We start from the raw sequence: 130,100 nt of genomic DNA, 5'->3' as shown, positions 1-130,100 counted from the left end.
TCACAATGTTTGGATCACCTGCTAAAAGGATATACACAGCTTTAATTGGAAGAACAACTTTTTCATTGTGCTGACAGGAATTGTCAGACAGCTGGACATAATGCAATTTGATTTTTCATTGCTGTTTATATTTTAAAAAGCTGGTAACAGTCTTATGCCAGCTACCTATAAAAGCAAAAAGACGCCATTACCACCTGGTGCATACTCATGCTAAATGCTTGCTTGGTTCTGGCTTAGCATGCTGGGTAAGCCCAGCCATTGTGGTTTGCAAATCATGGTTTATGCCTTAGTGCAGAGGCTTGTAAACTGAGCTGCAAATGTCTAGGGAGTTGCAAGCAACTTTGAGAAAGGTTTGTGAGGAAGTCATCTTGAGCTCTGATTGCCACTTCCCCAGAGCCCAGTTAAGAATCAGAGAGATATCTGCTAGTGAACCCTTGGGGGAGAGCAGCACCGCACACCTGAAGCAAGAACGGAAGGTACAAAGCTGAGTTTCCTACTTGAATGGTAGTAGCCATGAAATTACCGCTGGGATTGGAAGATGGACTTGGGGCCAAACTGCTGCTGGGGCCTTCAGCACTGGCTTCTTCTGTGCTCCTGAAACCTGTAGGCCAGTCTCAGGGTCACCTGCCTCACTAGTGAAAGCAGATTGTTTTAGGCATTGTAGGGAAGTCCTAGCTCAACAGTCAATGCTGAAGCAGAATGGATGATATCCTTGGCTTGCCAATTCACAATAAGGTGTGTCTCAGGCTGGTTTTGAATTACTTTGGGTGTAGGAGACCAGAAGCCCAAACCTTCGGTCCTTCTGTATGGGAGCAATGAGTGGGGAGGCCCTGGTGGAAAAAACCATGCTAAAGCAGCATTGGCATGTTTGTCGAGGCTATTAGGAGATTAAATCAATGTTTTGCTCTGCTGACAAGAGACTACTCAGTCTGGAAACTTTTAAGGATGGAAAAACTATTTGCCCCTTTAATTAAAAAAGAAAAAATGTAGCTTGCTTTTATCTCATGAGATCACCTCTTGTACCTTCCAGGACCATCTGACTTTGAAATCCAATGAGCTTATTTGCTGGGTTCAGGGCCAAACTGCTGATCACATAATACTAATCAAAACTGATCACACAATCATTGGTGATTGTTTGCCTTTTTGCACAACTACTGTCTAACACAACTCTGTTATTGAGTTTTCCTCAAGCAATGCTCTTTTCAGACAAAACTTATCATAAAAATAATTAACATTCAGCTGAACCAAACTGATCTAAATGTAGTGAAAAAATACTATGTATTTTTTGTAATTTAATTTGTCTGTTCTTAAAGAATAGCCAAGAAGAGGAATTACCCTGTTGATGAGTTTTCTCTGAAAAGAATTGTTTAATGGAAGTTGTACACAATACTAAAGATGACAAGTGTGAATTAGAATGTGTTATGCTCCTGACTTTATTACTGGCATATAACTTCCTGAAGATATGCATTTAACTACTAATTTTACAATGGGCTAATAGTTGATTTGTATATACAGGTCTATATCCTTCCTGTGCTTCCCTTTCTTCTAAAACATTTGGTTTATAATTACAATTAATATTCAAATGCTATAAAAAGTTGTATATGTTAATAATTTATCATTAACATATTGTTGGTCCCAAGCCACCTCTTTGTTTCTTGAATGATTAGTATTCCCACCCAGATCTAAAATTTTTATTTACTCATTTATTTATTTGTTCAATTTACATAGCATTCTTGTATGGGAAGGGGGTGATATTTCAAAGCAGATTTTTGCCGTTGCTGGGTTAGAAATTGCCATTAAATAAATGCTTTATGTTGGTCTATAGTTATATATTTATTTAGAAATCAGAAATGTTTTAAGGTGTCATTATTACTCTACTCCACTGTAAGGGAATAGACTCACATAGGTTTAGGTTTAATGCAGTGTGTGAATCCAGCCATTATGGATTGTAAATACAGTATTGTGTGAATGGTGGGATATTGTGTGATATTAATTGTGGTTCAGCATGTGCTAACACGGTGGTTGTGACTTATTCAACAATCCATAGCTAAAACCAACTGTGGCTTAGAATACGTGCGCCTTGTTTCCTGCTAGATTCATACTTCACCCTAAGACAAACTTTGCTTAAACATGACTTAGTGAAATAATCAGCAGGTCTGCATTACTCAGTCATAAACTGAGGCTTATGAGTGACCTGTTTTTTGCAGTATGCTGAGCCTCATGTGCTTCAAAGCTTCAGCTACTTTCTCTAGCTTTCTCCAAGAGCTGTGCTAGTACTTTGCCGCAGGCTGTTCTTCTGGTGTGTGGTTTTTTTGGCCGTAATCAAACTAAACAAACCAAATATAACCATCTGTGTTTATTCAGTACATGTTTGAGATCTATCTCCTTTGTTCCCCAGAAAGAGCCTTGTGAGAATCATTTATTACCTCCATAAAGTAATATCAAAGGAGTAGATTACAAAATTCAAATTAGGCATTTGAATTAAGCATCCTTTTCTCCCCCCCGCCCCATCTGCTTTACAGCTGGTTTAGCAAGAAAGAATTATTTGTGTCAAAATTGCCAAATGTAGTCCGTGATTTGAGCAGAATTGATTCTGTGAATTGGTAAAACCTTTTTAAAAAAAACATTAATTGAGGGAAATCCTCTCTGGAGTGGTTACTATTTGAATGCTACCTTCTGCTTTGTCTGGTTGCCTAGGCTACTGGACAAAGGGAAAAGTTGGTCTCTGTGTGATCCACCCACATCTAGATCAGTGTTTCTCAGCCTTGGCAACTTGAAGATGCCTGGACCTCAACTCCCAGAATTCCCCAGCCAACATGGCTGGGGAATTCTGGGAGTTGAAGTCCAGGCATCTTCAAGTTGCCAAGGCTGAGAAACACTGATCTAGATTAACCTTCTCCAATCTGTTGCCTCTGAATGTGTTAGATTTCCTGGCCAGCTTGGCTATAGATGGTGGTCCCTGGGTATTACAGAGTAGAAATCAGTCATTTTCTGTAGAAGCATCTTAAACCTAACAGGGTGTTTCTGACTTGGGTCACCAATGTGATTATGGACATTTACCCTGGCTTCCACCCTTCCCCAACTTCTTACATTTCTTTTTCATTAAAACGAATGGGAAGCTGACCTGCTCCAAAATACTGCTTGTCACGAACTGCTGTCCTTCCAAGAAGGCCCCCGGGCTCCACAGGAGCTTCATGAGCTTTCTTAGAAAATTAAAATAATGGGGAGCTGCAATTCAGTGATTTGTGTGGAAATGTGCCCACTTCCCAGAAGCAGGATGAGGGTAGGGAATATCCTGCAGCAGAGGGGATAGAGAGAGTAGTCGGTTAACATTTTAGTGAATGGTGACTGTGTTTTGGCTCCATGGCAGCCATTTTGTGAAAGGCAAAGCCTCCAGACGCCATTTTGTAAGTGCTCACAATATGTTCAAAAAATGCCAGATGTGTCCACCAAGCCAAAAAGATTGAGGACTCCATGTTATCACACAAGCTTTCATTGATTTGAGTATACTTCCTGAGGTTTTGTCATATTATTTTGACCCCAAAGGTTAACATTATGGTATAGTAAACTTATTAGTTCTTAAAGTGCCAAAGATTTTTCTTTCTTGCTACAACAAATGCAGCGTTCTAGAAATAGTTTCTGTGATTGTGTTACTTTTGCATTTATTTAAAAGAATACACCTATTTGCATTTCACTGCCATTTTATCATTTCTTTTATAGCTTTTTACTCGCTTAGTTCTCCTTGAATGCATGTGTACTATTTATTTTATTTATAGACTGCCCAACTCCCAAATGACACTGGGTGGCTTACAGCTAAACACCAACTTATTAAAAGGAAAATATAGCAGACCAGAAGAGCAAAGTACAAAACCAAAACACATTAACACAAGAACAAAAATGTTTTTAATTTATTTGCTCTCTGGCTTATGCCCCATGCATCAGATGAGTCCATCTGACTTTACGTTGATATTGTTCTGTTAAAGTGCTGTAGAACATTGGGGTTCACACAACACATTAATCCAAATTGTGATTTGCTACCCTAACCAAATTATGACTAATTCAAAGCAAATTAAGAGTTTCTAATCTTAGTAGGTCACAAAGTAACCTAGAAACATTTGTTACTGCATTTTTGCATGTTATTTTGGTACAGCTACCATGGTCTGGGGAATGATACTAAGTCAGCAGGGCTGCATCAATTGGTGGAAATTTTCTGAACTTTTTTAAAGTTTGGAGCAATATTACTTATGTCCCTCCCCTGTATTAAGAGTTAGGCCAATTCTAAAGCTTAAAGGTTTATTCTGTTCTACCTCCCTCCCTCCCTCCTACTTTAACAAGTGTTGGTCTCTTTCTACAGTTCCTCATTTGTTGAACTACATCACTGCCTCTTCCTGTTCCAGCTCTTACACAATAACAGGCCCATTTTTACTTTTCTTTAAAAACAGACTTGATAAAATCTCATAACTGACACCTTTTTTTACATAACTTAAGGACTTAATTTTATAGCAATATCAATGAGTATTTTATGCATCTTTTCTCTCTTTTGTCATGCTTAGTTTACTATAAACACCATAATATACCTAGGGTTTTTTCTTCATGGTATAACCTCTATTTTATCTTCTTTTTTCCTGCCGATGTTGTAGTTTTCTGTATTTGTTATTAAAAATAATAATTTTTAAAAAGATTTGATCTCTACATGATGGCTAGCAAACAGGAAGATTTTAGAAATGTGTGTTGAGCAATTCTCCTCTGGTCTGTGTGGCATGAGGAACATGCAGGCAATTTCCTTTTGCTCTGGAAAAGGTCAAATTAGCATGTAGCCTGTTTGCTGCCCACTTGGCATGGGCAATTTGGCCTCAATGCACGTTGGCATTGAAAACCAGCTGAAAGGCTGAGCTGGCTACCTTTTGAAAACAGCTTTGGGCATCTCAGGGGAAGAAGCAGCAACTGCGAGATAAGTCAATTTCACTGCTGGACTCAGGAATAGCATCATATTTCCCTAGTACCCCTAGCAAAAACATTCTGCTGTTATGCTCAACATAGGTGTTGGGAGGAGGAAGAAGTCTGAAAACATCTGCTAGAAAACCTACTGACCACCTCCTAAAGCAATGTTCTGTCACCCATCCAAAATGAACTAAAACTGACTGGTTGTGCAAATAATTCTTCTCCTGAGGTCCATAATGCCATGAAAATAAGATTGCCAAGAAATAAATTCTTCATTTATAATTCCAAGTCCTTTTAAGAGGACTGCAAAGCTCAGAATTTTTTTTTTTCTAAAATATCCATTAAATGGGAAAGAATAAAGAAGGTACAGAACAAGTGTTGGAGGTGCTGAACAACTTCCATAATCTGCGGACAGCATGCCCAGGGATGATGGGAGCTGAGGTTCCACACATTTGGAGTACTGTACATCCAGTGAGACCTGATTTCCTGTAGAAAGCTCTCTTTTAAAACAAATTGATCCAGAAAAGAAAGTAGCCATTTCCTGTAGCTCAACCTTCGAGAGATTCTTGGAGATGTTTAAGCAGCTATCAATTCATCTCTAAATGAATTATTTTTGCATCTGCATTCAAAGATATAGCCAGATCCCTGCAATTCACTTGTGAATGTAGAAAAACAAAAAGTGAAAACATTGTTTTTGCATGAGTGGGCCGTGGATTGTAACCACTTGGCAGATGTTCAAGTGCATGCTAGATATTACAGTGCAGAAACAACATCCTTTCATATCTTAAGAGCAATTTTTGAAAGATGCCAGTTCTTGGTTAAGTGTCCCTCAACAGCTGTTTTCTCTCCCCAGGGGTAGTCTACATTTCACCTGCAGAAAGGCAGCTTGGACCCTTTAGCTTTGAGCCAGAAACAGTCATGAGGAAAGAGATGAAGATCCTCCCCCTTTTCTGCTCATGACCTCAAGTATCCTGGGCCCATTGTTCATGTTACAACACTTCATTTAAATCCAACTGGCACCCTATATTGTGTAAAGGTTTCATGCATCTAGCTTGGCCTTGAACAATTCTCAGATACTTTTTCCCACTAAAGACAATAGGAAAGTGCCATCAGGTGTATTCATCATAAGGGAGCCATTCAGCTGCAAGCCTGAAATAATTTACTGTGAGCCTCTATTGATTGTAATAGGATGACGCAAGTCATCTGGGGGTTGTCACCATAGAAACCCAAGTACCACAGACCTGGCCTTTAACACAGCTTGTTCTTATTGAGAGGCACAGCAGTGGCAATGCACAATACTGCTGAGTTTACACATCTCAATTGTTTATTTCAACCACAGCTTGTTGAATAAACTATAGTTAGCAGGCTAAGCCATAAAGCATGGTTTATAAATAGTAAAAGCTGGGTTCACATAATTTTATTAAATTTGTATGCCGCCCATCTCCCCCAAATTTAATAATGAATTAAGCCCAAAATAAACTAGCCACCTTACAGATTAGCCTGAAGTGTAAATCTGGCCATTGTCTCCTCTTGACTCATCCTCTCTTCATCAAGTTCAAGGTGGTCCTTGAGTGGGCACTGTCCCTTTATGTCTAGCCTTTGAAAGCAGGAGTGGGCAACCTGCCATCCTCCAGGTATGTCTGAATCCAGCTACCAAGAGGTGGAAGTTCAACAACCTCTGAAGGGCTACCTTTGTTGTACAGCAACTTTTATATAATTAATCTATTAAAAATCAGTAATATTTGTTTGAGGTAGATATGCTGCTGTTCTGGTAAAACATCCTAGGTTAGCTCATCATTTCATGATGCTGATCCAGTCTCTCTGAGCAAGTGTCCTCATTCACACAAGTCCCTGATGAACTTGATGTGCAGGGGTATGGCATGTACGCAGCAGATGTTGCACTGCACTAGTTGGGAAATTAGTTCACTGACAAATAGGTTATATGCATCTATTTTTTCATAAAATGAATCAGAAGCTTCAAGGTCACACATGCCCCCAATTATGTTTTGGGAAATTCTGGATCCCCCCCCTCCCCTTGTTGTTGTGAAAAATTGGTGACACATATAGCAAAAAACACATGAAAACTGTAGTACAAACCCTAAAGTAGATTTTATGCAATAATAACAACCCAGATACCTTCTCAGATCTAGGAGAAAACCCAGATCTTTCTGGGTTTCTGCCTCTGTATAGCATGGCTTTACATCATGACCTTGGTCACTATGACTCTAATTCTCCTCCCTCCCCAAGCATTAGATGTGGGACCCAACATCCCAAAGATTCTCATCTGTGTTAGAGCTTGAATTATGATCTGAAGGAAAAAAAAAATTTAGAATGGAACCTTCTGAAGCCATTTGCTTTTTAAAGCCTAATTAAACTGAGGATAACAATGGCTGTGTTCACATATAACACCACACCGTGATTTGGTTAGCCAGTTTATTGAATAAATCACAATTTGCTGGATTCACACATTATACTGCCAACTTACATTTGCCTTTTTTCTAAATTGGTGAGCTAATTTACATAATTATCAATAGATTGAAGCCATCTACCATTTTTTACTTTCTAATGATGTTTTGGAGTCTCTGTGGAGCCTAGAGACATTCTTAGAAATAAAAATAACGTGGGAGGCTGGTTCAATGCTTTGTAATATGCCACTTTCTTATTTTAAAATTAAAACAGCTTCTGATCTTTTTTGCACATTTTGCTGAACTATGATTTAATGGTTTATTGAATACAGTACAATTGGCTATGTTCACACAACTACAAGACATAACATAGGGTTCATAAGCCATAATATTTGGATATATACAGGCCAGACCCAAACAAACATTGTTTGCATGTTTTGTGAAACTGGCTCTTTAAGGCACATCAGGTAGGGAATCTGGTTAATGCCTGGGGAAATTTCTCTGGGCATAATTGATGCTCATACTTGTCATGTACAGATCTCACTTGTAAATAGAAAGATTAAGCTCCCAGTATAAACAGAGTAAAGACTTCCTGAAACTGATCTTTGAGATTTTATGATGGTATTCCATCTAAATACTAACCAGGTACAACCCTTTTCAGGAATAGCCAAAATCAGCTAAGTGCCATCACTTGCTGTAGAACTGTACCATTCAGGGTGAGCAAGCAGAAAAACATCAATAGAAGTAAGATTCCTTCTGGGTTTTGTAGATCAAGGGTGTCTGCAAGTTGTGGTAAAAAAAAAAAAAAAAGTCAAAATGGTGGCCACAATGGTGCAATAAATAATATTCAGGTGCTTTGATTGTACTGCTACAGCTGCCATTTTTACTCTTGACCACACCCTGCAGACACCTGTTGCAAATGTTAGGATGACAAGTGAGTCTTCTATAAAGTAGCTGTGAAAATTGGTTTAGGCAACTGCTTGGCTGGATAAATAATAAAAGAATATATCCCAGTTTGGATCACACTATTTATGTATATTTTTGATGCTTATAAAAAGTAATATCACAAGAACTGGGGAATTCTAAAAAACCCTTAAAATGGGGAAACATTTACTCATAAGATTAGCACAGAATGATTTGAATGGTATGAATCACATCTTCCCTTCAAATACTTACATTATGCTAGAGACTTGCATTAATCTAAAAAAAAAAAAAAAAAAGTTCAGCTCTAACTCACCTCTATAGTCATTTCCGTTGACTCCGCTTCATTTCTTATTTGTCTGCAAGTATTTGGTACACTTACATGGTAACAGCCAAAAAACAGTATGCAGATTCAGTATTATTGTCTGTGTATGTTCCTTGGTTACTAGCATTAACCACCAAGTTAATGAAATTAGAATATAGTTTTCAGCTAAGCAAGATGATTTCTTGAAATTTTAGGAATGGAACAAATTAAATCCATCAAAGGCTTTCTAAGGTCAGAAGTACAGAGAGCTAATGTTACCACATTGACTTAGACCTTTAATCTCAGGAATGTTCTTCACTAGTGAGAATGGGAATTATGCTGGTCACCAGGCAGCTATTTGAGCTATGGTGGGATCCTGAAACAAAAATGTATTTGCATGGTCCATTGTGTGTGTGTGTTCTCTCTATCCATGTGGTAGACAGAATTCTATTACAGCCTTCCACAACCTGCTTCGACCTGGGAAAATGGTTCAGGACTTTTAGATAAATACCCCTTTATCTGCAGCAAGCCCAGCACCTGATCTACAGCTGGGGAGGGCAGACAGTAAGCCTGTATCCCACCCTGTGGATCAGCTGTCTTGTTACCAATTTTTGACAGATAACTAAAGCCATGGATTTAGCTGTCTGTCAAAAGCCATCCGTTCAACATAGTGACATTGCTGTGATTACACCAGTTAGTGACGAAGCCAAAAGTTTGCAAAGATAGCTTCCCTTCAAAATCAGGACCACCATCCAACAGCAAGCCAGAACAGAGGCCATAGAGACAGGATAGGTTAGGACAATGCTGCTTTAGGTTTTTGCTGGCTCCAGAACCGGCGAGGAGCATTTTAACTGAACACGGGAAAAGGCTGTGGGTCAGTGTAGGCAGCTGGTGCCCTTTTGCCCTCTTCCCATTGTATAAAATCAGAAACCTTTTTGACTCTGTGCTAAGCACTGCACATATAGGCAGACATAGGAGGAGTATGGGTGGGGAGGAAGAAAGACCCCTGGCTGGTTGGAAGCATTTCTCCCCAGCAGCCCATGCACAAAGAAGAGAGGAGCAAGGTGATGGTAGCGGTGGCAACAGCTGGGAGATGAAATGCAGAATTAGAAAGCAGAAGTAAATTAATAACTATAGCGTACAGATATCAAGCACCCCACATGTTAGTGGAGCTTTTAAATTACAGATAGGCATGAAATTATCTCTTCCCTTTCCACCCTCCTCACCCCAGTAGGAATCTTACATCAGTGTAGCCGCTCTATGCATCTGATGAAATGTGCTGCAGCTCACAAAAGCTTTTGCCTTCTAATAAAATGTGTTAGTTGGAAAAGGTGCTACCAAACTCCTGATTTTTGCCCCACAGACTAACACAGCTTTCCTTCTAGAATTTCTTACTTCCTGTTTTTCTTCCCCCAAAATTGTTTGTTGTTTGTTAATGTTATGATCTTGATCATTGATAATACTGCTTAGAGTTGTTCAACTTGAAGATTCATAGAAAAGTAAGAGGCTGATTAATCAAGGTAAAGACTTGATTTATTAGGTAGCAAACTCAATTTATTTAGCTTGGTTCCTATTGACCTTTTGGCTCCATCTCTGTCCCACCAGTCCTACCAAATAAGGGGTAACATTCCTTGGCACTACAGTTCCAAGAATTGCCAGCCAGGATGGCCAGTGGCCATTTATGACCGGGAATTCTGAAAGCTGACTGTACCCAGGAAATGTAGGGACAGTAAGATGGAAGAGATGCTCTACTGGATAACTTGTAAGTAGTTTGGATGCTGTGTGGGTTTATTTTGTGACAGAGCAATATAAAAATTAAAAAACCCTACTGAATTGAATCATAAGCTGTTACCAAGTAAACTGCCTGCAATCCAAAGACCTGTTAATGAAGTTTTCCAGCAACTTTCCCTTCATTTTTGTTTTCAGGGACCTTAGGAAGGTGTTGGTTTTGCCAGGATTTGATGCAATCTCCCAAAGGATTACAACTCAAACTTAGTGACTTAAATACCTCTTAAAAAAGAAAACATTGGACTACAGTCAGGGCATCAGCAGAGGACAAGTGAAGACATGTGCATTGTGCCATCATAAGAGAAGTTAAATATTTCACATCATTTGCGTGATGATGCCATGATGTCACTGTGACTTGTTTCAAATGCTTATGTCTATAGTACAGAGCTACCAACAGCTCCCTGACTGGTCAATTTTGTTTTGACTACACAGCACAAACAATACCAAATATAGCTTAAAAGTAAATTAGCGATGAGATAACACAATTGCTTTGATGCAGTTATAGTAATAGGGCATTTTTGTACTTCAAATTGACAAAGTAGTGTGTGTATGGGGGTGGGAAAGGATTGTCCACAAAGCAGAAACCATCCTCTCTGCCTGAGTTCATAGGAATGAAATGGCAATTCCCCCTAAGTAGAGCTTTCCTGTTGGAATAGCTAAAACAAACATAGGCCATTTCCTCAGTGGTGATTTATAGCATATTCTAGCATCCCATTCTAGCAACTTTTTATATTTATATAAAATATATTTATATATTTATATTTATAGCATATAAATTACATTTATAGCATATAACCTTTTATATTTATATAAAATATAATATATTATATTTATATATTTATATTTATAGCATATTCTAGCATCCCATTCTAGCAACTTTAAAAACTATTGTCGTAGCAACATAAAAACTATTACACTGGCGTAGTGATGGTTGATCATGCTGTAAGATAATATAAATCACTAGTGAAGACATGGACACAATTTCCTCTGTGCCACACTACACATGGATAATGTCATCATTTGCGAGCAAATGCAAATCCATTGGAACGACTGGGACAATTTAGTGCATCTATTCTAAACCTAGACTAGATCCAACCATATGTTCCTAGATAAAAAAAAATTGGACATAACATCATGGTTTGGATCCCAAATAAGGATGCAATCCTATGCTTATATTCACTGGAAAATATCACCACCTGAATTAAACTGGACTTGCTTTTGAGTTATAAAATTGCATTTTAAACAAAGTGAGTTTTATTCTAATTAAAAACAATGAGGTTTTATGGCATAATTGATATCTTCAGTCCCATTTCAATGGGATCCACATTTACTAGGGATTGGAATTCACCCAACCTGTTACTCACAACTTAAGAACATGAAACATTAAACAATCTTTGACATCATTGTTGCTTACAGATCAAAATCAACTTCAGCAGAACAATTACTTATCAAGTTAGATAACTTTCCTGTCAGTATTTTTACATTTTACTTCATGTAGACATTTTAATATTCTGTTTCTGTTGTACTTCCTTTCACATCTTTTCAAACATCTCTCTTCCTCAGTGGTGTGATAAGAATAAATCCAGATTAAATTTGATACATGACAGTTGATTGCGAGTGACCAGTCAAGTCATATGCACATAATCTTGAGCTAAATATAATCATTTTGTGAGCACCATTATGCATTCAGAATACAGTATTTAGATCAACCTTTCCCAAAGTAGCATCCTCCAAGCTGGGTACTATAATGCCCAGAATTCTCAGCCAATGGACTAAAATTAATAGAAAATACAGTAATCTTAAAATACCTTCAAACCACCACTGTTTTCACTTCCTGATCCCTTAGTTTGAAGGTGATTTATGTTCACTTCTGGGAAGGACCCTCAGAGATCAGGATGGGCAGCTGAGCAACTTCAAAACACTGAGAACATGCATGGAACTTTTTGTACTTCAGATTGACAAAGCAGTGTGTGTCAGCTATCCAGCTATCCAGTAGTATTAGTACCCACCCCCAGCCCCCCAAAATCAGTAGCCTGCACTCTAAGGTACCAGATTCTGGAACAACAAATATCCTTCATCCCACTGCACCCACTTCATAAAAGCAAACAAAATAGATTGGTGTTACAACCCTAAATCCACATTTTAGTGTACGTGATATACTTTCATTTATCTGTAGGGGAAAAGAAATCTGAACAGTTGCTATCAGAAGTAGCTCTCTGGCTGCAATGCTCTTTCCTACTGCATTTAAAGTTCTTTTCAGGCTGGGAAAGGATAACAGCATTTTTGCAAATCAGATCATTTTTTCGCAAGACCTCTAACCATGGCTGCATATGGCTACTGCAACTGAAGAGGAAAAGATACATGTGAAACAAGGCCTGCAGATGCCAGGAACAGGATGAAGTTCAGAACCAGGTGGAATGAGGTAAATATTCCCTCCTAGGGGAAATGAACTGCTCACACGTTCTGCAGAGCTGGAACACTGTAAAAGATAAATCAGACTAGAAACTAGAGACCTATGACTTGGCTTTGTAGAAAGGAACATGGGTTCAAAATCAATTCTAAAATAGCACCAGGAGGCTGCGTGGAAGCGTCTTGACTCACTTTTATGTTTTCTTGGTGCAATTAAATTTTTTTCCTTCCCCTTAAATATTTAGAGAAACATTCATTGCTTCCATGGGATAAAGTCTTGTGTGTAGGTACAATTGTTGTTCCAAGATAAGTATGCAGACTTGGTGTAACGTTAAGGCCAATCTACTATATTTTGTGAGGTACTGCAAACACTAACTGGCTTCACCTGTCTGACATGCCAGTTTGCTTGATTTTGGCAGCCATTGCAGCTTATTTGACTAACCCTGGTTGAAACAAACCATAGCTTAGCACGTGCGGATCCAAGCACCACATCCTTCCCTTTCTGCAGCGCATGCAAAAACAACACTAGACTAGAAAACCACCTCGTGCACGAGATAAGACCGCAAAGTGGCCGTATGGAAGCGACTGATAATACGCGCACGTTAGAAGCGGGTCAACAAGGGGGAATTTGTGAAAAGGAAGGAAAGCGAAGGAGCGCCGATCGATTCCTCTTCCCTTCCCAACTTCAGAGCGAGGGAGCCAGGAGGCGACGTCTCTGCCCAGCTTTCGAGAAGCCTAGCGGCCATTCTGCTCTTCTCCCGCCTCCAAGCTGCCATTCCCGCTCCGAGCTTCCAATCCGCTTCCTCACATTTTCCCATCTCTTTCTCCCTGCGGGTCCCCCGGGAGCTCCTGCTCTGGGCTTGCCCTCGCCCCTAGTTTTCTCTCCCCCCCTTCTTCCGTGAGGGCCTCTTTCCGTCTTCGTAGCAACAGCTTAGAAAGCTCCGAGGGAGCGCTACCTCCCCGCCACCTCTCCCCCGCCGGACGTCGCTTCGGCGCCCGGCTGGCGAGGGTTCCCCGCGGGGAAGCCGCTCAGTCTGTGCAACAAAACAGACGGGTTTGGGGGGGCCCTTTTAGGCCTAACATGTTTATTCTCAGATCAGCTTCTGAGGTCCTCCGCCCACGTCAGCAGATGGATAGAGAGGATCGGCCCGAGACGGGAAACTTATAAACGCGCATGGGGTGGAAGAAAAAACTAAAACAACGGACGTATTTAACGACCCTAAGTCGTGGTAAAATACTTTGGTTACCGTTTCTGGTTTAAAATGTTGAGTCAACCAGTTAATACTGACTTTTGAATAAAGAGGCTGAGCTGAGTAGACCATAGTTAAGAGCAGAGCAACCAGAGTCTTGCTTCCAGAGTGTCTTTTGGATCGCCAAAATACTAGCTCTTTAGGTACCAAAGTGTGGCTTTTCTGGATTCCCACGCACGCCATCCACGAGTGGTGGATTTCCCCGTTACGCTACGCTAGGCTAAAAGAGGATCAGCTGCTTTGTACTTCAGCGTCTCGTGGGAATGCAGCCTCCCTGCCAGAGCAGCAGTTTCCTCTGATAATTACGGGAGGGCGGCCGTCCTGAGGGCTGCGCCTCCGCGGGCAACGCTCTGGAGGGTGGGACTCAGTTTAGTATAAGAGGCGCGCGCGGCGGGAGCAACTCCTCTCCAGCGCCGCCGTTCGCTCCAGAGGAGGCCCTCGACGTCGCCGCTGCTTCGCGACCGGCAAGCCCCTCGGATTTTAACCATGAGCACCCGGACATCCTCCTCTTACCGCCGCATGTTTGGCGGCGCCAGCCGGCCCGGCAGCAGCCGCTCTGTAACCACCAGCCGCTACTCGCTGGGTAGCTCCATCCGACCGAGCTCCGTGCGCCTGGTCTCCTCCTCCCCCGGCGGCATCTATGCCTCCAAAGCCGTGCGGGTGCGGAGCAGCCTTCCGCAGATGCGTATCGGCGGCGATGCCCTGGGGGTCGACTTCTCCCTGGCCGACGCCATTAACACGGAGTTCAAGGCGAACCGCACCAACGAGAAGGCCGAGCTGCAGGAGCTGAACGACCGCTTCGCCAACTACATCGACAAGGTGCGCTTCCTCGAGCAGCAGAACAAGATCCTGCTGGCCGAGCTCGAGCAGCTGAAGGGCAAAGGCACCTCGCGCCTGGCCGACATCTACGAGGAGGAGATGCGCGAGCTGCGCCGACAGGTGGACCAGCTCACGAACGACAAGGCGCGCGTGGAAGTGGAACGCGACAACCTGGCCGAGGACATTCTGCGCCTGCGCGAGAAGTAAGCGGCGGGGAAAGCGGGTCGGGTCCCGGAGGCGCGCTGAGCCGCGACGCGCTCGACGGGCCCCGTTTGGCTGCGTCGCGAAACAGTGAGCCCCAAAGAACCATGGTTTGGGAGCCACAACGGCCGGCTGCGTATAAGCTAGGATATCGAAGCACGTTGTGTGAATTCAGCCTCGAGAGCCGACTGGGTTTCACGAGAGGGGCTGCATCCCGTGGCCGTCGAAACCGACTAGCTGGGGACTTTCTTTCCGTTAGACTAAAACTATCCGTTAATGGCTGCTCGCTTGCCAGAGAAGGGCACGTATTCTTGGGTGGAGTGCCACGCCCTGCCGAGCAGATAATGGGTGTGTCCACTGGCGGTAGCAATCGGACTGCAAGTTAATTGAGAACGGGGGGGGGGAGGGCGAAACAGCCGCCTTTTCTCAGTATCTCCCAACTAACTTGGGCGTTGTGTATTCCTTTTTAATGCATAAACTTGAAGATTGCAGAGGGCAAACACCAGTTTAAGAGACATTTCATTTCTGGATTGGAGATCCTGTATGTAGGTTCTTTTTAATAAAAGCAGAAAGGTACAGCTATATCTAAATCTGTGCAAATAAAACAGTAAGTGGATTTCTTAGTTTTCAAGAAGTTGTAGCTGTAGTTAAGCATGAGGTGTTTTCAGTTCTCCCCTAAAGCCAGTGTGTTAGGTCTGGTTAATTACTTAATTCCAAAGTTTGGTTTCTTTAATCACTCTAAAAGCTTGTGAGTATTTCAGAATTAGTTCTTTATGCTCTCACTAGGGCTGTTGGAAATTCTAAGTATGATAAACTGCATGGAAAAGTTGACAGACTTCCAGAATGAAGCTTGTGGTTTTTTTAAAAAAAAATTGGAAGCACAATAAACCTCTTTGTCCAGAAGAATTCACTAGGCAATCGTCTTCCCACGGTCTGCAGCACAGAAACAAATGATAGCGGGGTTTTCTTTACTTTGATGCTTTGTAGCATGGATAGGCAACATTTGGGCGGCTGAGTTCACACTTAACATTTACTGAAGAGGAGAGATGAAATTCTCAATGGGTGGTGCTACATCATGTATCTGGCCAGATCTGGGATTTATTTTTTTCTCCAATTTTTTTGAGGGGGGTATTTTTTTTTTGGTTAATTCTAGGAATTAGTTTGTTTTCAAATTTCCTTCCTCAAATTTTTCACCAGCCCCAACATATTGGAGGGTAACAAGGAAAGCTGTGATATAATTGGACAGTAGTAGATGAAAAGGCTTCAGCAACTATAAAATGAAATAAAGCTTAGGGGTTTGTAAGTTGCCCATCCCTGATTATATACCGTAGTTAACTGTTTAGTGGTTTAGTAGAGTGTGGTTTACTAAACCTTGCACTGATGTGGTTTAAGTATAAGTCCCATCCAGCTCAGAGGGATTTGCTGTAATACATTTACGTAATTTGCAGTTGATTGCTGCTTTTGTGTCTGCTTAAGAGTAAGCCCTTCAGAATTCAGGTAAACTTGCACTAAATCATGCTATTCTTCTCTGCCTGTTGATATTTCAGTTTGTGCTGGTACTGGAGAACCAAATTCTGGCTTCATTGGTACCAGAATTATAAGACTTAGACCAGAGTACTGGGTTGGTGAAAAGATGCAACTTTGGGAAAAAACTTGAATTTTAGCAAATTGAATTTGTGGGATTAGGCAAACTGTCCAAAATGAGGATCAGCAGTTTTGCTAATTTGGTTGAATGAAACAATATTTTTGGCAGGGCTTCTGACAGGGATATTGGTGGATTACATAGTGCTGTTCAAGCAGTTTCACTTCAAGGTTGGTCACACCACAATGAAAAAGGATCCATAGCAAAGATGGAACCAGATACTTTTCTTGGAAGTTCTGTTCTCGCTTTGTGCTTTTTCTTTCTCTCTTGGGTGTGGCTGCCTATTAGGTCTAATCTTTTTGTGATTGACTTTTTGAACATCTTTGAATTATATCTTTATTTTTTCAGACTTCAGGATGAGATACTTCAGAGAGAAGAAGCTGAGAACACCCTACAGTCTTTCAGGCAGGTTAGTATTAGTCACTTTCCTTGGAGAAGTAACTTTAAAGCCATCTAGTGGCTAAAAAAGCTGTGGGCAAGCAACTTCCTGGTACAAACCATGAATGCCTAAAGAGGAGCCTTGCTATTGTTTGATCAGAACACATTTTGTGTTGCTTCTAATGAGTCTACATTTTGAGTATTGATACACTAATAATTTTATTAGAATGTTGGTTTATCCATTGAGAGGCCTATCTTCTAATCCAGAAATTCTGTGTTACGCATCAGCCGGACAGCTATTTCTGTGAAAACTGCAAGAGAAAGATAATGCCCTTTGATTTCTCCTCTCCAATAATTGGGATTGAGGCCTACTACCTTTAATTCTGGAAGTAACATACAGGGCTGGAAATTATATGTTATACTACATATTGATTTATGTGCCATAAAGATACACTTTTGTGTACGCAGGAAGGGCAGCTTTTCATAAGATACTGTCTGTTACTATCTGACAGAGGTGTAATGTTTTTCTTGTACTGGGCTGGATCCAAGCTTAGTCATAATTAGAGAAAACCCACTAAAATCAGTGGGGCAAGTAATGGCTTTGACAAAATCTGGGCCCAACTTAATGTCTTGCATATCTTAGTAACCCTGAGAGTCAGGGTTTGCTTCTTGCTAATAAATAACCAGCTTGTGACCACGTAGCTGAGATTTTCACTGCAGAGGATTCAAAATTATCCCTTTGACCATTACTTTCTATCTGACTTTCTGATCTGAGCTTAGATTAACTTGAGAACACATTAAAGCTTCAGAATTGTCCACTGAGATGTTTCTAGAGCCAAGATTTTAGAAAAATTCTGTCAAAGTTTTGCCTGCTACACAAGAAGTTCTATGGAATCTATTCCGCCGCCCCCCCTCCAATTTGGTAAGGGTGAAAGGGGACCATCTGTTCTCTCTGCTGAAAGGTATTAATAGTTTCTATGGGATTCAGTCTGGAATGTGGAGGCCTATGTTTCAGCCAGTGTGGTGGCCACAGATTGAAATAACAGAAGCTTTTGTATTCTGGGGTGCTTCTAACCAAAGGCTGCATTCTTACTGAATGTGTCATGATGCAAGCCTATTTTAAGAACCCACAATTAAAGTATTGGTCACTTTATCTATTACAGTTTCTGAGTAGGCTCTGAACAAGGTTTTTTAACTGCTGGCCTGAGTACTAGCCCAAAGCCACTTTTTTTTTTTCTTTAGAAAGATGTTAATTTAGGGTTGAACCTTCAACAGTTCATATAGTTTCCTTTCCCACAAGACACAGGGGAGGGATGAAAAGGCACCAAAGCTGTTGTTCATTCATCTGAAATGAACTTTCTTAAAAGTGTGAAGGAAAAAGTGCTGAATCTGAATGTTAATTTACATATAATCATCTTTGCCCATCATTTAGTTTAGCTTTTTAAACAGGCTGCCATTTAGCTTAAATTAAAAAAAAAAATCACTAAGAAATTTTCAATTGCCAGACCCCAGGGCTCTTTTCTCCTAAAGAATTTAAAAGAACTAGCATGTAAGGTTTTTTTTATTTAGTAGGCTGTGTTTTTGTTTATTTAACTAGCAAAGATAGGCTAGCTTTTGCCTGTTCTAATATTTTTTTTCCATTTTTGAGCCAAGTAATCAGTTGATGGAAAAGACTCTAGTCATGTATGCTAGGAATTGACAGCGCTGAACTCAGGTGTCAGTGGCACTCCTACATGACATTTGGGGAAGCCCAAATTAAATATTTAAGTTTGCCAAACACTCCCAAGATTTGGGTGTTCCTACATAAGATGATTGGTGGTTTAATACACTTACTGCCTTCCCAACCCCTAAAAAATAAAGATAAGTCCAGTTTTACCCCTGCGTTCCTCTTGTAATCCTTTTGAGGACCCAAAATAATGAAAAATCAAAAGTGGGAGTTCAACTGAAAACAATCATGCTTTAATTTTTAAATATTTTTATGAATATTATCCAAGACTGAAATCATATATACACAGACATCTTGTAGAAGCCTTGATGACATCCCACATTATGTCATCACACAAATGGTATGACTGACACACATTCTGTAATGCATGTTGTTTGTGTGGTCACTTCATATTATACCTCTGCAGCGTGCTTATATTGATACACCGGGTTGGCAACCAGAGGTTCAAGGCCTCATGCTATTAAACCCCATTTGATCTTTTTTTTTTTTTTTTTTATCCTAAACTCCTCAAATCTTGGGGCTGGGGAAACATTCCTGATTTTGCCCATGTGTGTGGCGCACACACCTAATACTGGAAGCATCTTGCAGCAACCCCATATTTGTCACCCTTGGCTATTCATGTAGGATTCCAAGACCTTTTTTTGTTTTTTGCTGACTTTTAGGAGTAATTAAATACTATGTGAGGGCAAGGAATGAACTTAAAAGAAATGGGTGGGGTATAAGGAAAATCTAGCTTTTGCTCTAGACATGTTCACACTGTGTAGACTGCATCCTCAATCTGGCTTCCTCAAATAAAAGCAAAAGTATCTTAGAATTCTCTTTAGCAAGATTTACTGAGATGAACAGGACAGGGCTACAAGAATTTCAGGGATTGAACTATTTCCTATTTAGAAACCATTTATCCCCTTCCTGAGACTCAGTTGGAAGGTGGGGCTTTTCACTAATAACAGAATCTTGCAGCTGGTTGTTTACAAATTGGTTCCTGAATCTTTCATCAGTCTGAGAACGTTACATCTTCTTCCCTTGTCCTGTCCATATCTAGCTCTGGTCATATTCCACAAGAACTGTATGAAGTCCACAATACCCAAAAGCTTTTAGTCCCAAACTCTGTGATTACTTGAGTGTAAGCCCCACTAAACTTTATGGAATTTATTTTTGAATACATGGATGTAAGCTTGCATGGTGACTTGCTTCTTGGAATGCTTTAAAGCTGTACAAGTTTCAGGAACTGATTTATTTGTGAACTGACAGATTTGCATATCTCGAGGAGAACAATCTAAAGTAGCCCTTTAGCCACCAAAATTGTATCTGTCACTCTAAGATAGAAAACAGAATCTGTGTGTGCGTCCAGTTAATTCAGCTAACCTAATTACATCTCCATGCACAAATGAAGTGGCCACTAATCTTTGGGATTTATAATTTAGTGTTAGCTCAAAATTTGACTATGATTTCCTAATTAGGTCCTAATTAAAGGGACAGCATGATTGGATTCACCCACTGGCAAGCTATGGTTTATTTAACCATTATTAAACTTGGGCTATCTCAGCTGAAATCATGAGAGACCTGTCCCGTTAATTTTCTGGATTTGGAACCCCAAATTTCATGACTCTTCCTGGTGCCTGAAAAGATTGCTAGCTTCTGACTTAATATAAACTTAGATAACGTCTTTTTTCATTTGTGTTATGATCCACTGTTTTGTGTCTGTTTCCAGTTGCTGCTTTGTTTCATACCTTTTCCCATCATTATGCTACAATGACAAAAGAAAGCCTCACTCTGTTACACATGGCCTGCTTTGCAGTAGAGAGATTCTCTTCTCTGTATCATAGGCCTAATGCAGCTTTTCTCAATCTTGGTGGCTTTAAGATGCATGGACTTCAACGCCCAGGAATTCTGGGCGTTGAAGTCCACACATCTTAAAGCCACCAAGGTTGAGAAACACTGGCCTAATGGTAGTAATCATGTCAGCTTGCAAAATACCTTTTCAGTATGGCAGCATTTGTAGATACTTCCTTAGCTGAATATGGGCAGCAATTCTTTGTGGGACCACAGTTGTCTCAAAGCTCTCCTGCTTTGAGAGCTGAAGGAGCGTGGTGGGGAGGCAATGAAGTCCTTGGCAGATTTCTCCATTTTGTTCAGAATGTTCGGTGGGGAGGGCTAGTGAAACATTGCATTAAACTCATTGTGGGCTTAGTTTCACATTTGTTTCACTGGTGGATGGGTTTTGGTTTGGTTTTTTTTAGTGGAAATCTGTTCCATCATAATTTAGCATTTTGTAGCTGAAGATCAACTGCACAGTCTTGGGGCTGCCTGCTGTTTGCCTTCTTTGCCTTACTAATTACTAAGGAAAGGCGTGGGCACCGAGTAGGATTGAATGCATTTAACCATAACCAGATGACTTTCAATCCAGCTTGAAAGTCATCTGGATATTGTTAAATGTATTCAGTGAATACTGGGCTAGAAAAAAGACTTTGAAAAGGATGTGAAGTCATACTCTTGGCTTACACTTGCCTTGCTCAAGCTTAGATTTCTGAATTTGTATGCTTAGTTTAATTGCTTTGTGAAAAGGTCCAGTAATTCTGCACAGAGCGTAGGAGAACAAAGTGTACTGATACAAATTCTAATTTTTCCATACACTGCCAGATACACCGTGCTTCAGTTTGGGTTGTAGCATTTTTTCCCTCATTTTGGATGTTTCTCTGTTTGCCTGGAAACATATCTTTAATGAAAACAACATTGCTTGCAGATGCAGCATTTTTGCTACCATGAATGGAATGTGGAGCAAAATTCACGGTCATTAATCAGAAATGGAAGAGTGCCTTCTGTTACAGAAATCTGCTAAGTTTGTATAACCCTTAGAGGAGTCCCCCACCCCCATATCCTTCAACAACACTGTGTCTGTTGAGCTGGTATGTGGTCAAGGGGCTTCTTAGTAGCTTCTTTCAGTCTTTGAAACTCTCTGCCAAGGAAGGCCAGGACAGTTTGTTCATCTGTTTCACTGGTGAGCAAAGACATTTTATTGTGCTTGGCTTTTAAGCTGACTTCGCTGAAGTAGGTCCTAACTATTGCATGATCTTTCTTTTTGTGTTTTCTTTTATGCTTGAACTATATACATTTTGTATTCAGTTTATATTTTATTATGTCTTGAGTACTGTTCTTAGAGGAAAGGTAGGGTGTAGATTTTGAGAAATAGTTTGTCATGTTATCTGCTCCTGGCTGTTAGTTGCCTTAATGCAATCTTTGGTCCTCCAGATGTTATTCAGCTGTAACTCCCAGTGACCTTCAAATCGCTATATTGGTTGGTGCTGCTGGGGACTGTAGTTCTGAAAGACTGCAGGTTCCCCAACTTATAGTAGCCTAATAGGCACAGTGTCCCATTTGCTTACAGGTAGTCCTCATTTAGCTATTGCCTCATTTAGCAACCGTTTGTAGTAACAACAGTGATGAAAAAGTAAACAGTCCTCACGTTTACAACCTTTGCAGGTCTGTAAAGCAAAGGAAAGCTGAAATAAGATCATAAGCACAGTTGCAGTTTCACTTAGTGACTACTTCGCTTAACAACCAATTGCTGGTCTGAATTGTGGTCACTAAATGAGGACTTCCTATACACTGTATACATATTGTAGTCAAATGAAATGCAAGCCTTGCTCAGGATTCACTGACAGTGATGTTTTTTTTTAAAGACATGGCAACTTCATACTCTCATCCTGTCCCATGTTTTAATATTTTTTTTAAAAAGTGAAGATGCTGAATGGTATTATCAATTCCAACTCGTGCAAACCTGGAACATGTTAATTACAATAAATTAGATTTATTTTTTCTTCCCTCAGGATGTTGACAATGCCTCCTTGGCCCGTCTGGATCTTGAACGCAAAGTTGAATCCCTGCAAGAAGAAACTGTCTTCTTGAAGAAACTTCATGATGAGGTACATCATTTTGAATACAGATATCTGGACAAAGAATCATCTTGGTAAATGTTCACTTACCAGTATTTGTTCATCTCTGAAGGAAATCCGTGAGCTGCAAGCCCAAATCCAGGATCAACATGTCCAGATTGACATGGATGTTGCCAAGCCTGATCTCACCGCAGCCCTGCGTGATGTGCGTCAGCAGTACGAAAGTGTTGCTACAAAGAACCTTCAGGAAGCTGAGGAGTGGTACAAATCCAAAGTAAGTAAAGTGTTTTCAGTAACATTTTAAGGAGAAAAAAGTAAATTTGTAGTTCAGCAACTCAAAGTTTGAACTTCTATCTTGTTGACTGACTCAAGGTGGAACAATTGTATGTGTGTGTGCATGCACACATGCACCCTTTAATGCACATTCTGGAATACTCTGAACCTACGTTTGGACTTAATAACATTTCAGAAATAATTATGCCCATTAAAGGTGGCCTGTATATATTTAAAATATGCCCTATTCTTTATTTTTGAATGCTAATATTTGCATGCTTGTCATTTAGAAAACAATACCCTGCATTTTCTGCTTTTAGAAAAGAACCTTGGCAACGCATGCATTTTTCAGTTAATTAAGTAATAGGATAGTTCAGTATTTGCCTACTCAAAAGTAGATCCTGTTAAATTCAGTGGGGCTTACTCAAAGATAAGCATGTGCAGCTTAAATTTGCCCTGACATTATTAGCAGCCAGATTTTTCTGTATGAAACTCAAATATATTTATCACTCATCAGAGTCACTGGTCTGAGATGGGCGGCTATATAAATTGAATGAATGAATGAGGGATTAAAAGTGGTCCATAAATATTCTTAAATAATTCAACTCAACTTATTGGTTATCACTAATCTAAATTATTCCTTGTATCTTCTGTCCTGAAGATTCCTTCTGCACTGTTGCTAAAAAGTGTTGGAGAATCAGTGAGGGGTTTGGTTTTGTTGTTAAAAAGCTGGTGAAATCCTGTAGGGATTACTTTTGCCTTGTAAACAGAAGCTCTGCAAATAACATGAACAGGAGTTAAGACTGTAATCTTCCAAAGCAAGCTAATTAAAACATGGAGTTTTTTTAATATGCAAGTTTCAATGAATCTCAATAATGCACAGCTGGCCCACCAGAAGTGACTTAAGTAAGGTATGAATTTGTCACTGGATTCTGCTGATTTAGCACTAATATTAAATATTTGTACTAGCTTTTGCTAAAGGAGAAGGGCTGCATTCAGCCTTTTGTGTCCTCCTAAGGGCCGTGCTGAAAAAAGTAGGAGCAACTAGAAAAAGTAGTGGATCCAAAAGGAGAAGAAGGCAGGGCCAAAGCAAAATTGGACACATTATTATTTGATAAATTGAATAATGGAAAATAATATACATTGCCAATTCAAAAGGAAATCATGCATGCCTTATAGCAGGCAGGACAGTACCTTCCCATGAGTACCATGGCCACTCTGGCCTGGTATACCATATATACTCGTGGACATCTGCAGATAAGCCAACTCTTGAAATTTTTGTATGTTTTAATTTTCGCAATTGGCTTATCCACAGGTGGCACGTTTTTCATTGAATTTTGGTTAAAAATTTGAGGGTCGGCTTATCTCCAGTATTTACCTGAAAGTATATATGGGTATTTAAAAAAAAAAAAAACCATATATACTTGCGGATACAGGTAGTCCTCGTTTATTCATTTAACGACAGTTCAAAGTTTCAGTGGCCTTAGGAAAAGTGCTTTATGACCTGTACTCGCACTTACAACCATCACAAACCATCACACCACCACCCATGCAGTCACATCACCGTGATTTGTGACCTTTTTTACGATGGTCGTTAAACAAATCACGTAGTTAAGTGACTTCTGGCAAAAAAAGTCCATTGGAGAAACGATTCGCTTAATGACCACATGATTTGCTTAATGATTGTCGTAAAAATGGTTGTAAAATCGGAGTCCAGTCACATGGTGACTTGCCTAACAACCACCCTACTTAACAGCCAGTTTTCCAGTCCCTATTGTAGTTAAGCGAGGATTATCTGCATGCCCATCTGACCCAATTTTTGGGGTGTATTTTTGAACCTAAAATCCTTGACTTATCCATGAGTACATATAGTATATTTTTTTTCTTTAAGACTGGAAATAAACTGTTCCAATCCAGCTGATTAGATTGTAAACAAACATTCAGAGGATTTTGTCATTCAAGTAGAGCATTTGAAAAGAAGATAAATGGATCTGTTCCTAAATAATTCCAAAGTTTCGCTTTAGATAATTTTGTATACTGTGTATTATTTGCCAGCTCTAACATGCATAAAAGGCTGGTTGAGATCATCATCATCATGTTAAACCATTACTTGTTTTGTTCAGTTATCTGGATCCACATGGTAAGCCAGACCAGACCAGCTACAAAATAGCACAGTACAGTGTGTGAACCCGGCCAACTAATTGAATAAACTATGATAAGACAAATTAATGTGAACCCAGTTACTGTTCACAGGCAGTTGGTCACTCGAATTCATTGTTGCAATGATGATAGCAAACCGCACCTCCAAATTTTGAAAGTAAACGAAATGTCTCAGGTCCTCATACAACCCAAACCAATTACAATCTTCTCATGGAATGCAGGTTGGATCAAAGGAAGGGTGTTTTTTATTCAAGCACGTTTACAGTTGCTAACCTAGTATGGTGATGTTAGTTTGCAGATCTGTCTGAAGCAGCCAGCAGGAACAATGATGCCCTGCGCCAGGCTAAACAAGAAGCTAACGAGTACCGCAGGCAGATTCAGTCTCTCACCTGTGAAGTGGATGCCCTTAAAGGAACTGTAAGTGAGAGACACAGCAAGAAAGTGATGGCTTTTGTTGACCTTCAGGGTTTGTCTTTTGTTACTGTTTATTATAAGTTAAAACCCAGCTATATTGTTCGACTAATGGGCCAGCCTGCCAAGCAAAATAACAGCTGAATCATTTATGAAATAGTTTTTTTAAAGGTTGACTTGTGTTACAGTAGAGAAAAGGAAATGGGTTGAAGGGACTTTTTTAACCTAAAAAATCAGGAAGAGAGGAGAATTTGCCAGTTTTTTGTCAGGGGCATAGCTCCAGCGTTAACTTCAATTGTGTGCTATGTGACTGATAGTTGTGGTTGAATACATCAGGACATGTTTTCAAAAATCATTTCAGAGTGAGTCTTTGGAACGCCAGATGCGTGAGATGGAGGATAACTTTGGGGTTGAAGCTTCCAACTACCAAGACAGCATTGCCCGGCTTCAGGAGGAAATTCAGAACATGAAAGAAGAAATGGCTCGCCATCTCCGCGAGTACCAAGATCTGTTAAATGTAAAGATGGCTCTTGATATTGAAATTGCCACTTACAGGAAACTGCTGGAGGGAGAGGAGAGCAGGTACAAAATGCATTGGCTGAATTTGGGGCAGGCTGGTGTCAGTACAATCATACATAGCTTCATCTCAATCTGAATTTTGTCCGTTTTTCTTTTTTTATAGAATTTGCGTGCCAATTCCAACTTTTGCTTCCCTGAATCTGAGAGGTAAGTAGCTAATGGCTGTTTCAAGAAATGCAACTTCTTTCGGCTTTCACTTAGCATTGGGAGGTCTCATTTTGGCATCTGATCAAGAGAAATAGCTTAGGCTTCACAGGTTAGTGTGCCCCAAATCATGCCCACCTGATTTTTTTTGAAGAGACAAGTGCGGTTAAAATGCCTACATGGGTGGCATATGGCATAAATGGTCAGAACGCTTACTTGCTTTAGTTTCTTCCTCTCTTGATTCTTATTAGTAGTTAAAACACTAATGGTCTGGTAGTTACACAGAAGTTGCCAGCTAGTGGACTTCAGATATTTTGGACCACAGCTTACTCAGTGCCTTAGCAGTGACCAGGGCTGAAGCTGATGGGAACTGAAGTACAAAATCCTTATAATTTACCAGGTTGCCCTTTCTCAAGGTTTTCTTGCCTTTCTTGAGCCTCGTCCCTAAAAACAGCATTACTACTGTTTGAACTCACATATGTTGGAAATTGCATGCTGGAGGTTGTAATCCATAGTATGTCTTTGCATCTACAGAAACAAATCTTGAGTCTATCCCGGTGGATACCCACTCAAAGAGAACACTCCTAATCAAGACTGTTGAAACTAGAGATGGCCAAGTGAGTGCTCTTAACCTTAATTAGTAGATAAAGAGAAGGAAATGTTTATATGAGCTATTTGTTTAGTCATACATTTATGCAGCTTTGCAGGATTGGCCTGAGTCATTTGATGGCTGAGGCAATGGTTAAGATGACACCTATTCTCATCCAAGGTGCAAAAGCCTGTTGAATTCTAGCCCAATTTAGACAAGCATATTCACACTAAAAAGTGACAGGTCCATTTGGGCAGCATAGAACAGTTTGGTACTTTTCTGTCCCCTCGCTCTGCTTAATGATTGGGTTGACCATGCGGCTTTGGAAGCAGAATTAAAACATGTTTTCATACCTTGGCTACTGCCATTTGCCAGTGCAGATTCCCTGTAATTTTCTCTGCCCATCTGCAATTGGATGAAGGCCAGTCCAGGCAAGATCCAGATGAGAGCATCTTTCTAGACACCATCTGTTTGGGTTGAGGAACAATGCTGAGCTTGCCTCTGGTAACATAGCCAAAGCTGGAGCCTATGCTAAGTTGACTCTGATTTAATCCTACTTGAAAACAGATTCTTTGCTCTCATCAATGGGAAATTAATCCTTACTGATGTTTGTTCCCATCAATTTCTGTGGCCCTTCTCAGACTAGATTTGGATCCAGGTTAATGTTAGGGTAAAACTGTTGATAGTATCAACTAAATGGAAATTTACTACCCACAAAAAAAGCATAGATGCCTAGAATAGTAAATGCAGTTTAGGTGTTTGCTATCTCTAAACTGAGAATTAACATTTTTGTTAAAAAAAAAAAAAAAGGGGGATGTTTCTGAGGCAGTGTGGACATCATACTGTGGTTGTATGCCTAGAACGTAATTCTGTAAACAAAGAATACAAGCTAATAAAAACAAGGAATCCAAACTATAAACCATTAAAGCTCTGTTCAGTGGATTTATTCAATGGCTGGATCAGTTCAAAGCATTGCCTATAATGTGGAGAAATTCCACACTGGTTTCTGTGCATGAGTGAGATAGCAGTGCCAAGGACAGCTTCTGGTAGAGCAACTAACACAGATTAAGTTGAAGGATGTGATGACAGAAGCTCGGTTATCTCTAAAGTGTAAAGTTTCAATGCATGTAACTCTTCTAGTTTTGACTTAGAAGGAAAAGCCTGGGCGAATGGTCCAAAGAGAAAGCTGTGGGAAGTTGGCATACTTTTGAGATCCCTGGTAGGGGTACTGCAAAGGGCAGTAGGGATCACTGAATTAAATGTTCTGCTTGCTTTCAATGCAGAAGGTGTAAATGGCAGATCATTTAATGATTTGCAGTAGATTAACTGAACTTGGTTTAACAGTAACAGCAATGACATGACTTGTCCTGAATCATATGGCTGAAGTGAAGAAAGTTTGGCATAACCAGGACCATATTTGTGTGGGAGCATTATCAGCTTGCTTGATGTTCAAAATTTCTGGGCTCAGCATTCAGTAATGCTAAGTGTGGCCCTTTCATACTAGGCTTCTAGAACTGCAGCACATTGGATTTGCTTCCAGAAGACACAGAGGCATGCAAATAGAGCATGTGTTGCCAACTCTTGTAAAACACTGCATCTTTCCTGGGATCATGACCCACAATCCCAAGAAAAGCCATTGCAAACTCAGTGACTCCCTGCCCCCCATCCATCATGCTTTGAACCACTGACCTCGTGGGCTACGGATGGAGAGGTTCATATTAGTTTTCTCAGCATCAGTTCAAATGTAGAAAATGCTTAAAAACAAAAGAAGAAAGCCCTTAAAGTCACCAGTGAAATGTTTAGCAGCCAAGTCCACTGACAGTGAGTTACCATTCTAATACTTGATGTAATTTGTCTTAATAGGTAATCAATGAAACTTCTCATCATGATGACCTGGAATGAAGAGTGAGAGTAACACATCTGGTGCAGAAACAAAAGGATCTTTTACCAGCAACACTAAAAAAAAAACAGCTTTCAAGTAGTGGTGTGCAAAATGTTTCAAGTTTGAAACACCCCCTTTAGGATAGGGCCACTTTGATTTTGGGACACTTCCATGATGCTCAAAACAGCATCAGAACACTTCCAGTAAGGTAGTTTCAAACTTAAGGCAGGGCTTTTCAAGTTTGAAACAGTTTGCACGCTTACAGTTTCAAGTGCCTTTCTACATGTTTTTTCCAAGAGCGCAAGATGGTTACAGTAGAAAAAATAGATCTTAGATCTTGAGAATTGATTCTTTCTTGATGGATTAGGAGGGCTACAGAAAAGAGGGCTTAGTTGAGACAACTATCTTATGCTGCAGTACTGTTTTTTAAGTTTCTGTATTCAATTAAATTACTTTTTTCAGCACAGTATGCGTAACTCTTATTGCTTCAATAAACATTTTGGAAATGGCTAATTTGTTAATTTGTTTCCATTTTGGCAGGAGCAAGAAATGTATTTATCATGGGGTTCAATATAAGTGTGCAGATCAGCTGGGAAAACTTGGACCTTTGTTTAAATGAGGATTATACAATAAATATATGTGCATTTTGAGGAGATTATGGGGGGAAATAAATTTGTAGGGTGTTTGTCTTAGTGCCTTCAAGTCAGTGTTGACTCCTGGTGACTTCCTGGACAAGTCCCTGGAGTTTTCTTGGCAAGGTTTTTCAGAGGTGGTTTGCCCTTGCCTCCTTTGTAGGGCTGAGAGAGAATGACTGGCCCAAGTTCACCCAGCTGGCTTCATGCCTAAGGTGGGATTGGAACTCAGGGTCTCCAGGATTCTAGCCTGATGCCATAACCACTACCCCAAACTGTCTCTGCCAAGGTTATTTAACAAGGAATTACTATACAACAAGGGGTGGATTGTGTTTTCCTAACAGCAAAAATTTATTGAGAGGAAAGGGTTTTCCTTCCCCAGACTAAAACGGTGACTCTTGAATTTGGAGACGTTTTCCTATTTTTTTTAATAGATGGCATTTTTAGAAGTTTATTTTCCCTCTCCAGTGTAGTTTCAAAATTTGATTCTGTTACACTTCCCATAATTGTTGGGCTGCAAAAAGGACAGAATACTTTTCCCCCCTTGCAACAGCACTGATCGTAGTATCTTAGTTAGCCTGAGGCTCTACCTCTCTCCAAAATGCTGAAGCAGCAGCAGCAGCATCTTGACTGCCAAGGGGCCAGGGAGATAAAATTTGTATGCTTCTGCCATAGAGGTGAGTTCCCATGTTCTTTGCAATGCAGCGGCAACTTTATAATGATACTGGATTGGGTTTGGAAGAAACTACAGAGATTTATCTTGGTAGCATGTAAGATGTAACCAGCTCTGTAAAGCTAAGCAGGATTGGACCTGGTTAGTATTTGGATGGGAGTATTGTAAAATTGCCCAAGTAAATAAAAAAGGGGGCAATGGCAAACCACTTGCGCATTCTTGCTGAGAAAACTGGTCGCCGGAAATGGAGTTTGTCATGAAAATTTTATATTTTCTTCAATATTTAAGGTGGCCCGCTTTAGTTCCCACACACTATTTTCAGCTTTGCATAAAAAGATACTGATTACCTTTGCAAACATGTCAGTTCACCTGTACTGATTTGATAGGAACAAGCAAAGGAGAATCACAGTGGTGTGTGTACGCACGCACATGCACTAGCAGATGAATTTGTTCTTGCAGCTAAGCTTTTGTTTTCCTTACAGCTGCTTTGTCTGCAAAGCATAGATTAGTCCCCCTGATAATTGTGGTGCCTCCCTGACTGGAGACTTGATGTTTACTGGCCTTTTTACCCTCCCTGCAGCTTTTTATACTGTGGGGACCATATAGCCAAAGTTAAGCCTGCCATCGTGATTGTACTATAATCTTTGTTAGATGGCCTTGGCATCCCATGCAGGAAGCATACTTCCATAGCACCCTGAGATTACTCTGCCAACGTTTGGAGACAAAGTGTTACTCTGTTTTTATTTCAACTTTTTAACTAATTGGATCATTATAAAGGTGGAAATTCACAAAGGCCTTGTCTCCCCATTTCCACCCTTAAAACCCAGAGAAATGAAATTCCTTGGCTCTGCCCCTTCCTGTGATATATCACTGCATGGCTTCCTGTGTTGTTCTAGCTCACTAATTCTCAAAACTTGGCAACTTTAAGATGTGTGTGGACTTCAATTCCCACAACTCCCCAGCCAGCTATGCTGGGGAGTTGAAGTCCACACACATCTTAAAGTTGTCAAGTTTGAGAAGCTGCTGCTCCAGAGAGTAAGTTACAGTCTCAGCCTCTCAAATATTGCAGATCTGCAGGGGCGTCTGCAGAGGAGTTTCAAAGAAGGCAAAATGGTGGCCCTGACCACATGAAATCCCCCACTTTTTCACAAGTGTTGCAACTTTAATCACATCACAACGGCCATCTTGACTCCCCTGCAGATGCCCTTCAAATAGGTGTACTCAGACCATCAGAGATTTAACATGTTTATTTTAGCCTGTATTTTGGGGGGGGGGAGAACAATGTATTTCCGTAAATCAGGAATTTGCTATCAAATCACAGTAGCATGATCTCAGGATGGGATGGTGATGGTGGCTCTCATCCTTATAAAAAAGAAGCTTGGGACCTGGATGGAGTCTGTGGTTGCCCATCTCTAGAATAATGGTAGCTTGCAAAAAGATGTTGCAATCTGGCTGGGGAATTCTGGGAGTTGAAGTCCACACATCTTAAAGTTGCCGAGGTTGAGAAACACTGCCTAATACATGGGGGCTAAGTAGCCCTCCTTTCGTATATTTTGGTACTGCAATAGCATGCTGGTGCTTGCCTGTCACCTTGGTTTTCTGAGAAATGAAGGGGAGCGATGACTTTTCGATTAAGGGAAACAGATGCATTTAGAAGTATTTTTCTGGACAAAAGAGTTAATATAATCATTGTCCTAAGGATCGATCCCGATGATGGAACTCTGAATACTATTTCTTCAAATATCGATGCAATGGATTTAGCTTGTAGTTAATGTAGTCCACCACAAGATGTCGCTGTTCTTGCAAACATAAAGCAAGAGAGGCATGTTACAGAAGATCAGGGCAAAGCATTTTATTTATTGCCTTTGTTTAAGAGCCTCACACAATAAATTCTCAAGCGCTGGACAGTTCAATCAAAGTGCTGTAATGACACCCTATTAAAGTTTCAGTAAAATCAGTAACATCCTGTACAGCATAAAAACCAAACAATAACTTGCATGGGTCGATGGTCCTAACAAATGAGGATGCTGGTTAATGGCACTGTTTTCATTGCTTTCAATGGATTTGTTCCAGATCGGTGTCATAGGCTGCTCATATTCATGCCTGGAGAATGGTAAATGGGAGCCCAATTAGAAAATGATGGCTAACTTTCTTAGAAGGAATGCTGGACCCTAAAATTAACCCCAAATGGCCAGGACCATCGTAGGGTAATTTGTAGGATCCTTATGCCAAGTAGATAAGACATTCAGGTTATCCAGTTGGCAGCATGGCGTCAGAGGGAGCAACTTAACCCTCCTTCCCCTTTATGAGGCAAAATTGCCCCAGCAGCCTTGGAGAAGGTTCACGTTGGAAGCCCTGAAACTAGTATAGCGGAAGGAAGGAAAGGAAGGAAGGAAGGAAGGAAGGAAGGAAGGAAGGAAGGAAGGAAGGAAGGAAGGAAGGAAGGAAGGAAGGAAGGAAGGAAGTTCAGACCCAGCTAGGGTGTGGATGGAGGACCACAGGATGGAGGACCACAGGATGGAGGAACTGGATGGAGGACCCCAGGACATCCCAGGTTCTATAAGCTTCTGTAGTGGTCCCCGAAAGCTTTCATTGATGATGTAGTGGTCTTCATAAAGGAGAAGGCTGGGAATAACTGATTAATCCAACACTTGGTCAAGGAAGCTAATGCTGATGCATCCATAATAAAGGACAAAAAGTATTGGACATAGGTAATTCTCAAAAAATATAAAAGCTATTACTAGTATATCCCTATAATGTTAAATTGGGAATGTTTTTTCTCTAATTTCTGTTTTCTGCCGAGAAAGTGTCATTTCCACTGCCATGGCTGAGCCTTAAAAGAAGTTCTTTTAACTTCTTTTTAGAAATGTTCAAACTGTAATTATTCACTAAGTGGAACTAATTTAATGAACTTCTGCCCTTCTGTGCCTGTGATCTATAAATAATATTTAGTCTTGAGATTATGCTGACTGCAGTATTTCATGAAGTTCTTCAACAAATCTTTTAAGTTACTTAGACAAGTGACATCTCTTTATTCATTGGTACTTTAAATTGCAGCAATTACCTTATACATAATCATGCCATTCTATATTCTCTGACGCTTTTGCACCACAGATGGTTTTCTTTTCTGTCCTTCCAATTAACGTTTTATTACCTCCCAGCAAATTACCCATGCATATTCAATTTTCCTTTTTTATGGATTCTCTTAAATTATCAGGTAGAAATACTTTGCATGTCATATTACATTTGGAGCAATAAGTGTACCGATCATGATTATTTTAATTACTTTCAAGCTACCCTTCCAATAACATATTGTTTTCTACCGGCCACAGGTATGCATCCCTCAGCACTTTTCAGCATAACTATAACATCTTGCTAATGTTTCCCCATGCCCAGCCTGGACAGATTTTGAAGTAGCTCTCTAGGGTACTTCAAACTACATCGGGCTGGATGCTTTCTCAAATATAGGTTGTTTTTTGAATACAAGGGTGCCCTCTGAGAGCCCTTAAAGAATTGGCACTGGCAAAATAAAATAAATTGCCACTTCAAGCAATGGCTGGAACAAGATACCAAATGTCGTAACAGAAGAGGGAAACATTGCAAATGAGAAAAGCATGAAGAAATGAAGAAACCGATTGGTTACCCTAGCTGAAGCCTTCGCCAAGCATGTCTACCAGCTATTCTAGTTAGGGAGGATGGAATGATGGGCTACTCCACACAACAGTTCCTACTGGTTGCAAATAGGAAAAATACTTTGCTTGTGATGCTGCTAGCTCACATTCTGCATCAACTCATGGTCTGTTAACAAGCTACAACAGACTGGGTTCATTCACAGTATAAAGCTGTGAGATGAACCAGATGTTGACTCTTGTTCTGATTTACACTGACTGCTCTAAGCCAAGATATAGCTTACATGCTTTTGGTATAGTTAACTCAGCCGATTGAGTGTTATTCCATAAACCACAGTTAATCGAACCATTGCTCAGTGAGATTGTGAATCAAACCATTGTCTGATTCGTTTTCGTTTTGTTTAGCTGTTATATCCTTGGCCTGTAGGTGGAAAGAAATGTCTGGGTTTAATTCCCAGCCCAAGTGACTCAGTTACTCCCCCTTAGCTCTATTTTACCGTACACAACTATTATGAAGATTTACAAAAGAGGCATGTTCACTGCCCCAACTCCAACAACTATAGATTAAGAAACATTGATTCTGGAGTCAAGACTACGTAGCTTCCCTTTTTTGATATCTTACAGCACAACAAAGCTATCAAAAAGATGCTTCTTTTGCCTGCCTCTTCCCCAGTGTATGTTCTCATGTTTTCAATGCTACTGTTTCCAAGCAATTACTGCAAAAGCAAGGAAACTAACATTTGCAACTTCTGAATATTTGGCTTGGTTTTTGACACAGTGAATGGCGAATTCCTTCTGGGATTCCTCCTAGTGCCCAAGAGACCTTCAGTCAAATTGCCCGTCATCAAATAAACATTTCCAGTAATTGAAATTATACTAAAGAGCGTCTGTGAATTTTAGAAAAATGCAATTTACCAAAGCCATAGACTGCAGAGTCCCACTTCTATAGATAAATGCTGCACATTAATGCTGTAGCCTGCAGCTTACCTATTTTTCTACATAGGGGAAATAATCTTATTATTTATCAGCAAGAGAAGCCAATTACTGTATGTCCTGAACCAGAATTGAGAGTAGAGTCTGAGCTCTTCCTTGAACTTCAATCAGAGAACAGCTTCTTGTGAACCAACTTTCCCAAGAAGCAATGCCCCCAGAATGGGATACATTTCTGAAGGGTGGGAATTACTAGACACAGGTTAACATCCTCCAGTGAAGCAAATGGTGTTCGTTGCCCTGGAATCAGCTGAGCTGTCATTGGACCACTTATCCATGGCCCTTGGTCCCAGCTTCCTTTAGTGCAGCTGTCAGGTTTTGTGGAAACTGGACACTTCCATGTACGAACAGTCAATGTTGCTGCAGAAACTGAAGGAGATCACAACTTTTTGATGTATAGGGTAGTCTTTCTGGCCATGGGTGTGGAGATCTGTCTCTTCAGCCTCCAGATGCCTGACAGCCTGCTATAGAGACAGGGTTGCATAATGTCAAGGGATATTATTCATTCCCCCATTGCTCTGGTAAGCTATATCATTAGAGCAGCCAGATCAAGCCTTCCTTCATTGCACTTACACGATCACAAGGCTTAAGCAATAGAAAGGATAGTCAGTATGTACAGTAAAGAATACACATACCCTAAGCAAATTCCTAGACCAAGGGATAATAGCTAGGTTCCCACTTTCCATAAGCCATGGTTTAACTTTGCTGTACTGAATAAAGCATGTCTGGTTGTGTTTATTCCACACTCTACCTTAAGGCATTGTTTACAACACATAATGACTCAATTCATAGAACACACTGAGCCAAAACCAACTAACCAACCAAAGGTCACCTTACAAATCCAGTCAGTCTAGTGCTAACAGTTATTGTTTTAAAGTCTTTTGTATGTGTGTTTTTTCATATTTTATAATTCACGTTTTGAGTGACTCATTTTTGGGGGAAGGCAAGCTAGATACAAATCCTTATCTACAAAGAGAGAGAAGCAGAGCAAAAAAGAAATCACTCTAATTCTGTGATTTATTGAAATAAACTTGTACTACAGATTCTTCCCTGGAAATGCTGTGTAAGAGTTCTTGAGATAATGCACAATTAATTTATGTAAATCGACATAAGATATGATAACAATAGCCAGAGGGTTAGATGGCTTTAAGAGGAGGAGAAGAGTGTGACTTCTCATTTTCCAAGATTTTGTTACCACTGCAAAGCGTTTTAACAAAAGACCTAACAACCACTGCATACAGAAACCTTTTTGTTTCAATAGAATGAGGATTGGGACCATCAATTAATTAAGCCATGCAAATGAGAATCTTCCAGCAGACCTTAATCAGAGTCATTGGTTGCAAAAAGACTGTTTCAGTCTCTCTTCACGGTAAACAATTCATTTGCATGCCTTGATTCAGGTCATGCTTAAGAGAACTTTCTCAAGAACAGTTGATTTTGGTGATTTTTCAACACGAGAAACAACTATAATAAATCAAATATGCCCCCTACATATAGGCAATATAAAAAGTATCTTAGTTCAATTAATTTGTTAAATGTAGGATTTAAGTCATCTGACTTGTTTATAAGCAAATGAGAAAATACACTGAATGTCCCTGTCCTGTTTTAGTGGTGCTCTTCCTTCTGGGGTGCTGTAACCTGGGGCATGATTCTATAAGTACAAAAACAAAACATACCAACTCAACATCATCTTTATTTTCAAAAAAAAAAACACCTCTGAGTCCCACATACATTCAAGAGGCAGTCTTAAAAAAAACATGGCGAATGGTTGCAGGCCAATACTTTGGAAGTATGCCCAGAAATGCACACACATGTAAGCTGGGAGAGCTTTTTGGGAAGCTACAGAAGGATGAAACAACCTCACCAGCTTGCCTCCTGGCACATGGGTGTTTGGTGACTGATTATGCCCACCACGGTAGCCCCTTTCTGATGGATGCCCATAAAAATCTTCAAAATTCCACATTGCTCATCTATCCAAAACGGTTGGGGATCCTTCATCTAATAGGGCTATACAGGATTGCATTCATAATGACCTGGCTGTAAGCATAAAATGATTTGGTAGATGACATAAATATCACAATCCTTTTTATTAGCAGTATTTTCAAATAAAACCACAAAAAATTTTCCAATTCACCACCCAACATATACTTTACATCTATGAAAGCAAAGAGTCTTTGGCACTGAGACACCTCATTAAAGCAAAGCATCAACAATGTCTTTTGGCTGATGACAAAACATGACCTAATAGGACAATAAACTGATACAGAAAGTAGCAGTGTACAATTTCCAATACATTGCACAGAAAATGAAGATATTCATCCATAAATATAGCCACTTAGTAACAATTTCAAATAGACAATAATATCATATTTAGACTGTAAAGCATCAAACGCTGGGACAAAATTACTGAAGAGACTAAAAGAAGAGGGGAATACCTACACAAGCATAAGTAGTTTGAGATTCTATGTTCAACGTTCAATATTTCGGTCATTGTAGAAATTCACAGGCTATCAATACTTACTACAATGTTAAATAATTTATTTAAAAGTCCAGAAAAAAAAACATATAACCTATCTTTCCATAGACATAAAAACCAAAAGGACATTCCCTGGTTTTATAACATGAAGCCATGTTGATGTGTTTAATGATCTTTCAAATACGGCACGCTTCTAATGCCAGTGCAAAATGCCTGGCGTTGTGACAAGGTGGAACAAGTGCAGGGATCTCCCACAAGGATCTCATCAGCTATTGAGTTATGGGTCTCCACCTAGATCCACATGTAAACATTTCTCTGGAATCAAGGACAGTTGGGGATGGAATATAAGAATGAGTGGCATGTGCTAATGGAACCTTTGTACACATGATTGGGAGTGTGTTTGCAAAATGCAGCTGGGCCTGTGTAGTTCCCACTTTTCTGCTGACTATGGCAAATCAGTCAGAGAGAGACTGAATTACCAAAACTAGGTAGTGATTTTCATTACTAAATGGCTATTTGAAGCTGATTTTCCCCAAGTGCAGATCAGTTGCCTGATGCTGTATATAATATAATATAATATAATATAATATAATATAATATAATATAATATAAGTGTGTGTGTGTGATCTCTTTGATGGAATTATTATAATCCCAACTAAACAGACTGTTGTAGTTCCACAGTTGCTGCCATCTGTGGTACAGACTGATAAAAATGGGTAGATAGCAATTTTTCTCTCTCTTTCTCTCCCTGTATACAGTTCCATTAACTTCAATGGATCTGGTGTGTTTTGATTTCCCAGTTGTTTCATTACCCACCTGTTCTTGTCATTTCAGACTGACCCTGACAGAATTCCATCAAAGTTCTGTTCCATTAAGTGGCCAGAATTAAATGGAGAATTTCAGTTTCTGAAAATGACTATGCTGACATCAGTAGAATCTCTGCTCTGCCTTTCATCTCTGGGAAAAGTCAATCCAAAAAGTTATTTATTTCTCCAATTTTTGCAGACAAGTGCCTCATTTGGTTAATAGAACTCCATCAATGGTCTGAAAATGTTGCCCAAGAGGCATATCCCAATTTTTATTGGAATGCATGATATAACTTGTTCTCCCTTGCTCCATGTTGTTAAGAGAAGAAAATTTAATCAAGACTTGTTAATAATTTAATTCTAATAGTATTTTAATGAAACACGCATTAAGAATTTAAACTTCAGAGTCCAGATGATTATCTGTAAAACTTGCATCAATTAGGTACAGATGTATCTTTTTTACAAAATATATTTTGATTATAGGATAGAGTATTATTTTTGTCTGCCCATACAACATCAATATTATGAGACTGGAAAATGGGTGTGCAAAGCAGTGGTTTCTACCACTATTCCTTGGGGCGCAGTTCTTTTTCACTTTACGCTGACCTCATGAATTCCATTCTTTAATGTTACACTTAAAAGTATAACTTTATCCTTGTTACAAAATACAGGAATATTTAATTTCTGACATGATGATTGGAGGATAAGACAGGGATTGGCCAATTCTTGGAGAATTTAATATTCTGGTTTTATAAGGCCTGTTGGAATATTCTTAACATCTCTTGCCTGCTCTCAACTACTATTGTGTTAATGGGTGGAGAGGAAAAGATGCTCAAGACAAGAATGCAGAAGATTCTGCACATGTTACCTGCCCATGGGTATGAACAGATTGCAGTGGGTTGTATTTTCTGGCAATACAACACTTCACAGAAACAAACGGGATGCTACATTGTGGTTCTACAAGTAAGAAAAACAAGAACGCAATGACACAATGCAGAAGAAGGCTCACATTTGGACACAGTCCACGTATAACTCCTTGCACACTAGAAAAGCTTCAGTGATATAGGTCCAAGAACCCGACAGACAACTTTCTTCCCTTTTAGGTTGCATTAAGAAAACAAGAAATGCTTTGACAAGTATAACAGCTAAGACTGCAAGAGCTGTATGAACATTGCTTTCATCCCGAGACTGTGTTTTCTTAGCGATAGCGAACCTTCTGAGCTTTGAAAATGTTATCTAGGTAAAAAGGTAGATTACGACAACTTAAAATGGCACACGTTTTTTGTTTGTTTTTAGACCGCCATCCTTAAGTACAAAATGCTTTGTAGTTATACTTGCTCAATTGCATAATCTGACATTTGAACAACTCCAACATCACCCTGCAGAGGTACCTTTAAACCATCTCTTCAATATGTTATTACCATTTATTCATTTGCAAGCAAACCATGCCATGTAGGTCACACATCTTCTTATTGGCATTTATTTGCCTTTGCTTTAAAATGGGAAGGAGGGTTAAAACCCTCAAAAATAAATGCCTTTGCATCAATTCACAGATGAGGACAGTGTTTCTCAACCGTGGCCACTTTAAGATATGTGGACTTCAACTCCCAGAATTCCCCAGCCAGCCATGCTGGCTGGGAATTCTGGGAGTTCAAGTCCACATATCTTAAAATGGCCACGGTTGAGAAACACTGGATTAGGGTTTTCAGATCTGAGCTGAAAAATCCAGGCCACCAGTAGAGGCAGCAAAGACACGTTTCTTTTGCTGCCATCTAATGATCATCTGCACTTCTGTAGCTCTTCTGTCATAGCCTCCCCCCGCCCCCACTAAACAAAAATGAACCAGATCATTTCAGTCCCATCTCAATTTAAAATCCTTTATTACATCACTGACATTGTCTCATTAGTCAAAAACAGTTTCATTCCATCAGGTTGAAACACTTTCTTTTTAAGGAAAATGAAATTATACTTTCTATGGCTACCCTACGCTTTCTAGGGTTAGGGCAAACTCCCCAGCTGCAAGCAGAGCTTTGATTTTAATAAGTTATTGTTAATAATTTAATAATTAATAATGATTTATTACATTTATATGCCGCCCAACTCCCAGCAACTCCCAGTGATTTTAGGTAATGTTGGGACAAAATCTGCACCCGTTGATTTCTCCAACAGATTCTCTAATGAAAGGGGCTTCTGGTTTTTTTGTTAACTTCATTCCAGGGCTAATTTAAAGTATTTCTTGGTTGCACTTTGGAACTGATGAGTTGCTGATGATGTTGTTCTCCTCTTCCACATCTTGTTCTTCCTCAGGAGCCTCCCTGGCTGCCCACATTTCCCCATCTAAAAAAGCCCCATAGACAGAGGCATCCATAGGGAGATCAAAAAATTCAAGATGGCAGCTGTGACAACATGATCAAAATCCCATCTTTGTGATGCATGTAAAAAAGGGTTAGGGCTTCACTTATGTAGCTGCAGCCACTATCTTGACTTTTATGACCATCCCATCCACATGCCTCTGCCCATGGGGGAGTTGTGTCATGACGTCTTACCTTGGGATTCAGTGAAAAGGAGGAGGCTGAATATTGCTGGAGAAATAATTGTCCAGTGAAAGATAGGGCACTCTCACACACCTTGCAGTGACCTTACAAATAAATGCAAAACGCCCACACCTCATCCATGAGAATTTCACCAAATCGTTATTTTTCTTGGAAAGCTTAATTAAAAGCTATTGCTTCTCCATCAGCCTGAAGGAGAACGGTTGAAAAAAGTGCAGAACATTGTTAGTTCTAAGCCAGCATCTCCTGTGCTATCAAATCTGTGGTTTGAATGTCGTACACAAGTCCATAAAATCCTGTTTTCCAAAGACCTTTGCACAGGTTGTGCACGTGTTTTTGAAAATATTGTGAAATAAATCTCAATTCATGTGCTTGCTGATCTCAGTAAGGAACAAGAGCTGTATTGAATGGACTCTGACTCTGATCTAGCAAGACTACATTTATTTCTCTCCCAGGTTCCTTGCCAAAGAAGGTATCATGTCCATATGATGCATGACAAAATTAAAATTAAAATTTTAGTTAAGGATATGCCTAGGAAAATTCACAGGTAATAACACTGTTGTCTGAAGCACTATAAAGTGTTTTGGTCATTAACATTTCTGGAATGGCTGAGAGCTTCAGGTGGATGGGCATACAATGATGCAAACCAAGTGGGGCTGTGGCTTCTCATCCAGTGGCCCTGTTTAATTGTGGGCAGGATTAAGATTTTCCATTTTCCTTGGATTTGGGAGTGGGTTTTTTAAAAAAAAAATTAAAATGTTAAAAATATTTTAGAGCTTCTTTCGCAATTTTTATGCATCTCTTATCTCCAACTGACAGCAAACAGTGCTGCCAGTTTCAATCATAGAGGTCTGGCAGCCAGGGATTTGAGGGTAGTATGTGGCCATGGGCCACGGATTGCCCATCCCAGCTGTAAAACATGAAGCCATTGCTGCTTAATTAATGACTATATATTCAAGTAAAGTAAAAATATGGAGTTTTTGGTGCTCTACGTGCTTGGTTGTTTGCTTGCAGACGTTTCATAACCCAACTAGGTAACACCATCAGTGTGAGTCACTGACGGTTTTATTTAGTTGGGTAATGAGACATCTGCAAGCAAGCAAGCTCAGAGATCACCAAGGACTCCACAGTTCAACCCTGAACTATAAACATTCTCTTCTATTGAAAATAAAAATGACAAACTCATGATCTCAGTGCACCCTCTGGTTCTCACCCTAATTCTGTGCAGTTGTCCTCATTTCAAAAACCCTTTGTAGGCAATAAGTTCAAATTTTGGGAAGTGTCAATGGGTGGATAAGACAGAGAGAATCAGAGAAGGGAAAGTTAGAAACAAAAGAACTGTCACAAAGAAAGAAAAAGGAGTGTCAGAAAGACAGAGAGAAAGGAGCTTTTATAACCCAATTTGAGCTTCAGCATCAACCCCTTCTGGCATCGCCCTTCAATAAACTGTTGTCCCCTCCACCAAGATGGGAATGCAGGACCTTGACAGAAGAAAGTGTCCCCCCCTCCTGAAAATATACCTTGGGCTACTCTGTTAGACATTTGCCGAACTGCAGCTTGAGGATACCTCTTCCATGGAGCTGAAGAATCTGGTTATACTCCTTGGGCATGGCATGGAAACCAGGCTTTGGAAGTTGGTTGTCATAGTAGTGGTGACTTATGGGGATGCCTGCTATGTTTTTTGAGAAAGGCCAGAAACCATACAGCTTCACATTTTCACAGAGTTCCACCGCTGCACTGGTGATCATGAAGCCAGAAGACAGCCGGTAGGCTTTGACACCCTTAGTCCTCCAGAACTGAGCCAGACTTTTGAGATACCTGGGATAGAAAAATATGGCCTTCTGCTTTGCGCTGAATTCTTTCAGGGTGTGATGTACTTTGAAAGATGCTGCTGTGTTGCTCCTGAAGGAAAAGGCAGGTAGCAAAAGGAAAGCTTCTCCATAGTTCGCAATGTTTTCCAGGAAGGTGGCCTTCTGACCATTCAGTTTGTTATATCTGGTCATAAGAGCAAAGACACTGGATGTGGATAAGTGCTCAAAATGTAGGGCATCCACTTAAACAGTAGCTTAACAATGGACAGACAGGCAGTCAAGATGATTTCACAGTTTATTTAAATTTACTAATATTCAGTTTGCACACAAAGAGAAACACCTTCAAGGAAATGACTATGCAGATTTTGTTTCACAGGGAGTCCATCCCCCCCCCCCCGCTTTTGGTCCTTTGCCATATGTTCAGTCAATGCATGACATAAAAGTAGATGCAGCACTGAAGCAAAACCTTAAGGAGCGCTGAGAGACAAGAAAGCCCATTGCCACTCTTTAGCTGATGGTTTTCATTATCACAGTACTTTCCTGATCTCATAGCGATGGAGTCACTAGTGTGGGAGTCAACAGCAGAAGCTACAGGACTCCACAGCTCCATCACTTTTCCCCTTAATAACCTAAGGGGTCTCTATTTGCATTAGCCTGCCTTTTAAGAGGGGGCTTGGGACCATTAATGAACTCAGAAGCCATGGTGATGATGATAACACACCAGTAAGTTTCTGGGATGTTCAACCTAATAATTAAATACAGGTTGCAAATAATACCAGTCATACTCACTTCTGGGCTATAATGCTTGGGTTAACAGTTACAAGGTTTGTCTTATTGCCAACATCTTGACTGACACTTCCACTGGTTGGGGGAAGGTTGCACCTGGAATTTTACAAAAGGTGTTTAGAATCCACTCCAAACTTTCTCCTATTATAGCACTCAGATTTTTCTCTGGTATTAAAATATATATCATTTTTACCAAGCTTTTCCCAATTAGGCGCTGTCCAAATGTCTTGTGAGTAGAGTTCCCAGAATCCCTAGACAACTGAGTTCTGAGAATTGTAGTCTCACCACTTCTGTAGTCTCATCACTATATCCAAAGGACACCAGTTGGATTTCTAGGGCTGTTGTTCTAAATATGCCTTCTGGGAAAATAATGGAACTTATGTCTCAGCATAGGAGTATGCTGAATATATATCATATCCATAACAATTAAGTCTCAACATTAGGAATCAAAACTAACTTACAGCATTCCTTCAATAAGATGTGGTGATGACCAATTGTTTAGATGGTTTTGAAAGGGGATTAGACAAATTCATGTATCTGCTAAAAATGAATAACAGATACCATGTCATCCCTCTTGTCAGCCTTCCAAACGGAGGACAGATGGATCAGAGGTGCCTCTTCAGTGGTGAGGCTGTGTCTGTTCCTAAGTCCAATTATGCCTGCAAAAAGCTACAATGGGAAGTGCTTCAATGGACCATTTGGGGATAGAAAATTGGTGAGGAGGAAGTGACTATGTATTTATTTGATCCAAGTTGTCTTCATTCACTGCAAAGCCTCAGGATTAAGCTCACCTTCCACACATGCATAGATCTGGTGCAACTGATTTCATTACCTTGTAACAAAGCATACAGGCGATAACAGAATAACCCAACTTAACCCCTCCCTTGCTATCCCCCACTTAAAACTGACTATACCTTGAACATCTAGATTCCAGCACAATTAAGTGGTACTGAAATGCAGGGACAAACAATTTTGTATTTGCAGATGATGACCTCTACATGTTATGCATTCTTCCCCAACATGGTGACTTCACTTTCTAGCTGTGTTAGACTGCAACTCCTGCCATCCATAGCCAACATGACCACATGAGAAAGGCTGGTTCACTCACTTTCTTATTAATGGGCTGTAGTGAGTTGATTGTCATACTTAGAATTTCTCACCTAAACACAAAGTCAGATTTATCAATTTCAGCTCCACAATTGGAGCTCTTAAGGATCCCTCCGTTTCCAACAACTGCACAGTGCTTGAAAGGGAAATCCAGAGGCTGAGACTGAAAACAAGGGACAGTGTTATTTCTTGTGTGGCAGTTTAAGAAAAGTATGGACATGCATTTCTTTTAATAAAGTTTTATATTAAAATGTACTTACTGAGTGATGCAGAAGAGAGCATTACCTATATTGCTGCTAAATATGAGTCTCCTATCTTTAATCTCCAGTATTTTCCAGAGGCCAAATAATGTCTGGGTTCACACATTGCATTAAGCCAGTGTTCATTTAATCATGGTTTGTTGAAATGCCACTTTGTGCAAAGCCATAAACTTGGTCTACAATCTATAACAGCAGCGTTCATATAATATACTAAATCAAGCCCAAACTACACCAGGTTTTAACATGAAATGTGAATCCAGTCAATGAGTGGATATCTTCCTACAGCATATCTCCATAATTTCTTGCCACTTCTGCTTTCTAAGATCCAACACTATACAGCAGGGACCTCAGATACATTTATGGGCCAAAGCATGAAGCAATTTTACATTTAAGTCATTGTATTTTGCCTAATCATGTCTTTCAAGCTGACAATTGGAACCAGAAACATTCTCCAATTCTGGGGAGGTGGGACTGGATGCCACATCTGACTAGAGTGGAACAGTGGAACTTTAAAAAAGAATTTTAACTATTCTTGTTAAAACTGAACTCAAAAGATATTCTTTCTCCACCCCTTATTGGTCCTATAATGCCTTGTTTATTAGATATCTATGACCATTAAAAAATGTCAGAGCTCTTCTTACCTCTGGCAACATCCGGAATATGTCCTCTGTAATGTGGATGGTTTTTTTATTGTCCACTTCGTAAGTCATGTTGCTTCCCAGTGGGGTATTATTTTGAGAAGCAATAAAGTTATGAACAGCATCACAGCATGAAGCAAGCTCTGCCCTGAAGAAGTTTATAATAAAAATGAAAGACCGGTATAATGAATTCAGTAGAGATGGCAACATGATGATTATCACCAAATAAAACTAGCTTCTAATTCACATTGTTTATTGTTATAAACTTCTATTAACTGTCCCCAATGAGACACTCTTGAGGTAAGTTGGATTTCAATTCATGTAATTCACCAACCAGTTTGGCCAACAAAGGCTAGCTGAGGATTTTAAGTGTTGAAATCCAATGTATTTTGAAGACACCATGTTGAAAAAGATCCATCAAGAACTTTCCTGGGTTACTGAGCTTTATCAAAAAGATTTTCAAGCAATGGAATGCCAAATAAAGTTATTTTGTCATTCATTATTATGTAGGTCTATGCACTTATTTTTTTTCAAGGGATGGATCTATGAACCAATCCCTGAATACAAGTTCCAGTCTTCAACAGCCAAATACCAGGACTGACTGGAGAACAATGAGATAATGATATTGCTGTAGACTCTGTTGTGGAATTCTTAAAAGCACCTGCTTGTCCAGCTAAGGAATCTGCATGGCGGAACAAGGCTGACATAAACAAGACATAAATAGGACTTACAGTAACTTATAGCACTAATTTCACATCCCATTTTTATCAATAAGTTTACTAAAAGAAAGACTACAGCTGGATTCAGCTTATTAATAAGGCCAGGTTTTAAAAATGATCACAAAGTGCTCTTAAGCCTCCTGGGCAAAACATAGGATCTGACGGTTTTGCTATGTGGGATGCTTTTATTTATATTTGGAAAGCTTCTTGCTATTCTCAGTATTTAAGTAAATTCAACCACAATAGCAGATAAGTCCCAGAATTGTAAAAAGAACTAATTTAATATTATCTGCAGTTTTTAGACATTAAAAAAATTGTCTGCTTTTTTGCCCATGAGAATAATAGATTCTTGATCATTTTCTTTAGACGTGTCCCTTCTGTAATGGAATGGATGATACCTAACACAGCTATCTCAACTGTGCTTTTTAATTACAACTTTATAGTGCAATCCTACTCAAAATTAAGCTCAGGGGTTCAATGGGATTGTTTCCAGGAAATTATGTATTGCTCTTTTGCTCTAGCGAAAGACCTTATAAGTGTCAAAGCACTGAATTGAATAATATGAAATTTAGATGATCTAATCTGAGTGGATCCTAAATCTTTGATGAAATAATCCACTATGCTATTGTAGGATGCAGTGATGGAAAGTCAATTTGTAGAGTGATGAATCTACTCAGAAGTGCACATTGCTGAAGTACTTCAGAATTATTCCTAAGTAAGTTGAAAGAGACCTGTGCGCTGTTGGGTGCAAGTATCTGCTTTAGCCAAAGATATGAATATCAGTTTAAATGCTTCTGTGATGGATAATATTCAGAAGCAAAGCTATTCCCAGCTTAGAAAGCATTGTTGCAATATAATCAGAAATGGTCCAATATTATTTTTAAATTAGAAACTAATACAAAAAAATGTGCAGTTAATTTTATGCTTGACGTAATGAGGTAAATGCAATCAAGTGGTATTGTGTTAATACCAAGCATCAGTGGGACACAAGAGATAACACAAGGATATTTATTAAATTATTCCTTCTTCATTCCTTAAGATGAATTCATTTTTAAAGATTTTTTTATCCCACCTTTATTATCTTTATAAATAACTCAAGGTTACCTAATCCTCCTTCCTCCTCCTATTTTCCCCACAACAACAACCCTGTGAGGCGAGTTGGGCTGAGAGAGAGGGACTGGTCCAAAGTCACCCAGCCGGCTTTCAAGCCTAAGGCGGGACTAGAACAGTCTCCTACTTTCTAGCCTGGTGCCTTAAACACTAGACCAAACTGGCTCTCCTATTTATGCCATTTATGCCAGAATAAGTTCTGGCAATGTTTTGATTTTAGCACCTATAATTATACACACATTCCTCTTTGAAGATCATATTAAACAAGAAAAATTTGGACTATCCATCACCTTGGTTCAATCCCATACCTTGGAATGTGAGATCTTACTATCTAGTATTTATAAAATGTACAGATTGCATGAAAATACCTCCCTATGATGTAAAATAAATTAACAGCACAAAACAAAGACTCCTGCTTCACATAAATGGAACATATAAAGCCAATGTCAGCAGCAAAATATTTCATTGAAATAGATTCAAACCAGATTCATACTTATAAACTAAACATTATAATCAATATGTTTAAGTTGGTAGGAAAATCACAACAAAACAGCTGAGAAGGAAGCTCATTAACTCTTGAAAGAACATGTATGGGTAAAGCCCTTACTGTATTTTTTATTTATGTTAGTGTATTTGTATTCTGTTTTCTATTGCGAGATGCTTAGCGTAGCTCTGGAGACAGGTGGTGCCAAAGTCAAATCAAATCAAAATCAAATCAATACTTGTATAGGGGAATCATAGAACCCACACAAATGTCCACATCACGATACGATCAGAAATTTGAAGGCTTCCATAAAAGAGGCAACTGAAAGTCATAATGACATCCGTCACTTATTAAAATTGGAATTCTGTATCGCTGCACTTTTTGAGCAACTAAAGTTGCTCATGGCCCACTTTTTAATCCCTTATGCCGACTGGCTTAGAAAGTTGCCTGGGAGACTTCCAATTACATATACACGACTTATAGCTGTATAAAAATATTTCTTTCAAGTCAGAACCAACTCCTGGTCACTTCATGGACATATCTGGGTAGTTCTCTTGGCAGCAAAATGAAACTACTTTGCAGTTGTCTTTTTCTGGGGTGGGTTTTTTTAAAAAACAAAAAACTTCTCAATCCCAGCCTACGGTTCTGGGATTTCAGATTTAAGCATTCAAAGACTTAACAGGTTCAACCCTGCTTAGCTTAAATAAATGGATCTGGTATATGTTGTGTAGATCGGACTCCAGAAGCTACCATTGTAATTATGAAATAACATAGGAAAATATTATTTGGAAATGGTATATAATGCATATCTTTGATATTAAAGGCCAAATAATGAGGGGGCAATTGAGAAGGGGTAGAGGAAAAGGTTACTTAGTTATTTTTCCATCTTTTGTTCCTCCAGGTTTAAGCGGCTTTTTACAAGGCTATTGGAAACGTATGCATGAATCTCAACTAAGGTAAATTAGCTACGGATGATTATAACGAAATATGGTTACTTTTTACTGAAATGCTTATACAGAGCTTTTATATATGTTTATACAAATACTATGTATGCTTTTTAAAGTTTTTTTTGTTTTCTTTTTTTCATTCTTTATAACTTTCGCTAGTATTTATTTTTTTCTGTCTGTTTTTATATTCAATTAATAAAAACTTATTAAAAAATAAGCTACTTCAAAATATGTGCATACAAAAAAAATGCAGGTATTAATTACAAAGATCACTGACCAAAACAGGACATTATACCTCTATTAGCCCCATTCATTTCCAGGCCCACTTTTCTTGATTTGAGCCTACAATATTTGAAGAAATGCCTCTCCCCATATATTCTATTTACACAATATGTTTGTTTCTGGAGGACACTGGGTACAGGAATCTGGGAAAGAGGGTACCAGCAGACAACGAAATGTATGTTGTGATGTTGAAATGCAAACCCCACCCCCTACATACTTGTGATGTAAATATAAAAGGCGGAGCTTCTGCCATGATGTCATGATGCACATTTTGTCATTTTGGAGTCATTATAATTAGGAACAGATGCCTATGAATCTAGGTGCTGAAGTATAATGGGTGCAATGGGTGGTTATTGCAGTGATAATCTCTCATTTCTGGAACACCCTTTCTAGGGAGACTTGTCAAGAGCTTAGATTTTGGCACCAGGCAAAGATGTGTTTATTCTTCTAGTCCTTCCAGTCCTTTCCAATGGGGCAATTTAATGAACCTTTCCACTGTTTCAGGTTTTGCTACCTAACAAATATTTAAACCTACTTAATGGACACAATGGAAAGCCAGTTTAGTCTAGTGCAGTGATGGCGAGCCTTTTGAGCTTGGCGTGTCAACAATTCGGAAAATGCCAAACTTGACTATGCTGGTGTGTCACCTCCACCCACCGAACAAAGAGAAACAATTCTTTACATATTCATTTATTTTAAAAAAAACAGTGCAATCATGTGTGGTGCTATGCATTATAGAAAGAAATGTCAAATAATTACAGAAATGAAATAGGAGTAAAACAAACTCAGTTTCTTTGGTAACTCAAACAGGGAAAATAGATGTCGGGTGTTGGTGGACGCTGGCGTGTCACCCAAAACATCGTGGCGTGTCCCCTTTGACACGCGTGTTATAGGTTCGCCATCACTGGTCTAGTGGTTAAGTCACTGGATTAGAAAGGGAGAAATCTGTGTTTTTCTCCTGCCTTGGGTATGTAAGGCAGCTGGGTGAATCACTCTCTCTCAGCCCTAGGAAGAAGAAGGCAACGGGTACTACTTTGGGAATGTTGCCAAGAGACTTCTCCAGGCAGTCACCAAGAGCCAAGACTGACTCAAAGACATGTATGCACACAAAACCTCAATAGTAAGCTGTTTATAAGATTCGTTTTAGGCGTTTTTTTAAATTAAAAAAACAAACAGATATGGGCTCATAAACTGTCCTAGAAAAAATTTTTTTCTTGAAGGGCACTATGGAAACCTTGAAACCAAATAAATTGAAGATGTTTCTGGAATTGTGCAGCACACTTAAAATCACCTGCTCCTAAAGCAAGTTTTTCTTAGCACCTTTTGTTACCCATACCTCTTAACCTATCTTTCTGCCCTAATGGTTTTCCCCTTTTATTTCCACAGCAGTTTTAGCCTAGAATCACAGCATTTGTATTTAGGCCAACAACACAAACAAAAATGTCGGTTAATTACCAGGCTGTGTGGGTTCAGCTGAGAATTGATTTGTGTCTGCAGATGGTGACAGACATTCTCCCGGCTTCAAACTTTCTGTTTCAAATGACCTGTCTTGGTTGGTGATGGATGTCAAGCCCTCTGTGAGAGCCGACCGTTCCATGCTGCTCATTAATTAAGTGCTGGTTTTCTTGAAAGTGAGATGCGGTGCCAAATCGCAGACCACAATGGGTGACAAGAAAAGGCCCATATAGCGATAAAAGCAGCACAATTTGTTCCCTATTAAACTGTAGAAGGCGGGATAAGTGGTGGGCATTTGTACTTTCAAGGTCCTCTTGAACCCGGTAAGTGGATTGCAGGCATAATTTCCTCAGCGGTTCTCAGTAACACTTTTAGATCTCAGCACAAAATCATCTTGTGCTAATTCATTTCAGTTTCTTGTGTTCACAGTTTTCCAGGCATACATGTAGCGCTAATGGCTAAGGTGCTAGATTAGAAACCGGGAATTGTGAGTTCTCGTCCTCCTTAGGCATGAATGCTAAATGGGTGACTTGGAGCCTCACAATCTCTCTTGCTCCATCCCAACAGGGCTGTTGTTGTGAGAAAAATAGGAGACATTATGTACCCTGCCCTGAGTTGTACAAAAATAAATGTAGGATATAAATCTAATAATAAATACAATAAAAGATGTCTGCCTATGCTGTCAAATGCCATGATGCACAGCCGGAAACCATAAATGGGGCTGACTCCTGGGGTTCCTACTTGCCTTTGGCCCCAGTGATGATCTGCCAAGCAATGATAAGCAGTGATATAAATCAAGATGTTCAGTAAGACATTTGAGGGAGGTCTACTGTCAATGCTATGAATTGTGAATTGTCATCTTAGGGTCACCTGCAGGCTGACAATGTCAACAGACCTTCCTAATTTGAGTGGCAGAGATAGATCTTCCTTTATAATTTCATTATTTCTAATTTTCTTTCCTTCCTACTCATTTTAATGTATATGTTTTGAATTAACTATTTTAGCATTGTGTTATTATTGTTTTTAAATGTGACCATTTTGAGAGATTTTAGGAAGTAGCACAAAATATTTTTAATAAAGAAAGAACAATTACAAACAGGACAATACATTAAATGCTAATGGCCCTACTCTTTGCTTATTTTATTTTAAATGCCTGATAGTTCTTAATTTCATCTGCCTTTTCAACTTTGGCAGAGTTTGAATTTAGCACTGTGGACCCCTGTGATTACTTCCCATGTAAAACCCGGGATTGACTGGTGAAGCCTGATTACCACTTGCAGAAGGTGCACACAGATAATTTCAAATCATGGATGCTGTGACCTTTCGGCAGTCATATCCATTATTTGTACAGAAAGAAGAATTATCTACACACAGATACGCATTTTATATATATGTATATAAAAGCATGCCCGCACACAGACACACACACAGACACACAGACACACAAAGACATACACTTTTATACAGAAAACTGCAGGGACTTGTCCAGGCAGTCTCCAAGAATCAGAAGTGATTGAACGGATTAAAAAAAATAGTAAGTCCAGACCATGCAACTCCCAGCTCCATTGGGAGATCAGTGGAAAGCAGAAACTTCTTAATCAACCCCAGATGAACCTGGCTTGCCTGCCAATAAACCTTTAGCACATCTCTTTTAAAAGCACAGAGAGGAGGTTCTTCTTCAACACGCTAGCATAACTGAGACAGATTTTCTGGACTCTGAACTCAGACTCCCCAGAGAACTGTCTGGCTAGCTTTCATACTACATTTGGCCCTTTGCAAGGAGCCCCACATATCAACATACAACACATATTTGCATTGAAAAATTCAAGTAAATTCTACAGGAAAAAGCTGTTTTCTCACATTTATGAAAAGATTAGAATGCTTGCTAGTCTCTGATGTTTTTTCAAAGCAAGATCCCAATAAAATGTTAATGTCTAGTTTCTGAAAATTATAAACAGGAAAAGGCATTGAGGAGAGAACGCCACATGGAAGCAGGCACTTTCTATAAGAACTATTTCTTATAGAATTATTGGCACTTCAGTGATTACACATGCACAAATGAAAATATGTCTCTATTTTTCATTTCAGCTCCCCAGTCATTGACAGAAAATAAAAGGCTTGGATTTGGAATCTTTATGTCATGTTTCAGTTACAGGATCTATATATTTTTTTAAATCTGCTTTTTAAATTGTTTTCATTTTGGATCTGGAACTGTTTTCAAAACCAGCTGCTTGCTAACCTGCTACACAGAGAAATGCCTTTATGTTGTATGTGAGTTATAATGAAATCAGCTTTTAAGCTGTTTACGGGGGGCGAGGGGTGCCTTCAAGTCAGTATTGACTCCTGGTGACCACCTGAACAAGTCCCTGCAGTTTTCTTGGCAAGGTTTTTTGGAAGTATTTGCCATTGCCTCCTTCCTAGGGCTGAGAGAGAGTGACTGGCCCGAGGTCACCCTGCTGACATTGTGTCTAGGATGGGACTAGAACTCACGGTCTCCCAGTTTCTAGTCTGGTACCTTGGGCAGCGGGTTGGACTGGAAGACCTCCAAGATCCCTTTTAACCCCATGATTCTATGATTCTATGACCTTAACCGCTACACCAAACTACCTCTCATTGTACACATGACCTTTTTTACATTGTATACAAGACCTTTTTTAAAATATTACCTCCTATCGTTCATTGCTAACCCCACAAAATGCAGTGGGATATTCCCTACAGCTTCAGGCATCAGCAGGCTTGGATCCAACCACAAGACTTTGGATGCTATTGGACAGCCTTCCCCAACCTGGAAACTTAGAGATGTGCTGTGTCTCCAACTCCCAGAATTCCCAGCCAATATGGCCAATGGCCACAGTATCTAAGAAGTGTACAAGCCATTGTCCCAACGCATCTGGGGAATGTAACGCTGAAGAAGGCTGCTATAGGATGTCAAAAGACTGAAAAGCCGAATAAATGCCTCATCCATTCTAAGATACATCTGAGACCTCTTTCAATATTTTGAGGGGCAAAGCTAGCCAAAGCACATGGACTTATTTTTGTCCCACTGAAATCAGTTTCACTTTCAAGTTCAGAAGTTTGGCATGTTGTGAACAAAATATATCATGTCCCCTTCATCTATGGCAGGAGCCCTCCTAAAAAGTCCATCCAGTTCAGCATCCTGCTTTCCACAGGACCAACTCAAACACAGAATGTGGTTGCCAATCTCTCCTCTTAATTCCCTAGCAGTTGATAAGACCTTTTATCTTAAACCTAGGAGGGAACATGTCACCAACATGATTACTCACAGTTGGCTGGTCTTTGCACGATGCAGTGAACTACAAATTAGCCAACCACATTTTAGTCTAGCATGCTGTGCAAATTAGCCCATCTAGTTAGTTCATGATTCAGTATGTTGCACAAACCCAGAACACTGGGTTTATTGACTAAGCAGTGTTTCTATCAGCTATTGGTAAATGTGTCATACAAACAGAGCCACTGGTAGCTTAATTCTCCACAATCTGTCTACTCACTTTTAAAATGCATTTCAATGGCGTCTTTTGGTGCAAAAAACAAAGACTTTTAACAAAAAGCAAAATAAGCGTGACAACCCTTTACTAGACATTTTTTTTTAATTTTAAAAACAAAACAAAGACAAAAAAGTTCCAAAACAAGAAACCCTGTGGCTGAACATTTCAACCATATTGCTATGTCACTGCTACTCCCTGCCACTAACAAGAGTGTGGCCTGCAGCTAAAAAAAAATCTACCTGTCCCTAATCCAGAAAGAAAAATATTTAGGCATAATAATTTACTTTTGCACTTGACAAAGTATAATATCGAATATAAGTACATGTTCACATAAATGCAATATATGGAAATGCATTGCACATATATTAATATGTAATGTATGTCATATAGAGAAACATCATCTTTATTGCTAAAAATACTGCACCCACCAAGCCAGTTCTGGTTAATTCTGCTATTTATCCACAAGAATGGAAAGAAAAAGTAATATCACAGATCATTCCTCTAGCTTTCATACCACTGAAAATTGCTCTAATATAGCATTGTATTCCCAAAGTAGTAAAAAAATGCAGACTGTAGCATACTTCAAGTGAGAGAGTTAAAAACCCAGTTTGATTATTTTCATATTTCACATTTTTATTGAAAGTTCTTCTGCAGATGATTCTGTAAAATTAAGAAAGCAATTTAAAGATTAAGCTTATGCGTAGCTACACAGTAGCTAGTTCTACAGATTCAGTGGGGCTCATTCCCAAATTCCATTACCTGAATTTGGTATATTCTTGTGGTCTCCTATTCCAGGTACAGTTGTGTAGTTTCCCAACTATTTGTAAATAATAATCTTCAGAATATCTAAAAGAAAAAGAATTAAACACATAGGACTGAAACAAATGGTCATATTAACATTTCTTTCCCAACGTCTGTATGATATAGCTGTATAGAGATGAAAGCACATGCTTGCTAAGAAATACCTTGGTCTCCACGGTAAGAGACAAGGTTCAGAATACCTTATTACAAAGTTTTACTTCCTTTGTGACTTGTATTTTGCTGACTAGTATGAAGAAATCTATGCTAATGTTTTAAATTGAACGTTAACTTAGCAAGTTGAAATGTACCAGCATAGTAAGGTAGGAGAAAGAAAATCTTAAATACAGGAATAAGGGAATGTGCTGTGTCCTATTTACTAGGACATAATAAGAGACAACTTCCAACATAATTGAGCCAGTAGATTTCAAAGAATTAGGGTACTTTGTGACGTACTTTGTGGTGCTAGTTCTGCAACTTGTAAGTTTGACTCTTTATTTATACATATGTACTGTACATACAAAGTTTTAGATGCCATCTACCTGAGATCCAAGGACCTTTACAAATATACTATCCAAATATAACTGCTGAATTTCTAAAAAGCAGTTGAAGGCAGCTCTTCCATCATTCTCAACAGCTACTTATAGACTTTCTTAGTCCCTCCCATCCACTTGCTATACTTCTCCAAAGTGTAGCAGGGAAAATAATGATTTATTTATTCATGGCATTTCTTAAATTATACTTCCTGTTTCATACCCAGAATAGGAGGCTGTGTACTCTACTTTACACATACACAATCCTTAATTTAAGAATTACCGACCTCTACCTCAGAAGCAAGAAAACTTTTTGCACCCAGGATTTAATATAAATGTAATTACCATTGAATTAATTGCATATCTTAATATGATTATTTCCCTTTGAATGGAATGACTTCTATCTTCTATCATGCATTTGTGGGCTTCACAGTTATGTGAAAGTTTTTCCAGTCAGGCCTGAGTGGGATAGACATTTCACCGTACCAGAGAACATTCAGGGATAGCCTACTTGAAATCCTACTTGAAACAGCCTCTGAGACAGGCATCTTTTCCTATCTTTGTGCCAGAGATGATCTCCTTCTTGTTGAATCAGGTCCTTAAAACATTAATGAGAAAGACAATCTCGGTGAAAGCAACATAGAATGGCACGTTGCCTTGAATTTTCATTGATTTATTTCTTGGCGTCATTCCACAAGCTTTGCTTTTGTGTCCAAAGCTGGTGTTCTGAATACTTTTTTTTTTTTAATGAACATTTATCTGCTGAGACACATTTTCAGCAGAACATCACATTCATATGCAATGAGCCATCAGAAAGGCTACAAAGATGGCCACAGCATAATTTGTTTCCCTACAATAATGCATCTTGCAAAGAGACTTTGTTCAGATGTGAAAAAACAAATTTAGTCGGTTAGGGATCAGATTTAGCTTCATTTAGATTAGCTATATTGAAATCAATGGATGTACTCTAAAGCATAGCTCCAAGTCTGTGCATGTTATAAGTATTATTTCTATTTATGCCTTGAAAGCCATATACAGTATAGTGTATCCCAGTGGATCTACAACCTTTCAAATATTCTTAACCTTAAATTTTTAACACTTTAATACTGGCCATACTCCATGGGACAGCTGATACTTGTTTTTCTGCAAAACCTGGATAGCCACAGATTCTCTATCTCTGGGATAAGCTTATACTTTCCTACTCAGACGTAAGCCTATAGATTTAAAAATGGTGCCTTGTGCAACTTACTGTCAGCAATGGCTTGCGCCAGGCCCAGTTAGCTAATCCCACAGATTTGTAGCTGTACTGTAATTCAGTAGGGTTCTTATATATTTGGGAATTGAGAAAAGTTTATTTTTTTTCCTAGCTTGTATACATTCAATAAATCATTATATGATTTAGCTTTCTTCATATAACTGCTGATACAATAATCTCATCTATGTATTATAACTGAGAACTCTAAGCCAAGAATTCACCAAGGCTCAAATCACTTCTGGAGCAACTCGAATATTGGAAGGACTGAAAATCTGTGACACTACCCAGCAATATTAAGAGAAAGATCAGAACTTTTCAAAGCCCCAATCACAACTCCTATTCCAGAGCAAAGTTCACAGCATGAATTAAAATACTGCCACATCTTTTAAGTCAATGGAAAGCCAAAATGACAGTAGCGCCAATGTTTGTCATCAGCTCTTTCCTCTCTATCTTCCTAGCCAGGCTGGAGTATGGAAATCCACTTATTCTGCATCCAGTAATGGTTCACCTATAGTGGTATGTAAGTCCTCTCAGTGAAGCCATTATAGATGTCATGGCAAAGCATGTAATTGCATTTCTTTAGACTTGATTCAAGGACCCATAGAGCATACATAAATGGGACCATAATGAAAGAGGCATTTAGCATAAAGAAAGAGGTTACTTGGCACAGCTGGCTTCACCCTCCCTTTTAAGTCTGTGGATACATTTCAAATTCTGAAAGCACGCTTTGGATGGCTGGACAAAATGCCCATCATGGCAGAGGGGTGCCGATTCTCAAAATGGCTGTCAGTTCAACTGGTGAAGATCCTCCTGTCACCCCTTTTAGTCCTATAGCCTGCTACCTATTATTCCCTGCTTCCCTTTGTCTTTCCTCGAGGCAGATGGCCATGCTTCAAACAAAGCACTGGGCTTCCTGAAAGGAAAGATAATAACAGAGCCTGGCACTTTGAAGCATGCTGTTCGCCGGAAAACCGGTGTAGGGTGGGTACGAGGATCCGGCATGAGGAACTCCAAATAACACGCAGGACGAGAGAAACCCAGTCCAACTCGTTTATTACTGCAGCAATAAAGGAGGACACATCCAAGTGTCACTGCCCAGGGAGCACGCTGTGCTTGTCACATTAGCCTTTTTATACAATATTCAAACAGGGAGGAAGAATATGATTGGTCAAAATTTGATACAAATTGCACATGCGTATAACACCTTGCCGATCCCATGAAATACGAGCGGGGCTGCAATTATAATATAATTATAGTAACATAGGAGGCGTGGCTTTAGGATCCTTTCGTCATAAGGTCGCAATAGTTCACCAGTCGAACCCCAGAACTGGTCTTGTCTGGTCCTGGGTTTCCCTACCTGCCCCTTAGTTTCATAACCCCCTTTTCTGCCTGGCAACAGCCGGTAGCAATACTAGCTTCACCTACAGCTGTGCTAGGGGAGTTCTTGTAAAGAACTGCAAAATTGCAAAAACAAGCAGACTCCACAACCATGCAAGACAAACACAAAGAAAAACAACAACAACATCAACGTCAACATATATAATGAATAAATGGGTATGACAGGTGGGTTTAAGAAGGGAACTACAGGCTAGGGAAAAGCTCATATAAAACAAATTTGCATAAAGTGAGATAATGAGAAATGCCTGAGTGAGGGCAAAAAGGGGGTTTCGGCAGGAAGAAGTCTTGGCATGTTTCCAGACTTTTGGCACAAACCACATAATAGCAATTGTTGCCATTATGATCTAATATTTTTATGATGATCAATCTGATAATAGTGAATTTCCGTAAAGCAAATTCACAAAAAGGGAAATCTTCTTCCAAACCTCTCCAGTTATATGCATGCCCATAGACGCCAGAAATACAGAAAGTATTAAATAGTTTATTTTAAATGTTCTTAAAATAACATTTCAGTGTAACGAACACTGATTAGAGATGATGGACACATTCAATAATTTTTTCTGTGGAAGTCAATTGCTCCAGCATAGTTGATTTTACTAAGCTTTCTGTTTTATGAAAATCATGGAAATCCTAGTGTCAGACTATCATTCAGCCAAACAGAGAAAAAAGAATAAGTGAGGGTAACTATTCAGACATTTGGTTTTTGTTTTGTTTTTTTTTGGTGCTGGGTATCATCATATGACAGAAAAATAATTTTACTTAGAAGCCTGAAGCTTAAGGGGGAAAAATTCTATAAATTCAGGGGTAGGCTACAAAGCTGATACTACAGAAGGGGAACAAGTGACTTGGGGCAATGATTTCATCTAGAGAAATTCCTGTGAGTTTACAACAGGAAGCTGTTGTCTAAAGACATTCACTGGCTGGGAATCAGAAAATGAGAACAATTCTCAGAGTTCTAATGAAAGAGAAGTCATTAGACTGGCAACATAATAGAAAACGGCAGATGCAACGTTCAGCTTCAGAGAATCCCTCAATCTCAACACCACTTTCACAGTCATAGGTAGGAACCTGATATTTCTACACATTCTCTAGGAATCATGGTACAAGCAAAGGGTTTATGAACAGCCTTAGGGGCAGGGTATGAGGCCCTGAAAAGATCTGAGTGTAGTCCTACATAAATATTTTAGCTTCTGTTGAATCTGATCCAGGTAAAGGAGGCAACCTAACAATAAGTAACATTGTAAGCCCTTGCTCTCCCCTTTCACACTGTACCTCAGTGAAATATATAACCACGAGAATACTTATCCAGTAATTTCTACAAAACAACAGAGAAGAGATGTGGCTATCCCTTAATTTTTTCCAATAGGAAATCCTATAGATTAAGGCAACCATCAACTTGGTGACCTCCAGATGTGTTGGATTTCAACTCCAATAATTCATAGTCTGTACATGCTGGTTAGAAATTATGAGAGTTGAAGACCAACACATCTGCACAGTACCATGTGGGGATTGGGCTGGGAGACAAAAGTCAAGTTATCATCAATTAATTAGTGTAATATAAGTCTTTACTTCCTCCTCAGCCTTCATTCTTCACATTGGTGGCTGACCAGCGAACCATATAGTTTTCCACCCAAAGCTCTTCATTTCACTGGAATCTTTTCACATGCAAGCATCATAAAACTGCTGACTTGGGAGGGCAGTATTCTACCCAAATCAAAGACAAAGTAAGTATCATCCAGAAAGAACACACCTGTAGATACATCCAGAGAAATACTATAGTAACATTCAGAAACCTTTCTGAAGAATTAGAGTAAACTAATTCTTTATTCTTGCCCAGAGATGGGGTAGAATTGCATTAGTGATCTGGTCTAAAGATACAACAAAATCACATGGAATCCAAGTGATTTAATTTTGAAGTGGTAAAATGGATGTCTAAGTGATAAAATAGAACTCTGCCACTTCAGATGAAGTCACAGGTGATCAAGAAAGACTTCTAAAGTCAGAACAGACTATACTATACTGTGAAAAAGATAGTACTGGATTTACTTATAATAAGCCTCTTGTCTATATTCTTAACAGTTGATGGCATTCCCATCTGCAGAATAATCAATTGCAGAATAATCAGTTGCAAGGGACTGAAGAAGCTATAGCCCAAAATTTCTGGAAGGCTCCAGTTTGCTTAAAGACCCCTCAAATACCAATCTGGCTAAGTGTCATGTAAACAATCTGCAGCAAAATACTAAATCAGCTGATAGAAAGATGATAAACCCTATTCTCCATGTAGACTGGTTTCCATAGTATACGTAGTATTAAAGCAACTCTTGGAAATGGCTCTGAAGGGTACTATAGTTCCTGAAGAATGAGCAACAAATATTTCATTGTGAACACACCAATTAGGAATGTAGGACTAATAAATCTTGTTCTATTCTATTTCCTTGACACTTTTTATCCATTTTCTCTGCATCCTCTTTGATGTGAGGTTTCAACGTGATATTAAACAGCAGTGTTCCTACCTACACATCTTGCCTTCAACCTAGAAATCCTTAGTTGCATCATCACTGCTTGAGTATAGATAGCAGCACGTGAGGGAAAAAAGACATCAGATCCTTATGTTCAATGAAGCCAGATACTGTTAATTACTGTGTTGCTTTGAAAGTTATATTGTTAATTCATAAAACATCTATAAATGTAAAAAATCTTGAAATAGGGCAGGGTCTTCTGAAGCTGCATTAGAATTATCAGCATGCTGTGCTGCATAGGACCAGAAAATACAAATTAATGCAAGCCTTAATGCAATTTTGGAATGAGAAATAGCTAAATATTTGTCTGCTTTTCTGTGTAGAGAGACTCCAAAAACATTCCATTTGATAGCCATTTAAAAACGTCTGTAATGGCTGTCAAGGGTTCTGGCAGCCAACAGCTTGACAGGCTGCATTTGACTCCACCTGACTTGTGTGCCTCAAGGCCTGACCCTGCTGAGTCAGCCCTCACTTGCTCTGGCCTGGAAGTCCAGCCTCCATTACTATATGGCTGGGTAGCTGCAATAATCATCTGTGTTGTGCTGTTATTTGTCATGAAAGATTCATCCAAATATTCTGCATGTGTATCTTGACATAGAGGCTCTTCACCAAAGCAATGTTCATGCTGAAACAGTATTTGTTCATCAAAACACCAAAACAGCTTGAATGGAAGTATGTTTCTCTTGATTTTTTGTGGTCATAATGATAAATTCTGGGAAAAGCTGAAGTCTAATAACAGCAATAACACCACCAATAAAAGACAAACATCCTCAACTATAAAGGAAGGACAGAAACACTGAAATGAGCTATGGACATTTGTGCTTGTTTAAACCAGTAATATAACAATCAATATGTAAGGAAGAAAACTCAACCACACCAAAAAATGGCTATTACTGATGGCTTGTTTGATGTCATGCATCACTGCATTAACATGGGTGAGTATTATGTATGAAGTTACAGCAGAAACAGAACTTCTAGAGCTAAATAAACAGATGAAGTTGAATGATCCTTTTTCCTAGGCTATGAAGCAAAAGTCCTATAGTTTTAGAAATATAGGGACCTGAACTGTTAAGGCAGAGACTTAGCTGGTCAACTACCTGGAACTCTGTGTTCAGACCCCAGAGCAGCCATCTCTAATCTGGCAGTAAATTGAACTTCAACTCCCAGAATTCCAAGCAGCATGTCCAAAACTTGGCCTTCTGGATGCGGAAAAACAGCACATTTGGAGGATACCAGGTGGAGTAAGGTTGCCTCAAAACATCCTCAGGCACGTGAAGACATAATATGTGCCAACTAGACTTTTTCAACTAGCTGGTAGTATCAAGCTCTTGGTTAGTCCTAAATTCATCTCCTAGTTCATGGGGGTCATGGATGTAATATCCTGTAGTACAACCAACATCTCCTCTACTGATACAGATGGGCTTTCCTCACAGTGGCATCAGATGGGCTGGGCTGCTAGTGTCCACAATGCCTCAAAATGATCTAGGTTGGTGGCATTGTGGGAAATTTAAGTCATATGATCTGATAGTCCAGCACAAGAAATAACATAGGCCCTCATTGCTTTCCAAAGATGGTCATCAGGGCAGTTTTCATACCAGTCTGGATTCTATCCTTGCTTGGCCAATAGACCAGTATTTTCTATACAAACCATGTTACCTCTACCATAACCCCTGACTTTGGATCTACATCTAACTCACCAACAGACAGGCCTCTGAATAGGAAAATACACATTCCAGATCAGAATGCAGGTGATTTTTCATGGTATCAAATTTATAGAGCCACTCAACTCAACCAACTCTGGGCAGTCTGCAATAAAACAGCCAATGCAAAATCCCCAATAAGATAGCAAGGCTAAATTAAAATGACAAAACTGAAAAGGAACCAGGCTTGATAATAAAAAAAGACATCCAAAAACAACTTCTCATCCCAGGGCTTGGGGAAAGAGACAGATCTTTAAAACTTATTTGCAGGACAGCAGGGTTGGGGCAATGTGAACCTCTGGAGCAGTGTTTCTCAACCGCAGCAACTTGAAGATGTGTGGACTTCAACTCCCAGAATTCCCCAGCCAGCATGCTGGCTGGGGAATTCTGGGAGTTGAAGTCCACACATCTTCAAGCTGCCAAGTTGAGAAACACTGCTCTTGAAAGATGCCATTCTAGACAGCAGGTACCATGACGGTGAAGTATGATCATTTCTTAATCTAACCACATTTAGGTTAAACTAGATATTGGCCAGGTTTTAACTATTAAAAGGTCTTGGCCACGTTCCTATAAGGAGACACCAGTGGGTTCTTCACACATAAAACTGCTATGCTATATACTTAGCTGTTAAAATCACCATACCTGGATGTCAGTCAAGTACATTTATAACCAAATGCAGACACTGTACCTTTTCTTCTTGATTGACGATGACCAGTTGTTACTCCATATATCCTTGCATTTGGAGGCTTGCTCAGACCTCTGCATTCTGACTGGATTAGGAGTTGCTCTGTTCATATAAAAAGGAAAATCCATTTTTGAAAGAAGAACAAACATTCTTGGCGGCAGCACAATGAATTGCTGTAAAGATAAGCAACAGCTCAAATTGTAACAGTAACAAGAAATGCCAATGAAGTCTATTTCAGTCTGAAGAATGACTTTGAATTGCCACCCAATGCCAAATTTATCTTTTAAACCTAATTTCTGATTGAATTGTCTAGTACATTGTGTGGATGCTAACGCAAATCAGAAACACTTTTTTTTTTTAAAAAAAGATGGAATTCACCCAAAGCTTCAACAGAATTACATTTCAAAACTGTACTTACATATTTTAACAATAAATATAAATGACTTTTTAAAAAATGTTCCCAAAATGCTACTTTCAAAAAATAAATGTGCAGTTCAATAATACAATTATAGATGGATTAGTACATTTATATCCTGCCTGTGCTGAAACACAAGGCAGCATAGATAAAATTCCCAAATATTCTCTTACCCACACTATCAAAATGACATACTATTATCTGCACAATTATAATCACAATCAACAAACTTACTTAACTTCTTCATGTGCTTTAAGATCATATTCTAGGCTTCTAACATCAGCATACACCCCTCAAAATAGCAGGAAGATGTATCACACATTCCTTAAAGCAGTGTTTTTCAACCTTGGCAACTTTATGATGTATGGACTTCAATGCCCAAAATTCCCCAACCAGCATGGCAGCCGGGGAATTCTGGAAGTTGAAGTCCACACATCTTAAAGTTGCCAAGGATGAAAAACACTCTTTAAACTGTATTCTCTGTACTGAAGTGCACCACAATCTAACCATATCTTAAGTGGGGTAGGGATTTCAGTATACCCACATCACACCTTGGTTCCATTTTTCCAAACTAAAGCAGATCATACTTGTGTGAACAGAATACGGTGCTTAGTTGTGTAATTAGATAATGTTAGATTCTGGACTTAACTGCTCTGGGGGGAAAACAGTCTTATGTGGGGACTGTTTAGACAGTAATGTTTATTATGCTTTTTTCTTCAAATACAGTATTTGTAAGAGAAACTATTTAGACTGGGATACATTTTTCTTCACTTACTGTACATCTTCCTCGAAACAATTACCTGTGAATTGAAGGTGAAGGGGAGAGTCAACCTACATAACTTTATTATTTATTTATTGAACCAATTTGTTCAGCCATCCATCTCAACCAGTGGCTCTGGGCAGCAATCATATTAAATAAAAATAAGACCAATTACAATTATAAATACAAAAATTAAAATGCACAGCAGCGAAGGAAGATATCACAGTTGGCAGTTGCTAGCACAACCAGGAGATGGGTCCCTTCACACACATGGGGCTCTAGGCCTGGGCACAGGACCAAATCTTTAGGGCCTTATGAAAAGCCAGCAGAGTCGGGGTCATTCTAATCTCTGGAGGGAGGATATTCCATAGAGCAGGTGCTAAGGCAGAAAAGGCGCATCTTCTGAGCCCTGCCAACTGGCATTCCTTAGCCAACAGAATTCAAAGCCTGCCAGACCAGATCAGATGGGTAGAAACCACCGGGGAAAAATGGCCCCTCAAGTAACCTGGTCCCAAGCCCTGAAGGGCTTTAAAGGTGACAACCAGCACCTTGAATTGCACCCAGAAGCACACCAGCAAAACCAATGCAGCTCACGAAGTAGTGGTGTTACATGTGCCAAGTAACCAGCACTATTGACTACTTGTGCTGCTGCATTCTATACTAGCTGAAGCTTCCAAGGACAGCCCCATGAAGAGCCCCATGTAGAGTTAAGACGAAGATGCTTCTGAAAACAAATGAATGAGCCATTCAGTGTAGATGACTGCCAACTGCTGCTAAAAGTGTGGACAAATTGAAGATTGGACACCTAAAGTTACATTAGGAGGAGACTGTATATATACTTGTAGGTTTCTGTGTATGAGAGTGGTCTGAGTGTGCATAAGGGGACTGGTATAAACAGACTGGGGATCGATTAATTTGATAAACTGGGTACTTTATTGTACCAACAAATAATATGAATCTGTCTGGCCCAGCCCAAAAATAACAGGGAAACAATCTAGCCAAGTTCAGTTCTTTATTGCTTACACCATATAGACAGAATCTTGCCAGACTAAATCTGTACTATGCTAACCTAATAGATATACTCTGGGACAATCTAGGGAGTGGCTATCTTAAATCTCTTCCCACGCTCCTGCTCTGAACTATGTTGCCTCTTGTCTCCCCTTTTTCCTTCCTAGAATGTGCTCCCTCTTTCCTGAGAACCTGGATCTCTACTGCATTCCATCACACCACCTCCCCCTTCATAGTCACACATGTATGTTTATGGAGAGATTGAATCCCCAGGATCGGTTTCAACTGTAGGTTGACAAAGTGGTGAAGCTGGGCACTGCCAGTGCTTTGGTCCATCTGCGTTATTTTTATCTCACTGTTCTTCTTTGGCGGGAACCTTACTGGATTTTTTTTGTTGGTGAATATGGTTCTTGAAACTCTTATTTCTAGTTCTGCTAAATGGATAACTCATTACATTTGTTCCTCCGCTCCGGGATGTAATTCAGATCCTCAAGCTTGAAAGGGGATATTATCAAACATAGTTTGTCCTTCCTTACAATCCTATCTTTTTTTATGGGGAAAAAAAATAGTAAGTACTGGTGAAATTGATGGATAAGTTCCCTCCTCTTTCCCACTGTAATTGCGTGCAACATTTTATCTGACCCCATAGGAAAAAATGACAGTCACAAAAATATTGGTGAAAATAAGCATAAATAAATAAATAAATAATAAAGGACATGTTGCGAACAAGCTCTTATAGACAAATGACCATATAAGCTAAAACAGGGAATCCTAGTCTGAGTTAGCTATATTAAATAGTACAAACTGCACAGTGTAAAGCATTCAGAATTAATGTGCCAGAATGCAATTGCTTATAAATCAATTCTGCCTTCTTACAGCTACCCTGGAGTGAGGTGGTGCTAGAATTGCAAAAACTTGATGCTACCATCAAAAACAGATACTTCAGCTTAAACATTTGGAAGAAAATGAAAAGCAGAAAACCTTACTAAAGCGAAAAAACTTCAGCTACCGCCATCCTAACCACTAATTTGTCCTAATAACAGTAGCAGGTTTTAAACAAGATCAATGATTATTTATAGTTGAAAAGCAAATACTTAGTCACCCTGCTTTACCCTTTATGCCAGCTGATTCTTTTATCCTGCTTTTTGGAGATCCAGCTAATTGTTCATGGCATCGTGACCTTGGGTTCAAGCTTTTATTCTATAGATTTTTTTTCTTCAGAAATGCAGGAACTGGAAGGGAGATAATTATTAATCTAAATTTTAAAAAATTAAAAACTTTAATAAAAATATAGACTTATATAATTGTTGCCCAATGCCGGGCCACACTGATGGCAAAGGTATTTCTGATCAGCAAGTCATTCTGTGCAGGAAATGTCTCTTGAAATGTATATGGATATATATATGGCTATGGATATATTCATTCCACTCCTACCAAAAAAAAGAAAGAAAAGAAAAGCCAAATAAGAGGCAGTTCAGTTATTCTACACAGCAACAGTATCCCCAAATAAGTAAATACTGCAAGTTTTGGTGCAAAGTTTTTTAACCAGTTATAATACATTATTTTAGTTTCAGCTGTTGGATTATTATAACACTGTCTGCCAGTTAATTTCCCTTTGTATTTAATTTAGTCAGAACTTGGATTGATTGATTATATGTCATCAAATTGGGGTCAACAAAAGTGACCACACAGATAGATTTTCTCCATAAAGAACTGTCCCTAACCTGGTCTTTCAGGTCTCCCAACGGTGCACTCATTGCCACTGTAACCGAGTCCACCCACCTTGCTGCTGGTCGTATCTTCTTCTTTCCTTCCACCTTTCCCACCATTACAGTCTTCTCCAGAGAGCTAGATCTTTGCACAATGTGTCTGAAGTAGGATAATTCAGAATTTGAATACTGACCTAATTTGAAAGTCACTGGACCTACTCCTAAGGTACTCTTAACTAGATCAGTGAGGGGTTAGTGGATTGGAGAACATCCGAAAATGCTTATTTGAATTACAACCCAATCAACTAATCTCAAGGGGATTAAATTTAATTAAAACAAAGCCAGTCATGCATAGGATTAAAGTAATTTCACCCAGTCAGCCATTTTATAGGAACACCTGAACATGTCACTTTTTTTTTTCTTTGCATAGCTAGTCCTCGTTGAAAAAGATCTGGGAAGAAAGAGTGGTTGATCAAGCAAGTCTATTACAGGATTCATTGACAAGACCCAGCAGAATAGAATATATCTCCCAAACACTCACTGGTTGTAGTTGTCACCAGAAACTGGTCACGTAATGAAAGTCTTACCAGTATTCTCCTGGGTCAAGGGTTCATGGGGAAAAAAAAAATAACACCTTGGCTGAGAAGTCTGTATTCTTAAAAGGGTAACTTTTGACCCATTAATGTAATTGTGTTTTGTCATAACTGATAAGAACTGACCGGGTTAGCAGCTGGCTGGATGAAGTGCCATTAACACTAGCCTCACTATCCTGATTACAAATAAAATAGGGAAAACAGCTCCAGCCATTTACACATTCTCCTTTGTCCAGGACAGTGTTTCCCAACTGTGGCAACTTCCAAACGTGTAAACTTCAACTGCCAGAATTCCCCAACCAGCATAGCCATTCCTGAAAATTCAGGTAATTAAAACCTTGGAAGTTGCCAAGGTTAAGAAACAGTAATACAGGGCCTTCTATATGTGGAAGCCAGTCAGACTGAGGAAATGGCTCTTATTTCAGCAGTGTGATTTGAGACAGTATCTTCTACAGCAACTAGAGGAAAAGGCTAGACCAAAGGCCATAGTATCACACAGAAAAGCTCTGTTTCTCCATTCACCATCCCCAGGATCGCCACCTCATATGGTTCAATGAAAATGATCTCTCTATCACTGTGCAGTCTTCATTAAAAGAAGATTGCAACTTTCCTCCACTTGGTGTCCTTCAGAAATGTCAGACTTCAACTCCCATAATCCTGAGACTGCATGGCCAACTAAGTGGCAATAGTAGGAGTTGAAATCCAACAGAGCTTGAGATCATGAGGTTGGGGAAAACTAGACTATTGGAAAATGCTGATGTTATTTTCCTGATCGCTGGACCCCCAAATGTCCTAAGTGTTTGTTCTTGTCTTATCCCCAGTCCTTTGTAATATTTTCTTCACTGTCTAACCTCAGGCACCTGGGCATTTGGTTCTTGTCCTATTTCATTGGAAGTATTTTGCATCATCTCAGTCCATTGTCCACACTGGTAAAAGCCTTACTTCAAAACACCTGATGAACAGCAGGCTGGGAAAGATCAGGCAACTGCACAGAAGCTTCAATATCAGTTTCTTCTTCCCCAAAGCTAGCATTTACTTACTGCTTATGATTCTGATAGGCCCACTTGGTGTTTTATTTTAAAAAAGGCTGAAAGTGATAATGTCCTTCCCTATTATTGTACTCCTGACCTCAACCTATCTATTTCTCATTCTCTTACACAATATTAAGCCTGATGCTCTACAGTATTATTAGAAACCAGTAGGACACATCCTTTTAACTTCTTAAACATTTTGCCACTAATTTCATTACATTAGATAATGGGACTACATTGTTGTTTTTGGGTTCATGACATTTTGATTAATCAGGTAATATGCAAACTAAATGCGGGTGAAATGGATTGTAAAATCTTAAGCTGCAGAAGTAACAATTTGTCTCATAACATTAATCGTGGCAACCTGGTCTGACACTTGTTTTCTTCTTCTTCTTCATACTGAATTGCCACTCAAGCTTTGACCAAATAAAGAAATCACAATTAGGTTGTCAGGTATCTCCACTAAGCTCATAAGCTAAGGTTCCTCTGCAATTTGGCGATCAAAAAATGTGATTAGGTACAGCAAGCAAATTTAACTAACTGGTCTCCTCTGCCTTTGAGTCTTAATAAACAGTCTATGAGAAGAGTGGGAAATTTTCTTTCCATATACAGTAGTTAGGAACCATATGCTTGTGGTGACGAAGCCAAAACCAGATCAAATCCCTAAATGCCTGCCTGCCTGCCTTCCTTTTTAGTTTTTAACATGCAGCCATTTTCTTGTCTTTCGCCCACTTTCTCCTCAGATTGCTCTTGCCTGAAATCAGAACTTAATTCATGCAGACGATTTTGTGTGCAGGGCACACACTGTTGCCTTACGTGTCTGAAGACTCTATGCCTAACAGTGATGTTTTCCCATATAAATTCCTCTCTTCTAACTCCAACCCTAACTTTTTTGCAAAAGTATGAACAAGCTTAGCAAAAAATAATGTTACTGTCATTATTGATATTCTATTTCTCTTTTTGTGTTTCATATTTCTGTATTCTATGACAATGATTTTAACTGTTAATATGAACGGTCAAATCTCTAAAACTCTAATCAAGATACAACCATTTTAAATAAATACAACTAAATCAGAACAGAGAATGGATGCAGACTCAATGGGAAACAGCTCTCAAAAAAAGTCAGAGGAGAGCCACTTCTCTGGAGCTGGGGATAAAGACCACACTGTCCTGTGAAGGGCCTCCTCGAAAAGATGATTCCTCCAACCTGAATCAGAGAGAGAAAAGTTCTAACCCTTGTGCCATAATTCTGCAGCACCCCCCGCCCCCAAACTCATTCTGATTTTGTAACCACTTTATCCATATTGGTCCTCCGTAATTTAGAAGAGACATGATATACAGACTGAGTATTCTGCTAAACTGCATTGTGAAGGAAAATGCCTATGGAACTGGGTTAGCAGATAATGCTAAGCCTAAATCAAGATTTAGAAATCACCATGGCTAAGTTCACACAACACAATAAGCCAAAACTGAACAAATCCTGGTAAGGCTTAGCACAATGCAGGAACCCAGTTGTGCTAAAAGACTATGCTAAATTAGATACGTGAATAGATCTGTAAACATTGTAGAGGGAGAGCTGTGTTAGTTTATGGTTGCCAAAAATCAGGAGTCTAGTAGCACTTTTTCAGACTAACAAATTTTATTAAAAGCTCTTAGCTTTCATGCCACTTTAGGTATCTGATGAAGCCGTAGCTTACAAAAGCTTATGACAATGGAGACAAGCATTCCAGCAAGTAACCTGGCCCTGTGCCACGAAGGGCTTTATAGGTGATAACCAGCACCTTGAATTGTACCTGGAAGCTTAGAGGAAGCCAATGTAGCTTGCAAAGCAGTGGTGTTACATGGACGCACTGAAGTGCATCTAGAAATACTTGTGCCTCTGCATTCTGGACTAATAGATCTATTTAATTAGACCTATTATAACAATCATGGTAATCGCTTACAAAGAATTACCGTTTCCTTCAAATTTATCAGTTCAATCAGATATATCTAGGAATGTCTTCAAGCAATATTTCTGAAGGAACCAATGTTAACGGTAGCAGCCTTTTGTAGTTATATGCTAAAGAATTATTCCTATTTTTTGTATTACTGTAACTAATTGATCCTGAGGAATAGAATATTCTGACAGAAGAGACAACCTAGAGGTCTCTGTAGCCTGGTTCATAATTAATTTATATATAGTTAATCATTTCTCAGCTTTACCAAAATGATCTGCCATTATAAAGGGCCGCAAAAGAGAAAACAACAATGTGGTAGTTTAACAACTATTATTTATCTCAAGATACGTGTATGACAGGAAGTATTTGCTTGAGCTGTTGTGATATCGCTGAATATTCCCAAGGATTATACAGTGTTTCTCAAACTTGGCAACTTTAAGACATGTGGACTTTAACTCCCAGAATTTCCCAGCCAGCCATGCTGGCTGGGGAATTCTGGGAGTTGAAGTCCACAGGTTTTAAAATTGCCAAGTTTGAGAAACACTGCTTATAACATTTGTTGCCATAGCAAGTGCTGCAAGAGGGTTGCAGCGCAATTAGGGAGAAACCATTACATAGGATCAGAATGGTTGCAAGGCCTGTGGCAAGTAGCTTAAATGCAACCTAAGAGCTCCATGCCTCGGTGGTGAGTGTTTTCTTCTTTGAGATGAAGAAGGAATACAGTCCACTGGGTCTGTCCATTTTCACCACTTTCAAAAGTGGTCTCTGTGCAACACAGAAGCTTCCACCAACACTCACAGTGAGTGGCTGGGAAGACTGCACGTGGCTGTTCCACACATCCAGTATCTCCATAGAAACCTCCTATGGCTTTTTAAAGTCCCAGCGGAGTCCGCTTCTGGCTGCAGGAGGCCGTGAAGGAAGGAAGCAAAGCAGGAAAAGAAAGTCATGCAGCCATTTCATTTTGCACTCCAAAGCATGGGAAGGGGGCACATTATCCTGTGAAGCAGCTTGGGGTGCTTTGGTCAACATCTGTCAAAGTGACACCCTCCTACCCTCCCAAGATTTGCACATCGCTACTGAGTTCTGTAGAGGAACTACCAAGACAGGAAGGGAAAGAACAGGGAAGCGTGCAAAGGACTTGGAAGTAGGAGCATCTCTAAGCTCTTAGACAAATAAGGAGGAGGGCCGAATCGCACACAACCTTTTACAATAACCAGCCATGAATTTTAGTTGAATTTAGCCCAATATATTGATGTAATCTGTTTCATCCTTGAAAACAGCTTCCTTTCCGCCTGGCTTCAGTTAATATCTCTCGCTACCACTTGGCTGCGGCTGCTACAACATGCACATTAAAAGCTTTTAAAGAAACTGACAGTGAAGCAATAATGTTTGAATAGTCACAGTAAGAAATGTCTTGGCTACTGGTGTGGCCTAAAATTCTGCCCTGGATTAGGTAAAGGCTAATAAGAAAGGCTGCTGTTGTGGCTTGGGAAAAGTGTTTCCTTATCATTGCTACCACAGAGTTAAAAGCTAAGCGCAAGGACAAGAAAACAACTGTGAAGAGGCAGGAGTGGGATTTATAAAGCGATTAACATTCATCAGCCACGGTGGGAACCTTAATCACTACATTCCAAAATGAGACAGAGAGACAGTCAGACAGACAGATTATAAAACTATCAGTGCTCTGGACCATAAAATACTTTGGCAGTACAAAAGAGTAACAGACAGGCACAGAGACATGGGAAAAAAAAAATCTGTTTTCTCACATAAGTGGTTTTAGCAAAGCAAAGTACACTTCTATGCTTTGGCCCTATTGTCCTAAGCCAGAAGGTAAATTGTTTTGTGTGGGCTTAATTCAGTGTTTTAACCTAACCATTTCATTCAACAAGCAACTGAATAAAAATTAAAGACAATGTGATTTATTACAATGTGAGAACTCAGTACTTCTTTCCTACCTCTTTTAAAGGCTTTTTCCTTCTTATCTCTGCAAATTCTTCATTAATGGCAACTTTAAATAATATAAACATTATTTAATGTAAGAAATATTTGAAGCTTCGATTTGTCCTTATAATCTCTCAGAATCTTAATGGAAAGACTTACTCTCACCATTGTCATCCTTAGGGTAGACTCACTGAAATCAATATCTTACAGTTGATTTAAGTTAGCAATAAGTAACTTGTCTCATTTCAGTGATTTCAGCAGACCTTCTCCAAGCATGACTAAATTTAGGTCCAGACCATAACACCTTACAGAAACCCTGGCTAATTTCCTCTCAGCTATCTCCTAACTGTAAGTTGATTATTGCATCAACTGGAGTGTGCAGTCTATGGGACACACACACACACACACACAGCGCCTTATAGTTTCCCATTTTGCAGCCCTTAGTCTAACTCCAGAACTCACTATCAACATTTGAGAAAACCAAACCAAGCTAAACCCATTTTCAATGGCATGATATTGTGCTAAGTTGGTTTGTTTCTCTTGGTTGGTTTTCTCTGTCTTCAAAGCTGAAAATGTATGTCAATGCTCCGGATTTATTATCCATCTTAACATTCCCCCAAACTCAAAATTCCCTCCTTTCCTTAGGATATTGTGGGTCACTGGAGATGCACCTTGCAATCCTCTGCAGCTGATTGTGTAGCACCTAGCCATAAATAGTTGCCCATGTCCTAACCCAGATGAAATTTCCTCCTGCCACCCAATTTTCCCACTTTGTTCCACTTAGGCCTACCACATCTGCACTGCAAAATATGTATCTATATCTGTATATCTTTGCTGGCATCTAGGGTTTGTCCAGATTTTTGCAACTTAAATATCATAACTCCAATCCTGCATTCTCCATCTCTAGATCTTACCTTGCAATTCCCTGGAACCAAGGAGAGGAGCATGTCCTCTTAGACAAGAGAATTTCTCATGAAACGTCCAAAGCACTGGTTTAACATTTATAAATCTATTGGGAAAATGCCTGTATGAACAAAACTTCATTCCCTAGCGTGGTCATTTTTTTAACTTATTTTTTTATTTTGCTAAATGTATGGCTACCAAATCTGGACTGCAGAAATCCAGATGATTGCTAGATAGAAGTAAAGAGTTACAGTTTTCTGTATCTTTGTTGTCTTCATGGAGCATCTCAGTTTTTGTAGGCTTGGACTGGTAGCCCTAGTACATATTTATATTACATTATTATATTTATATTTGTAAATCATAGCAGTACAGCAAACAGTAAAAGATCTTAAAATAATAAATTGAAATTGTGTGCTTCTTATGTGACAACTGATTTCATACTGGTATATCCCACAAAGACCCTGATGCTGGGAAAGATTGAAGGCAAAAGGAGAAGAGGACGGCAGAGGATGAGATGGTTAGATAGCATCACTGAAGCAATGAGCATGAAACTGAGCAAACTCAGGGAGGCAGTGAAGGACAGGAAGGCCTGGCGCGATATGGTTCATGGGGTCACGAAGAGTTGGACACGACTTAACAACTGAACAACAAATATCACACAACAGTGGAGCAACTTTTTCGGCCAGGGGCACATTTGGAACGTTGAGAGCAGATGTGGGCTGCTGCAATCACAAAGAGTTTCCATGGAAATTTGCTCATTTACAAAATGGGCAGGGCCGTAGAGCTATCAAATCTAGGCTGCAAATCCAGATAACCTCTACATGATGGCAGCAAAGTGTTAGGTTTTATGCATCTCCTTGCTGTCATCCAGCACCTGTCTGGATGTAGGAAACCCAGATCTGGTACCCCAACAAAAACATGAATTTTTCAAGAGGTAAATTAACTTCTCAGGATATGCCGCCATCCTAGTGGAACCTTTTAAGAGTCCAAAGGCATTCCAATAATCATTACAATGGTAGGAACCAGTGGTTTGCATTATAGTATTGACTAATTGATTGATTTGATTGATTAATTGATTTGATTGGTATTCTACCTTTCTTATAGGAGCTCAAGGGTACATAGTGTTCCCTTCTCCTCTTCCCCTTACAACAATAAGGCCATGACGGACACTGAGCTGAAAGACACCCAAGAGTCACCAGGTGAGCTTCCATGGCTGAGGGTGAAGTAGGGTGTCCTCATTCCTAGTCCCTCACTTTGAGCTCTACACCATACTTATCTGTTTCTTTTTATTTAGTTTTACCTAAAACAATCTATTTCTAAAACACAGGTGGAATCAGAAACCTGGTAAACACAAGGAGAGGGGCCTTGGGGGACACTGGTGTCCACGGGCACCACACTATCAACTCAAAGAGATTTTTCTAAAAGCTGAATAAGAAGAGTACTTTTTTTCAGAAGCATCCTTTTGTTTACAGAGAACAGGAAATAAACAGGATACTTGCTCTCTGCCTCCCACTCTCTCTGCCTCTGTAATCCCATCTTCATTGGCCATTGCTTTGGCTGCACAGCAGTGTTCATTTTTTTTAACCAAGCTAATTGCCAAACTTGGCCCAACCATCATTTGATTATGAATCCCAACTTAGTTTTTTGTGCCACATGCTTATCGTGTGAAGGGCTGCTGGTAAATATATAATTCATTACTTCTCTGTGTGAATTTGAGGCTCATAGGAAGCTATTGTAACACATGATAGATAAGCACCAGTGAATATGATGCCACTGAGCTTAAATCTGAATTTCTGCTCTCCAATTACAGTCCCACCACTGAAGTGTTAAGTGGATTCAAAGGTAGCATACAAAGCTGAATGGCAAAAAAGGCTTGAGAGGAGGAAAAGGAAAAGGGGGAATGGGGAAGAAGATGGAAAAGATGGAAAGCCCACTCTTTAACCTGAAGTCTTAACAGCTATTTATGCTCTGGGTTATACAGCTAGGTGTAGATTGGGTAAGAGGGCTTTTCCGAGGACAAAGTCTAAGAAACTGTGCAATTAGCATTTTCTTTCTGAAAAATCCCTTTTTTAAATGGGCACAGTGTTAATGACCACAAGGAAAGGTGTATTTCAGAAAGTGGTTAAGGTATCAAGAAATTGGTATTTTAATGTTTCCCTACTGAATGATAAAGAATTTATCACAATGTTTTGATCTGAATTTAAAAACATCAAGTGCCCAAATTTTTGAATGGGAAGCATATAAAGCATACATTCGAAGCAGAATCATTGCTCATGCATCACACAAAAATAAGATTAAAAATAAAAGGGAAAATAATTTGAGAGATGAATTGAAACACTTATGGGCACAGATGGTTAGATGCCCATCTACAGTTTTGTACAGAGAAATACAGAAAAAGAAATATGAACTACTACAATATCACAACAGACAGAATTTATGCTAACATGTTTAAAACAGAGATATTGGGAAAACAGTGAAGACCCAGTAAGATCTTGGCTAATCATTTAAAGCAAAAAAACGGGCAATGATTCCAATCATTAGAGGTAAAAGAGATGAAATGTATAAAAATTTAAAGGGTATTAATTGTCATTTTTTAAAATGTTATTCAGAACTATATAGTAACCCAGAGGATGTATTGAAGGAAGATATAGAGGCTTTTTAAAATAAAATTAACCTACCACAATTAGACGATACACATAAACAACTCTTATTCACTCCACTATCTGAGCTAGAGATTAAACAAATAATTTTAAAAATGGCAAATGGTAAAACACCAGGATTACATGGATTCCCTAATGAGCCGTACAAAACATTTATAGATCTTTTGGTGCCAAAACTTTGTTAAGCGTATGAAGAGATATTTGATAAGGGAATTTTATCCCCAGCATTTAATCAGGCTTATATTACAGTTATACCAAAAGTAGGTAAAGATCATACTCAGTGTGCTAATTATCATCCAATCTCATTGATTAATGTTGACACAAAGATTTTAACAACACAGTTAGCAAATAGATTACATCAAGTGATATCGTTCGTTATTAAGAATGATCAAGCAGGGTTTATAAAAACTAGGCAAGCAGCAGACAATATTAGGTTAGTTGTAGATTTAATAGACTTGAATAAAAACAAACATCAATTTATAATTTTATCATTAGATGCTGAAAAAGCCTTTGACAAAATACATAAACAGTATATGTTTGCTGTACTAAATAGATTTGGATTTCTTTGGAATTTATAAAATGGATTAAAATATTACATGAGCCACCCACATCTAAAGTAAATGGTATATTTTTTCCTACTTTTCCACTATTTAGAAGAACTAGACAAGGATGTCCACTTTCACCCTTGCTTTTTAACATTTGTGTGGAACCCTTGGCTTGTGCTATTAGACAACACAGGGAGATCTATGGAGTAGTAGACAACTCAGTGGATGACATTCTTTTCTAAACCTCACACTACTACTCCAGGGTTGATGCAGACAATAGATGCCTTTAGTAAAATAGCAGGATACTCTATTAACTGGTCCAAATCGGAATTGATGCCAATAGGTGAAAACTTAGTTATCCATTCATTTAAGGAATATCAATTCCGTATTTGTACCGAATCTATTAAATATTTAGGTATGTCTATACCAGAGGATATAACTCAGTTAGCAACATGTAATATAAATAAAATATAGAGAGAGGTTTCTTCAGATATCAATAGATGGGAGTCATTAAACCTCACCCTTTGGGGAAAGATAAACTTTCTTAAAATGAATATTATTCCCAGATTAATTTATATTCTGAGAGGAACTACAGTATTTATATATGGGAAATATTTTCAGAAAATAAATTCTTTATTTAGAAAATTTCTAAGGGGTTTTTCAAGATCTTTACAGAAAATGAAATTATCCATTAATGAGGGAGGATTTGGTCTTCTGAATCTGGAGCTATACCATCATGCTTATCTATTGTCAAGTATTAAATACTGGAAGCCAACAAGTGGTGTAAATTTTCCAACTTGGGCTACTTTGGAATATACATATATAGCACCTCTGGTTGGATGGACAGTATTAGGATCGAAATATACTAAAACTCTAATATCTCTGGAAACAATTTAATCAGAAAGCTATGTAATGTCTAATAAAAAAAAAAAAGATTTCACCCTTTTCCCCATGCCAAATTGACTTTATTGGGAAAAACCCAGCTTCAAAAATTGGGAAAAATATGGTGATATGGAAAAATTGGATGGCCCTGGGACTTGGGCCAAATTGACATTGGGCCAACTGACAGATGACGAAGATGAATGTTAATGTATTCTGTGTTAAGAGATAAATATCATCTATCAGATGTAACCCAATGGCAATATTTACAGTTACAATATTTGTTAACAACATTGTTTCGAGCAGCAGCATTTTCAGCTTCCGAGACACCTGAGATATTAGAACAACTTGTTAAATCCTTTAAAACTAAAAAAAATCTACTGTTAGTTTGTATAGATATTATCAATAAATCAATTTGATATGCAGATATTAAGGGATGAGTGGAGTAAAGAATTAGAGGTTTCTTTATTGCCTAGACAATGGGAGAGTGTCTTAACTTCTATAGCAAGAGTGCCAATGGATCTCAAACTATCACTTATACAACAAAAAATAATATTTAGAATTTACTGGACTCCACTACGACCATATAGAAAAGGACTGTCAAAAACAGCGTTTTGTTGGAGATGTAATAAGGACAATGCCTCTTTAAAGCATATGTGTTTACAATGTCCTATACTTACTAAGTTTTGGGAGAAAGTAGTGGACTATATAAATATGATTGTGTGACAAAAGCTAAAATTTTCAGAGAATAATATTCTTTTGAACTATATACCTAGTACATGGGGACGCAGTGGCGCAGCGGCTTAATGACACTGAAAGTTGCCAGCCAGAAATGGTCGACGCTTCAGCGGTTCGAGTCCAGCCTTCGCGTTAGCAGGGTGAACTCCTGTTTCCTCCCCAGTTCCTGTAAACCCAACAGTTCGAAAACTCACGTGAGTAGATAAATGGGGACTCTCACTCCGGTGGGAGGAAAAATGCTGGCGGCACCTTGCAAAAAGGAGTCGGGAGCAGTTGCCGGTAAGCGTGAAAAACCGTGCATGCCTGAAAAGGGCGCAAAGCAACAGAAACCCCGCCTCCTGCGCTAGCCAGCTGGGCTCTGCTCTAGGAAGGAGGCTCTGGCAAACCACTTCCGAAACACCTTGCCTTGAAAACTGCAAGGACTCGTCCAAGCAGTCACTGCAGAGTCGGTAACGACTGAGCGCAGATTAAAACAAACCTAGTACATGGAACTTGACAACTGGACAATGTCAATGGATACTCCATGCCCTTACTATGGCCAGAAGACTGATATTGCAGCACTGGAAAGATAAATGTATGGCCCCATTTATTCAATGGATTGAAGACCTGATTGCACTTGCCACCTATGAGTGGATTGCCTATAGACGTAGACTTTGTACGGACAAGTATAATGAAATATGGGACTCATTTATACAAAATACACTGGGTTAAGAAAAATGGTAGTCATATAATTCTATTAGAAATATACATGTACTTGAGTAATATTTGTATTAGATAAGCATATATAGAATTCTGTTTACTGTTATAATGATATATTAACACTTTTTTTTCGTTTTGTTGTATTTTTTTCCACTTTTATGTTAAAGAAATGACCACAGGGAAAGGTGTTACTAAAAGATCCTCTAAGAAAAAAAAAAAATACTGCATTCACAAATCTCCCAGCTAAACTATATGAAAAAAAAGAGAGAAAGAGAGAGAACGGCTAGTGACTCATCAAAGAAAGGGCTGAAAGCAAAGTAATAGATATAATTCAAGGAAGATAGAAAGAAACAAAAGTGGGTGCCAAGTAAATAATTTCCCAAGCTATTTCAGCAATATTATTCTTCTATTAGCTAAAATGTGAAACAAAGATGACTCTCATTTTCCAGGGAATGCAAATTGTTTTCCCAGTGTTACAAATTACTGTGGTTTAATGCTACTGAATCACAGATCATTTACCGAAACTCAGTGGGATTTACTTTAAGAGTACTGAAACATAATATATATTCATGCATTTTACATGTGTGTGTGTGTGTGTGTAGTCTCACACACTTACACAAAGTTTTAAAAGTACTCTAAGTAGATACAGCCTCAGACACCTTTGTCCAGCTATTAGTGAAATGAAAGATTAATGTATTAACAGACCCTGAGCTGAAAGAAATAATCGGATCGGCCAGCTAGATGCAAGGGGAGTGGGGGGAGCATCTTACCTCCCAGTGGAATAACCCCTTACATTACTGCCCAACCCAACACGACCAACTGCTGAGAGCTTTTGAAACGCTCCGCAGCCTCAGCGCAGGCTGAGCTTAGGGGGGACCCTCTCTGGTCCAAGGCAATGCAGAGACCGGATTGCCAACCCATCAACGCCCTCACCGCCTTTACCTGTTGGGGGCCACCGGAGCAGCCAGGTGGGCATATGCGGGGGACCGGAGATACCTCATCACTCTGGGGGTGTCGTCCGTCGCGGCTCTGCCCTCCTTCTCCCAGCCCCTGGCAAGCAAGCAAGCAAGAGAGCAACGTTGCCCGAGAGTGTCCAGCGGGAGCAGCGGTCAGGAAGAGCCCAAGCACGCGCTCACCAGCAGCCAGTCCCTCCTGCAATCCCCGCGGGGCCGTGACCTCCGAACCCCCTGCCCGGGGCAGCGGCTCCCCCGCCTGCCAGCAGCGCCCCCGAACTCTGTTCCCCCATCCCAAGCCACGCCTCCTCCCTGGCGGCTCCGGGGTCTCCTCCGCCTACCTGGCGCCCCCGGCGCCCCCAGCCGAGAGCCACGCCAAGCACAGGAAGAGGAGCAGGCTGCCGATCAGAGCGAGCAGGGCAAGGACCGCCCGCATCGTGCGCCCGCCCGCCTGCAGCTGCCGGGGCGGCTGGACGGCGACGCGATCCGACAGCTCCAGAAGGAGGGAGGGACGGAGAAGAAGCGGCGGCGGCGGCGGCGGCGGCGGCGGCGGCAGCCCCCCGCTGCAGTGAAGGCGACCCCGTCAGGTCGGCGGCAGCGGCGGCGGCGGCGGCGGGCAAAGAAGGGGCGGCGATGGCCCGCCCAGGGTCGCCCCCCCTCTTCGGCCGCGCCGCCTCCCCAGCTGCTTCAACTCGCGAGCGGCGACCACCGCCAGCCCTGCTCGGTGGCACGAGATTCGCCTCCTTCTGGGTCTGACGAAGCCGAGGGGAGGGGAGCGCCTCGTCCCAGCCCCGCGAGCATCGCTAGCCAGCCCGCCTCCATTTCGCTCTCCCGCTCGCTCCTCGCTCCTCTCCTGGCGACACCAAGCCTGGGGGGATGGAAACGGAACGGGGGGGGGGGTGGCATGGAGAGGAGGTGGTGGGAGTAATCGGGTGCCGTGAAAGAGGCGAGCAGAGGAAGACCAAGCCTTTGCCACGCACCCATTTTCCAGCTGCGACAGGATCCGGTCTAGAACAGCGGGGAAAGGGGGCCTCTGAGCATGTGCAGAGTGGTAGGGCGCCAGGGACCATGACACGGTTTTAATCTTCTCCTGAGGCCCAGTGAGACATGGTATGAAAAAGCCACCAGAGCCCTTTCCGTATTTAATAATAATGGGGAGGGGGGCATTGATAGGTTTGCCAAAGCGTCTGAGTATGCTATTTTTGAGGTTTAAATTGTGGGCATCCATCCAAGGCTGCTTCTAGAGTGGACTAAGGCCAGGCCCTCATATGTGAGCAGTTTTTGCTCCCTTCTCCTTTACTGGTAATAGGGAACAAATAAAAACAGAAGGAAAGAAGGCCAGCCTTGCCCCCTCCCCCCCCCCACACACACCTCCCATCACTTGCCACTGGTTACTCTTGTTACCAATGACTTGTTTGGACAATGTGCTTGGGAAGGTCACTTCTATACCCAGCACCTGCATAACTGCAACATGCTAAACATTACTTTTACCTTGAGTTCGTTTTTTATTTATCGGTTGTATGAGTTTAGAACTTGGGTTAGTTCATGGACCATTACATGGATCAATACAAGCTGTTGGCCCTCCAGCAAACTCAGTGACTGCATTCACACAATGGCCTGCTTATTGAACGAATTGCTACATTTCTTGGGCCCACAGCTTGTGAAATACCAAGCCGTCAAAGACTAGATCTGATGCATTATCTCCAGCATAAGGTGTGCTTTTTCCAAGGCCTACAAGGACAGATGCTTGTGGAAAAGGATTGAGAACAAAATGGTGGACTAGAAGGTCTTTGGTCCAATTCAGCAGAGCTCTCCTCGTCTTCCTAACATGGAATAGAGCCCATTTTTATAGTGAGGGTTACATTCCTGTTCGGGTCATCTGTAGGGATCCACATGTTGATGAAGGTGAAACTTAAGCAAATAATATGCCAGACAAGTAATATGCTGGACAAAAACTATATATATATATATATATATATATATATATATATATACATACACACACACACACACACACACACACACACGTATTTGTTTTCTGCCATCTTCCTGTTCACTGTGTCACTGTTTTTGATACTTCTCTGTGCCTTTCTGTTTCTCATGGTTTTCTGGCCTTCCACGCCCAGCAGAGTACTTAGCAGAGATTACTCCTGCTAAGAGTCTCAACTGTTTGCTTACAGAGGGCTTCTGAAATAAAGCCAAAGGCTGCATGGAATTAGAGGGCCCACAGATGGCACTGATATTTGCCCACCCCTTTAATCTTAATGAAAAGTCATATGTGCACTCTTGCATTTGGCCCTTGACCACCATGATTTCGTGATTTGATTTGGCTTGGAGTAAGTTGGGAGCATCAAATAACTATTGTTTGTTTTTTGCTTATTGTTTGAACTGATCTAATTTGCTAGCACAGGAACCTATTCTTTGGGGATGAATCCCAATAAATCTCAGGCAGACAGAGAAGTCAAGAGATTTTGTGCAAAGTCCCCCCCCCAAAAAAATGTCAGTGCTTCATTTTTACAGAAATGTCCTAAAAGGCCATAAGGGAAGGCTGGTTGGAAGCTATAGCCAACCTAGAATTATACAATATAGTTTATTGCCTACCATCCACCAATATGGCAAACCTTTTTCATTTATGGATAATTTGAAGAAACTTGTGGAAGATTTTAAAAATATATTAAATTGGCTAGAAAAAGAGAAATCAAAGGCAGCTTTGTGAATCTCTGTGGGGCTTCCAAAGGCTATTTTGCCTTGGATAGCTTTTGACAGAAACAAGTCATATTTGGAGGCACATCCAATACGGGGTTATTAGTGTCAGATTTTTGTCTTCCTGGGGGTTTTGCACACCACTAGAAATAAAGATATTTACTCACTTGATATCCAAAATGCTTGTGTGCCTATGTCAGTGTAAATTCTACAGTAAGAGACAGGTGGGGGGGAGAAAAGTTCTTATACTTGAACTCTGGAAACAGAGGGAATCATATTCCAATTAACTGAACTCCTTTTATTTCTGTCCTTCAGAGATGTTGTTACGATGCATGAAGAGGCTTTTGATGCTCTGAAGAACATTTATTTTTAGCATGCCATAAATTCGGTACCTGTTCTCCCTCCCCTCCCAACCAAAAAATTGTACCACAGATTGTACCAAAGTGTTGAGTGGACATTTTTGTGTGCAAGAGGGTGAACTTCGAGTGGCATCAGTTATGATCTATTTCATAATGAAATGCGCCCATACACTGAACTTTAGAAAGCTTAAAAATACTTCAAAATAAATTCTTCCTAAGGATTTAGCGTGGGCAGTACTGAATATCTAAAAAGTCAAAACTCTTTTTATGGCAAATTAGAGGACATTCAGCAAACCAGAAGTGAAGGCAAGGAAGACATTCAGATTCTGTAAACGCTCTGCAGAATCAGGATATTCCTTAGCTAATGTAACATCCTGTCTCCAACAGTGGTCAGCCAGATGCTTCTGGTAAATTTATAAGCAGGACATGTAATGATTAGTCAACAGCTGTCCCCTATTGTCTGCTGTCAGCATCTGGTATTCAGAGATCTATCATCTCTAAACATAAATATTCCACTTAGTGAACTACATGACTACATGATTTCCAATCTGGAACCACTTGAATGCTTCGTTCATACACGCTAACATCCAAATTAGGGCAATACTTAATGTTAGTTCAAGTCAAGGGCAAGTAATAATGTACAAGCATTTGAATATGCTAGATCTCTTCATGCAACACAGAACAAAAGGGAGAGGAAACAAGACTCAGATCACATTCAGACAACACAACAAGTGGGATTGGATTAACAGAGAAAGTGATGCTATTATGTTTCTCCCTGTCATCCCCCACGCCTTGCCAACAGCCACAGCTGGTGTGCTTCAGACTTTTCACATCTGCCTGTGAACCACTGCCTTCTTCACCGCTTCCTCTATTTATTTTATTCATTTATTTATACAATTTATATAGCTGCCCATCTCACCAGCAAGCGATTCTGGGTGGTATACAAGGCTAAAAACAATCAATAAATATATTAAAAGATATAAAAACCAACTAAAAAAAATAACAACAGAGGAAGAGATGTTAAAACTAATGGAGCCACCTCACCAGCTCACCCATCCCCTGGGGTCCCAAGGCCTGCTGGCATAACCAGGTCTTGAGGGACCTTCGGAAGCTCAACAGCGAAGAGGCCAACAACGCCAAGGCAGGGAGAAGATTCCATAGTGTGGGTGCCACAGCAGAAAAGGCCTGCTGCATAGGGCCTGCCAGATGTAGCTCCCTAGGTGACAGAACTCATAACATGCCCTCTGTGCTGGATCTAGTTCCTCTATCATCTGCTTATAACTTCTTCCGGCTGCCCACCATGGATTGTTTGGGGTTTTTTTCCCCCTCCCTGTTTGTTCAAGCACCTATGCAATCTTGGCTGATCTTGAATAGCTACACAGGGGTAGACATGTTAGTACTAGGAGGAAGGGTCAGCAGGATATTTCAGGGCTGTAAGCTAGACTGGAAAATCAGAAAAGCATTCCAGGAGGCTGTGGGAAACATTTCTATACTGGAGATGAGGAAGAGCCAAGTTAGTTTATGAACAAAGTAGAGTCTGGTAGTACATTCAAGACTAATTAAGTTCATTTATTATGCTCTAATAAACTTGATTAGTCTTGAAAGTGGTACCAGACTCCATGTCCACTTATTTTTTGTAGTTTTTCCAAGAAATGTACTTGAAAGTATTCATGTACTCATCAAGTGTTCAGCTTGACTCACTTTTATCCCTCAGGTTGGTAAGAGAAGATACTTTCAGCAGACAGCATAGTTAACTCTAAACAATCAAGAAGTGTGCAGGACCAGGGGCTTGCTGTGTTGTCTGAATGGACAGTATAAAGTCTACTGTTCCCATCCTAAGATGGGGTGTAGCCACAATGTCAATCATATCCTTTTAAAATTTTTAATTTTTTTTTCCAGATTTTGCTTGTTACCATCCTTCTTAAGAAACAGTCATAGAGAATTGAAATGGCTCGCATGCTATTGGATATACCTAATTAGCCTAATATGGGTTTTGGGGATTTTTTGTTTTTTTTTATGGCCAAAATAACCTTGGCTTTTCATCTTCCAGCTTGATTATAATCACGGATAGCCTAGAATAAATATGGTAGTGTTTGTCTATGCATGGAACAAAAAGGAAAGGTGTTAACAAGCCCCCTTCGGCAAAATGCTAGGGAGTTCAGTGGGAGCCCAGACAAGCAGGACCAATGATATGATAAAGGCAGGAGCATCTGTGGTGTGTGTCTGTGTGTGCGTGCACACTACAAAAATCAGTATGGCAGACATGCCATGCAACCAAAGCCACAGTTCTTTTAAAAGTGCAATGCATGTAAAAAGGGGTTGAACTTCAATCGTGTGAGCACAGCCATCATCTTGACCTTTTTGATCTCCCCTCACAGAGACTTCTGAACACAGCCCACAATGTTTGTCTGTCCCAGTTCTTTTGTGGTGAGGTCGATATCCATTCATTAGCTGCTCTTGAAGCGGAAACTCTAGTTCCCTCATTCCCTTCATAACACCCTCTAGTTCAATGTTTCTCAACTTTGGCAACTTGAAGACATTTGGACTTCCACCTCCCAGAATTCCCCAGCCAGCTGGCTGGCTGGGGAATTCTGAGAGTTGAAGTCCACACAGCTTCAAGTTGCCATGGTTGAGAAACACTGCTCTAGTTATATAAATCAGTAGCTATTACGGCAAGGCTGAGAAAGAAAACATTGCATGAGACACTGAAAGGTCATGGGCGGGCTGAGCGATGTGTATCCAAAGTTTAGCCGCCAGCATCCTGCCAGTTTTGCAAGCCATTTTTATTCCTTTCTATCTTGTCTCTCAGTTCAGAAAGAACTCCAAAGAGATTTAGAAAAAAAAATACAAATAATAATGTTGTTCTGGCAAACATCAGTTGGGGCAACACTCAGGTCATTTTGCTGTTCTTTTCGTGTGGTTAGTATTTCATTCATTTTTCATTGTCTTCAACTCCTTGGCTGGCCTTGAAATAATTAAAAAGAAAAGAAAATTAATGTGTGAGGTGAAGCCCCATTTTAATTTGATGAGGTTTTTAGATCTTGGATGAGACTTAGTTGCTGCTGAAACTGGAAGTATCTTGGTTGCTGCTTTTAATGGCTATTTATACTTATGGTGTTATTGATTATTAATTTATGGTATTTTATTTTAATACTGCTCTTCCTCCTGAAGGACCCCCAAGTGGTATACAAAAAAGAACAATAAAACCATCTTCAGGGCAAAAATATAATAACAATCATCAGTGAAAGTAATAACAGTTACAGTCCAACAATTAAAACAAGTTTCATTCCAAATGCAGTCTGGCGCTGAGCGTTTGCTTTCTGTTTATGGAACATCAGATGTTTTCTCTTTTATTGATATGATGTAAGTTGCTCCTGGGGACTGTTTCAAACTGAAGAGCCCCTATAGGAATCTTAATTAATTATAGCAAGAGTAATGAACTTGATGCCCGTGGGAACCGACACGCTTTCAGACATCTCCCTTGGCACTAACAAATTCTCATTTTCCACCTTACTTAATTCTTCTAAAGATTCTTTTAAGTAAAAATAAAAATAAATGGGAAATCAGCATGCTATAGAGCAAAAGAGCAGCATCTAGAACCAACTTTATTTAAAGAATGCTTAAGGGTACCAGACATATGTTTATATTCTTACCAACTAGAAAGGACTTCTTTCAAAAGGTGCCCACTTGCTCAAGAAAAAGACGATTCATTGGAGAAGTAGGGGACATCTGGGGCTCACCTGCTTAGTTTCTAAGAAATGGGGGTTTGTGACTTCTTACACCACCATGGGAACCATTTTGGGAGTACTCTCACAATATACTCCCCAATCCTAAACGTGCCCACCAAGCTAAAAAAATGTGGCTTCTCCAAAACTGCAGAGACATGATTCCTCCCTTGAGTTCAAGCATTGGTTGACTAAACTCAATGGATCAGTTTGAAACATTTTCCTACTTGTGGAATGAGATTTTCCATCAAAAGAAAGTAATTGCTGGCCAAAGTTTGAAGAAGACAAAAAGCATCACAGAAAATGAAACAGGAAGGCCTTGTGGCTGAACTGAGGCCTGGATCCATGATGCAGAAAATTATATTAGATCTTGTGCTTAATGTTCTTCCAGGATTCCTCTTTAGATGGCCATGTGTATCATTCCACTTACAAAGCATAGAAATCCATTTCCTTCTTGCATTTCCTGCCCCACTGTAACACTATTAAAAAACCAATTTGCTCTGGTAAATTTTAGAGCGAAGAGCAAAGTAAAAATGCTCTGAAAAAAATAGGCCAGTTTTTAGAGAAGGTAAAAATTGCAAAATATTGGACTGATTTATCAAATGCAATCCTTAGGAGGGAAATTCTAGCTATATCTTGTAGGATATAACTGGACCAGAGCCTTCTAGGACTGAGGGTGTGATCAGTGGCTCTACTGAATATATAAGGAGTCAAAGTTGTCAATCCAAGCATTTGCATTGATCCACATTTGTGCAAGCTCACCAGTCTAGAAAGTAGCTCTTAGGGAACCACATTTGGCTCAGATCACCTACAGAGGCACATGAAGATCTGCAAGAAAGAATTCAAAAGAGGAAAAGCAGTGTAAAGCTATCAAGTTCAATTTCATTCTTTGTCCCTGCAGGCAATATCAGTCCATCATCAGATTCTTGCTGCATGTTCCCCCCATACAAACAAATAAAGCAGCAAGTACAATTCATTATTTCCAGGAGATTCTTGATATCCTAAATTAGCCGGGTAGCAGAGGGACATCGTCTTCATGATTGCTGCATACAAGCATTTTCCACACATCCACAGTATTTACTCTGGTGTTCATACAAGCTCACAGTGTGAATTCTCAAGGAACTATTACAAAGCACATTGTGAATGCAAATGAAGTTGTTGTGCAGACCTTTCCAACTGATCCTACAGGCAAGTGGCTTGCTGGAGAATTCAAAGCAATTGTTCAGAGCCAGCATGATAAAACCCGTTCCAGTAACCCTCCTCCTCCAATTAAAATAGACATGCTAATCCTACTCATTATGTCAATTAATCTATAAATGTTAGTATACTATCTATGTTGAGGTTTGATCAGGATTCTGATTCTCCTGGTTTTGCACTCCAGTCTGGACATCCTGGTCAAGTTACAAAAAAGCCCAGAAAATAAGACAGTACAGACACACAAAGAGGTAGTATGGATTTACCCCTGAATCATAACTCCCTTCCTCTTTGCCTGAGGGTTTCTTCAGGCAAAGAAAGAGTGAGTTTAAATGGCTAAACCTGTATTCTCCCTTTGACAAAACTTGAGCCAACTTTGGGCAAAGTTTGGAAAAGTACTGAAACCTCCATTCCCTGCAGGGACATGCTGATGACAGAAACACCAGATGATGATGATGATGATGATGATGATGATGATGATGATGATGATGATGATGATGATGATGGAGGAGGAGGAGGAGGAGGAGGAGGAGGAGGAGAAGAAGAAGAAGAAGAAGAAGAAGAAGAAGAAGAAGAAGAAGAAGAAGAAGAAGAAGAAGAAGAAGAAGAAGAAGAAGAAGAAGATTGTTAGTATTATTTTAAATTAGGCATTTCCAATCTGGTGTCCTTGGGCACAAGTGTGCCAATGGGATGACATCCTGTTTAATACCCACTGGCCCATCTCCCCCAGTTGTGTATTTAGGTGACACCTGATATCAGCTCACCTACCTTCCCCTTCCTGCAGATGCCCATATCTCCAGTTAGGTTTGTGTTCAAGGACATTTCATGAGCCCAAGAGACATCCTTGAAAATGAACAAAAATGAGTGGCTGCAACCCTGAGCTTATTTTAGAAGGATCTCCATCCGTCCAAGAAAAAAAGAAAAGAAAAGAAAATGGGATTGGTAGGGACCACTGCAGTTGGCCTTCTGGTAAATGAGGGTTGTGTGACTGAACTTGCCCATCTAGGCAGTAATTTTCTGAATGACCAACTTCTCATAGCAACCATTCTGTAAAAGTGCTTACAACATGCTTTCCCAACCCAAATGCACCTATTTCACTAGATTATTGCCAAGCCAAGTACCTAAAATCTAAAAGCATTGAATAAAATACTTTCTTCCATTGGAAGCATTCGAAAAAAATCATATTTTTAAGACCAGAACTATTACTCTAAAACAAATATCTTGATGTATGCTCTTCCTTTACTTTTTCATTTTATTATATATTCAGTATATTTGATTTTGAAGAAAAGTCAAATAATTATAAGGCTTATAACACTGACATTCAAAACTGTAACTAATATTGATAGAATATTCACTTTCCTTTTTCTTTTCTTCTCTCTTCTCTACATTTAATACTCCAAGGACCCTACATAATAGAATATTAAGAATCTAAGCATATTATATAAATATTGTATTGAAACAACATATTGGACTAAAACTGAGAAGATGGAGCAATAGATGGTTTATATGGCTAGATTTAATAATATGTTAAAGGACTGAGTTATTATATTAACTCTATATTAACATTTTATGGATATACTTTCAGTTTCTATCAATGTCACTCACTTATTCATTATTCAATATTTTTTTTCTCTATATAAAGAAGTGGCTTCCGATCTTCTTTTCGGCAGTTATACAAACAATTCTAATCAAACTTCTCCCTCTAAGATTACATCATAATTCCCTTCTTTCTATAACTGATCATCAAAATCATAAGTCACAAAATCATTTTCTTTTTTACACCAAAAGTCCACAAAGCTTAGGCAATACATTAAATGGGGTGATATGAATTTCAGATTGAGGACCGGAGCTTGCCCCCCAATGGCTTCTGTGTCGCAGCTCTTTGGCAGTTGCTGAGCTGTTACGATTTATTGAAAGCACACATTATCTACCTTGGAACACACCGCGCAACGAAAAGGAAGGATTGTGATGACTGTTGGTACTGAGCAATGAATATGGAACATGATTTCAATAAAGAAAGGCTGGCTAACAACAACAAAAAAAGGTAAAGAATAAAACATTGGTAAAGGCAAACAGCTGCAAGGCTGAATTAATGTTGCAAAACACTGAAATAGGCCTGTTCCCGAAAAGCTTCCCCATATGCAGAGCTCACAAATCGTTTATGCTTTTAAAATATCCACGTTTAAGCATTAAGTGCTTTTGAAGTGGCTTCTACCGCTAGTATAGATCCACAACTATTTCAGTTAAACTCAGCTTCTATGAAAAGGCTGGTCCTCCTGCTGGTGTCTGATTAAACTTCAATGGCTTTGAGGAAGTTGGATTTTTTTTTTCAATCTTCTGCCCATCTTTCCTTTTGCATTCAATAAATTTAATTCAGTTATCTCAGTAGAAAATATTGAAATGCATTTAAATATAGGGCTACAAGTGACCCAAAGTCCCACAGCTGGGACCTGTAGCTAAGGGAGGAGTAGAACCTGCTCCTAGTCCACTACCTTAACCTAACTCCATGGGCTCTCACTTATATATGTGTGTATGTCTGTCACTTATATATGTCTATGTACGTCTGTGTGTATATGCATGCACACACGTGCCGGGAAATTGTGGGAAGATGTGGTAGCCTGCAGTTCAGACCGAATACCTTCCAAGCTGAGATAACAAACTGTCTCAGTCTGGTCAGGATTTTCTTATGCCAGTTTAAAGCATAAGCTGGAGCACAGGACAGAGTAGTATAAGGATGCAGTGCAGATATGCCCTTATTTTTTCCACCAGCCATGTCCAAGCATGGCAGGCATTCTGTGAAAGCATCCATCACAAGCTTTTAAAATTCCAGATCTCAGTGCTTCAGAAACCTTGCTTGGCCTCCTTTAGATTTGGGCCCTAATCAAATTATCCTTGTACCTTGGAAGAAGTTCATCTAGAACTTTTCAAAACACTACTTCTGGAGAGACCAGTGGTGATGAAGTCATGGCATCAGAATTAATTTCGGAATGATAAAGCAAGCCAAAAGAGAATAGGAAAAGTAAATACCAAAGGAACACCCAAACCTGCAGAAGAAAAAGAAGCTTCAGAAGAAGTAGGGAAAAAATATAGAAGGAAGAAATTTAAAGCTAGCGACTGAAGAAGGCTACTGTTCCTAAGGAGTTCCTAAAAATAAAAAATAAAAATATTTCACTTCACCACCTACTGTAGAAATAATTGAAGGAGAGATCATAGATAATTATCCTACCATTTGCAATAAAAACCCAATAAACTCGTAATTATGAAGATTTGTCTTAATAAACCCCATTATTCAGCATGCAGTAGCTTGCATCATTTCTAGAGTTTAATTGCTTGTATCTGATGAGTTAGTCACGTGGACTGACTTGAATTAATTAGAATCAGATGTTAACCTGTTGTGCATTTTCTAAGTTCTAATACTCAACATTTGCTCTGGGAATGAAAATATATTACTGAAGTTCTAAGTCTAGGATGTCAAAGGAGATGTGGAGGATGAATCTTTAACTTTGGAGAGCTAATTGGGCAACCAAGAATAACTAACACTAAGACGATATATCATCCTGCTCCAGGTTGGTTTTAACCCTTAATTGTTGAATAAACCACAATACAATGAATTCAACCCCAGTTACTATAGTCTTATTCCTTGGTTATGAGAGCTGAAGATGCATCTGGTTATGGGGAAGATACATAAATAAATTAAATGTTTTGAACTGTGCTATAGCCAGCACATTGAATAAATGATATGCCTGTTTCTTATCCTTACTTCCTTATCAGCAGGTATGAAACTGGGGAGGCATGCTGAACTAGTTGATGTATAGTTGCTTCCAGTAACAGAAAACATATGGAGAACACAAACATAGTGATAGCAGAATCTTTCTTCAACATTAGTTATGGGATAGCAAGATAAGTGTAAGAGATGTACAACAGATTGAAAAACGCCATAGCTCTGTCCTTGAATGCTTCAAGGTTGCTCCTAAACAGCTGCACCCAGATGCAGCTGCCTCTTTGTGCTTGTTGGTGTAATGGTCGTCTCTGTATCACTGCTTTTGATGCTCATACAAGCCAGCTTTCCTGGAAAGGCCACACGTGAAATAAAGTTATATTTGCAGCCACAGCTGATTGTGCTGATCTGGTTTTCTGTAGAATATGTTGCTGTCATTGAAGGATTTATTCTGCTGTCAATGGATAATACATCAATTATTAGGGACGAAACTGAGAAATGGAATCTGAAGAAAGCTGGAGGCATTAAGGATTGCTTCATCACAGATAGCAGGGCAATACAGCCCTTTCTGCTCTCTTTAAGGTGCCCTTAATGACCAAGTTGAAATCTAGCCACAAAGAGTAGAATATGATTGAGGTCACACATCATTCTTAGCCTTAATTTGTTGAATAAACTACAGTAGCATTGTTTGGGCCACAACACTGAATAAACTAAGGTTGGTAGGGTTCACACAACATGTTGTCCAAAACTAGGATTTAAACACCACAATGGTTGGGTTCACCCAGCATGTTAAGTCCCAAAGAAAGACCAACTTTATTTATTTATTTATAAATATTTATTTATTTATTTATATTTCAAATTTAGATACCACCCAACTCACAAAAAAATTAAAAGTAAGCATGCTTAACATTTCGTGCAAACCAGCCACGGCTGAGTTTACATCAAACACCAATCCATAGGCCTCACGTTTTTTGAACACAGGTATCCAAGGAAGGGTGTGTGTGTAAAAAAATCAAAATGGCAACCACAACCAAACAATTGAAACCCACCCTTTTTGTATGTGTGTTGCATGGGTGATGCATATAAAATGGTAGGGAGCTTCGATCACCCCGTTGTGGCTGCCACCTTAACCTTTTTGACCGACCCTGCCAACGCCTCTATTTTTGCACCACAAAGACCAGGTTCAGATAACATTCTAAGCAAAAGTGTCTGAACACAGCCTTTGATTCCTTGGGTTATTTGACTCCAATGAATGGCTAGCTATAAATCATGTAAATGGTGGCACACTGATGCATACCAAAAGCAGGACAATATCTCTTGCTTTGAAGTACCAATATGGGGTACAGAGAAACACCCCCTCCCCACTCCTCAGTCCTGTTGTCTTTGTATAATGTATAAAAGTTCATTGTATAATTAGGGTCACTGCTGACCTCATTTTTATTTTCTGTGATGGAATGTATCTATGAAGGGTGATGTGGTGGATTGCAGCAAGGCTATCAGGAAGGAGGGGGTGCATTCCAGGAACGGCAGGGAGACAAAAGACAACACAGTCCGCAAGAGGAGCGTGGGAAGCGTAAGAAGTTCAGGAGAGCCACTCCCTGGAATCTCCCGGGGTATATCCACTTGTTGCTGTAGTATAGATTTAGTCTGGCAAGATTCTGTCTATAAGGTGTAAGCAAATAAAGGAACTGAACTCAACTGGACTGTTTCACCGTTGTTCTTGGGCTAAGCTTGACATTTTCTGGTTTTATGAAATAGTTGCAGCTCTATAGCTAAGTTCTAATGAATACACACACACACACACACAGAGCGTTTCTTGCATAACTCATTTGCACTTGCTGTATAAGATCTAAGAATTCTTTGTGTGCCTGTGTGTGAGAAGCTGCAGAAAGAAAACAGAGTGTGCAAGTAATGAAATGATCTTCATATTGCTTTTCTCTTCTTGTCTCCAGGGTAAATAATAAACTTAAATGAGAAATGCAAGAAAACAGCTATGGCTTTGTACTATGGGATATGGAATTCCATTCAGATGCTTCTTTTAAAAAAAATTAGTAACATAATACACAGCACATTTCATGATGGTTTTAGCTTATGAGGATTTTATGGTTAACAATGTTACATAAATATTGCTGCATCTGAAATGATATTTAACCACTCTCCTTTATTGGTTGGGATGGTTTTCGTAGGAGCTTTAGTCTGTATTACCTATATTAACAGTTTTTATTGGAACTGTGATTTTAAATGTTTTGCATAGTCCCCAGAAAGCCTCAGCTAACACTGTAAGAGATTTGGATTAATTTTCCACATTTACTTGCCATCATGCAGCTGCTTACAGATAATTATCTCCAATGCTTTTCCTCTCTTGCACATAATTCATCAATAAGATAAAACACTAGATGGCACAGTAACTGTTGCAAACAAGAACAAACTAGATGATTACTAAGCCACTAAGCCAGCACAGCAACAATGAAAATACTTTAGTTAGGAGAAAGAAAATGGTGCTCGTAACACGAACATTCCATGGCCATGTTGAACCTGAATCAGAAATTTTACAGACATCCAACTTTTTTGGTCTTCGTTACAGTAATAGCATACCCTATCTGATAAAAGGAAAGTTTTCAAGTTTATAATGCTATTTTGAGAAACTTAATGGGGGTTCTAGGAATATTGAGTCAAATAAAGGACAAAATAATTCCATAGTTTATCTAATTCATACTCCCTGAGCTATGATTTCCATTTTTTGCTATTTATGACAATTTATTTTTAAAAATGTATATTTTAGGAAAAATATGTACAACTGTGTATATTAGAAAAGTTTGTGCAGACTTCAAAGAAGTCACAAAGTGATGTAGAAACCAGATATTCTTATTTGCAGCATAAAGTTAGGGAAGTTAAAGTAAGCTTGTTTTATTGAATACACAAGTTCCTGCTCTGTAGCATTTATAAAATTTGCTATTCAAGGCATATTTTAAAAGAGCTGTTGGTCTGTTATGGTTTTGATGGTTGCAATACATCTACTCCCTTTTGGAAATTTGTGGGAGTTCCAGCTAGGGGCAAAAATATTCTTCCCTTCCAAGTATAGTCAGGAAATAATAATTTTCTGGCATCAGAATGTAATTACTCTGTGAAATCTGCTTGTCCAAAAGTTTGTAATTTAAGCATGAATGTAGAAAATATTGCCATTCTACTAAAGTGATTTGTGACAGTGTCACATTCCCCAGTCTGGCCATGGATGATCTCCTTGTGTGATTATTAGATCCTGGAGTCACCTTGAAGAAATCACTTAAAAAAAAATGGCCCTAAACGAACTGTTGATAAAACAGGACCTACCCCTTCTACAGCAGCAAAGCAGATTTTTAAAAGAATAATTTAACATTATTTATTTATTAAATGTGTATGCCTCCTAACTCCCAGCAACTCTTGACTGACTCCACTGGCTGAACTGAAAGAATGAAATTTTACTGAATTAAATTCAATGTGATGACAACAGCTACATTTGTTTGGGGCAGTGATGGGGGAGACTCCTACTTTTAAAAAAGGATGTATACATTAAGAGTTAACTTGTTTGGCGTTTTCAACAGTTTTGGAAGACATTGCTGTTCTGAGGCTGCAAAGACCACTGGGGCGCAGAGTTGACTATTTAACAGGGAGACCCTGTAAGTGAAAATAACTGATGGGAAAGAGACAGTAGGAACCAGAGTTAAAGAAGCACTTTGGTATTGTTCTTTCTGTTGCTCAACTTGATCTGCTTTCCCGTTATTTACATGTCTGGCTGTTTAGATAAAACGCCCTCCTGTTATTTCTGTTGGCTCAGTTTTGTTGTACATGGCTATTTGAAACCCAGTGAAGCTCATGAAATCCTTCACTTTACTGGACCCAGAGTTGATTTTGCCGGTAACTTTTAACCACAAAGAACAATGGTTTGACCTGTGGAAGTTTACAGAGATAAACCTGATCTAAACAAACTAATGCCCCAAAGCCTCTAATTACAATCTATTAGTTGCCAAAAATGTGCTTCTATCACCTCCTACTTCTTCTGCAGTTCCCAGATGGGTCGCTTGTTGACATCCAAAACACAGCAGATATTGTTTTGTCAGGTGTTTACTAAATACCAACTGTGTTTTGCAAAACGGCCACCATCACAGTAACTCATACCTGAAATTACAGATCTCCCCTCATTTAGGAAGTAAAGCAAAAAAAATAATAATAATAATAATTACAGTTCTCTTAGTAGTGCAGTGGGATTGTGTATTCACTTCCACCAACCTGTGTTTCCCCTTTCTAGGGCTTATACTGAAAACTCTAAAGCTTATAGAAGCTCTAAAGCAGTGTTTCAATTCTGGGAGTTGAAGTCCACACATCTTCAAGTTGCCAAAGTTGAGAACACTGCTCTAAAGCAGCTCTGTCATGACTGTTCAAAATAAGTCTAGTAGGCCCAATTTCCATATATGTATGTATGTATGTATGTATGTATGTATGTATGTGTATAAACCATAGCATCAAAGATCTGATCTCTACAAAAAGCAACATCTGAATAATAACTCAATAGGGCCAGTTAAATGCAAGTTGAATTTGCAAGTCCTGTTACCACTAATCTAACAAGTTTGAGACATACTAAGAAAGGATCTGGAGCTACCTGTGGCCCCCAAAGCCTTGAGAATAGGTCCATGGACACCCCAAAAGTTGCCTAAAATTATTACTTTTAATGTAAAAAGAAGGGAAACATTATTAAAGATACAGAATAATAATATTCTTTTCATTTAATTTAATTAAATTGAAAGTATATTTAAAAACCTTCCTAGTCTTTGTCTCAGCTTAACATACTTTTTGGAGTATTGCCCCAGACGTGCTGTTCAGAAGCCTAGCGCAGCCCTCAGCTTGAAGAACAATTGACAGAACAGACATTAGTTTACTTTTGTTTCTTCTCTTTTCATTTCTGTTCCCTTTGAGTTACATGCTGCTGTTGTATTTAAGAGAGACCAGGCACCATTTGCTGTTTTAGAAAGGACTACATCATACCTGAATCTAGAAAGATGATTCCATTTATACTGGCATTACGATTGAATGTATTCAGGTTTCTTCAGATACAGAGACAGACTGTTGCTGGCTTTGCTCTTATCATTAAATTGTCCTAAATCTTCCTTCTGTCATCTTATAAATATTGCCACTTCCTTTTTTACTCTTTAGGCAGCTGCTGCTTCCAAAAGAGAAATTTATCATTTTGCAGTGTGATAATAATTCAAAGTGGCAGTAGAGTCTTAATTAATGGCTCGAAATGGAATGAGTTCTTTTTAACCGCCCTTAGATTTCCCTGCCTGAATTGTCAGCTTCTTTTTGAACAGTTGGGCAAATCCCTAATTTGCATTAAAAGTTGAGGACAGACGTTTGCAGTGACTAGGAAAATATGTTTTTAAATTTAAAAACTACAGAACAGCCATCCTTTGTGAGTCCTTTTGTATCACTGGGAAGGAAACGAGAAGGAGAAATCTGAATAATCTACAGACTTCAGTTTAAATAAAGTGACAGCACAGGTATTTGTCTTTGGAAATAAGTTCAGTGAGACTTACTTCCAAATAAGTACACATCTTATTGTTTCCTTAGATTGGTGCCTTTGGTTTGGTCTATGCAAGGACCAAATAATAGAATTTGGATCATAGATTACAGTGCTTCACACTGAAATTGGGGTATTTCTGAAGTCTCTCCATTATTTCCCTTTGAGTAAGATTTACTAGCATATCAGGGGAAACAACTGTCGTTTAGGCCATTCTTCATTTTGGCAGCTGAGTTCTTAGGTGCAGAAGCCATCAGGATGAGTTTGGGCTAGTTGGTCTCATTCAGCCCAATTCACTTCACAGGACTGTTGTCATGAGGAAAATAGGCAGAGGTACGCTGCCTTGAAGAGTACAAAATAAAAGAGGGGTATCAGTCAGTCAGTCATAGAAAGAAACAAAAGCTGCAATGTTCTGTATTATTTTCTCAGAGTAAATCTAGGAAATGGGAATTATGTCTGTGTGGACTTGCAAAAGATCTTCCATCATGAAATATGTCCTTATGGCTTCCAATATGAGATAAAGGGGTAATTGGCTTCTTTTGGCTAGTTGCCCTGTGTGAAAAATGTATATAAAAGTATACATGTAAATGCAAAAATGTATATAAAGGTGGGTCTCCTTCTGTCTCAGTACAGGCAGTATGAGAAGAAATATTGTGAGCCCAGTGAACTCTTCAGCTTTAGCATAGCTGGTTTCTCACTCTGCTTCCTAACGTGCTCCACCTCCATGTGGAAGTCACGGCATCACAATCATTTCATCAAGCTGAGCCAAGGGGAAGGCGTCCATGGGAGATGTCACAGTCTGCAGGATAGCAGGCACAGCTTCACAGTCAAGGCCTCCACCTTTTATACATACATATATCATGCCCACAGGTGGGGCTTTGATTGCAACACCATGCTCACTGTTTGCAGGTTTTGAGGCCCCAGATGCACCTGACCGAGGGAGATTTTTTTCTTAATGCGATAAACCAACAAATAATTTTTAAAAAATACACAAAGGCCAGGTCAAGGATTGGGAGTAGATAGAACTTTTAGATTTTCCCATTTGGTCAATCATAGGGAGTCTTTGTCAGTTTGTGGAAGCTCTGGGCATATCAAGGACGATAACTGTGAGACCTTGGTAGGTGGCCTAAAAAGCTTTTTTTGGGGGGGGGATATGAAACTAGTGGCTCTGTGGAAGTGCCCACAGTTAATTTAGTAGAACATTGAGTCACTTCAATCCAGAAGATTAAATATATTACATGTAAGGTAAAAGAGTGCCAGAACAATGCATTTTCCTTGGTAATTTAAAAGTCAGCGCACTCAACCTGATAGAGAGGTTTAATTTATTCTACAATTCAACAAACCCAATTTGGCTTGTCCAGTCAGTTTGAAGGAGGGGAGAGGTCGAGCCCAAAGCCCTGGGGTAGAAACTGCAACAGGATTCAGTGCTTTTGTCCTTCCTGTTTTGAACCTCTAGGTGACGTCATTCATTGACACAGGGTCAGTATCATCAATAGGCAGATGATACCTAGTTGTATATATTGACCCTTGGTCAACAAATGATGCTGTTAAGGTTTTGTCTTAGTGCTTGGAGGCTGTTGAGGTCTGGAAGGGGAGGAACAGGCTTAATCTGAGCCCTGCCAAGACCAAGTAGCTATGGGTTTGTGTTTTGGTAGCAGAGTTTTTTTCATCTTTAGTTCTGAATGGGATAACACTTCCACAGATAGCACTGATGCACAATTTGGGGTCTTCCTGGACTCATAGATCCTTCTTGAAGAGTAAGTGGCATTTGTGGCCAGGAAGGCCCTTGCAGAGATTCACCTGGTATACTAATTGTGCCTTTCCTGGGTTCCCTTCTCATGGTTGCTCACACCTCAGTCACCTTGTGAGTGGACCATTGCAATGAGATCTACATGGGTATATCCTGGAGGATCACTTGGAGGCCAAAACTGATCCAGAATGCAGCAGCATGAGCGGTTATGGGTATGTTTCAGTATGCCCACATAATACCTCTGTCACATGAGTTGCACTGATTACCAGTGAGCTTCCAGATACAATTCAAGGTGCTGGTTATTTGAGGGACTGCCTTTCTCCCATAGTTTCCACCCATCTTGTAAGATCCAACAGAGTGGCCTTACTCCACATCCCATCTCTCAAGAAATGGGCTAAGAAGCAAGCCTTCTTTGTTGTACCACCTGCCCTCTGGAATAGCATCTTCTTAGACATTCAGACAGCTCCAGCTTTGCTATCCTTTAAATGGATGTTGAAGACAAGGCTTTTTCCTTGGGCCCTAGGATAGATTGGGGTGTGTGGATTTGTTTATGGTGTAAGTTTGTTCCCCCTCTGTGATAATTTTTAAACTTTTTTCTCATTTAATTCTATTGTAATTTTGTTTTCATTTCCCGAGCCACCCAGAATTGCCGTTGAGTTGGGTGACCTTAGAAATTGGAATGATAAATAAATGAGCTGTCTTTTGGCATGAAAAACCTATCTCAGTCATTTTTATAGTTAAAGTTTTTCCTTCTCTAGTGCAATAGTGAATGTTGATTGGCAGGACGTCCTAAGAACATGCCTACCACAGTAAAATTCTGCAGCTGTGGATGTTTTCTAAAAATCGGTGGGATGAGAAATGTAGGGACTATTGATAATGTTGCCTTCTATCAGTTTGGCTAATGCTTTTTAAAAGCTACCTAGGCTAGTGTGGATGCCATGGACTCTTGTGGCAGTAAATGTCCTAAATCAGTTATACACTGGACAAGGACAGACGTTACTGGGTAAAAAACAATGACTTAAATTCTGATGGAGTCTAACCCAATGAATGCATGAACAATCCCTAAGCACAGCTCTAAAGTGAACTTGTTTCTATTGTAACATTGGCTGTGAAGATGGTGATTATTCTATTCCCCTTCAGTAGGCAAAATAACTACCCTTACAAGAAGAAAGCATGCATGCAATGTTGGGAAAACTGGCATTTTAGATGCCAGTGGAAGCAGTCTTGTAGTGTGAACGTAAGATTGTAATATGATCCTCTGTAATTAAGCTTTCCATTTCCAGAGGACAAGACTCATAGCAAAATGCTTCCATTAAACTTATTTTAATGGCTCCAACAACAGTTGTCAGCATTGCCCTGTCTGGGTGCCGAGCTCCAGATCTTCATTTCTGAGGAAGTCAATGTGAAAACCCACTTCTTGATACAAATGGCTGCCAGCTTCACAAGCTGTCCCTGCAATACAGAATATGTAAGGTGATCCCCTCCAGAAAGGAAGAAAGTATCTATGAAAGGAATGAAATCAACTTCAGTACTAAGCTAGCAAACTTTTCCTCTGGCAAGAAATATGGGCAGATCATGTTAGAGTCAAATGAAAGTGATTTACACTTTTCTTCATAATTTTTAGGGTGCAACAGTAAGCAAAAAATGAGCTTTGATCCCACTCATTGGTATTCCTGGGCCCTTTCCTTCATTCTGAGATTTAGATTTTCAACTTTTTTTTTAGCTCTTCTGGGTAGGAGAAATTACTCACTCAGAAGGCATAAATCCATTTATCTTCCAGCCAATATGCTGAAGCAAATGTAACACCATACTGTACTATGGTTTCATATTACACAAGCAGTCCTTGAGTTCATGTACAGAATTCCCTTGTCTTCCTTCTAACATAACTCATAATCTATCTGATCTCTTTCACAGCAAATCATGGTTTGCCATACTTTGGACTGGACAAGTTGTGGAGTGTAATAGCCGTATAAACTAGTACCATACTGAAATCATAACCAACCCATAGTCTTTTTGTTCTGGATTGCAGGTAAATGAAGGTTAGTCAAACTTTTATTCACCCACTTTGAATGAAAAAAGAACTATGGAAATGTGAAACAATTACATGGAGTTATGTGAAAAGATGGCTATTTGCTCTTGGCTATATCATTTCAATGGGTGGGTTCACATGTCTCAGTAAACCATGATTTGTAGGCCATTGTTTTCTAAGTAAGTCACAGTTGTTTTGGGTTCACATGTGGCACCATGGTAGGAAAATGCAGAAGGTGACAAATGGAAAATAATATCTGGATCTCCAGTAAGTTTCTATAAATAAGACCAAGTGGTTACACAATAAAATATTAAACTTAGACTTGCCTTTCTTTTCATTTGCATTAATTTGTGACACTACCACAAACTTTGAGGCCAAGTAATCCAGTAGCTGTGTTCATGCATAAATCTAAACTTTTTTCTTCAGTCTGGTTTGTTGAACAAAGCATAATGGGCTGGTTCACACATAGTGCTAAATTATATATAATGATTAATAAACCATAATGGATGAATTCACACATTTTGCTAATCCAGTAAATGTGATTGTGTTTGGGTTTGGCTTAGCCTGATGTGGAAACCAAGCCAGTATTATTTCTATTTTGCTGAACTGTATCATCCTTGTATAAATCTCTTGCTAGTCTGTTAAGCTAGCAATTTCATTACTTCAGCTGTCCAGCATGATTTCTGAAAGTCTTTGAACCTATTAACATCTCTGGCATGGTTCCCTCTGATGGCATGTTTAGAGAATATTAGTTCTTGCTTCCACAATGACATTTGTAGCATTCCATTCTACATTTGTGGATTTTTGCTACTTGCTTTTTCTTTGCAAACTGTCATTAAACTTCTCTTCCATTCATTAATCACATTTCTGCTACAGATTACATTTTCATCCCAAACGAATTGCTTCCTTGTTGCAGTAGTAAGAAGGAAGGGGTGAAATTATTGAGCAGTTACTACAAAAATCTGTAATTTGTCCTTCAAATGCTTGAAGGGCTGCTACCTAGAAGATGACAAAGAGTTATTTTCTGCTGTGCTAAAGAGCAGGATTAAATAAAAGGATTTCTAATAGGTGGGGCATACACAAAAAAGATGACATCCACATTATCAAAGCCCCACCCCTTTCTACGTGTGTAAATTAAGTTATATTTGCATTCTGGCAACTTGGAACAAGTGCTCAGAGCTCTGAATTTCCTGCATTGAGAAGGGTTTGACCTAGATTAGGGTGCGGGTGATGGAAAAGTGTTACATTCCTGTACCCATAAAGGCACTGATTGAAAGTAGGAGACTCTTCCACTATTTTTTGAAAAGAAAATAATGAGAAGATCCAAAGAAGTTCTTGTCTTTCATCTGGTAGTTTGACCCTTATCCTTCTGAAGGTTGTGAATGAAGACAAGCATAATGTAAAACTATGACTCAGTGAAACCTTTAGCTTGGCATGACCCTGTATTATTACACTTAAAAGGATAGATATAACACCAATAAATCAGTTGCTGGCTCAGCTATCATCTTTGCTCTGCTGGCCTGCTGTAAATAGACAGAGATAGTACAAGCAGACTTACAGGCCTGAGCAAATAAACTATCTTTTGCTCTTGCCTGAAGCTGAGTTCACAGTATTGTGCTAAGCCTTATTTAATTATGGCTCAGTGTGATGTGTGAATCTAACCAATTTTTCTCTGCTCCCTTGTCAAACAAACCATGGCTGAATGAGCTTCATGAGCCCTACAAGGAGCCATGAGATACATGGATTCAGGGGGAGCATCCCAAAGTTCCCAATTTTGTTTAGCAGTTCCCTCATATCAAAGGGTGCTAGTTTCTGTAGTAGTCTCCCAGGTCCTTACAGCAGGTGGCAGTAGCACGCTGACTTTGAAGGAATAATGAAGGTCAGATCTGGTTAATATTTGCATGGGAAACTATAAGGAAATTTCACGGCTATTGGCTGGACTGAGAAGTCAAAAAGCATTCTGGAAGAAGGCAATGCCAAGCAACTTCCATATCATGGTTACCAAGAAACTTACATGTCCATAAGATCAGCAGATGTCAAACCAAGTCAAGGAACTTTACTTTCCCCCCAGGTTTCCTGAAAACTGAGCAGATTAATAACTGATATTAAATAAATAACTTGGTTGCAAGCTACATAAACTTCAACATTTTGAATAGGATCCATAGCACATTCAAAGTTCCCCTTAATCTTCATATAAAAAGGTGGAAAATTGTTGTACAAATGTTGTACAAAGACTTTAGCAATCAGAAAATGATATAAATTCTATATTCTACTGCTGAATAATTCCATTTTGTATTTGTCAGTAATTCGTAATAAATATTTACTTTAGTGGAACTGCTGCAGTTAATCAAATATCTCATGTAAAGAAACACATGGGGGAGAGATTCAAAGTTTAGAGGAAAATATAACACCATGGCTTCCAAAATCAAATATATTGAAGCAATATATTCCATTCAGTTGAAAAATACTACCTTTGTAATTTATGGCTTCTGCTTTTAGATTCAAATATTTTTGTCCATTTAGGAAACCATCTACTTAGTCTACTTTTTTTCTTAGACGTTTAGGCATTTTCTTCCATACGATCATAGAGCTGGAATGGACCACTTCAAGTTCAACTTTCTGCTCAATGCACATAACAGTGGGTTTCACTAGTAGATCACTTAAGCCTCCTGAATTTTATAAAAATAGAAACAGGTAATATGGACTCAACTTATTTTATCCCTGTCTAGCAATAGAAAAATTGCAAAATGGTGTAATAATATTTAATTATTCTTTACCTGGCCAGTAAGTTGTTGACTTCATGAAGATCTGCAAAATTCATTCATGTTTTTGAGTTGTGTAGGTTGAAGGAGATAATGATCTAACATTTTTGGAAGGCACCACGCTGATAAAGGCTTGAACAGCTATTTATTGAGACATTGGCCACTCCTAGTTACTTAACCTTGTCTGGAAAATACTTCCTAGAGCTTTCCTCTCCTTTTACATATTTATCTTGGCAAAACCTAAAATGAAACTGGTTGCACTGTTTGTGAGTATAACAATTAGCTTCATGAAAACCTTGTTTTATAGTTTTTTTTTTAATGTAGAGAAACTGTCTTACAAATATGCACAATGAATTAAGAGCTAGGAATGACAAGATATGACTGGAACCTTTCAAATACTTTTAACAGCTCTGATAATAGGAACCGCCAAGCTTTCATTATAATGTCTCCAAGTGGTTCTGCAATCTATTTTACTTTTCTTCTTGCCTGTAATGCGCACAAGAAATGAATGTAGGCTGCCATAGGAAATAATAATTGAAAACAAAATAGAAAACTATTAAATAATGTTCAATATATTTAGGGTAATGCATAAGAATGCATGTTTTCATTCCCACTGGTCAAGTCCCAGAAAACCACAAGGTGGGGAAAAGAGAAAGAGATGGAGGAAAGGAATATCTATGTGTCTCAATTCAATTCAGTTCAATTCAATGCCCATCATTCATACAACCTAATGGCTCGCATTGTTTACCAGTTGGAGAATGCACTCTCTTTAGTATTGTAGCTAGCCTCACTCTCCTGATCTTTAGAAGGAGATTCAGCTGGCCCTACAATTCGGTAGAATGAGAAAGCCTTAAGCAGCAAATGCACAGGAAGGCTGTAACTTGGGCCCAAATGCACTCAGCCATAGATGGAAACTTATCAGGTAACTTTGGGTGAGTCACCACCTTTCAGTCTAACTTACCTTCCCACAACTGTCGAATTTTCAGGGGGCAGGGTAACAGTACAAAATATCATTGTGAAAGCAAGAGCCACAATGGACATAAAGCAGACAGATTCTTATAACTAGATAAACAAAGCTAGGATTCTCCCCACCTCAAGTATGGGGGTGTGACAACTACCCCTGGGGCTGGTACATCTCTCTCTGGGTCCTTTCTGTTGCTGGTTGTGTGCAATGCCAAAACAACTCAAGAAACAAGTGATTACTTTCCAAATGAGACTCTTTACTCACTGCTCAAAAAAGGATTGAATACAAAAGATTTAAGCTGCAAATTAAAACTTGCTCAATGAAAGCAAACAGTCCCATAGAAGTAAAAAGCAGATAGATAAGTCCTTTTCCGCCTGAGCAGCCTCACGTGAAATAGCCTTCCAAGCGAGCCATTTCTCCCTCGCACGAATGAGACTAAGGCTTGAGGTTAGCAGCTTCCTTGAGGAAAGTAGATTCCACAGATCAGCAAAGATACAAAGCCAATGTTTTCTTCCAAAGCTCCCTCCATCCTCTTCCTATAGCTCCAGGGCTTATCTTAAGTACTCTTTCCAGGCTGGCCTCCACCCCCTTCACAGGTGACAACAATTAAGGATACTGCTTTGATTTTAATTAACAAAGGTTTCAAAAGTTACAAATCAACATACAACTGGGGTTTCTCCACAAGATCTTAGCTGGTTACAACAATTTATAGCTTACTAACATCTAAAGCCTGTCTGTTTTCTCCCCGGTGATAAAAACCTCATTCCCATCACTTCAAAGTAGAGTCAGGAAGTTTCTCCATCTACTAATTTGGACAAGGAAATATACATAAAAACAGGTTAGTTCCCACAATCCTGGACCTCCGTCACAGGGGGGGACTTTTATTGGGGGGGCTTATACTGCAGGAAATCACATGCTCTCAATTTTCAGCAACAGTAGACAGAGGTGGGTGAAGGCAGAAGCATCCAGAGGGGAAGGTGAAACAAGTGTTGTACCATCACACTGCAAGTCCTGCCCCTTTGGTATGCCTGCCATGATGCTCATCATTCTGATGAAACCATTGGATTCTGTTGGCGAGAGGCTGAGGAAAATATAAGAACATGCTACATTTGCCTGACATACTTTCTTAGAGGAAAAAAACCTGCCTGAAAATCTAACTATGTTAAACGTAGGCTGTGTCCTGAGTAGTAGTTCCACTGCATTGTGAAGGTGTCAGATTCCAAGACTAATGCAAGAAATCTATAGTAATGTAGGTATTGAGGGGAGAAAAAAGTACTAAAAGAATCAGAGAAAGAGGAGTATATTTCCGTCAGTCTGTTACATCATTATTTCAAGCAAAACCTGAAAGATAGCATTTGGAAGCTTGTCACAAAAATCCAATTTGAAATACAGCTGTTGAGCATGCCAAATTAAAAAGCCAATCTCTAACAGAAGCAATGAAAATCTCTTCTGCCCAGCACTGGTGATTTGCCATCTGCCTTACTATAATTGTGAATATCACCCTCGGAACGTGCGAAATATTACTGTGTTAGAAGAGCAGGAGTGAGTATCAGCAAGAGAAGGATGTTCACTTGCTTCAGCAACCTGAATGGAAAATATCACAGCAGCTAAGGCTTGATCTTCACTGTCTGTTTTTAACATGAAGTGTGATTAAAACATAGACTCACGGGTGAGTTTTTACAATTGTTTCTGTAGACACACAGGCCAAGTGTTTGCTATTACAGTGAACTGATTAGCACCTATTGGTGATTTTAAAATCAAACTTGCATTTTATTGGCTGTATTTCTGTAGTCCTAATGGAGACCAAGGTGATGTGAAATGTGCCCTAATAGACCATTCACCTGATACGTGTCTCACATGGATCATAGCCGTTTTAAACCAATTGTCATAAACTGTCTTCTAATTTAAGGAACAACCCCTTACTATCAGTAGGACAGGAACAGTAGAATGAGAAGTAGCCATGGGGTTACCTTAATCTCCACTGACTTTCACAGAACTGTGGCTCCAGGCATCTAATTTATCTCTTCATTTTAAACACTTTTCAACTACTATCTAAAATATCAGTTATACATTCACTAATAAAATCAATTTGCCTAAATCTCATTGCAATTTCCACGTGCTGTATGAGTAGCCTGACTCATTTAATATATGCAGAAACACATATTAATACATATATTATATACAGATACAACATACATGTTTTTTTATTTAAGGATATGAGATCTTGCCTCTTCTGGATGGGTGGATGCAGATTGCAAATAGTTCACTACCAGAACAGAAAACAGAAAGCATTACAAAAGAAGTTTAAGATGTTCTATAGCCATCTTGAAAGGAAAGACATCTTGAAACATTCTTAAGGGGGAAAAAAAAACTTTTAAGAGGAGTAAGTTTCTTTCTGAAAAAAAATAATTGTATAACAATAGACTTATGACACATGGCATGAGTATAAATTCAATTCCCATCATTTCCAACTAATATAGCCACTAGTTGGTGACAATGTGAGTAGAATGCAAAAGCATTTCTTATCCTAGGTATGCCACCCCAGTATAAAGTGTGGATAACAAGTAAAAGGGAGGAAGGAAAAGCATTTCACATTAAAAGTATACAAAATGAGCTGGATAAAAGAAACATGAATAAAAAGACAAGTTGCAGAGAAGGAAAGAGGTAATCAAGTATGCCTAGACACTTCATGCTAAGGCATAATTGAATGAGTTATGAAACTCATAACTAATGAGTCAGACCTATAAACATAAAGAAGGGGGAACACAAGGGAGATGAAATCATAGACACACCTACGGAAAGAGTACTTAAAGACTGGTTTATGGAGCGGAACATAAGAGAATGTTGAGGTGCGTATTGTGACAATTATAGCCAACATTTCAAGGTATTGTAGCAGGAAGTAATCATTCAGCACAAGTGCAGTGTAACCACTCTTCCTTACAATTTTCAGTACACTGAAGAATGGGAAATGAATGCCCTGAGTAAACTGAAAATTAGTGAACTATTACTAACAATACTTATTTGAACCAATTGTTTCCAAGTGTTGAAAATACGTAAATATTGTTCTCAATGTACCAAATTGTGTGATGTCACCTCGGAGATATTTTGTGCAATATCCCTGTCATGGAAATACAATTTTTGTATTTGTGCAATGACCTGCTTTGACATTCTGAAAATCTTTAATTGCATAAGCTGATCTGTGCCTTTATCAGTGTCTATTAACATTAAGCACATCCACGTCACCAACAAATTTAGTTTTTCACCGAATTACCCCATTGATCAGCTTCAGGGTTATAAATAATACATTTCGAAAAGGCAAATCTACAGTGACATCTGAAAAAGCTTGCTATGTAAACATTCAGAAGTTATTTGATTTGAATGTTCAATTTTTCTGCCTTCTTTTTTTAAAAAAATCCATTTACACGTTCATAGTATTGGCAGTGTGTAGTGTTTGTCAAAATGCATCTTGGGGAACTTCAACTGTATGAACAGAATTATGTTTACAGTATTAAAGTCTTAAAAACAAAAGGGTAAGTCAGGATGGATTTGGATGACAGCTAAACAAATATTCAAAAGGCTACTGAAAATGTTAAGAAATGTAAGAAAAAGCAAGCATACAGCTTTATGCATGAAAGACAAATATAATAGGCACTCTAATGTTTTACAAATCGAAAGATGCCATATGGGATGACAACAATTAAGCATCCACGACTGCAAATGATTCTGTGATGGGTTCAACCAACATGTGGTTTGCCTGTGAGAATTCAATGATGAACAAACTGTGGTTTTGAAAACTGTAGCTTGACTGAATTTTCAAACCCAGCCTGCGAGTTCCATTTTTCTCAGAATTGGCAGTAATAAATGCAGCAGTTCAAAGGCTGGGAGCCAAGGTTGCCAAAAGGCAGATTTTCTGTACTTCTTATCCAGAATATCCAGAATAAAACATCAATAAATGAATAAATGCTCAGCATCATGGACCATCTTTACATTTCTCAATGTGCATTAAAGTCAATGTAATATGAAACTGAAGAAACTCAGGCAGGTTTTACTCCCTGTGCCCCAGCAAAGTTGCCAGGCTGAGGGAAAAAGGAAAGCTACATCTGGAACTTCATCTTTTATATGACTAACAAATATGAGCCTAACTTTCTCTATTCCAGTGTTTCTGAACCTCAGCAACTTTAAGATGTATGGACTTCAACTCCCAGAATTCCCCAGTACCATGCTGGGGAATTCTGGGAGTTGAAGTCCATACATCTTAAAGTTGCTGAGGTTCAGAAACACTGCTCTATTCAACTATCAGTCTATCCTTTGACTGTGGCTGGTTTATGGTGGGCTGAATCCCATTTTCAGCTTAGCACGGTAAGTGAACCCAACCTGTATTGCTTACTGTTATGCATGACTCAATACTAAGTGTGGAGTCCTTGGGGGTCTCTGAGCTTGGTTGTTTTCTTTCAAACATTTTGTTATCTGTCTAGGTAACATCTTCAGTGCTAGAAGGGAGTGGGGTTTGCTCTGTTTATATACAAAACCTTGCCCTGTCAGTGTTGGTGAGGGTGTGGTTTTCTCCTTGGTAGTTCTTTGATTAGGATTTTACTAGTGTTAATCACCATTAATCTGGGTGCTGATTGCTGGCGCGGTGTTCTGGTCTTTTTGATTCCTTTTTATTGTTTCCTTTGAATAGTGTGTAAACATTGTTTCTCTCGAATGGCCGATTTCTCTGCATGCCAAGCTTCCAGGAATTCCCTCATGTTTTTGGACTTAGCTTGGTCTAAGATGCTGACAGTTTCCCAGTTGAAATTATGGTTAAGTCTGTCCATGTGTTGTGAGATTAAGTTTTCATCGTGTCTTCTGACTGCTAGTTGATATTCATGGATGCGCTCTGCTAGTCTGCCAGTTTGTCCTACATAGTGGCTGTTACAGTCCTTACACTGTATGTTGTAGATGACTCATGTTTTTCCTTCTTGGGTTACTGGGTCTTTACTACTACTGTATATACCTACTATATATAAACAGAGAGCAAACCCCACTCCCTTCCAGCACTGAAGATGTTACCTAGACAGGTAAAAAAGTTTGCAAGAAAACCACCAAGCTCAGCGAACCCCAAGGACTCCACAATTCAACCCTGAGCTACAGATATTCTCTTCTATTGATCAACACTAAGTTTTAGTCCCACAAAATAAGTAAGAAGACCACAACCCAATGCACTGTGCTTCTAGGAACTGGAAAGAGCAGAATCATTAAAACTCAGGGATATGGATTTAATAGTTTATTGGAAATGCATTTTCCAGAGTAAAATATTTTTGTTCTTAAATTATGCCCAGAAATACATATCAGGTATGTGTTGAGATCAAAATAGGTATTATTTAATGGGATGTACAAAATGATTAAAAAAAAAAACCCCTTACAATAGTTCTTTGTTTACTGAATGACAACATCCCCAAGTTTAATGACAGCATACATGAGAACCAAATATTTATACCCAAAAAACAGATGGAGCAATTCCAAGTTACACCAAAAAGAATTACAGCATGAAGAATATATTTGTAATTAAAGTTTAAAACATTGAAGAAAGTAAAGATACCGGCCATTAACAAACAACTGCTTTTTTAATATTGCTCTTCTCTGTACTAATTCAGAAACCTGTTTCAAAGAGCTGCCTGGATATTTTGTACGAAACAGATGAAATTGTTAAAAGAAGACATACTGTAAGCAATTATTGCAAAGATAGAATTGATTCCTCTTGAAACCTTTAAATACAAGCATGACCGAATGACTTTATGGTACTGTATCTTAAAGCTTTCTCTAACATGAAATAAACAGAGCACCTTTCATCATATTATTGTAGAATAATACAAAGAAACTCCAATTAAATAGAGTATCTTAACTGTGAAAAAAAAATCAGGATTTGACCCAAAGAGTTAAGCCCATCGCTTAGAGTTAACACTTGTCCTGGGCAAGCAAAAAGAGCACTTCTATTCATGCAAAGACCACCAAACCAACAACTGCCACTATAAATTCTACAGTCCAGATGTTGTGGAGCAAAGGTCCCTAATTCCATGAACCCCAAATGGATACGGCACCCCCACCCCTCTGTCACAGCCCATAGAGCTCTGCAGATCACAATGTTGAAGTCCAGAGGCACAATGACAACAGAAATTTGTTCTGAAAATAAAAAGGTTATGGTTCTGATTAGGAACTCTCAACACCCCCTCCCCAAAATAATGAATAGGCAAAATATTATCAGCTGTGCCCTCTCTGGTGTTGTCATCCTCTTACTATCCACTCTTTGCAATTCTCCACTACCGGAAAAATATTTTTTTAAGAAGTGCGGCTTTTGGCTGCCAAAAAGCTGCCTATCTCTGCTTTGAAAATCTCTGGAGTCAGATTTCAGACTGATCTGAGGTTACAGACATTGCTTCTTCCAATACTTCCTTTTTCAAAGCTTACAATTTTATTCAAAGTGATAATGACAAGAATTCAAAGAGCAACATAGCCTACATCACATTATTTTAGAGGAGAAGCTTAACATTTTTATTTCCCATCAGCAACTTTGAACAGAAGACTGTCAGATTTTTAATCTCTTTTCTATTTTACCAAGTAAACTTTTTTTTCCTGCAAAAGACAAATCCTAACACTCCCTGAACATATGGAACTACTTGTGAGGGCAGTATAGAGCTTTGGAAATAATTCTGAAAAGTAGATTCTGAGACACATGGGGGTGTGAACGTGGCACTTGTTTGCAACTCTTTAAAAGGCACATCTGGTCCTAGGATTGCATGGGTGCCCTCTGCATCTGCAACAAGATGCCGGGAAAGAAATGGCCGCTTTAAAAGAGTTGCCGACGGATGCTGCAGTCAATACTCCCACGTGCTCTAAGGTACTTTTCTGGAATCGAAGCCAAAGTATTATCCAGCCCTACTAGTCACCTACTCCTTTGGATTTTGCTCTGCAAGTTTTAATCAGAAGGATTAAAATAAATAAGAGCCACTAAACATGATGAATTAAACCAAAAATTAACAGAGTTTACCTTGAACTTTCATTATATAACTAGTGGGTGATAAGATTTTCATACATTTTTGTATCCACAATCTTTTTGTTACAGAAATGCTTTTTGGACAGCTGTTTTAAGATTATCCAGAGTACTTAAATGTTCCTTTTAAAAATTATTCTAGAGTCTAGTAGGCTTGGATTTGCAAAGAGATATTGCAGTTATCTCCTGGTTAACTGCTTCCAGTTTTGAATTATTCTATATTAAGACTGAACCCATTTTCTATTATTTCCACTGTTGTAATTATTTCAGGGAGATGCTTTTAAAAATCATTCAAATTCAATGCAAATAATTCTAAAGAATGTAAGTTTAGGATTGGTAAAAAAAACCCCTCTTAAATGTGAAAAGAAAATGTGTGAATTCCAAATGTTATTAACAAAGAAAAGAGAAGCATTTTCATTACTCAGGGGCCTTCTTGGGCAGCATCTTATAAAGCAGGAGGCACAAGCATTTATCTACTTCCAAATGCCAGTCGGTAGGTGGCAACTTCTGGCCAAGCTCAAATCTAAGCAGGGTTAGACCCAGTTAGCATGTGAATGGGTGATCACCAAGAAAAGCAACAGGGTTGTAGCCCAGCCTGGGGAATTAAAAACATCCAGAGGAAGGCAATGGCAAGCTGTTTCTGTACTATCGCCAAGAAAATTACATAGCATTGTTCTAGGTAGTCACTAGCCGTTGACTTTGACTCAAGGTGGCTTTACCTTCAAGTACAGGTAAAAAGACTTTGCGAACACAATCAGGACTTGCATCTCCTAAGTACAGCTTAGCCAGATAGGCTAGTGCAATAATCACAGTTCAGTAATAAAGTATTTAAAATGATGAATTGGAATTTCTGAATAACGAATTCCAATCTTACTCAACTGCTGCCAAGATTTGTGACCAAAAGCATCTTAAACAGCTTGAAAAATAAGACTAAAATTTCATATAAGCCCTTGGGAGGACATCTGTTACAAAATATCACGATCTATGTTGGTTTTGTGCATTGTTGTTTTGTCCCAAAATTTCCAAGTTGGGCTTGGGTAACATGTGAAGGATCTGGTTTGTTACTCTGAAAAAGCACCATGATTACAGTTTGTTTTAATCGTCCTTTTCCACAATCACTTCACCATGAAGTACTTTCCTTCTTTGACGTAGCATATGAAAATACAGTTGTGGAAACACTGAAAAAGCAAAAAACAAAAAAAGTTAAACTATGTTGAAAATAAAGTAAATGTGCAATGAAACTGCAGCACACTAAATTGGTAGAATATGGGACTGAATCTTGGAATTAGTAAATTGGCTTGAATGATCCATATCTGAAAGTCCAAGAATTGCTTTTAGCTTATTATGGATTCGTCTTTGATAAGGCTGTTATTACTGTTTCAAAATATTAATTGAAATAATATATTCATTAATAATCTAATGAATAAACCTGGATAGTAGCTATCAATATATTACTCTGAGCATCTGGGAAGACTTAATAACTTAATAATGATCCTAATATATGCTGGGAAGGAATTCTAGGTTTTGCAGATCCAATACATCTGGAACACCTGAAATACACCACTGGTCCATCTAATGCAGTATTGTCTATCTAGTGAACAGTAGCTCTTCATGATCTTCGGCTCATTAAAAAGTTTTTCCAGGCTACTCTAAATCCTTTTTAATTCTATATATCACACCTAAGAGCTTCATCCAAGGCCCATGTTTTATCATTAAACTATAGTCTATCTCAAATAAGTATAATGTTTTTAGCTTTCTTAAGAACTAGCACTATACAACTAAAAAAATGATTATTTCTACGTACATCCATTGATACTTACATGGTATGTAAGAGGCCATGACGATGAGCAGAAAATAGTAGTAGTCAAAAGAGACATTATATTTGTTAGGAAGTCTCACTGAAAACATGCCTGATCTCTTCACATAGGGTAATGCTGCATAAATTGTTAGCAGCTCACCAACAACTCCTACTGGATATAGGATGATGAAAAAATTGTACCTGGAAGAAAGCACAAATAATTTGCTCCAGCAATTATTTTCTGTATACCTTGTCTTCTGTTTTGCCATAACAGAACAAATAGTAAAGAAATAGTCAGTGGTAAGTCTATGCACACTTATCTGAAATAATTTCTATGTAGGATGGTTTGCCATGTGAAAAATATGTTTGTGTCCAACATAAGTGTTCTTCACACTGCTTTAAAATATGTATATGTTCTGGTGGGTGAGCCAGCAGAATTGAATACACGTAAGATTTATTTTGTAAAATTAACATTCATAACTGTTGGCTGAAACAGTTGTCAAGGACCAATGGAACACCCGAGTACCTTTTTCAGGTATTCTTGTTATTTGGAAGGCCTGTCTGAAAACATACTCACACGGATGCCAGTGGGGAAGGTTTTGTGACAATCAAATAAAGCCCCATCCTTTCATGTGCATGGACATAAAAAGACAGGGCTTCAATCACACAGCTGTGGCTGCCATCTTGATTCCCCCCCTTACAGACAACCCTGCCTACTTGAAATGTACCTGCATAATGTAATGTACTGGCTGTCTACTCAGAAGCAGACTTTTTAATGTGGAATGCCTCTATAAGGGGATCTGCTGAATCTTTATAACAAGTAGAAAACTTTTTATGATAAAAAGATTTTAAAGATTGCTATTCATAACCTAAAATGTTATTGCTACTATGTTTATTCCTTATTTGCTTATAAATATTTTAGTTTATTAGGGGTTTTTTTCCTTCTCCATCTTGTTTTCCCATAAGAACATGAGGCCTCAGATCACTGTTTCTCAACCTTGGCAGCTTGAAGATGTGATGAGTTGAAGTCCACACATCTTCAAGCTGCCAAGGTTGAGAAACACTGCCTTAGATTATAGCGATACTTATAAGTTAATATATAAATTATATTTTCTCTATTTGTCATCAAACATAGAAATTCAAGCTTTAGACCTTGAGGAAGCTTGGAGGATTTTCTCTAATAGTTTAGGATGGCAATAAAAATGCTAGGTTGAATGTTTTAAAAACGAACTAAGGAAACTGTAGCCAAGCCATCCCCACAGCTATTTCTTATAGGCAACTATTGATGTTATATGGATAAAAGCTCACTACTGAAGGAATAACATCTTGGGAAATGCCAGGATGAATTTCTAAAAATGAAATACTCCAACTGCTTTGAAAAGCCCTGCCTTATTTATTGGTTGTCAAGTCACACACTGAAATCCTTTAAAAGGATATGGAAATATCTGAAGAGTTTTCATGCAAGATAAAGCATGCAAATGCAGTCTTCATTAAAAAAAATAAATAAATAAAAGCTCTCTTCAGCACATGCTGCGAAAAGCAAGGAGACAGTTAGCAAAAACTGCACAAAGGACATTCCATGACCAAAATAGTTAAGATTTAAAACAGCAACCCCAGAACCTGAAACCTTCATTAAGATTTGATAGACTTAAGAGAATATAAAGTTCAGCTGGAATGGAATGAATGGGATTCAACAAGAAGCCCAAAATATTTCCTTGAAAGAGAAGCTGATTAATGCAATTTTAATTATAACAACTGCAAATCAACGAAGTGTAGGCTGAAACTATATATACACAAAGTTTTTTTAATTGCAAAACCAAAATTTGAGAGCTCAAATCACTGCAAAGAACTTCAGCATAATGTTTATTATCACAATAACATTTTAAATGCACTGAACCAAAAAGTCCTTTGAATTTTGAGCACTCGCTTAGAAAAAGACACAGTGGAAATGCTTAGATTAGGGCTACCATTTTCAGGTCAGAAAAAAATGACTGCAATCTAATTGTCATATGGATTTTTGCAATCCTATTTTAGATTATAGTTGTCTACTTTGTTCTGCGATATTCAGACAACTTGTAGAACTTTTGTTTTACATTCAAAAGAGCTCAATCCCAGGATTTGAGAGTTAATAAGACTGTGCTAGATAATAGATAACTTCTACTGTCAACATGCATTTTCTTAGGTTTCAACCAATTTGAATCAATTTGCTTTCTTTTTTTATTAATGAACTACTTTGTTGCTGTTGTATGTTATCTTCTTCTGAAAAGTAATATGAAAATTGTTTTAGCCTTTACAATTATGCAATCTTGTAAATCAGGTTTATAAATTAAATTCTTTATAATCAAAAGGAACATCCCAGCTGAACAATGTTTAGTTTATTTTTATAACGAAGGACATTTGTGAAAAAAATATTACATTCCAGCAAACAGTACCACCAGTAGGTTCTTTTTACTCTTTTTGCTCCATTCAAATGTTTAAAAATTTAAATTGATAATTTACTGGCATTCTTTACTTAGCATTGCTTATAATTTATTGCTAATTACTGCACATTTACGTGGTATTGCAATGATATACAACAATCTTAACATTTAGCTTAACACCTAGGACACCTTGGTTGAAAATGATCTGATCTTGCTGAAGAGACCCAAGTTCAGCTCTCCATTCAGCTCTGAAGCTCTTAATGAAATTCAATTAATTTTATAGTTAAAATAAAAACTAGATCTACCTTGAGAAGAAAAAAAAATGCCCCAAACATTAATTGTGTAGGCCTTGGAAAATATACTATTATGATTGGATCTCCAAAGTAAAGAACACTTTTACTGGATGGATATAAAAAGTAACATATGGTAATAGATATGTCCATCAGTACCATGATGTCCAGAGTCTCAGTTTCAATCCACATACTCAGTGGAAAGTAGCATAGCTGCAACAACTGGCTACTAAAGCAGAAAATCTATGCATGCTTACCTGGGAGTACATCTCACGTTGGATATGAATAGAATATTTGAAATTTAAGTTCGCCAACAAATCACTTTTTAATTTTCTAGTTAAGATATGACCTGCCTTCCCAGAAACTGTACCCCACATATTTCTATTACTTTATCTTCTATTATTTAAATTTAAATCCAGCAAAATAATGCCCTAAAATGGCATAACAGAAAGCCTCTTACAGATTTTATATTAAGCAATGTTTTGCATTGCAGTACACAAAAATATAGGAAACCTTAAAATGCTACACTGATCAGCTTAAAAGAAGCAGGAAATAAACAATTTGAATTCAATATACAGTTTTCAAAAGACACACAAACACTCTCTAGAAACATTAATGGCATAAGCAAAGGGAAAGTTAAGGAAACGTTAGAGAACGCTGCTTTTAAAACAAATCCAACTCTAAGAACTTAAATACAGTGTTTTTAAAGCGCATCAAATCATTTTAAGCATATATGTGAAAAGCTCTCAAAACAAATTTCTTCCTTGCTGATGAAGCATGCATGAAAGGGCATGCCCAGAACAATGAGAAACTAAACTGCAAGGCATTCTCCACCTGGCCCATTTTATGAAGTATGGCAAATGGTTGAGCATATTGAATGTGTAGAAGGAATATCGAGTAATCTCAGTCACAGTCCATACAACCAGAAAAAGAATAACACTCTCCTCATTCTGGATCTGTGGAAGGATAAAGAACCAAAGTTTGCTTGGATCCTTAGAACTGCGACAGACTCTCAGATAATTCACCAAAGCCAATATTGTTTAGGATGAATATAGGTGCTGTCATATTTTTACTCTAAGTGTACAGGTTGCTATTGAACAGAAAAAGATGTAGAAGCAGAGAATTAATATATACCATTTTTCTTATTCAAAACTAACCATACTTTTCTGTTTCTAACATCATTTTTAAGATATTGTCTATATTGTTTCTATTTGGTCCCATGAACACTACCTTCTGCATCAGCTTTCCCCAACCTGGGGCTCTCAAGATGGAATGGAATTCCAACACTCGGAATCTCCAGTCAAACATGCCCAAGCTAGGTGGGGAATTGCGGATGTTGAAATCCTAACGCAGTAGGTTAAGGAAAACTACTATACATATTTTCTCAGAAGCAACTTCCTTAGAATTTTGTGGTAAGTATAGGTAGGAATGCAAGTGACACTATTTAGACAGCTGGCAAAATAATTTTTTCAACAGAGGTGCTGTGATGGACTGGAATGGTGGGAGGGGAGTAAAGAATGCGCTCTCATCTCCAGAGGAGTGAGGAAGAGATAAGCAGAGGAGATTGGCACCTCCCTGAGAAATCCCATCGGTGTGAACTGACTGAGCCTGGGAACTGGGCTTCAGTCTGGGAAGATTCTTGTAAATGGGTTGTAGCTAATAAACCCTGCTGGATAATTTCTGTATGGTATCCTGGATTTCCTTGGGCTAGGCCTGACATCAATCTTCCCAGACTCAAGCCCAGTTCCCAGGCTCAGTCAGTTCACACTGATGGGATTTCTCAGGGAGGTGCCAATCTCCTCCGCTTATCTCTTCCTCACTCCTCTGGAGATGAGAGCGCATTCTTTACTCCCCTCCCACCATTCCAGTCCATCACAGGTGCTGCTTTCAAATGGACTTGCGTGTTCTCTCTCTGAACTTATCCACAACTTCTAAATCAGAGCTTTTTTCAATTTATATTACATTCACCATTGGTCCCCTTCTGTACTAGCTCAGGTCTGAGGGATTCTTTGGCAGAACACGCTTGAACCACAAAGAGATGAAACGTACAAATTAAGAATTCGTGCACACTCTTTTCAAAATACAAATATTAACACTGCTACAATGATAAACTTTTCTGCTGTTCTTTGGGTGAGGGAAAATAGCCCTAAGTCATTACACTGCCTCAACAGCTTGTATCGATCTAGCCATTCTTTTATGACATCGGCATCTCTTGCAGATTAAATTAATTCCAGCTCTACAAAGTAAGGTAGATAGAGATCTATTGATTACTGAGAATCGTTGCAGACAAGTAATTTTACTTTCATTAAAATGGGAAGAATTTTATAACAGATCTTCCCAAAGACTAATGCACATTCCAAAGGTGTCTATGAAATAAAGTAAAGCAATACAGGGTTTGTTGTTGTTGTTAGGAGAGAAAAGAGGACCTTGGATGCTTTCAGCTAAATGCACCACAATGACTGATCCAAAAACTGCATATTAGACTTAAGAATATCAATTTTGTCATGAATAAATGCATTCAATTTTTTTTCTACAGAAGTATTCAAGGAATAGGAATACTATTTTTTTTTACTTCTGTACAAAAGTTGTTATATGCAGCAAAGCAAATATAAATGTAGTATGGTTTCTTGGGGGGGGGTTAAATGCTTATAAATGCTGGAAATTGGTTAAGGCATAAAGAAGGGGGAAGGTAAAAACCAAATAGCTTTTTAACTTTTTTCTTTCTAATATGGATAAACAACAGTAACAATACAATGAAGACCTTAGTATTAAGTATTAAGCTTAAGATAGAAACCTTTATTATACAAGAACAAATTAATTTAACCTTTTGCAGTTCTGTATGAATGCTACGAGAGCCAGTTTGGTGCTGTGGTTAAAGGCATCAGGCTAGAAACCGGGAGACCGTGAGTTCTAGCCCTGCCTAGGCACAAAACCAGCTGGGTGACCTTGGGCCAGTCACTTTCTCTCAGCCCTAGGAAGGAGGCAATGGCAAATCACTTCTGAAAAACCTTGCCGAGAAAACTGCAGGGAATTGTCCAGGCGTCACTGAGAATCAGACACGATTGAATGGATTAAAAAAAAAAAAATCAATGCTACACTCAGCTCTAGATGTAAAATTTAAGCAACCTTATGCTTATCAACATTAACATTTTAGAAAATACAGTTAATATTGACATAAGTTATCTAAATCATCAGAGTGTTAATAATCTCGAGTCAAAGTTATGTAAATACTGTACCCAAATTATATAAGGTACTACTTGTATTTTAAAATAACAGAATAGAATATTTTTTTTAAAAAAAGATGAAGCACGTATCACATGCAGGCAAGATACGTAACCAGCATGGCAATGTAGCTGGAATTCTACATAGTGCGAAGGACTGAGAATTTGATTGGAATTGCAATGAACTGCAGGTGGGCAGAATGTGTTAAATACTTTTCCTTTCACTTCAACATGATCTCTTTGCTGCTTTTTGACCTACATGGCAATAGATAGATACTTGTGGAGAAAAACAACTTCTACTTGCTACCTTGAAAAGGATTTGTGTACTGTATCCTGATTATTGCTAGAGAAGAATTAGCATGGGATTGTTAAATAATTACCAGTATTTGTTCTTTCAAAGCAATTACTCTTTTGAAGCGTGAACTCTTGTTCTGTATCTGGCATAGCATAATTTAATTCTATGCATTATAAATCCCAAAGTTTCATAGCCTTTTTGTTGTTGTTAATAACAGTATCATCCTACAATTATTTTTAGATTTTTTTTCCTGTTGGATAGCCTTTTACTGTTCCCTATTTGTTTTCTTCTTATACTGACTCTACTAGGCTCCTGGAATCAATGTGTTTTCTATTCTTCTTTCTGGAAAATATAAACCTAACATGATCAATATCTTAGAAACTATGCAATAACTTCTATTGATGCTGAAAAAGTATTTAAATATAAATCATGTTTAATTATGTAGTCTAATAAAAAAGTAATCTTTTTTTAAAAATTTCAAATAGCATAGGAGGAGGTGGAAGAGAAAAAACATAGGAGTTTTAATCAAAGGGAAGAGGCCATTCCTATTTATTCTCCCACGAAAGGAAATCACCAAGTGCCATCTGCTGGTGAGAGACTCAACCATTTAAAAATGCACCCGAGTATACAAAAAACAAACCAGCCTTATGTGACCAAAAGTCTAAATCTAAGATGCATTCACACAGTAAACACAATCAAATTAATAACAGTCCCTCAGGTTTTTTTTTTTAGTATTTAGGTATAGGGTTGTTTTTATACTCCGATTTTAATAAATTAATTTTAACTATTTATATGGTATCATTTTTTAATGGTTCTTGGGTCTTTGGTTTTCATTGTGAGCCGCCCAGAGTCACCCGTTGGGGGAAATGGGCAGCATACAAATTTAATACATACATACAAGAATTGATCCAATAGGTTATGAGACAGAATAAAGCACTTTTTACATTACTACAGTGAAATCTGGGCACCGTCCAACCAAAGTGGTATAATGCAAGTCAGATTTTTTGCCCCATTTGTGCAATAAGAAATTATCTTCCAGTGAATACATTTAAGACTGCCATGTCAATGTCCACCTAAAGAGAATTTCTTCAGCTGAGGAGAATTACAGTCTTGATCCAATACATTAACTGACTGGATTAATAACTATACCATGAACTGACAAGAATCCTCTTGTAGTATAGCAAAACAGAAGGAAGCTACAAGCTCTAATATGGGAGCAAATACAACTGAACTCAATGGGACACAGGTAGGATTAGGTTCCATTCTTCCGTTTACTTCTATTTTCCAGCAAGTCAAAAGCATAGAAATACTACTCAAGGCATACCAATTCCTCTTAGGATATATCCAAAAACTCAGTTGCCTAAAGCTGCACGTTTCTCCTCAAACCCAAATATCTTTGTCCAATTCCACTTTATAATATTCATTGCAAGAATGGATACTTTTTCTTGGTTATTTTTAACATGGAAGACTTTACTATTGGAATGACAAAACATAAAGGTCATATATCCAGCTACAACAGCCTTTACAACCTCTTCACCCATATGTAATTAGGGACTTTTAAAGTTCACCTTGCAGGCTTGTGCACAGTTACAGTCATTCTTAATTTAAGCCACACTTAAGACCATCGACGATGGGTCTATGCTACCTTATATTTAAAAAAATGCAATGTACCTCTAAATGCCTACTGTTTCTGTGGTACCAGGATATTATGAACTGGACAATCCAATGTTTACTCTGACACTTACCTGTTTTATACTATGTGTAACAAACCACACCATGAAGATTCTTGAACTCACTTGGACCCCCGTCACAAGCACAGAAGTGTGCACTACTCCTTAAAAAGAGAAATAGGTCACCGTTGTCCAATAGAGTAAGATTGGGCTTACTTAACTGAGGAACTGAAAAGAGACTCACCAACAGCACAGTGGAGTATCTGTAAAATTGAAAGGAGGGGTAGACAGGGGGAATTAAAATGTGAGTATTCAGAATTGACCTATGGCTGGAAAATCTCTGCTTAGTTGCATTCTTTTCATACATGTTTTTCATGAACTTCAAAAACACAAACCCTCCAATGCCTATTCTTAAGTTTGAAGATATATACACACATAAAAATGGAAATAATTCTTTTAACTTGTACATGGATCTTGTATCAAGGATGAGTTTTAATATGGAAAATTCAACTTACACAAGATACACAGCAACCATGGAGAAAAAGGATGCTCACTTGCCAATTTTGGAGTATGATTCTGACAAGAAAGAGAGACTAGACTGGTTGCCTAATACAACTTTAGGAACAGTAATAAAAACCAGCATTAATAATGAAAAGGAAAGGTAAAATAGCAGGCCATCCTTTCCTTGTCCCAGCTAAAACGCATCAAATTTAGATTATACAGAGGATTATTGGTTATGGCAGTTTCCCCCAACCTGACACCTTCCTTATGATTTGAAGGTGCCAAGTTAGAGAACTGTAATGCAATACAACTGGATGGGAAAAGGTGAACTGTGATGTCCCTCAATTATATAAGCAGTAAGTGGATAAAATAACATAGCCTTACTTGTTGGCACAGTGCTTACTACCTGTGCTATCTGGTGTAAAATAGTGTCATTTATCTACTAATTTATTTCTCTTTTTCTCCCTCTCTTTCTCACTCTTTCACAGTTATATGACTGACATGCATCCCCAATGCATGTCAATATATTATTGTGTATGCACTTTCTCTATTAACTGCCTTTAATGCCCTAGGAAAGAGAAGCATGATTACAAGTCGAAAAAGTAAGCAAATGAGTATATGGCACTAGCCATATCATATCTAATCAACCAATCCTGCGGTCCGCAGAATTCTGTAGTCTCAGAGCTTGAAAAAAACATGAAAATAAATCTTAATAAAAATAGAAAAATTGGGAAAATGTTATGGCTGCAAGATACATAAGGGAACATATCCTAAAGTAGAATGAATGATGCTGTCAACAGATCCCACCAATCCTCATTGATGGCCGTGATGGCTATGGCTGACGGGAAGAATTCCAAAAAATCTGGATGGCCGCATGCTGCCTATTCATGCCTTAAAGTAAAGTCCACCTTGGACAGCTAGGAGATTCTGCAAACAGAGCTTCGAATACAGGCTACAGGAGATTGGTTTATATGATGTCCCAAGCTTCTCTAGTACCCAAATTCTAAGAGGCTTAAGGGACTAGAGCAAACCTGAAATTTAAAGAATTACGGTTAGGATTAGAGTTCTTTATTGTGGAGAAGTCAATTTATTTATTAAATGTTTATTCTGCCTTTTCTCTCAAGGTAACTCGGTTGGGGGATTCCCCTAGGTTTATCTCCATAGCAGCAACCCCATGAAGGAATTTGAGCTAAGAGAAAGTCACTCAATGAGCTCCATGTTTGAGTTGGGACTTAAACTTCATTTCCATAGTTCTTAACCACTACACTGTAAGTATTAATGTGTGATGTACTTTACTCCCATCCAATCAATGATTGGGCATGTATGACTACAAATATAAATTCTCAGGTTATCGCAGCACAGGAACACTGTTCTCATACTACTGCAAATACATGTGTATGGATTAAAGGTATACTCAGTATTGAGGAACTTTTTTAAAAAACATCAGAAACAGACATTAAACCACCACAGCTCAGAGACTGACTGACAGGGGGCTACATCGTAATGGATAGAAAGAACAGCACAAAAACTAGAAGGCTGGGTATCTGGAAATACAGAAGCCCAACAATTCAGATCTTCCTGATCCTTCAGGAATTCCTGAATAATTTTCAGATATATCACAAAATATATTCATGAACGAATTTAGATTACATGGCAGTCACCTAGACAAGTTCCAAATGAGCACACAGAATTACTACCAGTTTGCAGCATTAAAGCCTGTAGGCTGAAGTGCTGTCATAGCACTTCTACATGGGATGTCTGTGAATTACAGAGGCAGGTCTTGCTTAACTGTTAGTTTAATGATGGTTTGAAGTCACAAAGGCCTTAGGAAAAGTGCTTTACAACCTGTACTTGCACTTACAACCGTCGTAAACTATTGCACCCCCCGCAGTCACGTGATCACAATTTGTGACCTTTTTATGACAGTCATTAAGCAAATCACTACAGTCGTTAAGCAAATTCTGGCAAAAAACATCTATTGGGTAGCTGGATTTACTTAACGATCATGTGATTAGTTTAACCACCATTGTAAAAATGGTCATAAAATTGGGTCTGGTCACACAGTGACTCGCTTAATGACCACCCTGCTTAATGACCAATTTTCCAGTCCCTATTGTAGTTATTAAGCAAGGACAACCTGTAATATGTTTGATCTTGACATCTCACAAAAAACTGTTATAGTCACACATATTATATCAGTGACAGGCAAGTACAACTCTCATCTGGAGGCATTAGTTCATACAAACAACTCTACAATGCACCTTTGATATCCTCTGGCAACTTCCAGGACTTCTCATTAAAAAAAGGGTCTGGAAACCATCTTTTTAATTTCCCACAATATCCCACAGAGGCATTCTGGGAAATGGATTCTGGAAACTATCAACTCTGGCTCCAACTCCTTTTTGTCCTAACTGGTGCCAGAAAAACAAGGTGTCACAGAACAATTTGCCAAGGGCACCCTCAAAGCTACAGTTGACACTACAAATGTGTAAGTACATTCTGACATCACCAATGGCCCAACAGTCTCCAGCAACAATTAGTTTAGGCTGTAAACTATTTTCTCTCCAGACTCACATTCTCCTTCCAAATAAGGTATATTAATTAAAAACTTACCTCAAGCAAAGCAAAAGTTTGGAAAAATTTAAGTGTCTTTTGAATGCTTTTATATAATCCTTTGTATGTTCCTTTGTCCATATAGAACCGGGCCATGGCAATAGCTAGTACCAGCCACCTAAGCAGAAAAAACAATATCCTTAATGGAATAACAAATGGTTAATTCATTTATTTAGTTCAATATTTTTATATTGTTCCATGCCAGTTATGTATGAAATCACATCTCTTAGGCACTGGCATTTATTTGGGTTTTGTATTTATAACTAACTGAAAGTGTTTTTACACAGAAATTCCAAAGTGCTGAAAAGGACATGCAAAATGGAGGAGATCAAAGAAATTCACTCTGCAGCAAGGCCTTTTCCTAAATAAATGCAACAATATGTCTCTAACCTTTCTCTAATCTTATCTGCTGTTCATGATCCAAATAAGTTTCTTTTATTTTATTTACATATTTTTGTACTGCTAACTTCTGGTGATTTACAGCTACACGAAATCCATAAAATCATAAAAAATCACAAAAGCAGGTATCAAGAGTGACTTTTATATTTTTCAACAGTCAATAGCTTTACAGAAGAGCTGTGTTTTAACTGCCCACCACAAAAATGTAAAGGAAGCCACCATCCAGATTTCTGAAGTAAACTGTTGCTTTAAGATAAACTAGATCCTTGCTAGACAGGTACACTAATATGCAGCAAATTAGGAGGGCTTTTTTTTTTTTTTTTTTACACAGAGCATTCTTCAATTAAAGTTCCAAAATTCTAGACTGTATCTACCAGGAAGCAAAATAAAGGAAGATACGCAAGCAAAAATTGATAACCGCAAGTCTCTTTAAAGCAATCTGCCTAGTCAAAGGGATGGTGGGAGTTGTAGTCCAAGCACCATATTGTTCTCCAAAGCACAGTTCAAGGGTTAAGGGTTCTACTGCAGGGAGAGAAATGTTTTCTACTACTATTGCTATATGAGGAAGAAAAGTTTGTCAGCTATCTCATTCCATATTTTTCAAGTTCGCTCTGCCTTTACAAAGCTTTCATGACACATTAAGCCTTGGCAGAAACTTAACAAATGTATAAGGTGCCACTTAGAGCCCAGTTCAGATTGGTTATGGTTGACTATGTGCCAGCAAGTTGATGTTGATTCTTTACTACACAGACAACTACACAGATAAACCTTCTCCAGGGTGGATTTGGATTGAAGGGGCATATAAATAAATAAAACAAATCTTAACCCTCTCATCACCCATGCATCTTATTAACCAGGAATGGAAGATCATATCATATCCAAACCTAGGCCTACTATTGTTGATTGCAATAAACGGGATTTGAAACTAAAGCTTTCATGGGGAACATTACTTGTATACCTAAGACATAATATTATACATAACCTTGTCATAACTTGAGATATAGACTGGGGTCACACAATAAACCAAGTTATGGCCTGTTTTAACAACTGTTTGCTGAATTGTTATATTTACTATAAACCGTAAATATAAATAGTATATATACAGTAGAAAGTAGATCTCCTGTGAGTCAAGCGAGACTCCTGGTGACTTCATGCAATTTTGGGGTTAACAGTACATAAGACATAACCATAAATCACCAAGGCTGGATTCACTTATGTTTGAAGAATACGAAGCATGAAAAAAAGAAAAAAAGTGATCCTCTGCTCAAACTCAGAGCTTTTTGGGCCTGGAGTTCTTTTTTAACCTTTTTAATCATTTGAAAAACTGAAAATTTGCTCATGCAAAAAGTATTTGATAAGGAAATCAACCTGCCTACTTTTCTGGTGTAAACTGTACCCTGTCATTTAAATTTGCTATGGAAGAAAGGAACATCTCTTAACTTAGCGTTCAGAAGGTTTCAAAGTACAAATCCAGGTCGGTAATGTATTGTATGCACTTAGCCAATTATGGTTTATTCAATATGCCATGATCAAACAAACCATGTCTTACCATGATGGTCAACCGAGCCACTGCACTAAGCCATGATTTGTTTTAAGCCCAGCTAATGCAACACAACAGGCTAAGCTGAAACCAAACCAAGTTACAACCAAGTTACAAGGTGGTGCATCGCGCCAAACGAGTCTAACTTCCAATGAAATTCCTTCGGAAGGAAGCCCGCACTCGCCCAAGACCTCCTTATCAGAGAAGACGTCCCAGCCGCCCACTAACCCTCTTGTCGCCCAGGAGGTTTTGGGTTAAAGCTCCCTGAGCCACCCCAGGCTCGGGTTACCGCGGCCATCTGGCCGGGCAGGTGCTACCGAAGGAAGCCGGCTCGAGTCGGTGGGAGGGACCGGGCGCCGACTCACCGCGCTCGCGTCCTCGGCGGCCACCGCAATAAATTATGCCGAGGGAGGCAGTCTGCCCCATTCCACAACCCCCGGCCGGCATTCCGGGCTCGGGCTATACTTAACCTCCCTGGCGGGCTCGAGGGATGACGTGCTCGTCTTGCTGGAAGCTTGCACCGTATTAGGCAATGCCAGCGAGCCACGGCTTATCCCCCCAGTCGCCGCCGCCGCCGCCTCCTTCTCCCCCCGCCCCGGTGCCAAGCAGGTACAGCCCGGCCCGACGTTCAGGGACGGAGGGCTTTCGTCTCGGGCCGGGGAGAAGGAAGGTTCCGTTCTCGCCCCGACCACCGGCTCCGCCTGCAGCACCCCGCTCACCCGGCCGTCATGGTGATGTTGTAGAAGATCAGCCAGGCTGTGGTCACGGCGCCGCGAGGCCGAAGCACCTTCTTGCCGTTCTCCTTCTCTTCCACCGAGCCGTTGCCGGCCCCGCCGTCCTCTTCGCTGGACGCCATGGCTTCTCTCCCCCGAGGCCAGGCGCAGACAGAGCGAGGCACGCGCGGCCGCAAAGGGGACGGAGGAGGAGGAGGAGGAGGAGCAGGAGGGGTCAGGCGCAGGCGGGACTGCCAGCGGGAGCTGACTTTGGCGCCCGGCTCCTCCAGCTGCGCGAAATCTCTCCTCCCCTCCTGCGTAAGGTTTGCCGAGTCCTCCACTGACACCTTCGCGTTGAGTGCACGGAGCAGGCAGACTCGCCAAAGCAGTTGTGACTTGCCCGCGGGGCTTTCGCTTGTCCCCACGAAGGGCGATTTTCAAGGGTCACCAAATGAACAGATTCCAGCCCAAGTATATTGGAACCCACCCCCACCCCCATTGTCCCCAAGTAGTATAGTCAGTAATGGGAACCGCAGAACCGTCTAACCGGGAAGAAGAGCTTTTCCCAAACTAGAGCTCCCCAGGTGGCTTGCCCTACAAAGATTCTTGGACTCTCCGAGTTCCGAAAGTATGATCGGGGTTGGAAGTTGCTGTTCTGCGCATTTGGAGAGCTTCCGATTGGGGTTCTGCGAGGCGGTTTGCACGTTCCAAGAAATCACTGTATAATTCTCTTTATTTAGGAAAAGAAAAATGGGTGCAATTATTACTTTGCCCACTTTGGGATTACTGTTAGGCTGAAAAGAAGGTTGGTTCATGCGTGATTCCGGATTGAAACTGTTGCTCTAGTTTCTTTCGGATTACTTTTAAAGACACTTCAGATTGTTTCATAGGTTTTTGGAAGGACAGCCTCATCTTCATCTTAATGTCTGCAGGAAATAGAGCATAATATATCTCGCACCTTGAGATTGATGAAGGCAAGGTGGAACTTCCAAATCCAAAAGTCGTATACCTCTGTGGGTAAACAATATGCCACAGTAACATATGTGCTGTGGATAAACTCTAGGGAAGATTGCTGCTTCCCCAGGGCATTGCTAAATTGGGGATAGGAGGCTAGGCTAATTTAATCTGGTTCAGCAGATTTCCCCTTGTATCCCTGTGCTTTCCTTTGTCCCTATGAACATGATTGCATGCGCGTGCATGCCTGCGATAATTCCCCCCTCAACACCAATATTCTGAATAGAACATCTGTTTGTTAGCACATTGTACCAAAAAACAACTCTAAAATAGCATGGAGGTTGTTAACTGTAGCATTCTTCTGGCATACTTTTGTGACTTCTCCTATCCAGTTACCAACCACATTCAACACTACTTGGCTTTCCCGAGATCAGCGAAGGTCTGTTAGGCACTTCTACCTGCTCCAGTAGAAAAGACTCTGATTGTTTCATTTTTCATGTCTGATAAAATGGCATCTATGTACAATTGTCAATAAGTGCCAGCCCCACTAGGTAGGCCAGACCAGGAAATCAACTCCACAGGGAGGCTAAAACTACCTTTATTGTGACTGGTTATTTATTTATTTATACATCACATTTATATAGCTGCCCATCTCGCACAAAGCAACTCTAATAACATAATCTTGCAAGTCTGATTACGCTATACGTCTCCCACTTCTGATATCCCACAAAATCAGGGAGGTGTCCACCTGAGCCACTTCTGAACATTATCTTGTTTCCCAGGACTTAAAAAACATTTCAGCCCCCTTTGCTTAGGTAACAGTTGTTGCATATTTCCATCAAGGTTATCTTACTTTCTCTGTACAATAACAGAAAATTTTAATTTACTTTCCGATGATTGAGACAGGCATTCTCCAATCTTACAGCACACTCATGGAGACCTTTTAGTAGTGTCTGGCCATACTTACATGCATGAAGCTAAGGTGATCCCCATTATACAATCCATTGGTGCATTACCTCTATTTCGGTAATGGAGGTGGTACATTAAGGGCTTATCCTCAAGTCCAGCTGTGTGCAAAGACCCCCTGCTAATCATTTTTAAAGATGGTATTGTTATAACGTAGACTTTGCCTCATCCCCAATCCACCATGGGGGCACTTTACATTCCTCTTAAAGTGTCACAGTTTTAAAGTAATGTATTTCCTTTTTCAGAAGATGGGTAGATCTGTTTTCCAAAATTACTTGAGTGATAGGTTAATGGTGCAGAACATCTTCATGCTGGTTACCTGTCTGTCAAACAGATTGAAAGGTTGCTAAAGCTTCTGAACCAGGCACTTACCCACAATTCCCCAAGCATCCCCACCATATGTGAAGGAAAGCACCTAATAGTGCTTTTCCCACTGGGTGAATATGTTGGATGGGAAAGGAAATGAAGGTTGGGAAAACCATAGTCACTACCCTTAAATTGGATGGGAGGAATGTAGGTTAACATGACTGTGAGGAAGAGCTCTAAAAAACAAAAAAGCCCATTGGTTTCAACAGCGAATTCTGAATCTCTATGTTGCTCTGCAAAATGAAATTCAGGAATGTGCAGAACGCCCAACTGGGACTCTGAAATACCTTAATCAGTTTCAAGTCAGTCACTTCTAGGCTGAATAATCACTTGTTACCTAGATGTCAAAGAGATTTCTTAGAACCTGACAGCTCTCATATTGATGTACATAGGATAACATACCTGGATGTAACTTTTGTTTTTTCAACAGAATGGGATGAAATCTGTATATAAGCTGGGGTTAAGAGAGAACAAAGCATAGCCATTTTCATTAAAACTAGCGCAGGGGATATAGAGTGACATACCTGTATCTTGAAAAACTGGTTTTTAGTTAAAGGAGTAATTAAGTGTCCTGGAATGGAGTACAGTTTCAGCTTGTGATTAATGAAAATAAGGATGCAAGATACCCATTGTATAATTACTTGTCTCTGGGTGAGAGCTTATACGTGGCTTTATGGGTGCAAGGTGCTGAGGTTGAAGTCAAGGAAGTTACCATTTCAAAAAGAGATGGGAAATAGAAGGATTTAGAAGATCTCAGATTTTTAAAAACATTGAAATAATAATTATTCCCTGTCTTTAACAATTAACCTTTTCAAGATAAAACAAGTCATTTATTTCTGTGATGTGGACTTGACTGTCAGAAAATTGAAACAAACCAAACCCAGTAGTAGCTTGAGCACTGCTCCCATCCTTTTTCTAGTTCTCTTTTTTCTTTTAAAAAGGATTAATAAATATAGGAAAAGAATCTGAAGACATAAATCTAATTCTCTAACCTTTTTTAGAGTGCACATTGGTTTCTAAGTTTCACATTTTCTTTTTTGGCATTTATATCCTAATATAATGAAAGTTATGTCGAAAGGGAGGAACTGTGATTTAGGTTAACATATCAAACTAGGGTTTATTCATGACTTCTTGGGTATGCTAATCCAAATCAAATAGACCTTTAGCCTTTTCTTTAAAAAATCTGAAGAATATGATGGAAAGCTGCAGAAGTTCCAGCAATTGTTCTATTATTTTCTAAATCTAGCAGACTATAGTAAGCCATGGTCCCTTGCACCCAGATGAACAAGACTCCAAGGTTACATAGATCTTTTATAGACCTTAAATAGAAAG

General features: G+C 39.1%; 3 protein-coding genes across 5 annotated transcripts; 1 reads left to right on the top strand and 2 right to left on the bottom strand.

The window, feature by feature from the left end:
- The first annotated feature begins 14,412 nt into the window (after positions 1-14,412).
- On the top strand, positions 14,413-29,228 carry VIM (vimentin). The gene is made up of 9 exons (XM_007422413.3): positions 14,413-15,040; positions 17,029-17,089; positions 22,612-22,707; positions 22,790-22,951; positions 25,402-25,527; positions 25,883-26,103; positions 26,204-26,247; positions 26,779-26,861; positions 28,697-29,228. The coding sequence occupies exons 1-9, from the start codon at positions 14,505-14,507 to the stop codon at positions 28,733-28,735; spliced, it is 1,368 nt and encodes a 455-aa protein (XP_007422475.1). The 5' UTR covers positions 14,413-14,504; the 3' UTR covers positions 28,736-29,228.
- Positions 29,229-39,602: 10,374 nt separating this feature from the next.
- On the bottom strand, positions 39,603-79,956 carry ST8SIA6 (ST8 alpha-N-acetyl-neuraminide alpha-2,8-sialyltransferase 6). The gene is made up of 8 exons (XM_088150470.1): positions 79,579-79,956; positions 79,227-79,334; positions 62,470-62,568; positions 54,338-54,424; positions 45,079-45,223; positions 44,231-44,340; positions 43,074-43,166; positions 39,603-42,468 (listed from the first exon to the last, which is right to left on the bottom strand). Exons 1-8 carry the CDS (start codon positions 79,671-79,673, stop codon positions 42,000-42,002), a joined length of 1,206 nt encoding a protein of 401 aa, XP_088006596.1. The 5' UTR covers positions 79,674-79,956; the 3' UTR covers positions 39,603-41,999.
- A 29,652-nt stretch (positions 79,957-109,608) lies between these two features.
- On the bottom strand, positions 109,609-126,708 carry HACD1 (3-hydroxyacyl-CoA dehydratase 1). 3 transcript variants are annotated; one of them, XM_088150439.1, is made up of 7 exons: positions 126,489-126,708; positions 123,831-123,948; positions 120,961-120,979; positions 120,792-120,877; positions 116,365-116,486; positions 112,843-113,021; positions 109,609-112,200 (listed from the first exon to the last, which is right to left on the bottom strand). In XM_088150439.1, the coding sequence occupies exons 1-7, from the start codon at positions 126,623-126,625 to the stop codon at positions 112,118-112,120; spliced, it is 744 nt and encodes a 247-aa protein (XP_088006565.1). In that variant the 5' UTR covers positions 126,626-126,708; the 3' UTR covers positions 109,609-112,117. The 3 variants fall into 3 exon arrangements, with proteins under 3 accessions (XP_088006565.1, XP_025033450.2, XP_025033449.2); XM_025177682.2 differs by having other exon boundaries at positions 120,792-120,874; positions 126,489-126,707; XM_025177681.2 differs by having other exon boundaries at positions 120,792-120,880; positions 126,489-126,705.
- Between the last annotated feature and the right edge of the window lie 3,392 nt (positions 126,709-130,100).

Source organism: Python bivittatus, unplaced genomic scaffold, assembly GCF_059951505.1.
Source record: "Python bivittatus isolate LINGU-HERP-01145 unplaced genomic scaffold, Pbiv_v1 ctg000610_np1212, whole genome shotgun sequence".
NCBI classification, from domain to species: Eukaryota; Metazoa; Chordata; class Lepidosauria; order Squamata; family Pythonidae; genus Python; species Python bivittatus.
This window is presented reverse-complemented; position numbering and strand designations above follow the sequence as displayed.

Coding starts and splice junctions, on each gene's coding strand:
- VIM (XM_007422413.3), top strand. CDS start 14,505: ATGAGCACCCGGACATCCTCCTCTTACCGCCGCATGTTTGGCGGCGCC. Junction 25,528..25,882: donor TGGATGCCCTTAAAGGAACT/GTAAGTGAGAGA, acceptor AAATCATTTCAG/AGTGAGTCTTTGGAACGCCA. Junction 26,104..26,203: donor CTGGAGGGAGAGGAGAGCAG/GTACAAAATGCA, acceptor CTTTTTTTATAG/AATTTGCGTGCCAATTCCAA.
- ST8SIA6 (XM_088150470.1), bottom strand. CDS start 79,673: ATGCGGGCGGTCCTTGCCCTGCTCGCTCTGATCGGCAGCCTGCTCCTC. Junction 79,335..79,578: donor GGGGGCGCCGGGGGCGCCAG/GTAGGCGGAGGA, acceptor CTTGCTTGCCAG/GGGCTGGGAGAAGGAGGGCA. Junction 44,341..45,078: donor TATTCCGGATGTTGCCAGAG/GTAAGAAGAGCT, acceptor CCTTGTTTTCAG/TCTCAGCCTCTGGATTTCCC.
- HACD1 (XM_025177681.2), bottom strand. CDS start 126,625: ATGGCGTCCAGCGAAGAGGACGGCGGGGCCGGCAACGGCTCGGTGGAA. Junction 123,949..126,488: donor AACATCACCATGACGGCCGG/GTGAGCGGGGTG, acceptor TTTTCTGCTTAG/GTGGCTGGTACTAGCTATTG. Junction 112,201..112,842: donor CATGGCCTCTTACATACCAT/GTAAGTATCAAT, acceptor TTGCTTTTTCAG/TGTTTCCACAACTGTATTTT.